This window comes from Hipposideros armiger, unplaced genomic scaffold (assembly GCF_001890085.2).
Source record: "Hipposideros armiger isolate ML-2016 unplaced genomic scaffold, ASM189008v1 scaffold_1163, whole genome shotgun sequence".
In the NCBI taxonomy this organism is placed as follows: Eukaryota; Metazoa; Chordata; class Mammalia; order Chiroptera; family Hipposideridae; genus Hipposideros; species Hipposideros armiger.
In genome coordinates, this window is record NW_017732513.1 from 7,074 (window position 1) to 121,698 (window position 114,625).

Below are 114,625 nucleotides of genomic sequence, written 5' to 3' on the forward strand. Positions count from 1 at the left end.
AACAATGTGATACTCATATATGCATAACCTACGTGAAGAAAATTGCAAAAATTTGCTGATAAATACAATAAATGAAGAGTCATAGCTTGTACCTAAATTGGAAAATAAAGTAATTGAAAGACCTCAGCTATTCATGCAAATATTTGCTTGCTTTGGTAACTCCTGTGTTTGGAAAATACTGTGTTCTGCTGCAGCAGCTGGGGGGGGGGTAAAAAGGATATTTCTTAGACCAGAAAACTCATTTACTGATCACAAGACAACCCTACAGAAATATATGTCCTCTTCAACTCTCCAAGTTTTCGTAAACACTGGCTCTCAGATGGGAAAACCTTATAGGCAGTAAGGAAAGAGGGGAGAAAGCTGAAAGGCTGAGCCTTACAAATAGACTGATACTGTTCAGATGATAAGATGGAACTAATATTAGCATGTGGGTACAAATATTATTGTTTATTTTTACCACTACCATCACCCACCCTTCATCCCAAATTTCCCCAGTCTTCTAACTTTGTTTCTTTGAGGACTTTGACCAACCAGCCAGGCTATTCATTACTGCCCAGGAGTTTATGAATGTCCATAATTCAGGCCACTTCCTTCGTACAATGTGAAAAACCATGTATACTGCTCTTGACTTTACCCAGTGGGAGAATTTTACTTGACCACCAGGGGCATGCCTGAGTGGGGCTGTAATATGGCAGCAATCTCCTTACAATGACCTCCAATATATTATGTCAACCTGTTTGTGAGCCAGGAGCAGGTTTTGTTTTTGTTTGTGTTTTTCTCCCTACTTCACTTGATCATAATTAACACCCATGATGTTATATGTGTTAGCCATGGAAGGGATATAAATACAAAAGAAAAGAGAAAAATTCGATGCCACAAAAATCTGGGCCATCTGGTCATATAATTTACTTGTTTTCTGGGCCTTCTTGGGCCCAATCCTAAATATATAGTGTCCGTTATCTAATAACTTTTTCGTGCTTTCACATGTGAGACCAAGTTCTTACATCTTGGTGGATTTTATAACATCCAGAACACGCTGGAAAGACTCAGTTGCATTACAAGGTCCTTCCTCAAAGAGACCCAATCTACTATTCAATAAATGGACTCTGGATCTGTAAACTCATTTACATCTGGAAACAGGATGAGGAACCATGAGTTTTCTGTTATCATGGCTATCAGCCTTTGCTCACTACCTGTTGATAAAACAGTACCTTGATAGCTCATCATCTAGCTCAACTTTTAGAATACCATAATCTGTTATCCATCACCACAGATACCAGTGGGTCCAAGTACCTTAGTTGCCACTCCAGCCTTGCTACTTGTAATAACGATATCAAGCTTAATCTGTCCTCTGCCACCCTGGAATTGAATGATCCCCATTGCTAGTAGGCAGCATCTTTTACTGTAAATTCCAGCCTATAGAGGACATCACTCTCAATGTCCTTAAAATGCCAGTGTCTCTGCACCAGTGCATTCATTCCTCATTTCCCAATTTTAAGTAGTGTCCTCTAGGCCCTCTCAAGGAACATAATCAGATGATGGGTTCTACCATCTCACATAATGAATTCATTAAAACATTTCCACCTCCCCCACCTTTTGACCTCTAACCTTCAATATTTCCATTTCATTTGCTATAGACCATTTCCATGTCTAAATTTCGAGGATCATTCTCAGTAGCATATTAGGACCAGCTCCAAGTGTTTTTGCTAGATGTTAAATCCTTAGTCACAGAAAAGTGCTTTCATATAAAAAAAAATTTCTCTTTTATCCAGTTTTATATTTTACCTTCTCTAGTCCAACACCAGCTTCCATATGAGATCTCATAGTTCCTACCAATACAAAGGAACCAGCATTTTTAATTCTTTGGGTGTATAAGCTATTTCTTTTTAGAGCAGGGATTTTATTTACCCATAAAGCTGTGTTGAGGCCTGTGATGCTTAATCTTATTTGTCAACTTGACTGTTTTCTGGTATCGGTTGCTTGGTCAAACACCAGTCTAGATATTGCTATGAAGGTATTTTTTAAATGTGATTAGAGAGTAGATTTTAAGTCAAACAGATTACTCTCCATAATATGGGTAGGCCTCATCCAATCAATTGAAGGCCTTAAGAACAAAGACAGTTTTCCAGAAGTAAAAGGAATTCTCAAGACTGCAACATACAAACCCAGGCTGGGTCCCTAGACTGCTGCTCTGTGGAATTTGGACTTAAGACATCACCTTTTACCTGAATTTCCAGCCTGCTGGCCTGTTCTGTGGATTTCAAACTTGCCAGCCCCTACAATCACATGAGCCAATTCCTTAAAATAAATCTCTTGTTCTCTCTTCACACACACACACATACACACACACACACACACACACACACACACACACACACACACCCTACTGGATATATATTGGTTCTATTATTTCTGATTCTCTGAAGAACTCAGACTAACACAAGACCTAACCTTCATTATAGGCCTGCAGGTAATGAGCAGAGATGGGTAGATCTTGAAAGAGGCTGCTCACTTCCAGCCAGGAGCAGTCATCTTGAGGTTTCATCTTCTAGGGCTACTTCCTAATGTCTTGGCCTGGGTTCTCCCAGAAGTAGAGCCTGAGGCAAGTTAGAGCCTTGAGTGTACGTGGTTTATTTAGGAAGCAATCTCAGGAAGCAAAAGTGAGGGGCAGTGGGGAGGGACATGGGAGAAAGTAAAGCTTATACTCATTACTGAGTCTGTCACCAGCACAGGTGACTGATGCACAGGAACCTTATGAAATGTCTCCCAGAACTTTCTGGCCACAAGATGAAAGGGAGAACCATTGTCCATCAGCTTGCACCGTCTGTTTTTCAAGAATATGCTGCATATTGTACACACGTAGACACCATATGAACTCACTACTTCCAGAATGAACCTTGACACTTGTCACCCAGAAGTACTTCAGAAGTGAAACAATAAACTCAAGTATTCTATTCTCTAACTATAAGCAATCTCCTGTAATTCAATCCTCTCATTCTCTTACTTTTATTTATTTATTTTTTACCCTGATTTCTAACTCCTTATCTTTGAGTCCTGCATTTTGTCCCATTCACAAGTGCCCTACTGGTTTCAAGTAGATTCAAATCCTGTCTCCACCACTTGCTAGCTCTCTGACACTGGGGAAGTTATTTAAACTCTCTAGGCCTGTTTTCTTGTCAATAAAATGGGTTAATAACAGTGCCAACTTTACAGAGTTGTTATGAGCATGATTTGAGATAAAGCGCGTAAAACATTTTTGTATGATACCTAGAAACCAGTCAGTAAATGATAGCTATTGCGATTATGATGGTAATTGTAATAATGATTATATTTGTCCAGCTTTAAGTACACAGTTCACCACTTCATCTACTTTTATGCCTTTTGTCTGCTTGTTTATAAACAACAGAAATTTATTACTCATAGTTCTGGAGGCTGGGAGGTTCAAGATCAAGGCAGCAGCATGGTCATGTTCTGGTGAAGGCCTTTTTCTTGGTCCATAGCCAGAGCCTTCTCTCTGTGTCCTCACACAGTAGAAGGGGCGTCTTTTACCTTTTGACCCTTGGGTCTCTTCTGGTCCTGACCAATGATCTTTAAGCCTGAATTTATAGTCTCCTCATCTCAATTGAACTATTGGAGCAGAGCTAGATGTAATTACCAAAAAAAAGAGGCAATTAGTGTTCATATCTATGCAGGGTCCCTAACGCTAGCTAGTGTAACTCTATTGTGTTTCACACAGTGGTTATCGCAAAGGATTACCATTTGACTGACTTTTGTCCTAATCTCATTTCTGTCCTGCAATGATGCCCTTACTTCTGAGTGAAAACTGAAATCCTGACATGGACTATGTCAAAGCCATCCTCCTCTCCTTGCCTGTACACACATATTTAGGCATCTCAGCCTTCCTACCCTCCTTTTGTCCTATCTCAGAAGATACTTTGCACCATTGTGTAAATCGAAGAATTTAACATTTGCTCTTGCTTCATTAGATCAATAAACCTTTTGTGTCCTAGTCAGTGTGTGAGAACCTGCCTTACAAGAACCCTGGAGACTGATTGCTAGGCTTTAAACCTTCGCGCTGCCACTTTCTAGCAGTGTAATGTTTGGGATGTCATTTACCCCTGGATTTCTCAGGTTAACCTCTACCTAAATGGAAAATAATAATACTATATAGGGTAGTTGTGAGGATAGGTTAATGTCTATAAAGTGCTCAGAACAGGGCCTAAAATATAATAAGGGTTGTATAAGAAATAGCTGTTTATTCTTCTTGATGTAGGGGATACATCCATTGAGAGACTTAGAGGGAGGCAGAGCAAAAGGGAGATGCCCCCTGTCTGCCTTCTGGAGTCCTGAGTTAGAAAATTAGATCCTCTCTCCCAGGGATTTCATACTTGAGCAAGGGAAACAAAGACTGAGGGACAGGTGAGAAGATATTCAAGACTGTACCAAGGATTTTGAGAGCCTATGAAGGTGGAATGTGAAATGTCCTACAGTGGTGGTGTCAATGTGACAGGACCTTCAGTGAGCTTTCTGAGTGCTTTCAGTTTTCTGAACCTGGTTCATCAGCTTTTCTGTTCATTCTGTGATGTATTTGTTATTGCTTCATTAAATTCCTTTTCTGTTTTGCTAGCTGGTGTCCATTTCTCTTGTCTGGGGCCAGGAATCCTACCAATTGCAGTGACAACTACTGCTTCTTGAAACCCTTCCCTTGGGGAATGTCATTCCCTTATTCCTCCCTGAACGTTCCTTAGAGTCATAATTCTCTGATTTCTCTGACAAACTCTGTAATCTCTCTCTGTTTCTTTCTTGTATTTTCTTTTTCTCTAATTAATTTCACTTCCTCTGACTGAGCTCATCCAGGTCGATGTTTTCAACTACTTCAATCTTAATGGAAATGGTTTCTACATGTATCTTTCCTTCAGTCTTCAGTCCTAAATTCCAAATGCAATTTTTGACTTCCTCCTATTACGTGACCTAGATAAACTGACTCTATTATCTTCCACACCTGAATCAACTCCTGTCGGTATGCTCTCTCAGTAATACATAAGGCAAAATTATGCAAGTCTCTTTCCTTTTCTCCCATTCTCTTCTTCTGTTACTACTGCTTTATTTATGATCTCTGTTCTTTAGGCTGAACAACTGCAAAATTTCCTAAACCTGTACTTTTTAAAATGCAAATATGATCATTGTACTTTGCTCAACAATTTCTGATCGTTCTCCATCTTACTCATGTCACACAAAGTAATTCTAGTCAAATTATTTCAATTTGAAACTAATCAACTCAAGGACTTTTGTGGAGGCCTTACTATGAGGTATGAAGAATTAGAAATGCAAAGACGCACACAAATAATTCGTTGCTCTTAGAAAGGAAAACACAATGCTTTGAACACATCTTATGTTCCACTTTAGATCACTCAGTCTTGCCCTTGTCTTGTCTCTCTCTCAGATATGCATGGTTCCTGGTTGACTTAACAGATACGAGGAGAGCCTCTTGCCACTTCCCTTTCATATCCCAGTCACCATACAAGTTTGGAGTGACCCTAAGTCCTGAATAAATGATTGTTTGCAAAATGTCACTTTAATTTTACAGTAATTAAGACTTACCAGCATTGATTATATAAGCAAAACTTAAATAAGAGCAACTCCATGTTGGCACAGGGGATAATTGGGGATTTATTCCTTATTTTTTATATTGTCTGTAGTAGATTTCTAGCTTATAACAGTGGGGGGAGGGGCATCTTTTTTAAAAAAAATTCTCCCAAAAATCCCAGCAGCTACTTTATTGGAATGATTACATTAAACAAAGTAACATCCTAAGAATATCACTTAACTCTATTAATGAGAGTCCACTAAGTTATTAAGCTAAAACTAGAGCATAACATTTAATACCTTCAATAAAATAAAAAGAAGTCAAATGATTTTTATTAAAATGTTCTCTCTCTTACAGAGTTTATAAAACAAAAGCAAAATTCTGCAACCTTACATTAGGATGGTGTTTGCTGAGAAATGGACCTACTTCTTAGGATCATTTATGAATATTTGCTGAAGACATCAAAATGTCTTGACTATTTGACTTGCGTACTAACAACTCAAAAAAATGCAGGGGGTGTTAACTGTCTTTTTTTTATTGGCTTGAAAGAGTTGAATAAATGGCTTCAACATTGCTATGGGCTGAATTGCGTTTCCCCCAAATTCACATGAAATCCTAAGCCCCCCTACCTCAGAATGTGACTTTATTTGGAAACAGAGACATTGCAGATGTCATTAGTTAAGATGAGATCATTAGAGTGGGCCCTAATCCTATATGACTGGTGTTCTTATAAAAAGGGGAAATGTGGACACAGAGACACATATAGAGAGAAGACAATGTGAAGAGGCATAGGGTGAGGACAAGTCAAGGTGAGAGGCCGGGAACAGATCCTTCCCTCAGAAACTGACTCTGCTGACATCTGGTGAACTGTGAGATAAATTTCTGTCGTTTAAGTTACGCAGTTTGTGGTGTTTTGTTACAGTAGGTCTAACAAACTAATTCCAAGTATATGACATTCTGGAACATGCAAAACGGGATAATAAAGAGATCAGTGTCTGTCAGCGGTTAGGTGGGAGAAAGGGACGACTAGGCAGAGCACAGAGGATTTTTAGGGCAGTGAAACTGCTCTGTATGAGACTGTAATAATGGATACATGTCATTATACAATTGTCCAAACCCACAGAATGTACATCACGAAGAGTGAACCTAATGTAAACTATAAACTTTACATTGACAATGTAAATTTGAACTTTACATTGACAATGATGATCAATGTGTCATCAGTTGAATACATGTAGCCCTCATATGGGAGATACTGATAACTGGGGAGCAGGGAGTATAGGAAAAATCTCTGCTTTCCTCTCACCATTGCTGTGAACTTAAAACTGCTCTGAAAAATAAAGCCTACTAAAAAAATGCTACACCTTGTTTCGTAGAACCTGTAAATTAGAATCTACCACAACACTGTGGAAACAAAATAAATCTTTCTAATTCAGAAAAATACAATGCATGGTATTTCTCTTGTCCGTTCAAAGAAAATATTTATAGGTAAATGTTCCAGTTTTGTAAGTTGTACTTGGTGATTATATTAATTCTACATTTTATTGCATAAGCAACAACGGTATTCACAATCTAACCTGGAAATACAACATACTAATTTTTTTAAAAATAAGGTTTTCTCCAACAGTATTAATCTTAGTCATGTCCAAACTGCACAGTGTGCTGTACTGTGCTTGATTTGTAAATTCTGAAGATGGGAGCAACCTCCTTGGGGACTTTTATATTCTTTTATTTATTTAGATTTTTTTTTGGAATTTAGTAAAATTAAGGAATGTATTTGTCTACATGATTAGATCATGAAAATGAAATTCTTAAATTACAAGTAGATATTTGTATACATAAAGTAAGCTCAAGTTTAAATTGTTAGGAGGATGGTTGCGATGTCCTTAGAGATTTTAAATATGCAAAATATACCTGGGGTTCCTTTCACTTTTTTCCTCCCTTCTGTCTACTTCTCTATCAAAAAATGAGCACATGAAATGACAAGAGGAAAAAATCGATTCATCTTTATGTAGTCATCAAAACATCCAGAAATGCCCTCAATTTGCTATTTTTTTTCTTCTAAATTTCTATAGTCTCTATAGATTGGACAACAGGCATTTTTTTATTATGATTTCATTGGCTCCTGTCTTAGAGTAGTATTCTGTTAGCTTATTATTTAGGTAAGCCAGTGATTCTCACTCTTGGCAGCATTTAAAATCACCTGAAAGGGTGTTTTGTTTTGTTTTTGTTTTTGTTTTTTTGTAAATGAATGTGCCTGCACTCCCATCCCAAAGTTGCTGATTTAATTGGTCTGGGGTGAGGCCCAGACATTAGTTGTTTTTTGTTTTTTTTTTTTTACTCTACAACTGATTGATGTGTGTAGCCAAAATTGAGAACCCCTGATCTAGGCCGTGTTTTTCACCCTTGGCTACTCATCAAAATCACCTTGAACACTTGTTAAAAATATAGATTCCTGGGCCACTCACTCAAGAATCTAATTCCATAGTCTGAGGTTGACTAGAGGAGCAGTACTTCTGGTAATTAGCCAGGTTTGAGAAACACTGAGGACAGCCAATAAAAATGCAAAACAAGCCAGACTGGTCTGCTTTATGTCCAATTTCCTTAAACTCATCTTACTGTTGCTTCTCATTCATGAAAAAAACAACAACATTCATTTTACCATTTTTTATTTTTCCCGTATGTGTGTTTGTGTATGTGTATTTGGCTTAGCTATCCATCAATCCTGTTAGAGCAGGGGTCGGCAAACTATTAAGACGGAAGAGCCAATCCTGTCCCTCACAACAATGTAAAAGTTATTCGAGAGCCATAAAACAAATGAAATCACCATTATGTGAATAATATCCTTTAGAAATTTTATAAATGAAGCTATGATAGTTTTATTTTCATTTTCAATTTTACTTCAGAGCCACAAGTATGTACCCAAAGAGCCACATGTGGCTCACGAGCCGCAGTTTGCCGACCCCTGCATTAGAGTATTCAAGAACCAATTTGTAATATTTATTTTATACAAACACGTGCACACAACACATAAAACCAACAAATTAAATACTGGTAAAGTATTTGTGTATATGTAATCACTCTAAACACACACAAAAGAAAACCTTTTTAAATGGCATTTTTCTTTGAGAAACATTTATTTCTTTACAATCAGATACTACTTCCTTCACCAATGCTGAATCACCATGTTCTACATAAATTTGGGATTCTTAATTGACATTCCTAAAGCCTGACAGCACTAGGTCTAGAGTGCATATAATCAACATATTTCCTTCTATTTCTTTCAGGACTTCCCTGCTGGAATCCCTCATCTGCATTTGGGAGATAACAGCACTAATTGGGGGGGTGGGAAGATAGTTCCATTCTGCCAACCAGCCTATTCAAGTGGTTCTGCCAAAGGAGATTCTCTGCAAAGCTGCTTCTTGTTAGACAGTTATCTTTCAACCAGAGATCAGATTATAACCACCAAGTCCAGGAGGCTGGGGTGGGGATGAAAGAATGCCTATATTTTCATAATTTAAATATTATTATATGCAGTATTCTAATTACAGTATCTGTTATACACCTTTGCACTCAAATCAGCATGATGTTCTAGAAATACACATTTCACCTAGAAAGATCTCTGCAACTTATACTCAGGAAATATGAAGTTATTGCTCCAGTCACAATAAGATTTTCACATTTAGCAAACAAACAAAAAAATACAAATGAGTAAAATAGTATCATCATCAACAATAACAAAATAACACATTTTGAGACAATAACAAATTAGATTTTCTTTTTTCCCCTTCTTCATTATACTCTTCACTTTTTACCTGGGGATACTTTTCACTTAGATTTTCAAACTCTCCATAGTTAGATTTTTTTTTTTTTACTTAGTCTCAACATGTTTATTTTGCTTTAATTCTTCTAAAGAAAGTGAAGTGTATTGATATATTTACTTTTTCTTTTTCTTTCTTTGTTTTTTTACTCACAATTGGAAATAAAATAAGATTTTCCAGGTCTGAAAACAAAATAAAACATAAAGAATAGACAATCAATGTTATGCTTGTTGGTTGTTTAACAACAAGCTCTCCAGTAAACAAAACAAAACAAAACAACCCTCTGATTTAGAACATGTGATGGTTACCGCTATTGCAGGACTTGGCAAAATATTGGGCCTATTTTAGTCTGAATCCAAACTCTGCAAATGGAGCCTGGAGGTTCCTACACTCAGCATTTTCTAGACTCACTTTCCCTAAATTACTCCATTGCAGGGGAATTAGCTGTAACCAATTGATTGCAGAAGCACCTATAATGCAATGATAATTTGAGTTTGGTAGCCAATTGAGGCTATTTCATAAAGGGAGTAGGCTTTAAAGGGTGTAGTTTCTTTTGTTTAATATTAATCATTGTTAATCCAATTACATAAGGGAAACCACAGTTAACACAAAGGTAGAGTGTATTTTTAACGTAGTTTATTCTAAAAATATTTATGGGTTACTATCTTCCTTTCCACATCCCATAACTATTTTCTACATTATGCACTATATCTGAAAGTTAAAAGTTCTTATATACTTTATTAAGTAAAATAGAAATATAGACGTCTAAGAAAAAATGTCTTTCCTTTTGTTGTTTTGTCTGTTTGTTGTATGATACAACTGATAAAATAAAAGATTTTCCCAATCTCTGCCATTTCTTTTACTTGAAATTCACTAAGAAGTTTGGAGAATTTAGAAATCTGAGTAATATGTTGAGATCACAAGTACATAACATCTAATTCTAGAAATTAATTTTGACAAAACCCTTATTTAACAGCTTTGATTTTATTTTTTACTTATTTATTACTCAAATTAATAAGCCAGATCTCTGAACTTTAGGCAAAAAAAGACCTAAATCTGGCTCTATTCAAGATTAATGGTATAACCTTGGGCACATCTTTTTTCTCTCAGAGTCTTCTCATTTGGAAATGGAGGATTAAATGACAATGTACATGAAAGGGTTCTATACACTGTAATATGGCACTGTAATATTTTAAAGAAGATACTTAATCTAAATTATAAACTTTGAAGAAAAAAGGAAAACCTGGATAACTAATAACCTTAGGAGCTCCATTGCTGAGAGTTGTTACCATCAGGGACCCAGAAAATCAATTTAACAAAGTTTTCAGTCCTTTTTGGTGAAAGCAATTTTGGTCATTTAGTCTTTCCCAGCTAGGTCAGAATACATAGCTCAAAGGTATTTACTCCAAGCTGATTTATGGTATATTTCTTAAGAACCCTGAAATAAGCACCTGTTTTATGGTGTTTCCCTTTGTCCTTGCCATGCAGAGCTGCTTTGATCATGTTGTAAATCTTGCACTCTCTTTCCTCGGTGCCACTGTTTATTGTACTATCCACATGGGGACAAGTTTCTCTCTTTTTTCCTCTAACGTCCTGTACCTCCCTCAAGGCTCATTTCAAATGTCCTGTTCCTGGAAAGATCTCCCTGTCCCTTCTGCCCCGAGTTGGCTAATTAGCACTCCTTTGTGCTCCCATCAGACAATGAGCTTATTGTAGTGATACCATTGTTCACTCTTATTTGAGACCCTGATCTAGTGCACGGGGCATAATAAGCACTCAGGAAACTAGTTGACTCAATCATTCTCTGTCCTCCACCATCTTTTCCCATGCCCTCTCTCTCTCTTGCTTTCCCCTGCTCTTTTTTATTTCTTATTCGTTTTTAACATTTTTGTTGAACATGTGATTTAAAAATGTATACAGTTGGAGATTTTCTATTGATTTTTTAGCTATCACTACTGTCTCTAATTCTGTGCTGTAGAATTTAAAAATCCTGAATGTTGTGGTTTTGTTTTGATATATTGAGATGCATGCAAGTATTTCATTTAAAGAAGACTAGAATTCTAGAATACTTTATATTCCATTTTAGAAACAATACAACTAAACTATTCCCTTAAGCGGCGTTCATTTTGTAGCATATTAGAAAAGCAGGGTATTTGCCCGGCTCCCCATGAACCAATGTGAGCTGCAGCCTGCTTCTCTTCTGTGACCTGGTTCCTCTAATGTTTCTCTTCCTAGCCTTGGGTTCTCTCTCACCATACATAATATATAACATAAAAGTTAAACTTTATCTGTTTACAATTATAAATATATAATGTAAATAAGATATAATATAATTTAATATAAAAATGTATAAAATGTTACAACATCAGGAAAAATTAAAACAATTTAAAGCATGAACACTCCTCTCAAGTACAAGCAGAAGGAAAAGAAAGAAAAAAGTCATCGGGGGTTATTCATTGATTCTGCTTCCTAGCCTGGCCCCAATATCCTGTCTATACTTGTTCATGGTATGAATTTATATATCCTTCCTCTTCATTAAGATCAATATCGTTCCCCCTCCCCCCACCAGAACAGTCCACAGGACATAGTGGTAAATCAATGCATTCCCTAAAATTTGAATAATTTGGTTTAAAATAACACCACGAGGACTTCAGAAAAATATACCATAATGTGCTTTACTTTCAGAATAATGGTAAAATAGCAAAAGAATTAGCATAAGAGTTGAGGCTAGCATGAGAAAGCTGAGCTTTTTCTCTGTGCTTGAGACCTCTGATCTGTCTTAGGAGAAACACGATGTGCAGCCTCTCATGCACATCTTCAAAGTACAGGCAAAAATTCTCAGAAACATTCTAGTTCAAGTTGGTATGGGAAACTTTTACCAAAAGACAATTCAATTTACGAAGTGTTTCTCTGTCCACACAGGAGAAAGTGTTTTGTTTGATCATGCAGAGCAGTTTCTGCTTCCCATTCTCATCTTTCTCGTTGTCTTCCAGCATGTAAGAAATAGCCACAGTTCATAGCGACATTTGCAAAGACCAGCAACCTAATCTCTCATCTTCACTCTTAGGCCCACAAAGCAGCAACATGACCATTGAGGTGACAGTCTGTTCAATTAACCTTAGGTAAGAACAAATTCTTGGAGGCATTTCATGAAACACTATACAGAATCTGAGCAACACACATTTATTTTTGTTACATCCAAAAAAATCTACAGGAACATTGGGGAATGGGTTTTATTTTTACTTCAATAGCAAAGAAATTGGAAACGGTTCTTTTGAGTGTGTATCACATTTGCTATAGAAATAACAACACTTACATTTCTATCTAGCCAACCAATCAATTGGTAAAGCGCTGGGTGAGTTTTGTGGTTATTTCAGAAAACACCAATATTTAACATTTCCATGGATTTATAAGGCAAAAATACTTTCACAGTATCACCAGATTCAATGATAAAGATATAAAAGGCTAGAAACTAAAAGTTAACAACCTTCTTATCTCAAAAAGAAGTTCCATTGAAGAACGAGTTTTAATTATTAACTTGTTTGGTTTTTTTAAATGTGCCAATTACCTTATACTTCCAAATATATGCCAATATGTTAAACGAGCATATACATAATTAAAAAATGCACTGGCTTGGCAGTTGTGAAAAGTGTTTACCTTCAGATGAAAACTATAATGTCTTACTTATCAAAACAGCAGGATTTTTAATGAAGTAATAATATTCAGTCTTGGGTAGGATATTTATTGTCGCATTCATTGTCAGTAAGAATATATGTATGTTGGTTCTCTGTTCTTGTGATGCAAGTTGGCTTTATATAGCAAGAGCCATTGAATCCTACATCTTTTGACCAGAAAGAACTTCTACTTGTGGGACCCTATCTCAAGAAATGACCCTAAATCCAGAAAAAGATTTTTCTATCAAGATAGTCTTTATAAGAATGAAAAATTAGGAACAATTTAAATACCCAATATTAGGGAGTGATTAAATCAATTGTAATTCATTTAATAGAAGGAATGTAATATAGTCATTAATATATCTATATAGGACTTGTCATGATATAGGAAAAATGTCTGGTTTATATTATTAAAGGGAAAATGCATTCTACAATATTACATTTCTAGCACACTATAATAGTATTAAAAATTGTATGCACAGAAACTAGACTGGAAGATATATATTGGAAGATTATCTTTCAATCATGGGTGAAGTTTTTCCTCCTAATTTTCTATCTTAACAAAGTTCAGGTACTGAGTATATATATTATGTTTAAAATAAACATTTAATAATATGATTTTTAATACATAAGATAAATAAATGACAGTAAGGTTCCATCTATCATCTAAAAAAACACTTTTCAAACATTTAACTTTGAAGGCCAAAAAAGAAAAATTGGAGGAAATATCAGGAAGTGAATAAAATTCATTCGTTATGTTCATTTCAGCAGAATTTTAATCTTGACCGTATCATATGAAGAATTTTAACTTATTTTTATTTTTTAAAGGTTTTTATTGGGGAATTGGGGCATGGGAACACCGCTAGGGAATTGGGAAAGGGGAACAGACAAGTTGTTGTCCTTTTGTTCTTCAGTCTAGTTGTGGAGGATGTTGCTTCACTGGCCCAAGTTGGCACCATCATTGTGCTCTTCCCAGGCGAGGCAGATCAGTCGCCGGCTTCTGGACGGCAGCTCACAGCGGCTGTTGGCCACTCACACTGGCTGCTGGCTACACACGGTAGCCCATGGCAACCCACTGCCACAGGGGCTGCAGCCTACGCCATCGTCGGCAACTCCAGGTTGAACCGTTGTTCAACATCTTAGCTGTAGAGGGCAGTGTCACTGGCCCTCATATGTGGGATCTGAACCAGGGCCCTCTGGTGTTCCAAACCAGCTCTTAACCAACGCGCCACTCGGCCGGCCCATTAATTTATTTTTAAAACATATAGTATATTGGAATCTCCATGAGGGCAGAGAGCACATCTTCTTCAGCTTTCTACAATATCACCAACACCATGGGTAATGCTTAGAGTGTAGAACATGTTAATAAATGATTGATGGATAATTGACTGGTATTATTGAAATGACCATAAAGAGAGGTTAGTTTGGTGGACATCTTTTGATTTGCCTGCCTATCCACTATTCCTCCTTTTTCTGTCAGTAGACCACAGTCGTCTTTGGGCAACGACCTTGCCACCGCTTTTTGCCCATGTTGTCTGGCTCACCTGTTGACTTTAGGCTCATGGACAAGATTTGGCCAGCGGGACTGTGTTTTGCTCAAACTATTGGAAACAAGAGATGCTCTTTCAACTATGGATTACTAAACCAATAGAATGTAATCTGGGGCTCCTGGTGGCCATCTTTGCCTGCACACTGAGAAAACAATGATAATGAAACCAACACAAAAAAAGGCAGGGCCAAGAAATGGAGAGAGCCAATAGCTTGGTGATATCATTTGATCACTTGACTCAAGCTATGCCTGAATTTAGGATATTACTGGACTTTCCATTACATAATTTAAAAATTCTCTTTATCCTCAACTATTTTGTTTTGTTTTGTTTGTCTTAAGCTAGTTTGATTTACATGTGTGTGCTGAATAGAGTTCTAAATTATACAGAGATGTATGCTGGCATTTCTTTTCATAGGTCTGCCAACACTTTTGATAATAATGGGAATTGGTTATTTTATGTAAAATTAATTAGTATTCTATGCAAATAACCTCAACAAATCATTGCTAGTGGTTATTAATACCTATGTGTTACTTCTAATTTCTAATAACCATTTACCCAGATAAAAGTCTATGAGTGGAATTGAAGGGGCTTTCCACTGCAGAACATTGAACTCGTGGGACCCAACATGCCTTCTATGGCTAAGACTTCTGTTTTTTGTTCATACACTTCTACTCTCCCATACTTAGTTTACACACCCCATTTGACCCCTGCAGTTTCTCTTATCTTAAGCCGTGTATATTTAACACAAAGCCTCTTGTTATGGCTTCTTCAATGTGCATTTCTACCAGTTCAAAGTCTTTTAAAATAAATTGGGTCACCTGACAGAGATAATAATTCTGTTGGTAAGTGGTTATTTTTGAGGCCTTGAATTTATTCATAACAGAACTTTCTGCAAGTTAGCTGTGCATAAACACCTCTTAAGAAATTTATCACTGTATTTCCATAAGATACATACTTTGAAATTCATAGGAAAGAATATTTTCTTGACATGCCTTAAGCTAAAAACTAAAGAACTGCAAGGGTAATATGGGTCTTTAGATTTAAATCTTTCTCTGTGTGACCATAAATCTGTGGTGGAAAACAGATCATACAACCTTTACATGTTTAAAATAAATTCTTCTTTTCTACAAGTCTCTGCACTAAAAATGTAACTATTGCCTATTCCTAATTTCTCTCTAAATTACTAAGATATTTAATACTGGTTACAGTACCTCTCTTTATCCTATATTTTGAACTGGAAAGAGAGAATTACGTTTGTGTTTTCCTTCACAAAGTGTGCCTTTAAAAAAAAAAGATTTCTGCCTTCTTTTTTCTGTATACAGTACTCATCTCCTAGCAGAAGTCAGAGCCCAATAAATGGACCCTTAAATATTTGTTCACGGAATAAATATGTTTGTGTATATTTAGGTAACTATTACCTAAGAGACCTTGGATTTGCAATAATTTTGTTTGTTTCATTTTAAATTCAGTCTCTTTAACTTTTTATTGCACATCTAGACAATTATGTATAAAGCATTAGTGCTTATTATGAGCCAGACATTGTTCAAAATGCTTTCTATATAATATCACATTTATCCCATAATAACCTATAAAGTAGCAGCTATTATTATCCCCATTTTATAGATGAAGAGACTGAGGCATGAGGGATTAAGTAACTGGCTTAATAGTATATTGCTAATACATAGTGAAGCCAGCTGTTGAACCCAGGAGGTCTAGCTGTAGAGTCTAAGTAAGCTTTTAATCATTGTACTACACTATCAATCATTCAATTAGGTTGTTAGGCATAGATTAAAACAAACGAAATACGACAAACATACACATAAAAATAAAATAGAGCCCTTTCTGAAGAATCTGATGGCAGGAAATTGGAACATATAAATTTTGTTTTTATGTTACTTGATTTTAAGGTCATCAAATTTAATATAATAAATTGTTTTCCTATAAAGTGCTTAGATAAGGAGAACTTTGTGTATAAGTAGGAAATCTGGAAGAAATATTTTAGATGTGACTAATTTGCAAATCAATGAATTAGAATTAGCTTTTGCACGAGTTTTTCTATTATTTTCCATAGAGAGATAATGGGAGAAGAAAAACGTAATAGTCTAAAAGAAGCAAGATCAAGAAAATCAATTTTCCAGAGCCATGAACAGTATTCTGGATTCACTTGAACTTAGCAATGCTTTGCATCTCTTCAACAGGCCAACACATGCTCATTTTTTTCAGTATCACCAATTTAATTTTTATAATACACTTTCCCATTTCCATAATATAAGATGTAATGATGACTTTAGTAGCTGGAAAATGTATTTCCACTTTCCAGGATTGGAGAACTGGAGAACTTGACTCTTTGCATGCTTTAAGCTACAGACATATATACATATTTAGGTATACACTTACATAATTATGGTTAAGCATACACAGAATTATACTTGGATCTACACACATACACTTAGGTAATTATTCCTATTTTTATATTTCATTCTTTTCTCTCAAAATACCAAATATAAAAATTTCCAAGTGACTTTGTTTTCTTATTGAGAATTCAAATTCCAATGAAGACACAAAATATACTTACTGGTGGCTATACCTTTGGCAATAAAATGCTACAAGATGTCTTTTAGTTCTTGTCCCAGAGTTTTTATTTCCCAAATCATCATGGTCCATAATTACACAGAAACAATTATATTATTATTTTGACCTCTACATACTACAAGGAATTGCTCTGGCTGTCAAATAAGCAAAAGAAAATTTTTCATCCTTTACTCAACAGCCTGAGTATTGGGCTGGATCTCTACTTTTCAGTTAAACATAAGGTAGAAATGTAAGTAGCAAGAGCAGGAAGAGTAATTTCCAGTATAAAAAATTATAAAGTAAGTAGTTTATCAGTCATTTTACTTAACTATTGAATAACTCTCACCAAAGAGACCAGATACCATAGTATTTGGGAACGATTGGCTATTACTAAGAAGTGTAGATGATAACTGCTTTTGAATACATTTTACTAGTCTCAGACCACCTTATTGTTCAGCAAGACAGAATTCTCACATACCTGATCACCACTTTCTGCTTCTTTTCAAAGTGACTACAATTGGTGGCAGTCAGACCTGTGTTCACATGTTTACTTCTCCATTGTGGGTTAATGGGCAAAGGATGATTCCTTACTGTTTGGTGGTTTCATCATCTAAAAGGGGTCTTTGTTTGGGCTGCTTGGGAGGATTCACTGAAATGCCTGTCATGGCTCCTGATTAGTAGCAGTGACCCAGTAAATACGAACTTTAGTTTCCTCTCTATACCCCAAATTAAGCAAGTACCATTTCAAAATATTCACCCTCCTTTCCTGAATTCCGTCACTGATGTGTGCAATTGACACTGAATTCATTGAGTTATGGCAAGAGAAATGATATAAAAATCCTCATTGCAAGGGCCTTCAGTGTTTACAAAACTAAACTTGCTGAAATATTGTACTTTTAGGCTAGAATATCCTGCATGTAATGTACAAGTGATTAGGATGAATGGAGTGATAAAGGGAGTTGGTCTCAGATCATAGTTCTTTTTTTGTTTGTTTGTTTTTTAAAGATTTTTATTGGGGAATTGGGGGTGGGAAACAGCGTTGGGGAATCAGGGGAAGGGGAACAGACAAGTTGCTGTCCTTTTGCTCTTCAGTCTAGTTGTGGAGGACGTCGCTTCACTGGCCCATGTTGGTATTATCATTGTGCTCTTCCCGGGTGAGGCAGATGGGTCGCTGGCCTCTGGACAGCGGCTCATGGCGGCTCTTGGCAGCTCACGCTGGCTGCTGGCTACACACGGTGGCAGCTTATGGCAGCCCACTGCAGCAGGGGCTGCAGCCTATGCCATCACCAGTGACTCACAGCAGCCCAGCTCCAGGTCGAGCTGTGGTCACCATCTTAGCTGTAAAGGGCAGTGTCACTGGCCCTCATGTGGGATCCAAACTGGGGCCCTGCTTCTCAGAACTGGCATCCCAAGCCAGCTCTTAACCAACATGCCACTTGGCCGGCCCCATAGTTATTCTTGAATAAAGATGCACAAGGGAAAAAAAAGAATATTGCCTCATGAATAACAAAAAAAAAATGCAATAAGAAAATTACATCTCAGCTGTTTATTTCTTTACTCTTTTACTTCTGTATACATTCTGGTAAATTCCTTGGGCATCTAGAGGACAAAACCACAGACAATAAGGGGAGCAGACACAATGCATCTTGGAAGCTGCTGCTGTACACTGGAGTGCCAGATCTCTGGCAGAACTGCAATGCTCTATGAGACAGCCTACACTAAATGCTTAGATAGGGAGATAAACTTCTGATGATGTGATTACACCTGCATATGAGCATGTCCCCTGATTTGCCAGTGGCAGCTGAGTAGGCATCAATTCCTTGCATGGGGTTCGTGCACAATTTGTGTTTGTACCCAGGGGCAAGATAAGTTAATAAGGCAAAGAAGGAGGGAGGACGTAGGAGTGGGTAATGACTGGGGAGGACTTCAGAGCATCAACCTGGGGGGAAGGGAGGAGAGCCGATGATCGAGGGTGTTCCCTCTTGCTTCTGCTATGTGTCAAGTGGCAGGAGAAGTTTTGAAAGCTGCTGTGAGGAGGAGCTAGTGACCGGGTTTTGGGGTGTTTTGTACCCCACCCTTCCCACTTGTAGGAAAACCTCTTTACATTCAGAGGTAATTGAGTTGGAAGGTGAAGGACTAACCCAGGAATAGGAAGAAAGCAATTCTCCTCATGCTCCTCCTCTTGGCTGTCACCTTATCACTGGCCTCCTGACTCTCCTCCAAATCAAGCTGATCTGCGCCAGGGTGGCAGCAGAATACCCAGCACAACTGCCACCCATTGGAAGCCTGCTTAGCTGCCCTGTGCATCCCCAGCTGCCCTGTCATCCAGCCACCATCCCTGACCACTGGGACCGTTTCTGATGGCTGTGGCCTCCGCTGCATCAGGGAGCACCTTCTGTAAGCAGCTCCTTTTCTCTCTCCTGGTGAGTAAAACCCAAAGGATTAAAAAATCCAAGCATGTTACTATGTGCTTCCTCCCTCCAGTTTGGGCTTGAAAGAGAGTTGGGGTGAGAATGAAAGGCAGAGAAGATAGCCTAGGAAAACCAAAACAGACCTGAGAAAATTTCAAGGAAGATTTGAGAGACTTGAAACTCAGATGGCAGGTGTTTTGCTTACTCTTCAAGTGCCCATGGCCAGGTTGTTAGTTTTTCAAGGGAATCCCCTGTTCAGTCTTGCTGTGGTGTTTTTCTAAAGAGTAGTGGAATGAATTCATTCCTCAGGCATTGGGCCCAGAAGGTTCTGAGGTTTGCTTTTGCTACTAGTCATAAATAAGCTGTGGTTATTTAGCATGCTTAGTTGCACTGAGCTGTGAGAAGAGGAAAAGAACTCTGGGTGAAGATGTGAAGGACCCAGGACTTTCTTAATTTTTAACCAGGAAGAGCTAAGAGAAGGGAAGAGCTCTTGTTCAAGCAAGGGGTTAAGCTTGAGAAAAATAATTTAAAAAAAAAGTAACAGTCATTGAAAAATATCATTAACTTGGTTAGGGTTTTCCACTTAGGTGTTTAATAGCTTTATAATTGGGTATTCAGGTGCTAATTTTTCTTTTCTTTTCTTTTTTTAAATTAAAGTTTATTGAGGTGACAGTTGTTAATAAAGTTATGTTGGTTTCAGGTGTACAATTCTGTAATATACCATCTATGTGTCACATTGTGTGTCCACCACCCAGTCAGGTCTCCTTCCATCATTATATGCTCCATCTCTTTTACCTTCATCATTTTTCTTTGGTGGGCAGCAGAAAAGGGGAGTTGTCCCACATCTATAACTGGCATTTCTGAGCACTGAATTTTCTTCTTTTTTTTCATTTTAGCCAAATATTATAACTTCAAATTATATGTTCAGAATTTAAAGATTTTATTATATGGGGACAAACATTTTCTCCAAATAAAACACAATGTGGGATTGATGCCTCTCTTCTCCTCCTGTAACTGTCTGGGTGGGGGTTGGGGAAACTCAGAGACCTTGAGTTGGTATTCGTTAAGTGAAATGTGGTGAAAGCTTTCCAAGGATTCACCCAGGTTTATTTTGCTTTTGGTTTCTGCTCTCTCTAGTATCCTTTTGTTCATCCCCTGCCCATCCATCCCCAATCCCCATAATGACCAAGAGGATGCCTCACCCCAGCTCCCTTCCAGTCACTAAGCTGCTAATTTAACCTAAAGACTGGAATAGTGCTTTTGGACACCTACCTCCATTGTCTCCGTCTGCAAAGGCAGAGCCAGTGAAGTAGGGGTGTTGGGCAGGAAGGAAATAAGACAGGTGTAGGTGTGAGAATGTAGGTATACCTTATGAGAATAATGTTTATGTTGTATATATGTATACATATGTGTGTATATATGTGTATATGTATATCTATTTCTAGTTACAAAATGCTCTTTACACATTTTGTATTTAGATTATTAGTAATAGAAGTCTTTTTTTTAAGATTTTTATTGGGGAATTGGGGGGATGGGAACAGTGGTGGGGAATTGGGGGAAGGGGAACAGACAAGTTGCTATCCTTTTGTTCTTCAGTCTAGTTGTGGAGGACGTTGCTTCACTGGCCCAAGTTGGCACCATCATTGCGCTCTTCCCAGGTGAAGCAGATCAGTCGCCGGCTTCTGGACAGCCACTCGCTGCAGCTGCTGGCCACTCACGCTGGCTGCTGGCTACATATGGTAGCCCATGACAACCCACTGCAGCAGGGGCTGCAGCCTATGCCGTCGCTGGCAACTCATGGCAGCCCAGCTCCAGGTTGAACTGTTGTTCAGCATCTTAGCTGTAGAGGGCAGTGTCACTGGCCCTCATATGTGGGATCCGAACCGGGGCCCTCAGGTGTCCCAAGCCAGTTCTTAACCATCGCGGCACTCGGCCGGCCCAGTAATAGAAGTCTTTATGCTTACAAGTTCTTTAGATATAACAGTTCAATCCTTGACATTAGGAATAAAAATATCAAAAAGTCAAATAAATTAAAATGTCTCGTGTTCTAAAAAGTGATTATTTAACTTAAAACTGAATATAAATGTTCTTTTTAAAATTCCAGTCTTTGGTAGTATCTGCCTAACAGAGTTTTTGTAAAATTACAACTATAGTTATGTGCCACATAACAACGTTAGGGTCAACAATGGGACTACATATATAATGATGATACCACAAGATTATAATGGAATTGAAAAAGTCCTATCACCTAGTGACATTGTAGCTGTCCTAATGTCGTAGTTCAGCACATTACTCACGTGTGTTTACTGATGCTGGTGTAAATAAACCTACTGCATTGTCAGCCATATAAAAGTATGGCAGTACAATTACAGTAGTGGGCTATACCATCTAAGTTTCTGTAAGTTCACTCTATGATGTTTGCACAAGGAAGAAATAGCCCGACAGTGCATATCCCAGGGTGTATCCTCATTGTTAAGCGGCACATGGCTGTATTTAAATAGGCTGATCCAATATATACAATAGACTTGAGATGGAAAAGTAGTGTATATCCACAATATGGTTAATAGTCTTCTTTCCTTCTCCCAAATAATGGGTCCCATAAATCTAGAACTATATCCTTAGAGAAAAACTTGATCACAAAACCAAGGGAAATCTAGCTCTGCTCTCTTTTATATTTAAATAATAAAAATGTAGTCATTTTAATAAACAGAAGGGGAAGCAAATGAACAGAAACCCCAAGAAAGAGAAGCAAATTGCTTTTTAACTCAAAGAACTTAAAACTGATAGCTTTTCTTTTCTTTTCCAGGTAATCTCTGTGTTCTTTCCTTGAATTACTTAGCTTTTTAGGACAATAACTGTGTCTTGACTTTAATTAAAAATCTTTACCTTGTTGAAAGCTACACTCCATATTTTGAAATATATTTCCTTTTAGACTAATTTTGTGAATGAGATCATTTAGGCTTTAAAGTTTATGTCAAGCCAGTCCAAGTAGTGATTTGAGATCAGTGAATATTTGTGGACGTTTTTCTTTAAGAGGTTAAAAAAAAACCTCTCAAATATTTTCTAGACTTAATCAACTATACCCTCAAATTGTTTGGGTCTGTGAAAATGATGATTTGTGTACATTATAATGTATAATATGTGATTATTAAATTCTACAGTTAAGTACTTACATTAAAAATCAGAATGACATTTATGAATGGCATTAGAGATGATAACTTTTATATAAAATCAATGGTCTGTAACACATTTTCTTAAAAAGTACAATATGATTTAGGTTCTAAAAACTATTGTTCATTTTAATTTTGTCATTGATATTAAATGACTGTGGTGCCCCTAAAACTACTTTATTTGCTGTTCTCTTTTAAAATAAATATGAAAAATATTGAAGGATTAGAAGATTAATTTGTTGCTGGAATTGACAATATTTTTATAAATAAGACAAAATTGTAATATGAAGGTTTGTAATCAAACGTAATTCTTGATTTTTTTTTTTGAGGTTTTAATATTGCTTTGCGATGGTTGTCAGAAAATTTCTCTTCAAGTGCCTTCCCATCTTCAGGCTGAAACACTTGTAGGCAAAGGTAAAAAATAGTATTAAGAATTTCATAGTTTTCATTGCTACATTTAGTTTCAAACTGCTCTTGTAAAGTTTGGGATAAAAGCCATATAGTAGCTACTTGATGTTAAAATTCAACATAAAATGAAAGATGAATTGCTTGGGTTTTTTTGGTAATGGTTAGAAAAAACTAAAGTTCCAAGTTAGTTGTATTCTTTTCTTGCCAGAAAAATTAATAAATATCAGAGGACTAAATTATCTTAGTTTAATTCAAACAAAGCAAGACACCACCAGCAGAAGAATATTTTAATCCATATTGACTAATCTGCAGCCAAAATTTCAAGATTTTTAAAATTGATTTCATATAAAACAGATGTGTCAAAACTTAAATGCCTCAAAATAAAACTTGTGTAAAAACTGATTAAAATGAACTGGTACCCATCAATTTATGTAATCTATTTCACAGAATAGCTTGTGAAAGTCAAATAAAATTTCAACTAGTCTTACTATCACAGCCATACCTGAAGCACAGGTTGGTTGTTCTGAGTCCAAGAATAACATCTCTTCCATCAAGGTTTTTCAGTAGCCTTAAGTTTATATTTAGAAAAACACAGTTCGAATATAGAACTGGTATCCCTCCCAGATAGATGTTGCTTTGACTAGTGCTTTAAATTAATCCCTTGTATCTTTCAAAAACATTTCAAATATATGTAGTCTATACTCTAAAGACACACAGGAAATATGCTAAATGCATTAAATATGAATCTGTAAAGGAAATATTTGATAACAATCATAATGTGTACTAAGTATTGAGTTTATTAAACCTCCAAAAGATACTATGCAATGATTATTTGCAATATTACTGAGAAATATTATATAAGTATACACCAGTTTTCTTATTTTTGCAAGATTTAACTATCAAATATTAATTCAAATCTGCTGATGTCATGCAGTTAGTTATATTACCTATAACATAAAATAAAAATTTTTTTTACACATGTAGAAAGCCATAAGTAAAAGTTAAAGTGGAAACAATAAATCCAGTGACACTAAAAAATTTTGTCTATTCATAAATTAATTTATGATGAAAGTAGTGGAAACTGTGACTTAATTAATGTAATTATTTCATTTTCATGGCCCCTCAGTTTTAGAATAGAAGGTACTCATCAAATTCCAAGTGTGACTTTCTGCTTCTCATGCACCAACTTGTAGTTGTTACTCCTGTAAAACTTGTTCCATTATGTTTCATCTTACAAATTGCTGTGAAATTTCTTCCCCACAGTGAATCTGAAGGAGTGCCTCCAACCGGCCAGCCTCATCCTGTCGAGTGATCCTGACTTCAGAATTCTAGAAGATGGCTCAATTTACACAACACATGACCTCATTTTGTCTTCTGAACGGAAGAGTTTTTCCATTTTGCTTTCAGACAGTCAGAGGCAGGAAGAGAAAGAGATAGAAATTGTACTGGAAGCAAGAGGAAAGAAGGTATAACCAGCAAAGACTTAACAATGTTAATGTGTTTATGAGAGTCCTCCCTTTCATAGACTTCCTTCCATGTTAAAAATCATTGTTCTGTAATGCTCACCAGGTTGTCTGTTTCACTGATAATTAATACATGTAAGGAGTAGGCTGTTTTAAGGAGTGGTACTGCTATTTACAAATGGTATAAAAATGAACAACTCTATAGCCAGGGAGCAAAGTCAGAATATCATAGGTTTCAGACAGTGCTTTGAGGTGTGGTAAATAAGAACAACCAACCTGAAGAACAGGCAGGGGTGAGTCCGTAACAGTGAAAACTGATTCAGGCTGAAAGTGTGGCACTCCACCCTGAATGACTCTCTCCCTAGTGACTATGGGTGTGAGTCTCTCTTGGAAGAAGAGAAAGGATTGTCTAAAGCTTACTCCCATCTGAACTGAAAATTGCTTGGGGTCCTTTTCTTCAGAGAATGGGGTAATGGACAGTCCCCAGCATTGGTTTCAATGTTCTGAGGCTAGATTCACTTTCTTGCAGTGAGAGGTGGTGATCAAGGAGAAACCTATATAATTTTACTAACTAGTGTCACCCCAGTACATTTAATAATAATAAAAAAGAAATAGGAAGGGAGAAGTTTACTGGAATTCATACTAATCTCTCTTTAAGCCAACTCTATAAAATGAATTTGGTCTTATAAAATCATTTATTAGTAAGTGATTTGATTTATGAGACTTTTCCAGATAAATTTCTTTTGATTATAAGAACTCCTTTTCATCAAATTCAGAATATGTTTTAGGATTACAAAACATTATTTTATATCAAAATTGTAAAGAGTCTCCACATCACATAAAATAAAGCATACTTGAACAAATGCTGACCTATGTCTTTACATAGATATACAAATACTTTGAAATGCAGCTACCGTTTTAACAAACACTGCTCCCAGTGGTTGTACCACTCCCAGTGGAATAAAATCAATTCCTAAATATTTGTTAAGGGACTATCTGTTTTTAAGGGTGTCTATACTTCTCAAGATGGTATGTTTTACCAGTGCCTTATAAAATTCTGGTTGGTTAGCTGGTTAAATTGGGAAAAAGGTGAAATTGGTTCTTAATTGTGGTGTGTGTGTGTGTGTGTGTGTGTGTGTGTGTGTGTGTATTATTAATAAAGCAATAAAAAACAGAAATTGCTTGGGGTTTATTCATGATATTGTTATGTACGTCCTCATTTATTTTCTTCATGTTAATGTCTATATAAAAATCCTAGAATGATAAGCCATGCTATATTTCTTTCTCTCTCATCAAATGCAGGTTCCTAGGAAGAGACATGCCAAAGACGCCGTCCTCAAGCGCAGCAAGAGACGATGGGCCCCGATTCCGTGTTCACTGATGGAGAACTCATTAGGTCCATTTCCACAACACGTTCAGCAGGTACATTTCATCTTGTTTCATTTTATAGGTTAGAGGGTTTTTTTTGGCGTGTGTTTGTTTCTAAATATTCCGTATGAATTGCACAGTATTTTGAATCAGGGCTTTAACCCATTGGCACTAATAAGGATCACCCATTCACCAAAAATAGATTCCATAGAAGTGAACCAGTGAAACGTGTCACTTTCCTCCAGCAATCATATTTAGCATTTAGAAAAAAATTATATTTTGAGTTTCCGATGCTCTTAGATCTACACCCAGATTTCCCTACATACTCCACTGGACTTTAGCATTCATGTGCAGAGGACATGCCTACAGATTTTGCATAATTAAACTCATGATTTAACACATGCTCACAAAAAAGAGGTCAATATTTATGTTTACCAACAAGGTGGTGTCACTGTCTGATAGCTCTAGGGTAAACATAGGCCAGCTTTGAAGCTATGCAATTTTTGAAGAATAATTTTGGGAGGAAAGTTACATTATTTCTAACTTTTTTAATCACAAAATTTTCCATTCCAAATAATTCAAAATCACTGAAAATTGTTACTATAATTTATATAGGAATAAGAACAAGTGAATAGGAATTACAAGGGTGTATTCAACTTCATGAATTTTCCATAAATGTGTGGGGCCAAATAAGTGACAGAGTTTGTGGCTTTGCATATGCAGAATATGAATAAGAATTTGAAAAATATGGGAGATGGCAGGTTGATAAACTAGATAAATGGAGGAAAGAGAATAGGTGAGTAGGAAAGAAAGCAAGTGATAAAAAAATAAACCATCAAAAGATATCAGGTTGAAGATATTTTTTATCCTAAATTGCCACTTACTGTTATAGGTCCAATCTGATGCTGCACAGAACTACACCATTTTTTACTCTATAAGTGGACCAGGAGTGGATAAAGAGCCCTTCAATTTGTTCTTCATAAATAAAGACAGTGGGGATATCTTTTGTACACGAAGCATAGACCGTGAACAATATGACCAGTTTCCGGTAAGATGATTGGCTTACTTCTTCAGAATTACGTTTTTTTTTTTTTATTACTGGTTTAATATTTTCAGTGTTGCTTGTTGATATATCAAAAGAATCAATTATTTGAGTTAATATTTTAAATATTGTTAATGTGTAATATAAACTTCAAATTTGTATCAATGCCATTGATGAAGAAATACAATGAACAATGAATATAGTGGAAAAAAAGTGGAGAACTACAGAAAGTATAATGTTAGAATTTTAAAGGACATGTTTTGATCTGTAGAATCCTGGGATAACAATGAATTTTATTGAGTTAAAAGTTCCCTATAATAACATGGTTCAATTATTTTCAACCCTGCCTGTACATTATAAATGACGTGAGAACTTTAAAAAAAAAATACTGATGCTTTGGCCTATCCCTAGAAATGTTGATCTAATTATTCTGAGAAGGGGCCCAGTTGAAAATTAGAAGTCATCCTAGGTGACTCTAATGTGTCTTCAGGTTGAGATCTGCTGCCGTAGCCTCTTGCATAGATAGCATTGTGCTTTCCTTTCTTTCTCACTGACTGTCCTTCAGGAACAAAAATGTTGAGCATCATTTTATTTCCTTAGTAATCCAGAATAAGTTTACCAATTCATTTTATTCTATCTAACCTTACCCACCCACCCCCAAACTCTCAGCCTTCTGAAAATTAAATTCTTTTTTTTTTTAATTTTCTGTTTCAACTTCACATGTCTCCTTTGCATCCTGATATGTAATCTGATATGGAAGTGAAGCTCACACTGAATTTCGGGGTGATGGAGAATGGAACTGTTTAAGCAGTTGGTATCCTGAATTATAAGAGTGTTGTAAAGAAGTTTTGGGTAAAGGAGTAATTAAAAGGGAAATTTATCTTATACTTGGGCAGTTCAGAAAGCATAATCTTGACAGACGCCCGAAAGAGGAGTGGGAATTGGTGGCCACATAAAGACAGCCATGAAAGAAATCATGGTGTAGGGAGGAGGCGGCACCCAAGTGCTATAGGCCAAGGTGTCAGCAATTGAAGGATTCACTTGTTAAGAAGAACTCAACAAGAACAAACCCTGGCTAAAGTGTTTGAAACTAAAGGAGAGTGAAATACAAGCCTAAAGGGGTGAGGAAAGAATAGGCTATTTAGGGCCTTATAATTCATGCTAAGGACTTTATCCTCAGGATGTCAGAACACTACATTTTATAAGATAGTGCAATTTTTGAGACAACATGAATGTTCCACTTTAGGGATTTCATAATTAAATAAAATAGTTTGCAAACATTTTTATCTTTCTGTCAAGAAGCCAAATAAATAATGGATAAATAACCCACACTTACCCATCCATGTGTCTGTAAATACGTACATTCCCTGCTGCTTTTATAGCTCCTTCACAAGAAGAAAAGATCTAATAACAGCAGTCACTCTTGTAGGGAAGTAAAATGGTACTCTACATGTTGCAATGCACACTTCATTTTTACTGTGCTGATAACATTTTGTTTATGGATTTTGAGGTTTTCGGCTGCTTCTCACTGGTCCACTTGCTGTCTATCTTGACTTATTGGGATTATTGCCATGAAAAACAAGGAGAAAATTGTTTAAAATTAAAATGTGACTTCGCTATTCTTTGACATCTTTTTAAGGACAAAGGATAAAATAGTTTGGAATTTATGCTCAAAGTTGGACTTTTGAATAATTTGCATAATTACTCAGGTTTCTCTAGTTTCCATTAACATGGTTAAGTCTGAATTGACATTAAGAAACGCCACTTGCAAATCAGTAAATTTCTTAAAGGGAAGTATAACAACCAGATATAATCATGATGCAAGTTGTAAAATCACTTGAAGCCATATGGAATAGAAACCTTCGCTGTCAACAGAGAGATTAACATTAAAATAATATGTCTTTGCTTTTCTATCACATCAATTGCACTTATTGTTTTATACTGAAAAACTCATTTTTCTGGAAATTGGTAGACCTTCAATACCTGCCACTTTTTCTTTTAGTCTTGAATTAGTCATAATCTCAAGAATTGATTTTCTTCTCTGTTTTATGGGCTGCTAGTAGTTATCTTACCTACCTCAGAGTTGTTTTGATCACTAAATGCCATAATATTGGCAAGATCACTATATAAAATGTAAAGCTCTGTAAAAATTTCCTAATGGCAAATCAAATAATGCTCGTGCTCCAGCATTTTGTTCTCAAAACTGGGGACCTTGATAGGATTTCTCAGTTCCTTGCTTTTTTCTAACTTATATAAGTGAGTATTCATAAATTATTATTATTTGAAATAATTGATTTCATTGATTATTGGGAACAGCAGCTGTGGTTCAAATTCAATACATATCATCACTGTGCTCCTGTTCTCTCTCTTGCCACATGTTGTATTGTTTAATTTTGCCTCGTGGAGATTTTTCTGGGTGAGTCACACAATTTTTGCAGTTGGAGGAATTAGTCTTAAACTACTCAACTCATCTAATCTTTTTGGAATTCACATAAGGTTCATTTTCCAAGTTTTTAAAAAATGAGTTGTATAAAAAAGAGAATTTTCTTCAATAATTCCAAGTTATTCTATGAAAGAAAGCAGCTACAAAACGTTTTCTCTTTTTAAAAAAAATTATTAAACAGTTGGCATATAGTATTATATTAGTTTTAGGGGTAACACTCTTTCTGTGAGTGTTGAGGAGAATCTGTAGCTTTTATAAGTTCAGAGGGAAAAATCAGTTCAATCTGGTCCCTTCTTACCTATCTAATGAGGACCTTACTATCTTATAACCTATGTTTTCTTTCCTAGACACACAAGTCTATCCATTGTCTTTATATATGTGTTGTTAATCACACTGTGTACCCACTTATCTTTGGTGTCACTGCTCTCCCCCCTTCTCTGCCCAGTGTACACTGGATACTGGATGCTCCTCTCTATAAGACCAAATTCAAGTCCCAACTCTTGCTGTCAACGTTTTGCATATTCCCAAAGATGAGAGCAATGTCAAAGATAAGAGCAAATTATTGTGTGAAAGGGCTAAAAGAGATGAGGTTCTTCAAGCTACAGAGGAAAATGGTATCACAATAATACACACTTGAAATTTAAATAATACTCTTCTAATTCAGCTAAAAATATGCTAGCTCTAAAGCATATTCTATTTACATATACATGTTATATTTATACTTATAACAGTATTTAAATTTATTATTTTGCTTTTAATATAGAATGACTGTTAAACAACTACTTTTAAGTTTCAAAACTACTTTTGAAATGGTTGTTTTAATGACTTAAAAAATATTTATAATTAGGTTCTCTATAATGTGAACATAAGTGGATTCTTCTAGGGAGCTAGGCTATGCTTTAAGGTTTCTAGTTTAAGTTGTCCTCTTTACAATAAAGCTTTCAATTTTGATTCATGTTGAAGATACTCAGCTCATTTATAGCAAACAATTTTTTAAAATTACCTGAAATAGTATTGGAAACAAAAACACATCTGAATAAGTGAAATGTGAAATAATATTTACTTGTACTTAAACATCAGGAAATATTATTTCAAACGACAAGTGATTATATTGGCGGGAAGTAGATGATCATTTCCATTGAAGAGAAAAACTAGCAAAGAATAGTGTAAATTATATCAGAATGGGCTTAGATTAGGTCTGAAAATATTTTAATGCCAATGTGATGAGATAGAAAAATTCATTACAAGTGATTCCATAGAATGTTTATGACATTTTTTTATAGAGGGTCAACTTAAGGTGTAGTTCACTTTCCTAAAAGGAAAAGGTGTATGGAATTGAATGTAAAAAGCTAATTGTTGAAGAATTCCCCAGTGTCAGGCTCAGTATTAGGTACTCCACAGACACACATATCTGTAAGACTCAAGCTTCATCTCTGGGGACAAATGTAATCTAATAGAGACATAAAACAATTTCATAAGTTTCTCTAGTTCAAACTTTCAACTGACAGCAGTTTAAAGAAAAAAAATCACATCAAATGTGAGGAGAGGAAGGCTGAATAGTTTGACATCTGGATGTGATGGTGGTGATGATGATGATGGCGGTAATGGCAGCAGGGATGGTAGTGGCGGTGAAGTGGTAATAATACACTCCTGTGTCACTTTCCTGAGTTCAGAATTTATTGGGAAATAAGATATGGAGATCAGACTGATGGAAATCAAAGTATAAATTTTATTTCTCAAAAAGCCCACCTGGAGATTGTTTGGGGAAAAGTGAGTAAGGGGATAGAAAGGACATATATGATTATTTCAACACTTCCCATCCTAGAGATTAGAGTGGAAATTACTTCTCCTCCATGTTAGCATGTGAAGATGAAACGTTGCCTTTTAACATGATAGTGAGAGTTTTGTGGCTACTTTGGTCCATGGTCACTGAAGAGTGTGATGAAGGGATATCATGATTAAAGACGTGCTTTATGGATGTGGATTTGACTCCTGAGTTCCACATAGATTGGAGAAGGTCAGTTAGGATAATTGCAGGAAAGTTGGTAGGACAACATGTTGGTAGGATACATATGGAGTTACATTGGGAATAGATGTATTGGGAATAGAAAAGAGAAGATGGATGATACAGACAATAAATGCCATAATTGCTAGAACTTGGCAACTGACTAAAATGGCTAATGAAAAAGAGGGAGGAATTAGATACCTGAAATTTTAATGCTGGTTCATTTTAGAAGATGGTTACAGTAGGGAACTCAGGAAGAGCCAGTTGCGGTGAAGAACTGAGTTAATACGGAGTTCATTTTGGGCAGGATTAGTTGTTTCTCATAGTGAAGAAAATATCTGTTTAACTCAACAACCATTCATTGAACACTTACTATACATAAGCCGCCTAAAAAGAGAGCAGAAATAATATGATAGTGTTTAAAGTGAAAGAGCATTAATTCCTGGCATTTGGGATTAAGGTATTTCATTCATTTTGAGGTGAAATTTGGAATATGTATATGATTTTATTCACATTTTTATTACACAAGAAATGCATGTTTATGGTAGAAAAATGAGAAAATGCAGTAAATGGAGGGGAAAACAACATAATTGAATCATCCAGAAGTAGTTGATATATACATATATATATATATATATATATACCGCAGATAAATAGAAGTATGTTTTTTATAAACTTAAAAAATACTTTTTATCAGCATCACCCAGGAATGTCTACATGCATTCCAACATGCAGAACAGCATGCAGTTAATCAGGGAATGGACCAGCACCATTCAGCTGGAGTGCATGTACTTGGGAGAATAATGAGAATGCTGAAAGAGGTCTGAAGCCATATGGCATGCATAGACTGTGCTGGTGTGTTCTCTGTCAATTACCTAAGTTCTTAGTTACATACACTATTGTGGGTGATTTTTTTTCTAATTAAAGTTTATTGGGGTGACAACTGTGAGTAAAAAGTTACATAGGTTTCAAGTGGATGATTTCTTAAACATTATGTCTTTCCCCAACTGCTAGGTTTAATTTTGTGCATAATTTGTTATTTACAAATAAGCTGATGGCATTTGTCTACCTTTCAGCTGTATGCCTATGCAACAACCGCAGACGGTTATGCACCAGAGTACCCACTCCCCTTATTATTCAAAGTTGAAGACGATAATGATAATGCCCCATATTTTGAGAGTAAAGTGACTATCTTTACTGTGCCTGAAAATTGCCGATCTGGTAAGTTCACATTTTAGGAAAACACGAGATTTTTGCTTTAGTTGAATCCCTCATTAATATTTTAAACGCATAACATGTTTAATTGCTTGACTTTCAAGGATATTCTACATAAAACTTTGTAGTCTTATATCATATCCTCTTCAAAGGCAAAACTTTTAGTGCTCACACTGTTATGCATGTATGGAAGGCAGCTAACTGATACCTCATGTTTCTAACTTTGTTAGATTAATCCACAAGGAATATGAAGGTATGACAGACAAGTTGTTTATTCTTTCTAATTTGACCATGTACATATGTGTCACAAATGTATTTATAAAGCCATAAATTATTTGAATCTTTATAAAGTCTCAATACATTTTCAATGATCCAGAAATACATCATGGCATGGAAATGTTGATCTGATGTATAACAATATATACGTTGCTTTACTTGGCATGTTTTCCAGACAAATTGAAAAAATAATTTAAACTGGTTTGATGCTATGGGCAGCCAAGATTATGATCTTGGCATTCCCAGGGGCATAATAAGACTTCCTAGTTTATTTTAAAGAAAAAAGAAATCTACAAAAAATGTTGTTAGTTCTTAGCTTCCCCTATTCTGTTGCCATTATGTGTGTATATTTAATATTGCTTTCCCACAATAAGTGGTTTGCTAAAGCAACATTTCCAATACATAAAACTTGACCAATGATACTCAGACTAGTGCATAATATTTATGTCTAGCATATATTAATAATTACTTGCATATATTAATAATTCAGCATATTTATTAAAACATAAAATCTTTATCATAAGCAAAGCTGTGCTATTGATCTAGTTAACATTATCAAATTGGGCTATAAAGGAAAAAGATATACAGAGAACTTCCCTTCCAAAAATGGCCCATGAACTGGGGTAATGGGTTGGGAGGAAGAATTTGAGAACCACTGTTCCCAATGGTGGGGTGAATGTTCTCATGTATGTAGGATACAAATCATGCTATTCACAGTACCCACTTAATTGAATTTTCTAAGTATGGGTAGCTTTGAGTTTTGGAGAGCATTTAGATACTTCTCCACTTATCTATAAAACTAATCTACATATGGTTTGGGGAAGAATATACTACAGCAATGCCTTGTTTTAATTTTTGTCTGTAATTCAATTATATTGCTATTTTAAATTATTGACACTACCGCATTTATTTAAACAGGCACCTCAGTGGGAAAAGTGTCTGCCATAGACCTCGACGAACCTGACACTCTACATACTCGTCTGAAATATAAAATCTTACAGCAAATTCCAGATCATCCAAAGCATTTCTCTGTACATCCAGACACAGGTGTCATCACCACAACTTCACCGTTACTGGATAGAGAAGTAATGAATTGATTAATTAATTTCCTGGTCACTAAATTATATTTAAGCTTATAATGAACTCCCAGACAAGTTACAGTAAGGCCCCTTGTAGTGGCCTTTCCAAGCATGTTCCCATACAGGCTGTGGTTAGGGCTTCTCTGGGCACTTCCTTTGTCCCTACAGAGATTTGGCGAAGGTACAAGGTATTAGACGAGGTCTCACTTAAGATCATTGACTTGATTTGATGTATAGATGCTAACATAAAAAAATAGCTTTACGTTTTGAAATGTTATATTAGACACGTCAGCTTTTCATTGTCCTGACTGACCAATCTCTTGTTCTATATTTATATTTATACTGACATTTTTTTGAAAAAATAATATTCATCAATATTTCTTTTTCCTTTTTTCAGAACTGTGATACATACAAGTTAATAATGGAAGTACGAGACATGGGAGGCCAACCTTTTGGTTTATTTAATACAGGGACAATTACTATTTCACTCGAAGATGAAAATGACAATGCACCGTACTTTACAGAAACCTCTGTGAGTATATCTCTGTATTCATTAACCTAAGTTCATTTACTTTTTTCAAAAAACAAATCTGGAATTTGGTAGCTCTGTGAGATTACACATTTTGGTTTTACTTGCTACCACTTACAAATAACACAGGCAGAAAAATACTATTTCTATAAAAATAATCGAAATGGCAGCTATTTCTGGATGCTAGGAAGGTAACTATTCCCTTGGCCATCTAAAAGTTTATTAGCCCTGGAAGCTGTTCATACATCAACAGCATCAACCAGTGTGTTTTCTTGGATGCTAAGCTCCAGCATCATATTCCTTGGATGAAGAGGCCTTCCCTCTGGTGTCATTTCCCCATCAACATCTTAAGATAGGAAAAGACTGAAGCTATAAATTTATAATAAGAAGAGGCAATTTTTGTTTAGTATTTTGCAGAAGTAGAAGAAAACAGAATTGATGTCGAGATTTTACGAATGGCGGTACATGACAAGGATTTGCCAAACACTCCTCACTCAAAAGCTATGTACACAATCCTACAGGGGAATGAAAATGGAAACTTCAAAATTAGTACAGACCCAAATACAAATGAAGCAGTCTTGTGTGTTGTCAAGGTAACCAAAAAAAAAAATCAATTGATACTTTAAAAATTTTTTACTTAATTGATATATAGGCATATATATTCCTGTATGTGTATAACTAGAGAATTACAATGTAATGCTAAAATGATTACATTGGTTTATGTAAATTAATTATTAATTATTATTATTATTATTTGACTCTCAGTTAATTGTTTAACTACTGTTTTGAATTCTTTCTAATTATTCAGTTCAGGACTGAGAATTTTGATTAAGAACTAAACAAACCCAAATATAATGTGCTTTGAAACGTGCTGCTAGATAATATCATTTAACCTTTTGGCTCATATACTCAGAGAACTGCTCCATTATAGCCAAACCTCATATGCTAATACGCTCTTTAATTATTTTATACACTTCACTTGGAGCGATTTCTGCTGTTTTCATTATCATTGTTACCCCATTTGATAAGTAATAAAATAATGAGATATAGTAATCTATTTGAATTTAGTCAAACCCTTATTCTGTATTCCTGTTAATATTTAAACTTACAATGAAAAAGTGAAAGGAGGATCTTCTTGAAGAAAAGTGAGAAGAAAAATTGGTTGAATTTTAAAACAACGGTTTTGCATTTGATAGGGTTTGTCATTATAGGAAGCTAATTATTAGTCTTTAATTGTATTACCACCTGCTTTTGGTAACATTTTATACACAAAAATGATATTCCCCTTTGTGCTAAAACTTGTAATCATGGTTATAAGTCTTCTACACATAGTGTTGTACTTTGAATAATTAAACTGTTTATTTAACAGTCATTGAACTATGAAGCCCATCGCCAAATCGTTTTGCAAATTGGTGTAGTTAATGAAGCACAATTTTCTAAAGCACCAAACTCACAAACTCCCACTATGTGCACTACAACTGTCACTGTTAAAATTAAAGACAGTGATGAGGGCCCTGAATGCCAACCACCAGTAAAAGTTATTCAGAGTAAAGATGGCCTCCCGGCTGGCAAAGAACTCCTTGGATACAAAGCATTGGATCCGGAAACACGCAGTGGTGAAGGCTTAAGGTAATGTATTTTTCAAAAAGTTCCTTACTTTTATTTTTTATTTTGATTTTTTTCTTTAAATTAAAGTTTATTGGGGTGACAATTGTTAGCAATTACATAGATTTAAGGTGTACTATTTTGTAATACATCATCTATATATCACATTGTGTGCTCACCACCCAGAGTCAGTTCTCCTTCCATCACCATATATTTGATTCACTTTACCTTCATCTACCATCCCCTCCCCCCCTTACCCTCTGGTAACCACTAAACTATTGTCTGTGTCTATGAGTTTTGTTTCTTCATTTGTTTTTCTCGTTCTTTTGTTGTTTTCAGTTTTATATACCACATATCAGTGAAATCATATGGTTCTCGACTTTTTCTGTCTGACTTATTCCGCTTAGCATAATAATCTCAAGATCTATCTATGTTGTCGCAAATGGCACTATTTCATCTTTTCTTATGGCAGAATACTATTTCAATGTGTATGGCAACATACGATTCCATCAAAAAGACTTGTCTTAATTTATTAAATCGGTCTTCTATTGGTGAATATATTGGTTGTTTTGGCTTAGTTTTGTATTTTCTACATGTCTTTTGAAAATACCTCCATATGGTAAATTCTTAGCAGCAGACTTGCTGGATCTAACATACATGAAAAAGTCCCTTATTTTTAATTGTGATGTAAATTGACTTCAAATTTAGGAAAGTTCTGTGTATTTTTCAGGATGACAGATTTCAAGATTATGTTCACTTTTTGTTTTGAGCATTTACACTTTGATTTCTAAAAACTAGGTATAAGAAACTAGGAGATGAAGATAACTGGTTTGAAATTAATGAAATCACTGGTGACTTGAAAACTGTGAAAGTGCTAGATAGAGAATCAAAATTTGTAAAAAACAACCAATACAATATTTCCGTGGTTGCAACAGATGCAGGTGAGTGCAATTTTCTAGAAATAAAATATAAGTATATGATATATTTTCAAGGAAATCTTGGGGAGAAATTTGTTTATTTCCATATCAAAATTTAAGGCAAAAAATGTTTGCATTATGATTGTTTAATTTTTTGGAGGCCACCCATTTTAATTAAAATTTTTTTTCAGTTACAGTTGACAATCAATATTATTTTATATTTGTTTCAGGTGTACACAGCACAGTGGTTAGACATTTTAATAATTTATACTAGACTAATCAATATCCCCAGTTAGTCTAGTACCCACCTGGCATTATACATATTTGTTGCAATATTATTGACTATATTCTCTAAGCTGTACTTTACATCCTTTTGACTATTTTGTAACTACCAATTTTTGTTTTTTAATCCCTTCACCTTTTTCACCCAGCCCCTCAACCTCTTTCTCCTCTGGCAACCCTCAGTTTGTTCTCTGTATCTATGAGTCTGTTTCTGTTTTGTTTCTTTGTTTATTTTGTTCTTTAGATTCTACATATAAGTGAGATTTTATGGTATTTGTATTTCTCAGTCTGATTTATTTCACTTAGCATAATACCCTCTAGGTCCATCCATTTGTCGCAAAGGGTAAGATTTCATTCTTTGTATGGCCAAGTAATATTCCATTGTAAATATGTACCACTTCTTCATCCAATCATCTCTTGGTGGACTCTTTTGTTGCTTCCATATCTTGGCTATTGTAAATAGTGCATCAGTGAACATAGGGGCGTATAGATTTTTTTCAAATTAGTGTTTTGGGATCCTTGGGATAAATACCCAGAAGTGAAATTGCTGGGTTGTATTTTTAATTTTTTGAGGAACCTCCAAACTGTTTTCCATAGTGACTGTACAGTTTGTAATCCCACCAACAGTGCACAAGGGTTCCTTTTTCTCCTCATCCTCACCAAGGTTTGTTGCTTGTTAACTTATTGATGATAGCCATTCTGACAGGTGTGAGGCAATATCTAATTGTTTTAGTTCACATTTTTCTGAGAAAGACCACCCAATTTAGACCCCAGTGCATTAGTACTGCAAAGTGAGGAGGTGGTGAATGGCCAAAGTCCAAGTTTCAAGGTTCATATTACCTGATATCTGCCTTGGACATGGTAGCATCCTCAAGGATGCCCATTTTGTTCAGTAGTATAGATTAAGATTACTATGATTTGAACGTTCTGTAAGGGTTTAACTCACCTAAAACAGTTGGGTCCAAGATAGGCTTATTCTGAGCCTCTCTTAATGGGGAACAGGGTATTCATCCTATTTCCTAAAGAAATGATTAAACAATGACTCTTAAACAAGTCTTTGCTGTAGTTTGCAATCCTTTTCCAAGGCTAATCCTAGAACCTCTCCTGTGAAGAAATGTTCAAATGTCATAAAGTAGTCCTCTCAAAATCCTTGTAAACATACACTCTTCCAGTAAACCATTGTAGTGGAAGCCCTGACCACTGCCTTTCCTTTCTGTAAATGCAGGTGCTTGATATAGGGTTTGATTGCTGAGGCATCCACTTCAAAGATGGCCATCTCAAATAAATATATTGCTAGCCACACACCAGATAAAGAGCCAGGCTGCTTCCCTCACCCCTTGTTTGTTCTCTTCCTGTGCTTTGAATTCCCACTCTTATATTTTAAATCCACCAATCAAGAGTGAGCCTGCAGAACCCTAGGCCTCTCCCCCCAATCCTCCACCCCAGGCACACAGAGAACTTTCCTCCTCCCACTCCCCGCTGCACCCCCAGCTCCCATGACCTCGCTGTGTGGCCCCTGGTGTGCCATGTAATTTCGAGTACTCTTAAGTAATAAACTTTTTTTTTTAAGTTTCCTGAGAGCATCTTGCAATCATAATGAGAACCACAAGGGCCAGCCTAGCCACAGTATTGGTTGTTGATAGGCTGAGACTGGCACTTATACTTCCAATGTAGTTCTTTCAATATAGGTAGAATTTAAGAAGCTACTAAAGAATGGGAAAAACACTAGCTGAGACATATAGTTAATGTTGTCACTACTCTATAAACCTGGGTGATTTGCTGCTCCTATATAAGTAACAGTGAAATTTGAATGGTTCAAATGATAATTATAATGTCAAATGAGGATTTATATTTACTCATTTATTCCACAAATGTTGACTATTTACTAAGTTCCAAGGTACTAGGCAAGTTACTATGGAAACTAGAATTCATAAGACAAGGTGAAAAATCTCACATGATCTCAATTAGAGGATCATTATATTCTCATAAGAAATTCTATGGTATGAAACTTTCCCTATAAAGGAAGTAGTACTTATGAAGAAATAGAAATCAGTTAAGAGCTGTCCTAATCAAAGGATAAAAGAAGGAGATTTCACAGAAATGCAGAAGCTTGGTGATAGAAAAATGAAATACTACTTGGAGAGGGAAAATACAGAGAACAGAAATATAGGAAATTAACTTTGTTTCTTAGTGCTAAGAGACAATGTCTGTAAGCACAGTTATCATAATACAAGGAAAATAAATGCCAAACCTAATAGGTAGGACCTGTATCCCAGGCTCATAACCTGGGTGTGATCAAGAAGTAAAGTTGAGGATGTTATAAATTTTAATGGAAGGCCATATAGTGACATCAAGGATTTTGTTTATTTGAACTTTAGTCCATAAATATATACTCCCAAGAGCTAACTATGTATATAAATAATTGTTTATATTTCCACATGAGCATTTAGTTTTGATGCTCATAAATATTTCAGGATGATGACCTAGACATTCCAGCTTTTTTAGAATCCAATTTGTTTCCTGGTCTTTCTTGTGTCAATTATCTCTGTCAGTTAGGCTGGTTTTTCTGCTGTCACTCTAGAAAGACTGTTTTATACACCCTCTGCCTAGAATAGCACTGTCCCTTCTGCTTGACGTTCAACTCCCTTAACTTCTTCAAATAAATGGCAATGACAACTTCTGTGATTGTTCTCACTAATGTGTGTTCAGTTCTTTTCTTAATACCTTTTAAATCCTCTTTCCCTGGGAATAATATGTTAATTATCACAAGTGACATGTCTTCTCTATAAAAGGGTGTTTCATTGTTTCTTATGTATATTCTATTCCTTTAAATTGATTGTTGTGGAGTCAATTTCTGATAAGGACCCCCATTCTTTGCTAAGCCATCCCTTGACCAAGCATCTTGCATACATTTTGGCATGTTTGCTAAATACAGGTTCTGATATTTCCCATTCCTCTGTTGTGAGTCCCATTAATCTCCAGGTCTAGGTTGTGAATTTCAAAATAGTAAGTTCATTCTGTTCAATGTGTTAGTATTAAGTTACAAGTTAGCCAAGAAATACTAGGCATTTCACTAGGCTCTCAAGATGAATATGACTTAGCTCTTAAGATGGAAGAGTTCACAGTTCAGTGTGTGAGCCAACAATCAGCCAAGTGTTCTGAGAAATCAAAGGAGAATATGGTTACCATTGTCCACAGAAGTTACAAGTTTTATGAGGAAGTGATATTTGAGTGGATTCTTGAAGGATAATAAGGTTTTTTCAGGCAAAGAGGAAGAGAAAAGGATTCTCAGCAGTGCCAACAAAATGTACCAAAGCAGACATGGGAAGGAGCACACCTAGTGGGTTTGATGACAAGTTTTACAAAATTTGAGCAAAAGGTGTATGAGGAAAAGTGTCAGGAAAGGAGGTTGAGGAACTGATTATGACCAAATGTAAAGTCTTTGTATTTTGAGAATATAGCTCTTCATAATGAAAGATATAAGAAATCTATTTTATTTTCAAATGATTATTCTGTTAGTGACATTATTCACAATCTCCTGCCTTTTAGTTTTAGAAAGAACCTGTCGCTATTTTGTTCTTGTAGTAATGTGATCAAGAAAATGTAAAACTCAAGTCCAGACAGCTAGTAGACTGCAGATGTCAACTGTGTACCATAGAGATGGTTGAAAATAAATTTTTAAGTGAAGATGTGTGTTATTTTTTATTTTTCTTAGATGGCAGATCTTGCACTGGAACATTAGTAGTTGTTTTGGAAGATAACAATGATCACCCACCGGAAATTGAAAACGAAGTGACAATTTGTCAGCATGTTCAGGATTTTGCTGTTCTCAAGCCTGTGGATCAAGATGGACCTGAGAATGGTCCACCTTTTGAATTCTTTTTAGATAATTCTGCCAGTAAACTTTGGACTATAATAGCAAAGGATGGTGTGTAATTATGCTACATTAATTAATAAGAACTTAAGATGGCTAATCCTCTTGACGTTCACCTAACTTCATGATAATGAATAAATATTCATTTTAGGAAATTATTTTATTGGTCCCAAAAAAGGATAATACCTTGCTTTTTTAAAGCAATGAAAAATATATTTATGTTAAATTTAGACTCTTGCTTTGAATATATTTTAGGAAAACATATAAATTCATTTTAACATAATATTTGATTAACATGTTAAGTAGAGATTAGTCTAATAAAAGCATAGAGTAATATCAATTAATTTTCCTGGTTTTTCAAAAATTCAAAATCATTTTTAAGAAAGAAAAATGAACCAGTAGAATTTTTCTTCTAAGCTAAATTCTGTGCCTTGTATCCCCCTCACCCACCCTAAGAACACCAAGTCAGAATAATATTGCTATCGAAAGGTCATATTAATATATTTCTCTGTCTTTTTTTTTTGTAGGTAAAACTGCCACTCTTCATGCTCGGCAAAATCTTGATTATGACTTTTATAATGTGCCTATCATAATAAAAGATAGACATGGTCTTTCTGCAAAACACATGTTGTCAGTGAGAGTGTGTGACTGTACAACTCCATCTGACTGTAGAATGACTATTAAAGAACGTGAGAGCAATGTTAAGCTACCACAAGTAATACTTGGAAGATGGGCTATTCTTGCCATGGTTTTGGGCTCTGCATTGTTGTTATGTAAGTATAATTATCTAAAATGTGTTAGCTGAAGTTTTATCTAATATTTTAAAATATATACGGCAGTTCTTTATATCAATGACATTTATAACTTTGGTGAATATGCCCTTTTTAAAATCGTGTGTATACTATATGACTTAGGGTTCTGAGTCACAGAAGAAGAAACATATCAGTAAGAAAAGATTAACTTTTAAAGTAATTTTTAGAGGTGTAGCCTTAGCTCTTCCAATAATTAGCTGTGAGATAGTCGGTTAATCATTTCCTCTCTTTTGAGTTCATTTCTCCATATGTAAAATGAAGGGGTTGGATAAAATTAATGTTAAGATACCCTTCCACACAAAATACTACAGTCTTTCAATCAGCCAAGTTTATGTAATGAATGTGCAAGAAGAATTAGTGAAAAGAGTATTTCCACAATTTTCTTAGACATTTATGTTCAATGCTATTAAGGAAGTGATGTAGCATACATCTTAAGAAGACTCCAGTGGGGGCAATGAATAGAAAATGGTCATATTTTGAGCCACTGAGGAAAAGTAATGCATGCAAAGAATACTAAGATTTTGCATTCTGCAAACTGTTTTTTGGAGATGCAAAGTGATGGAAATCACTGCCCACAATTCCTTCCCTTCCTCCTTTACACCTCCCTCCCTCCCTCCTCTCTCTCCCTTCTTTTTTAACAATCTATTTTACCACACAGAACTTATTTGCATTTATAAACTCTTCCCATAGTCTTTACTGTGTCCTAATTCAGTGATCTGAGTTTCAGGTTAAACTGGATATCCCTCTTAGCACTGCAGTAGCAATGTACACTTTCAAAACCTGTCACTGATTTAATATAATTGCCTTTCTTGTATTCATGCCTAATGTTCTTTGTTTTGTAGTTCTAAGCCCTTTGAGTGTGTTCCGTATGGATTTTAAATACCAATAACATTAGCTTAAAATTCAATCGAATGAGGTTACTATTTCAGTGTGGAGGAAATAAGAGAAACACTTAAGTCAATTCTGGACCTGGAAAGAGAACTGTTAATAAACTATGCTCACTTCACTCTGCTTTCTTGTTATTGATTTGTTTCTTATTTAGCCTAATGACACAATCTCTCTAAAACAGAGATGGTCTGTATGCTAATATATTTTTTAATATCCTGTTTTAAATTTTATGACTCAAAGATATCTCAATTTATGGAACCCATTTTTTAAAGTACTGTGAAGAAACTTTTAAGCAATCATGTGATTCAAATGACTGAATATATATATATATATATATATATATATATATATATATATCCCAGCATAAAAACATACTATTTACTTAAATATTTTTATTTTTTAGGTATTCTGTTTACATGTTTCTGTGTTACTGTTAAGGCAACAACAAAGAAATGTTTTCCAGATGATGTAGCCCAGCAAAACTTAATTGTATCAAACACTGAAGGACCTGGAGAAGAAGTGATGGTAAATCATGTTTCATTTTCCTTTGAGTTGTAGGATGATTCAATGGCAGTTGATTATTACATAATAATAGTATTAATAATAAAAGATAACATTTATTGAGCACTTACTATGCCAAGCAAAGCTCCAGGTGCCCTGCATATGTTATTTCATTTAAACTTTATAATTCTATTGTATTAGTTTCCTATGGCTGCCATAATGAAGTACCACAAACGGAGTGACTTAAATAATAGAACTTTATTGGCTCACAGTTCTGAAGGCTAGAGATTAAAGATCAAGGTGTTGGCAGAAGCACGTTGCCTCTGGAAGTACTAGGGAAGGTCACAGGCGTCTCCTAGCATCTGACAGCATAAATCAAGTCTTCAAATGGCATTCTCCTTGTGTGCATATCTGTGTCCAAATTTCACCTTTTGGATTAGGGACCCACCCTAATTGAACATGGCCTCACCTTAATTTAACTAATTACAACTGTAATGACCTCATCTTTAAATAAGATCATGTTCTGAGGCACTAAGGGTTAGGACTTTAACATGTGAGTTTTGGGAAGACACAATTCAACCCATAACACCTACTATGTGGGCACTATTATTATACTGATTTTGTATGTGGGGAGCTGAGAGGCACAACAGGTAAGTGGTTTGCCTGTGGTGAGAAAGACATGAAAGCAGATGGTTAGTTTCAATTTGATTCTTTCATTTCATAATTCTAACTTTATTTTTAGGATGCAAACATTAGACTCCCCACACAGACATCCAATATTTGTGACACAAGCTTGTCTGCTGGCACTCTTGGTGGCCAGGGAGTCAAAACACAGCAAAGCTTTGAGATGGTCAAAGGCGGCTACACTTTGGAGTCCAACAAAGGAGGTGGACATCGGACCTTGGAATCGGTCAAGGGAGCGGGCCAGGGAGTAACAGATATGGGCAGATACGTATACACCGACTGGCACCGCTTCACCCAGCCTCGGCTTGGCGAAGTAAGTGCCAATACCTTCGGGTTCATATTACACAAAAGCTAAACACTACTTTCCAGGATTTCCCAAAAGGTTTATTCCTCATACGCCTGGAATTCATCGCCTTTTTAATGTTGAAGTATCATAGATACGGATGTCAGGTCCAAACCCAAAGAGAAAAATGACCTTTTATAGTTCAATTTTTAAAATAAGGTTTATAAAACTTGATTTAGGAGTGATGTTATGTAGGCATGTTCAGGAAGTATAAAAAGACTGAGAGCTTCTTCTCTACAGATTACCAGCAAAATCACCTGGAGTGAAATATTTGTTATAGAGTAATGCATGGATCATAAATTCTAAACATTTTTCAGTATGCTGAATCTTCTGTGTGGTTATGAAGTCTTGGTTATCAGCATCAACAAGATAGACTGTTAAGCTTTTATTTTGGGGTTTTAGTTCCTTGTCTCATGTCCAGGTTAATCAATATAGTTAATATTAGCCAGTTTAATACATTACATTATTATAGCTATATAATTGTGTATAAACAATAAGAGCCGTAGCCAACATTGGTTTCCCCCAAATATATAAAGAAGCTACAGAGACCCATTTCAACTGTACAAATCTTATGTTCAAATGGGAAATCAATAATTAGTTGGATGATATATGTGTAGCTTTAATTTCCATAAATGTGTTCACTGGGAGCATTTATATATTTGTTATATTTTAAGAATGACTATAATACAGACCAATCATGTGCATTTTTTATATGTAGGAATCCATTAGAGGACACACTCTGATTAAAAATTAAACAGTAAAAGGTAAATTAAAGACATTCTTTTTATGCTAATATGTTTAGGTGTTTTTAAAAAATAATACAATGTGCTGTGTTTTAATACAGAAGGTGTATCTGTGTGGACAAGATGAGGAGCATAAACTGTCTCAAGACTGTGTCCGTGCGTACAACTACGAAGGCAAAGGGTCTGTGGCCGGCTCGGTAGGCTGCTGCAGTGAAGGACACGAAGAAGAAGGTCTTGAGTTTCTAGATCATCTGGAACCCAAATTTAGGACACTAGCAAAGACATGCATAAAGAAATAAATGTGCCTTTTTAATGGAGTAACATCTACAAATGCATATGTAGGAGTTTATCGAATGTCAAATGATAGCAGCATCTGCTAATGTGTTTGTTTATTGGAGGTGAACTTCCAGTCATGTAGATAAGGATACTATAAATATCAAGCTCCCTAAATTCCTCTTGTCTGATATAACTTCCCTGTTCTCTAGAAATCACTGTTTCATTTGTTAATTTTCTTTTATATGCATGTATATATTGCCCTTTTCAGGACTGTACTAGGTGCTTTCTTGCACCTTCTAGTTGAACACTCTGTCTGCTATGTGGAAGAGTATGTGGGGGAGTTGGGTATTGTGGAGGCTAATAAAAAAGTGAATTTTTAGGTGAAAATTAAATACTTTCCTGAAAATCTTGGGGGGAATTACGCTTTTAGAAACATTGTCTTTGGGGCCAGAGAATTCCCTCCTCTCCCCAAGTGGCTCTGTATTGAAGGATTTTTAAGTATTCTTGGGCACAGTCTTTGCTTTGATAAATAACAGGTCATTTCTCACTACACTTTTCACCCTGCACAGGTGCTCCCCGCACTATTTATTTTCAGGAGCCTTCAGCGCTCAGTCCTTGGATCTCTGCCCATGTGAATGCATTAACGGGTTCCTACAGCTTCTAGGATTGTTGGAAAGACATGGGCCCGAAAAAGCTCACAGCTATTTCAGCCACAGAGATTTTATAAGGATCACATGAGAGAATGTCCATGAAAGAATTGCAAACTCGATGCCCATTGGTTGACTTAAACTCACAAATATGTCTTGAGTACAAAAATCATGATGTACTATTACCTTTTTAAACGATAAATACCTTCTCAAAAACATGCACACTCCAGTTTCACACAGGCCTACCATCTTCAATAATTGTGGAACAAGGCTGGCAAGCATTAGGCTTGCAACCCTGAACCACAGTGCTTAGCCCTTTGAATATGCTAAAAATTGATGACCATCCATATTGGAACTTAATATTCAGTCTACATTAGTAATCACTGTAAGAAAATGGAAAATCAGAAATAAAGAATATCTGGCGTGCATGTTAAAAAATTAAACATTTATTAAAGCAACACTTACCAAACATTTGTTGAATGATAGATGAATGCATGAGTTAATAAATTCTTTTAAATGCATAATATTTAATAGGATACTATATTTTATTAATTTAGAAAGAAACCATGTGTTTAAATAATATTATAATAGTCTTTTGTGCCAAACTATACCTCTATAAACAATAATAGCATATATTACACAGAAATTTCTCATTCAACAAAAAGTGTTTTTCATATAACTGTGAACTAGTTAACTATTGAAAAAAAATGAGCTGTTAATTAAAAAAAAAATTGTGATTAGTCTCAGTCTCAGTTGCAGTATCTAATTAAAGGTGTTTCTTGATATGAAATTGGGTATTAGAACAGAACAAAAAAGTTGTTTTAATATTTTATTTTATAAGCTGTCCACATTGTATGGTTTTTTATAGACATTGTGAGGAAAATAATTCTGGGGGTAATGCAATTTCTGTTGTCTGACACGCACACCACTACTCTGACAATACCAGTTAAAATGTAATATTTAAAAATTGGAAATATATGATAATATCATGCTAAGTTGCATTCTGAAATGTAGGTGCAGAATGTCATCTGAGGAGTTTAAAAATCACTAGTCAAACATTAACTTGTATGTGTTTGTTTATGTCTTCATATTTCTTAAATTTGCTTAAATACAAAAGAGAAAATTTACATATGGACAGAAAGCACAATTAAAAGCCAAAGGAAGATTTGTTGGTCAGTAAGAGAAAATGTTCTAAAAGTATTGCCAGAATTATTAGGAAGTGTGGGAAATGAATTTGTATGAAGTAGTTTTGGCTATTTAAAATGTTTTCAAGTACCATTAAAATTTATCTCACAGAGGAACTATGACTGTTTATTTATGTAGGAAATTCAAAGTCATTCTCTGTTTACACTCAAAATTAAATGTTAATTGTATGATTGATGAAAATTATGAAACTTCACTGGACACTTTACAAATGTAGTTTGTTAATAAAACATTGTATTTTATAGATTATTTCATATACATTAATTATCAATGAGTTAATTATACATTTTTTTCGGTAATTAAATCTAAAAATAGGGAAAATATACAATTAAATTTTCTTTTTCTTGATTTAAATCTGAAATTATTTCATGGGAAAAAATTCCAGGGGGACATCAAAATAGATGAAGATTGATATATCATTATAAATGAGCAATAATACTTCCTTAACTTTACTGAGCTTTTAATTCCTCCTGAGTTTATTAAAAATATTTTATGAAACTTGATATCTATGCATATGTCAACTTTTAGAAAATGAACTATGCTATGTTATTTGGAAAATACTCACAAATATATGCTTTAGAATAGAGGATTTTCATTATCATAGAAAAGAAAAGCTAACTCCATTTTTGTGGTGTGTTAGTTATAAAAGTCTTGTACTAGTTGAAAATTCTCAATTAGATTAGGATAATCAAACAAACCATGTATACCTTTGGTTTCTTTCATTTTGTTTCTAATAAATCTGAAGGAACATTGCATTTGGCCAGATACTGCGTTTTCTTTCTACTTACATAGGGAAAAAAAAATTGAATTAAAACAAATGAAAGCATGGCTAAGAATGGATAGACTCTTGCATATTTTGTAAGGCTCAATAAAATTAAGCAAGCATAATTTTTAAAAACTCTTTGAAAGGATAGAGTTGCATAAAAAATAAAATCACACTTGACCTCAACTTCTTACTACTAAGAATAAAATACTAACCATTTTCAAATATATAAATAGACTAATTTGGGTATAAGAAGCATTACAAAAACAAATGTGAGTAGATTCATAATAGACATTTTGCAAAGATAGATCAAATTATTTAAAAATCTCTACTTTTTAAAGTGTCTTGATTGATATGAATAAAAAGCCCTTTGATAAAATCAATCTACTGAGTTAGAAGTTGATTCTTCTCTAACTTTAGAGAAAAGAAAATTAAAAACAAGTATGACTTTTCTCTGTATTTGGCCCCAAAATACACAAGATTTCAAAATTTTTAAAATTTAGTTGTTAGGGTGCAACAATTAATATCTGTAATTGTGGAATATTTTTATTTGCCCTGTTTAGAGAACTTTAATAGCACGGAATTATTAATATTACAAAGAAACTTGAAAACTTCCTGTGAGCTACCCAAGGTTTTACCTAGAATTCATACCAAAAATTCATGCAGAACTATTTTCTGTTAGGTATAGTTCAAGAAAAACTAAAAGCAACCTTCTAATCCAAACTGGAACGAATTTCCTTGTTTGGCTTTGCCACTCTGAAAATATATAGGAAACTTACAAATTAAGGATGATGACATTTATATAGTTCATTTATATAAAATTTAAAATCCAAATTCACAAAGATATTTTGTCCGCAGTAGGTATTCTACAAAGGTATAGGTTACTGTTCTATACCCTCCATATTTCTCACCTCTGAGATCCTTACTGAAATACTGAATCAGTGGTTCTTGAAGTATGGTTCCTGGACCAGCAGCATCAGCGTCACGTGGGAACTTGTTAGAAATGCTAATTCTTGGGACCCTCGCCGGATTCATAGGAAACTCTGAGGGTGAGGTTCTCCAGGTGTTCCGCTGTCCTTTCAAGTTCACTTCAGTTATTACTAGCTCTTTGCTACTCAGTGTTGTTCATGCCATCTGGGACCTTGAGAGGAACGTGGATTCAGGCCCCACCTTAGACCTATTAAATCAGAATCTGCATTTTAACAAGACTGCACATGAAACTTTGATAACCACTTGATAGAGGATCTCTTGAGAGAAACTTGTAAAAACTAATAGGTGAACAACACAATTAGCAGACTGGAATTAGAGTTACAGGTAGCCTCAGGCAGCAGGTAGTCTCAGCAGGTCTATAGCCACTTCATGGTAGAGAAATTTGTCCTGGCTCACCTGGTGATTAAAATTCCAAACCATCTTGCCTCTTATCACCCACAAAGCAGAACACCACACTTTGTTTTCTTATGTATCTGCATAACTTACTCTGAATTTTGTACCTAACAGTGCCATATATTGGAGGATAGACAATGACACATAAGGTAACCTAATTTAAGTAAATGGCATGTTCATTGTCTCCTTATTTAGTACATTTATTTTGCTAACCCATAATTAAGAAAAAAAAATCACATTGACAATTATTTTTGGCCAGGCTTATCCAACAAATTTACCAAATTATGTTTAAAAAGCAATCTGAATAATCCTGATGGCTTAAGCAAAACACAGTATTCTAAAATCATTTTGGCACATAGGTGTCTTAATGTACCCTTTTCTTTCTCAGCCAACCACCACCATGTACATTTTTTATGCTTTATTTTTCTGGGTGTAGCTGACTTTGAGTATCATAGGTGTGGTTAAAAGCCTGTTGCAACAAGTTGTATTATACTAAGTAACCATATTTTGTCATGATTATTTCTTTTTGTTTCAGACAGGGAAATAAGGTAGAAGTAAATTTAGGCAAATTTTTAGACTTGTTTCAATTTTAATATTAATGTATAATTAATTTATATTAAATATATGACATAATATAAATATATAATACAATTATTAAATATATTAAGTATTAATTTGGTATTGATGTTTTATATTAAATATATTTAAAGTTAACCATTAAGAGGATGCTCCACTGACAAAAATATGTCCCTTCGTATTTTGTGGGTTTGTGGCACAGACCGTTTTTTACCAACTATCCCTTAATCTAGTTCTTTCTTAGAGATGGAGTTGATTTTCCTGGGAGTGGCCATGTGCTTAACTAAGAGACCATTATTTCCCAACCCCTTTGAACTATGTGTTCAAATTCCAGCCAGTGAGAAGAAAGTGAAATGCTGTGTATAAGATTTCTGTGTATAAGATACCTTAAAGGAGCTAATTCAGCTAAAAGATTTTGTTTTGTTTTGTGTTTGCTTCCCCCAATTGTATTTCATGACGTCTAGAACACAGATGTTATGCCTGGTGTTCAAGCAGCCATCTTGTGATGTTTGAGATTGGAAGCCTTGAGCCATCTGTTGAGAACGGTGGAGCATAAAGATAGAAGGAGGCTGAATCCCTGATGACTTTGTGGAGCCTCCAAACCTTCCCTGGACTTCCTGCCTCTAGACTTGCTCACTTGAGGGAATAAACCTTTGTGTGTTTAAGCAATAAAATTTTAGGTCTTCTGTTAAATGTAGCTGAAACTCATCAAATACAGGAAGAGAACTGGTTGGATGGAAATAACTGATTTACATATGTAATGATTCAATAAACTTAATCTGCCTTGGGAACTCCTTTCCTTTTGGCTAAGATTTCAAAAATCTTGGAAGACATTTCAGTGTTCTCTCAACAGTCTTAAGGCAAATAAATCATCAATTATTTCATGGAAATCAAATAAGATGTACTTTTTCTGAGCCACTTGAAAATACTCCATTCAATCCTCTCTAAAGTCAGAAACCTGACTTTGTAGAAAGCCATAGATCTAAGAAGGAGGGCACCTGGATTCTTCTGTTAACCTGTTGTATGTTCTTTAACAAGTCACTGAATCTCATTTACTTCAAGCCCTTCAATTATTGAAAGGCTTTTATTTGCTGTTTGTTTTTTTTTAGCCAAACTATGATGTTCTTCAATGTAGAGGTGATATTTTTATTCATCATTGTATTCTCCCTTACACCTGTACTTGACAGGGTTTTTTTGTTTGTTTGTTTTAGTAAATGCATACATTCATGGCATTTAATATTTAATCAATGCATTAAATTAAAATTTTAAATGAAAACATCTTCCCTAAAGACACATATTTTAAATTTTTCATATGCTATACCCACCACTTCATGCTCTGTTCCTGTGAATTGTGTGATCAAATCGATGTGTTTCTTTAAGTCTGACAGATTCCATATTTGGTTGCATTCTAATAGCCTGGTCATGGTCTCTTTTTTTCAGTTAATATATAGGTAAATAACACTAAATAAAATGTATCTTTCTATTAATCCAATGCATTTCCATCACGATCTAAAACTTTTCTTACGTCAGCTCAAATAGACTTCAAAACGAGTAAAAGTAAATTTTACAGGAAATTGCAGAGGTTTCAGCATGTGACAAAGAAGATAATTTAATGTTTTTTTCTGTATGACAAATGGTGACTCCATATGGTAATTGACTGAGTTGGAATTCTACTCTTTCACATTAGAGGTTATATAAAAAGGTATTTTAACAATGATCTCAGTGAATTATCTAGGACTTGCTTCAAGTTATCTGGTAACAGAAATAAAGTGGCTTAACCAAGGTAAAAAGTTATTTTCACCAATAGGTTAAATAGAATGCTTCTATTTGGAAGTGCCCTATCTATATACTGATAAGGATTAAGTTTGTACCTCCAGATTGAATGTCTCTTTTGAATGCCACATCAATATTCCTTGCTAATTATTTTCAGCTTGATGGCTCACAGAAATCCCAAATCCAGTCTCTTCAAAAACAAATTCCTTAACTCATTCACAAGCTAGCACTTTCCTGCTGTCCCTACCTATCTTTGTTACTAACAATATCATTTATTCTTTGTCTAAACATATATCAAACCCAGAATTCTGAGATTTTCTGAGCATACAAAGAATAGAAAATTAATGAGGAGACAGATTTGTAAATTAAATAATTACAACACCTTAGTCACTTCAATAACAGAGGCACATATCAAAGCCTGTGTACACAGAAGACTCAAAGTTCTTTCCCCTACACGGGAAAGTTAGGGAAGGCTACATGAGCAAAATGGAAGAAAGAATTCTAGTTGAAATGGAAGGAAGGATTCCCAAACCAAACAAAGTAAAAAACAAACAACCAAAAGCAAAACAAAACAAGCAAAAACAAAAAATGCTAGAGTTTCAAGAAACAGAATTAAAAGCCACTGGATTTCAGGTTAAGATGGTGAAGTAGGTAAATGCTGCATCCTTTCATGACCACATCAAAATTACAACTAAACTACAGAACAACCATCATTGAGAATCACCTAAAGTCTAGCTGAACAGAAGCCCTACAACTGAGAACATACAGAAGACGCCACCATGAGATTGGAAGGAGGGGCAGAGACACGGAACTGGTGTGATTGTTAAAAATTGAGAGGGGTATCTTGGCTACAGAAGTCACCCCTGGAGGAGGAAAGGGTCCCAGCCCCATACCAGGTTCCTCAGTCCAGGGTTCCAGTGCCAGGGAGAAAAGTTCCCATAACTTCTGGCTGTGAAAACCAGTGGAAATTGTGGCTGAGTGAGACAAAGGGCAGCTAATGGCAGTCCTCTTAAAGGGTCCTGGTATGGGCTTAACTCACTGATGGATGCACTGCTGTGAGCTCCAGAGTTGGGGCAGCAGCTTGAAAGGGATCAGGGGCATACAAGGAGGAACCAAATTGTTTGGCTTAGGGCGAGGGCTAGAGGGATATCTTTCTCCCAGACAGAAGTTCTGGCAGAATCCATTGTTTCTTGGTTGAGCCCTCCCCCTCCCAGTTTGCAGACACAAGCCACTGCCATATCTGAGTCTCCATCAACTTAGCAAACACCATTTGTCTGCCCTGCTGATTCCCTGAGACCCTGAGGCCCTGCCCCACCCAACTTTCTTGTACACCCAAGCCACTCCCAGTGGCTTTTAAATACAAATAACCTGTGTTTGCTCATGCTGCAGACTTTCTTAAAATATCTAAAAGTTTCACGAAACCCAAACAAGCAGTATTTGGCTTTGGCATGTCCCATACATCTTGCTGAGCAGCTCCAAGCCTGGCAATAGTGGCAGCTAGCCTCAATTCACAGCCTGAACTCTCAAAGCACCTCCAAGCCCAACATGAATGGTGGCCATTGGCGGACTGCTTTGTGGCTCATGCCAAGTAACCCCAGAAAAGGCACAGGTAGCAGCTGAACTTGGCCTCGTGCTGGGCTCCTCCCAGGCGGCCCTGGGGCTAGCATGCTTGGTGGCCAGCTTCAGACCAAACCTGAGCATCACTCAACCACCTCCAAGGAAGACACACCCAAAGGGCACACTGGGCAGACACCAGAACCCTGATAAAGTGAATTGAATCCTGTTCTGTAGGATAAGCTTTGGCACAACAGCTCTTCCACTGTGGACATGGCTAGTTCTCATAACTAATCAGTCAAGGATCAATCTCTCCCATTGACATGCAAACAGCAACTAAGGCTCAACTACAAAAGGAGGGAACACACAACCCATACAAGGGACACAGCTGGAGTACTCAGTTTAGGTGACCAGGGAGACTATGCCACTGGGCCCTATAGAACACTTACTACATAAGACCACTCTACTAAGACCAGGTGACACAGCAGTCCTACCTAATACATAGAAACAAACACAGGTAGGCAGCCAAAATGGGGAGAGAAAAAAACATTTTTCAAATAAAAGAACAGAACAAAGCTCCAGAAATAGAACTGAACAAATGGGGACAAGCAATCTACCAGATGCAGAGTTCAAAACACTGGTTATAAGGATGCTCAATGATCTCAGGAAGAACTTCAACAAAGAGATAGGAAACATGAAAATGGAAATAGAAAACTTAAAAAAGAACCAGTTAAAAATAAAAAATACAATAATGGAAGTGAAGAATGCATTACAGGGAATCAACAGTAGATTAGATGAAATAGAGGATCAAATCAGTGATTTAGAAGATAAAGTAGCAGAAAATAACCATTCAGAACAGCAAAAAGAAAACAGAAATGAGGAGAGTTTAAGGGGGCTTCTGGGACAACATCAAGCATACCAACATTCACATCACAAGGGTAGCAGAAGGAGAAGAGAGAGAGCAAAGAATTGAAGAAATAATGATGAAAAACGTTTCTAACCTGGTGAAGGAAATAGATATACAAGCCCAGGAAGTACAGAGAGTCCCAAACAAGATGAACCCAAAGAGGCCCACACTAAGATCCATCGTAATTAAAATGCCAAAGGTTAAAGACAAAGAGGGAATCTTAAAAGCAGCAAGAGAAAAGCAGTTTGTTACCTGCAAGGGAGTTCCCATAAGACTGCCAGCTGATTTCTCAACAGAAACTTTGCAGGCCAAAAGGGATTGGCACAAAATACTCAAAGTGATGAAAAGTAAAAAGGGCCTACAACCAAGATCACTGTACCCAACAAAGCTATCATTTAGAATTGAAAGACAGATAGAGTTTCCCAGACAAGAAAAAACAAAAAGGAGTTCATCACCCCCAAACATGTATTATTACGAGGAACCTTAGAAGGACTTCAAGATAAAAAGAAGAAAAAAAGATTAAAAAATATGAATAATAAAATTGCAATAACTACCTACCTATCAACAATTACTTTCAATGTAAATGAATTAAATGCTCCAATCAAAAGACATAGGGTGGCTGAATGGATAAAAAAACAAGACCCTTACATATGTCGCCTAAGAGAGACTCACCTCAGATTGAAAGGCACACACAGGCTGAAAGCAAAGGGATGGAAAAAGGTAGTTTATGAAAATGGAAACGAACAAACAAAAAGCTGAGGTAGCAATACTTATACCTGACAAAAAAAGACTTTAAAACAAAAGCTATACGAGTATAACAACAGACGAAGAACCCAGTAATCCCACTTCTGGGTATTTACCTAAAGAAATCCAAAACACTTCTTCGAAGAGATGTGTGCATCCATATGTTCAATGCACCTTTGTGTGCAATACCCAAGATGTGGAGGCAGCCTCAATATGGGTCTATGGATGAATATATAAAGAGTAGGCAGCACATATGTACAATGGACTATTGCTTGACCATGGAAGGGAATGAGTTCTTGCCATCTGTGGCAGCCTGGACGGACCTGGATGGTATTGTGCTGAGTGGAGTATGTCAGACAGAGAAAGACAGATGTAATGTGATTTTGCTTATATGTGAAATCTGAAGAACAGAACAAACAAACAAAACAGAAAAACAAACTCATAGATAAATAGGACATTTTGATAGTTGCCAGATGGGAAATGAGCTGGGGTGGGGGTGAAAGGGAAGTACAAATTGGTTGTTACAAAGTAGCAATGGGGATGTAGTGTATAGCATAAAGAATATAGTAAATAATATTGTAATAACTATGGTGTCAGATGGGTACTAGATTTATGGGATGATAGGTGGGAAGGGGTTTGGGGGCAGGGTGGAAAAGGTGAAAGGATTAAGCACAAATTGTAGTTACAAAATAGTCATGGGGATGTAAGTATAGGGAATATAGCCAATAATACGGTAATAACTATGTATAGTGCCAGGTGGGTACTAGATTATTCAAGGGGTCACATAAATTATATAAAGGTCTAACCACTAGGCTGTACTCCTGAGATTAATATAAAATAATATGAATGTCAACCGTAATTGAAAACTTCTAAAAGTGGGGAGGGGTGGAAGGTAAAGGGAAATACGAGGTCCACATTTCCAGGTATAAAACAAAATAAGTCATGGGGATGTAATGTACAGCATAGGGAATATAGTAGATAATATTGTGATAGCATTGGTACAGTGTCAGATGGTTGCTGGACTTATGGTGGTCACTTCTTTAGGTATATAAATGTTGAATAACTATGATGTACCCCTGAAACTCATATATTGGGTTGTTGGAAAAGTCATGATGCATTTTGTCTATGTTTTTCAAAAGTTATTTATTTATATAAAGAACAAAGATCAGCCAATGATATATTGCCTGTTTTGTTCAATAACCTTTTGTCATCTTTCAGTGAGCTTCATAATTCCTTGTTCATAGAGGGACCTGTCTTTATTTGTGAAAAACAGAACAAGGTCCGGATTTACAGCCTCATCTGAATTCAACTTTATACCACACAAAGAGTTTTGAAGAGAGTGAAACAAGTGGAAGTCTGACGGCACAAGTTCAGGTGAGTATGGTGGGTGTGACAACACATCCCATCCAAGCTCCAATGATTTTTGATGGGTGATCAAACTTGTGTGTAGTCTTGCGTTGTCGTGATGGTACACAACTCCTTTACAATTAACAAGCTCTGGACGTTTCTGGTTGATGGATTCATTCAAACTGTCCAATTGCTGACAGTACACATTCGAATTGATTGTTTGGTTCCTTGGTAGGAGCTCAAAAAACACGACACCTTTAAAATCCCACCACACTGAGAGCATAACCTTCCTCTGATGAATGTCTGCTTTCGATGTCATTTGAGGCAAATCATCACATTGGGACCAAGACCATTGCACACCACATTGTTGCAAACAATCCACTTCTCATCACCAGTTATCAGTCGCTTCCAAAAAGGATTGTTTTCCTCACGTTTAATGAGCATATTGCAAATGTTTATACGCATCGTCAAATGAACTTCTTTGAGCTCATGAGGAACCAAATATCGAGCTTGCTTACATATCCCAGCTTCTTCAGGTGGTTGTGAACACTTGAATGATGGATGTTCAATGTTTCCACAATCTCTTGTGTCATGTAATGTGGGTTTGACTCAATCAATGCCTTTATTTTGTCATCATCAACCTCGGTGGGCCTCCCTGACCTAAGAGCATTGTTGAGATAAAAATCACCAGCACGGAATTTCATCAACCATAGTCGTCACTGACATTCTTGTAGAACATTGTCACCATAAGCTTTATGCAAGTTTTCACAAGCTTGACACACGTTCTTCCCTTTATGGAAGTAAAACAGTAAAATATGGCAAAAAGGCACAGTTTGGTCTTCTATCTTCAACTTGTAAAATCTCTAAAACTCAAGCAAATAGCCAATTATTTTTTAGAATGAAGCTAGAACTGTCAGCTGTCAGATGACATAGCAATAATGTAGATGTGAATGACTCTAGTACTTCCAAAAATGAACTAGTGCCATCTGTTGCAAACATGCGTCATGACTTTTCCGACAACCCTATAATAATGTGTTAGTTATTTTTAATAAATATCTTAAAAAGAAAAAAAGAAAACCCCTGTTATGGTGGTTTGGTTGGAGGGATTATAAAGCTGGAAGACCAATGAAGATGATCTTGATGGGAGATGAGGAATCAAATATAGCAATGAACTTGGAGATTGATGGGATGAGGATGAGGCAAAGTGAGAGTATCTAGGATGACTTCCTGGTTTTCTTCTTGAGTAAGTGAAGGGACCATGAAAACTGACTACAAGATAATGGCTTCAGTTTGGGACATTTTGAACTTGACATATTTGTGGGAGTTCCCGGAAGTTACTTCCTATGACAAAATTGGAAAGAAAGAACATACCTGATGCTCTGTATCCTCACCTCCCATTCTTTGTTACTTAATATCCATTTGATCCATTTCCAAATACTGGCAGGTCATTTAGGGCAGGAACCACTTTTTATTTGCTTCCTATCTAAGTAACTAGTGGTATAAATACTCTTTCTGTGTGAATATTCAAAGCATCCTTTCTTTCCTCTGCTCTGTGAGGACAGGCTAGGCATGACCCCTTATCCCTCTTTCCTTCCTCCCTCTCAATCCCCCCACTCCTCACACCCACTCTACACTCTAGGGTTTTGTTATGAAAATCAAGCTACTCAATAATATGCTAATTACTAGTGAGAATTGCTATTGAGAGAAATAAAATGAATGTGAGAAAGAGGGATGTGAATTATATCTCAATAAATTTGTTTAAAAATCAAAGTAAAGAAAGAAGAGGTGAGGAAAATAGAAGAGCTCAGAGAATGAGGAGATATTTTATTTTATGGGGTGATGATTGTTGTTGAGAAACAGAAAGTGAGAAGTAGGAAAAAGGTATATTTAAATTTTCAGAAAGTAGCAGCAAACTGCATAAAGCCATGGGAGGAAATAATTTTAAAGATGGTTGCTGTGTTTTAAGAATACCTCCTGAAAAGTTTCAAACAGGTTTGAAGTACTTTGATAGGCTTTTGTTTCACTGACTGTATTTTCTAGAAAGCCCACTCTGCTGAGATTCGACCTGAGGTAAGAGTAGGCTAGGAAGACTAACACAGTAGCTGGCCAGGTAAATGTTTGGGGAATCATGGATTTTTTTTCAGCTTTATTGAGTTATGTCTGACAAGTAAAATTTATATATATAAAGTACACAATGTGATGATTTAATATATGTATACTTCATTAAATAATTATCAAAATCAGGTTAATGAACACATTCACCCTCTCATATAGTACTTTTATTGTTTGTTTGTGTGTGGTGAGAATGCTTAAGATCTACCCTCTTAGCAAATTTCGGGTACACAACACAGTGTATTAACTATAGTCACTGTGCTGTACATTAGATCCCCAGAGCTTATTTATCTTATAAGTGAAGGTCTATACCCTTTGACCAGCATTTCCCCATCTCCACCCACCACCCCAGCTCCTAGTAACTACATTTCAATCTTCATCAGGCTATCGATCTACATATATTTATAGCTCTATCTATCTATCTATCTATCTATCTATCTATCTATCTATCTATCTATCTATCATCTATCTATTATCTATCTCTATCCATATTGTCAGTTGGCTTCTTCAAAACTGATTAGATTAGAAAATTAACTATAGTTAAATAAATTAATCCCTGCTATTACCTTCTCTGGAACAGGCTACATAGAATTATCTATTTAAATGCAACTTAGTTGCAAATCAATGCTTGTAATTAGGAATTATAGGGCTTGTTATTTGCAGTTTTAGCCTCATGTTTATGACCACTGTTTGGTAATGTTCTTCATCTGCTTTCTGCAACTGGAAATTACATAAAATTCTCATGCGTCATTTTCAGTTGTTTTGAAGGGTAACAGACTGTATGGAAGATTCCTCTCGAATGCCCTAGTGCAAATTTCATTTTTGTTTATAGCCAATATTTTCATATGATTACCTCAAAGTAACAAAGTTGCACCCTAATTTATTAATAATTAGGCTATGGATTACAGGTAGTTGAATAGCATATAGATAGATAGATGATAGATAGATAGATAGATAGATAGATAGATAGATAGATAGATAGATAGAACATTTACTGAGGGTCCACATTGTGACAGGAATAGCTATAGGCACTAAAAGCAGAGACCAATGTGAGACCTCCAATTACATTTAAATACAGAGACACAGATTAAGAAATAATTCTGGAGGAACTTGGATAGAGAAATGTTATAATTCAACTTATTTATTGCCAAGGACAATTTGGTTACTGGGCTGAAAATGGAATGAAGTAAGTAGCATTGGCAGTAGAAAGACCAAGAGCAGGTTGTTTCGAATAAATCAGATGAGACATGACACTGGGTTGGATTGCATGAAGATGCTGAGAAGGTAGTGGGTTCCAGGTATATTTTATTTTATTTTATTTTATTTTATTTTTATTGGGGAATTGGGGGGATGGGAACAGTGCTGGGGAGTTGGGGGAAGGGGAACAGACAAGTTGCCGTCTTTCCGCTCCTCAATCTAGCCGTGGAGGACGCCGCCCCACCGGCCCAAGTTGGCACCATCACCACGCTCCTCCCTGGCGAGGCAGACCAGTCGCCGGCCTCTGGACGGCCGCTCACTGCGGCCGCTGGCCGCTCACGCTGGCCGCTGGCCACACACGGCAGCCCCCGGCAATCCACTGCCACAGGGACTGCAGCCCACGCCGTCGCCGGCGACCCACGGCAGCCCAGCTCCAGGCCGAGCCGCCGCCCAGCATCTCAGCTGCGGAGGGCAGCGTCACTGGCCCTCACATGTGGGATCCGAACCGGGGCCCTCCGGCATCCCAAGCGAGCTCCCAACCATCGCGCCACTCGGCCGGCCCTTCCAGGTATATTTTAAAGGTGAAGTTTAAGGACTTACTGACATACTGGATTTGGAGTACAACAGGAAAAGAGGAGCCAAGGAAGTCTGCAAGATATTTTGGCCTAAACAATTGGGAGGGAGTTGCCAGTGACCGAAAGGGAAAAGGCTGTGGGGTGGGCATTAACGGAGACTGTTGGGAGCTCATGATTGGAAAGATTCACTTTGCAATGCCTACGAGACACATAAGCTAAGATTTCCTGTAGACGGTTGGAGCCTGGAGTTCATCGGAGAGGCCTGCGATAGAGCATTAGATTTGCCAGTCATCAGCATGGAGACGGGGTTTCAAGTCAGAAGGCTGGATGAGATCAACAAGGGAGTGGGGGGTAGATAGAACCAGAATTAAGGTTCAACAACTGAGCTCTGGGGCACCCCCCTAGTAAGCGGTAATGGAGAGAAAGAGGAATACATCAACAAGGCAGAGAGGGCAAAACAGAAACCAAGTGAAAATTGTGTTTCAGGAATGGGCGTAGCAACTCTTTGCAATTAACAACAAGAATGCGAGAAATCACCATTAGATTTAGCAACATGAACATCTCTGTAACCTTAATAAGAATGCTTTTTGTGAAGTGGTAGGAGAGAAAACCGGATCAGGAGGGGTTCAAGAACTAATGAGGAATGAAACAGAAGAAAGTAAATATATAACAGCTTTTCCCAGAATTTTTTCTGTAAAGGAACACAGAGAAATGGGATGTCATAGCTGGAGAGAGAAATGGGACATAGAAAAGTAGAGATTTCTGGTGCATTATTTTAGTTTAGCTTTGTTCATGTACTATTGGGGAAGATAGCGATGGATCAAATTGATGATGTAGGAAAGAAGGAGCAGAATTGTTAGAAAAATATCCTTGAATGGGTGGGTGAAGATGAAAATGAACGCCCAAGTGAAGAAGTTGACCTTAGCCATGAACAGAGGCAATTCTTCCATAGTGAGATAGAAAAACCATAGGCAGTCAGGGACATGGTCACAGTGGAGGGGATTAAGGCCGAGAACATAACCAAAGCCAAAGATAATAACTTTAAAATAACTAACAAACAATTTCAAACTGCAGAGCCAGCGAAGATTAACTGCCCTGGTACAGGAGACCAATCAGCTCTGACTCAGAGACATTAATAATTTCCAGCTTAGCCCAGCTCAGGGGGCATTCCACTTTTGGATACCTCCTCCTTTCAGAGATCTGTTCTCTTGAGCTTTACAAAAAAATTGTACTGCTTAAACCTTGCCTCTCCCATCCATGTTCCCATTCTTTGGCGACTGCAAGATCACGATCACCGGAACACACCAGGATCCTATTATATATCATTATTATCAAAGAAAAGGCCATTATGTGGTACAGATGCAGGCAGGTGGGTAGGTGTGCGGAAGCTTGTAGAAGTTCTCCTTGATATTTTCTCTGGGAAATAGAAAGCTAAGTCAGTAATGAAAAGTGAGGATAGAGGAGGATGTACAGGAGGTTTGAGCAGAGATAAAAAGGTACGAAAATATTGCCAAGGAGAATGGGGAAGTAAATGAACTAAGCAAATAGAGTATGACTGCACGGCAGTATTAAAGCCTACTTAAGATACTGAACATGATTTAAAGTGAAACTCCTGAACTTGGATACGAGTTTATCTCTAGCCACATTGTACTTCAAGTGTGTAGCAGCTGGGAAGGTGAAGCCTTAGATTTAATCAGGGAATAACTCTGACAAGGGAGAAATAGCTTCCTGTTTTTTGTCAGTACGACAGCTGTAAAGAGCCAGATTATGATTTTAGTATGTGCTTCTCTAATTTCTTAAAATGTACTTTGTAGGTTTTAGGATTCCTCCATTGCAAAATGCCTGTGGTCATACTCTTTACTCATTTTTTTTTTCTGTTGAGGTTCCTGTCACATTCTTACTGATGCACAGAAGTTCTTTGTATGTTACAGGTATTATTCCCTTGTCTGTTTTAGTCATAATTAATGTATTCTTCCAATCTATTATCTGTCTATTAACTTTATTCATGGTATGCTTTGTTGAATAGAAAGCCTGAATTTTAATGTAACCAAGTGTATCATTTTTGTTCCTTTATGGTAAATGCTTTTTGAGTTTTATTCCAATCATCTCTTTCATCATATAGATATTTTTCTATATTGTCTTCCATTAACTTTAAGTCTCTGTCATCACAGGAAAGTTTAACCCATCTCGAGGCCACTTTGTATGTGTGTTAAGTAGGTGACCGGTTTTCTTTATCTCTAATGAGTCAGTTTTCCCAATGCCACCACTAAATAATTGCTTCTTTTCTCAGTGGTATGTGCTGCCACCAATTTTATCAGATAGTAAGTTCCCATTTATGCACTGGTGTCTCTCTGGATTCTTAGTTAAAATCCATTAGCCTATTTGTCTGCTCTTGTGCAAAAGCCACACTAGAAATTCTTGATAGGCCCAACACACATATTAAAACATATACTAATATTTGTCCATCATGTTTGAGATCATGTTTGGAAGTCCTGCTCAGCCAAATTTGACTCAAGACATCATTTTAATAGGCATTAAAATAACATTAAAAAAAAAAGGAAAAGCAAAGAATTACTTGCCCCAAAAGGGCTCAGGAGTCATTCATTCATGTATTCACTTGCTTACTCATTCAACAAATATTTATTAGGTGTTTACTATGTCACAGGATTTATGATTGAGTGCTGGGGATGCAGGAGTGAGCGAAAAAGGACAGGTCACTCCAGTCATGAAAATGTACAGTCTTTGGTGAGAAACAAATATTAATCAAATAATTACTCACACAAATTTAACATTGTAATTGTGACAAGTGCCCTAACGAAAATGCAGCTGTTTAATGAGGACAGTTCTGTTGTGGTCACTTGCAGGTTGTGAAAGCATTCATGAGATACAAAGGAAGAGAAGTCAGAAAGTTGATTTAAGAAGAGAAACACGAGCAGAAGAGTTGCTGGGGACAGTCTAGAGTAGACAGCTGTGCTGCTTTCTGTTTAGTTGGGGTTCGGTATTCTCTAACCAGGTGTAACTTGCTTTGTCCTGTAGTGGGATCTTCCGTTGTGGTCAGCTTCCTCCGATGGGATGGGGGAAGGTGTGGTTAAACTTGTTATGGCAACCTTTGCAGTTGTGTAGCCACTCCCCACCCTCCATCCCCCATCACAGTTCAAATGTCTGCTCTCCAGGCTTCTTTTCCTTTACCCATACCTATCTAATCAAGTTTGCCTTACTCAGAAAGGATTTGAACTGGTAGGAGAGAAAAAAGTTGACACAAGATCTGACAAATAAGTTCACAAACTTGTTGCATTATGTTGCTATCCTTTTTTGGTATCAGAGGGATTATGCATTATGAATTTTTACCAACTGGACAAACAGTTAACCAAGTTTACTATTTGGAAGTGCTGAAAAGGCTGCATGAAAAAGTTAAATGACCTGAACTTTTCACCAACAATTCATGGCTCTTGCATCACAACAATGCACCAGCTCACACTGTCTGTGAAGAAGTTTTTAGCCAGTCAACAAATAACTGTATTGGAACACCCTCCCTACTCACCTGATCTGGCCCCTAAGTGACTTCTTTCTTTACCCAAAGTAAAGGGACTATTGAAAGGAAGACATTTTGGTGACATTCAGGACATCAAGGGTGATACGACGACAGCTCTGATGGCCGTTCCAGAAAAAGAGTTCCAAAATTGCTTTGAAGGGTGAACTAGGCCCTGGCATTGGTACATAGCTTCCCAAAGAGAGTACTTCAAAGGTGACTGTGGTGATATTCAGCAATGAGGTATATAGCACTTTTTCTAGGATGAGTTCGCGAACTCAGTTGTCATACCTCATATTTATTTACAGGATAGGTAGAAGTTGACCAGGCCAGAGGGATGAAAGAGCAAGAGGAAGATGAAAGACCACGTACAAATCGCCTATGAAAGAAGGCGCCTCCTGAGTGCAAAGGTCTGAAAAATACAGATGTGTTTGTGTGTGGCAATGTTTAGAATTCAGAAAGAGCAAAGGAGTCAGCTGGTGAGAATGCCTGGACACAGCCAGCAAGGGAAGAAAACAGGAGACACTGCTGTCAAAGAAGCCAAGAGCAAATATGTTCTAGACTAGATTATCTCATAAAACAGTGACTTTCTTGCCTCTCTGTCTATTTAAAAAGAAGGTAACATTTCATAATCTTTGTACAGATATTAAGAAATTATTTTCATATTAGTAGTTTTTCATCCTCACAGAATGCTGTTTATCTTTAATTTGCACTTAACTGAGATTAATCTTCTCCGTTCATTTAGAAAGGAATCAGCATGATGTAAATCTCAGGTGGAGAGTACTTGTTCTTCCCAGCTTTCTTTTTATACTTCCTTAGATGCTTCCCTTGAGTGAGTACCCTCTCTATCTTGTTCACCACAGTGTTCCCAATGCTGAGTAAAACACCTGGGACATAGTAAGTGCTCATTAAATACTTGTCAAATTAGTAAAGCAAACAACCGAAAATTTCATAGTTTTAAGGATGTATTTGTTCACAGTACTCCTGGGGGGCATATATTAATGGCATCTATTACAGGCAGACCAGATGCTGTGAACCATCTCTGGTCATGTTCTACACAACTGTCTAAGAATTCATTCGTTGATTTGCTCCTGTTAAGGGTCTACTAATTTAAAATTACCATAATAAGTATTGATTTCTAGTTTACTCCACATTCTATCCCTTATGTATTTCAAAACTATACTTTGAAAAGTAATGAAGTTGTTTCTGATTAGTATACATTTTTATTGAGGCCAACTTTGAATAGAGAGCTTCAAAGAAATATGGACAGCATTAAAAAATAGATGTCTTACTTATTAGATGAGGCAAAAATTAAAAAACTTTTCTCCCATTATAAAAGGATTCTTTTTAAAAACTTGGTCCAAGTTTTCAGACAGTACACAACTAGTACAAACTGTAGCATTTCATCTTAGCATTGCATCTTTTATCCTTTTGTGTCAGACAGGCCTGGGGGGTCATGTTGAGGGGAAAGGGGTTGAAGGATTTGGGAATGGTAATTAATGGAATTAACACTGGTGTTCAGCCTTAAACTGGGACCTGAGGAGAAGTAGTGGAAGATCAGGAACCAGGGGGCTGTCATAGGGATGAGGTGGGATGGGGGATATGCGTGTGTTGTAGAGGGATGGGTGGGGAGAATAGGGTTAGTTACCCATACTAACTGACACTGTTAGGTCCTTACTTCTTACAAATGACTTAAGAGACAGAGTTTTCATTCCAAAAGCTTTATTTAGCCAAGCCTGGAGACTGCCTCACTCTGCAAGAGGAGAATGGCCCCGAGGTCTTTGAGGGTGGAAGTTTTTATAGGGGCTTAATTTCCGGGAGTTTGAGCAGAAGCAAGTGTACAGAAGCAAAAAAGCAGTTCTTGCAAAACGTCCTGAGCTAGGTGTGAAAATGGGTAATCTGTAAAATAATCTATTATTGTAACCTTGCAATAATCTGTAAAATAATATATTATTGTAATTCTTGCAAAGCAGAGCTTTTACTATTAGTTATGATAGCATCCTGCTAGCTTAACAGGATGTTCTGCTATGCTCAGCTAGAGTACGATTTTATCTTATTCCTTAGGGCGGGGGTATTTCTAAAGTGAGCCTGTCTAGCCTACGGTATAGTTTGCCTGGCCTAGGGTCTGGGCCTAGGTCCTCACAACACTTAGGGAGCACTTAGAATATGTCACGCTTTATTCTGCACATCTTTCATGCATTATACCATTTAATCTTGCAACAACTCTGAGAGGTAAATAATCGAGCTCATTTTATTGTGGTTATCAGATGTTTCCCTCTCTACTCTCACCTATAAAGTAACTAACTATACAATGTGCTTTAATCTTGCTTATCTTCCCTTAGGTCCATGTTTCCTTTGCTTTGGGGTTGCCAAGATAGATTCGCTCTAAAGATCACATGTTCATGTGGACTCTCCGCACCAGCAGCAGGGGGACTGGCAGGGATCATGGAGCTCAGGGAGAGCTGTCTGGATGTACACATCAGTGCGTAAGTGGGAATTTTAGTTGCCGTTCATATCTTTAGTTTCTCGTTTCTGAAATTAGAAAATTGTGAAGCTAGGCTGCATAGATGTGCCCCACACGCCTTTGGTTGCTGTTTGTTTATTTCTTCAAGGACCGCTCTGGTTCTGACTTTCTATTGGAAATGCATACCCATTTCCCAGCATTCTCAAAACACCAGTCACAAGAAGTCTAACTAGTTTTAGATATGAAAGTGACCAAAGATGGTATCCACGATTTGATCATGTTGCTGAACAAATGGGAACGCTGAGGCCCGAAAGGTTACTTAACCAGCCCAAGACATAGGGAAAGTTCCTCGTGACTTTTGGTCCAGCTCACCCTTTACTAGAGCACAATAAAAAAACCAGTTCAAGTAATCAGAATTATCTTCACAGCCAAGTCATTCTTTAAAAAAAAAAACCTCTACCCACATTTCATTGTCTCTTCAAATTTGTACCTATTGTTTCAGAATTGTATTGTAAAGGAATCCATTTTTGTGACCATCTAGTCTAATCTAAACACATTAACTAAATTGGGCCACTTGTTTAGAGTAAGTAGATATTTCATGCCTTTGTTTAGAAAAGTTTCACAGTGAAACAAACAAAAAAAATCACCATTTTAATAGCCTCAAACAATTACTTAGTGTGAAAGGTGAAAATAAATATTTAAGATAAATTTTTTTTCTAATTGCTCTTCCACCCTTTTTTGGAATGAGGAAAACATGAGCCACCCTTAAGGCATCAGAGGTTAAAGGCTAGGCAAGAGTTTGGAACAGTCCTATTGTCAAAGACTGATGATAGCCTGACTAAATTTCTAGAGCCTGAGAAAACTAGTTTGCTTCTCTGTGCTTTATTATGATGTCATCGTTAATAGGATGAGGCATGTTTATGAAATCATTGCTGGAAAAACATGAGGGTTAAAAAAAATATGGAACAGAAAGAAGTCAACTATAGTCTCAGGCTGATGACCCAGGCTTATTTTATTAGCAAAGCTTCAATGGTAAATTTTATGTATGCGCAGACAGAACAGCTCGTTGTGTGTCATTCACTATCCCCATGCATTAGCATGGGGCTAATACATAGAATGTAAGGCATGTCATGTTTGACATTACTTACAATTTTCAGTATATGCTCAATACAATACTAATTTTGGCTCTGTACATAAAGGTATTACATGTTTTCAAGAACTGAAATGGTGTGTCATGGTTGGCTTTTCAAACAGGTTTCTCCAAACATCCTTAAGGAGAACAAACCAAACGAAATGGAACAGACAGGTTTCTCCTTTGTGGTCAGTTTCCTGGTTTAAGCCAGTAATGGAAAAGGAGTGCAGAAGGTGAGTCAGAATGCCCTGTCATTGCTTTCTGAAAAGCTGAAAGCATCCCACTCTTTTATGTTTTAATCTTCCAGGTTAAGTGCTGCAATAATTCACTTGGTTTAAGTACACTTCAAATTAAAGCAAATATTATCTCTTTCTCTCTCTCTCTCTTTTTTTTTTTTTCTCACCACAAACTCTGGTTTAGGTGGTAGGAAAGGAAGAAAGAAATCTCCACTAGATATACAGGAATCCAATTTAGGAGATAAGTTATAAGAAAGCCAGTGGTTGGCTTTAAATGTGACAAGAGATGATCTTGGAGAAAATCAGTAACCCACATTTAGCCAACATTTAGTAGTTCAAGCAATGTATTTTCCATAGTAACTCACCTTTGATTTTGTTGTTTTCTTGTAGTCTGGATTCATATATGAGGGGTGCCAAAAAAATGTATACAAGTGGACACTTTGGTTAACCTTACTAAAGCAGTAGTTCGTAGTTCGTTATAATCAGAAGTGTCTGGACGCTGACGGTAACCACTTTGAGCACCTCTTGTAATTGCAGAAGTCAAATGTGACTTGTATTCCTCTTTTGTTATTGGTATATATTGAGTATTACAAGTTTAATATAGTTTTCCTTTCTTAGAATGTGTATACATTTTTTGGCACCCTCTGTATATATATGTATATATGAATAAAATTATAATTATATATATACAATTATATAAATGTATATATACTGTATAATTCTCTTTAACTTATGGTAATTTCCTTGTATCATTGTCATATTGGCCATGACATTTCTGAAAAAAACTCAAGACCTCAAAGAAAGGTGTGCTACAGATGAAAGCCCTGTGTGAACTGCACTTGGATGTCTGCAGTGAATTTACTCCAGCGATGAGTTTGTAAAATAGTCTCCCCGGAGTCAGCCCCCTAACAAGCGAGCCTTAGGCAGCTGTGACATAAAATCAGCCCTCTCCAGCCTGCAGGCGGTCCCTGAGGGTCTGCAGCTGCCCCAAGGGTAGGGCCAGCTGCTGACCGAGAGGGCAGCGCTGGGGCGGAGCCTGGGCCGGGAGCGCGCTCGGACCCGCGCCCTTTCCCGCCGCCGGCGCGCTGGGGACGTGAGTCTTTGTACAGTCAGGGTTCCTGCTGGGCTGGGCCAGCTGTTAATCCTCCAGGCGGACACCGGGGCGGTGGGCAGAGGTGGCATAGAGGTGACGTCGGCTGGTGAGAAACACCTAGCACAGGTAAAAGGGTGGCGGCGAGAGGGAGTGCCCACCTGATGCGCTCCTCAAGAAATGAAGGCTTAAGAGAAGACGAAGGAGGGGCCGACCGGTGTCTTTCCGACGCTCCTGGAGCCCCACCCTCGGCCAGAGGAAAAGCCCCTTGAGTGAGAGGCAGACACTTCAGAGAAACCTAGAAGAAAAGCGCCTCTTTCCGCGCTCCGCCGGCGCCGCCTCGCACTCCCGCTGCGCCGCGGCCGAGCCCTCCCAGCCCGGCCTCCGGGTGCCCCGGCCGGCGACCTGCCCCGAGCGCGCCCATGGCGGCAGCCCCAGCCTCGCGTTTCCGGAGCGGAGCCCTCTGCCGGCGGCTGCTGCTGACCCTCGCGGTGAGTAGCGGCCCGGGCCGCCGGCTGTCCGGGGGCGGGCTCTGAGGGACTGGGGAGAAAGGGGGACACTTTAGGAGCAGGGGTAGGCGGGGGTTGGCCTCGGGCTGGGTGAAAAAATGGAGTTGGCTGGGGTGGGGGAGGGCCGGCCGGATGAGGATGGTGACCTGAGCGCGATCCCTCAGGGGAAGAAGAGGGTGTCTCCCGTCGATGTAATCAGCGCAGGCAGGTAGCGGCGGCGTTACGAGCTGCAAACGCCCATCCGAAAGCGTGGCCTTTGGGGACGAGCGAGGCGCGGCCGGCGCGCGCGCCTTCTGGGCGCCTCGCGCGCTTCTCCCCAAAAAGGTGCCGTCGGCTCCTGCCTGGGTGCGGGTTCGGGCCGCGGAAACGGGGAGCCCCTGGGCGGACGCGGAGGGAAGCGCGGTTGTTGGGTGACAGAGGACTACGCGCCTTTAGGGGGGATTGCGGAGTGTGTGTGTGTTGCGGTGGCCTCCAGCCTCTGTTGCTGCACACCGTAGATCGGCGGGCCCTAGGTGACCCTTTGTATACTTTCCTTTTTTTTTTTTTGTCATCGTGTGGGGGTTTCTTCCCCTTAATTGTTGAGAAAATGATCGTCCAGATATCTCCTCCTCGGGGCACGTGGATTCTTCTGCCCCCCGCCTTCCCGCGTCCCTCCCACTTTAAAAAAACACGGTAGCGAAGACCCTACCGGGTACTCAGGGCTGGGAGAGGCTGGGCTGGCCTTACGCCCCGGCCCCTGGCAGAACAGACTGGGTTCTCACTGGGGGCCCAGGAATCCAGTGTGAGGGAGCAGCCTTTGGGATTCGAGGTTCCCCAGACTGGACTTCCTGGAAGGAGAAAAGTTAAAACAAACGTGAAGCTGGAGCCTGCTCAGGTCGTTGCTGCCCTTTCCCGGGCAGCCCCAGGCCTTGGGGCCTCTGTCAAACCTGAAGGACAAGGGGACGAACCTGGCGGACCGACAGCGGGAAGATTCCTTTTGAGAGTGGTGGAGCTGGGGGGCTGAACTATTCGGATAATTTCCCCTTCTCGACCGCTCTTACTTTACACCGAATTCCTTAAAATTTTAAGTAATGAAATTGTTGTTGTTATTATTATTACAACGTCTTTCCCAGGGAACTCCATGGGCTTCAAACCCTTAACGAAATTCCCCGGGGGCCCATTAATAACATAGGTTATTATGTTATTAATAGAGGTGCCGTAACATTTTATGGTTGAGGAATTCAAGAATGGAATAAATTATGGTCACGATATGTGTAGTTGATGACAAAGGAATGAATGGTGGTTAGATTCCTAATAAAGTTGCCACCTCTTTTTATACCGTTAGTCATTATTCTTTGAAGGCAAAGAGGTGGCGAGGGCAATCAGGAGCATTGGTTGGTGCATACACACAGGATTTTCTGGGGTCCTCCCAGAACCTTTTTACAAGAAAGCTGATGTAAGTAAATAAATGGAATAATCCCCATTCCTTGGCTTCCCAGCAGAATAAGCCAGAAGTGGGGTGGAGAGAAAAAGAGCAGGGGCTCTGGCTGCACCCCTTATTCTGTTACAGTCAAGCTGGATGGCATTGTGTGAGGCCCTCAGATTGTCCTGATGCTCTTGGGCGCAGGCTCTCTGCCAGCCTCAGGTGGTTGTGGTGGTTGTGAGCCTCAAGTGTGATAGGTGTGAAAAGACTATTTGGGTAGAAGATATTATTAAATAAGAATGGCTTTTGGGGACAGCCTTCACATTTCCTGCTCCCAGTACACGCAAGTAATCTTACTTCAGCATTCCACAAATCAGCTTCTCCCCACTTCCTAAAAGTGCCTCACCCCAAACTCCCCTGTCTTCACCACATGAACTCTGGCTTCTGCCTAAGCACCTAATGAAGCTTCCCTCTTTAAGATCACCAGGCATCTTCATTGCTAAATCCAGATCATTGCTTACACAAGTCCACGTTGTAGATTGCACCTTTATTCCTGAAATTCACTCCTCTTCTCTCTTTTTTTTACATTCCTGACCACTCAGAATCAGACTCTGTATTCTAGCTCATTCCTAAAATATCATACAGGTGCCTACGTATATTATATTTATTTGGCTACTTCTGATATCTTCATTGAACAATAGGCCTTTGTATCCCTCTACTTACTATGATGTGTGTGACACAGCATTTATTATCTTCTCAAACAATGTAGCTTTTCTTCTGGTGTCCTATATGTCAATAAATGCCACTACGATATACCTTGTTCCTCAAGTCAAAAATCTGGAAGCTGTTTTTAATTCCTCACTGTTCCGCTCCCCTAAATCCATCTTTAAGTCCCATTAAATCCACATTCAGAATTATCTCATGGATGTTTTTACTTCTATCCAGTACCTCTGCTATTACTTTTTGCTATTATAGATGATGTCACAATGAATAAACTTGTATATATGTTATTTCATATGTGGGCACGTGTATCCATAGAATAGACTACCAGAAATGGGATTGCCACATAAAAGTATAAATGGCTCTATAATTTTGGTAGATATTTCCAGCTCCCTCTCCCCTCCATAAAGGTTGTATATGACTAGACAAATCTATTTTATTATAGATGGCGTATCACTGTATCTATACATCTATATCTATCTATCTATCTATCTATACCAGAGGTGCCAAAAAAATGTATATACATGAGTTGTATTCATCTTTTGTTATCCGTATATATTGTTACAGTTTTAATCCAGTTTCTTCATTTCTTAAAATGTGTATACATTTTTTTGGCACACACACATATACTATATTATACTATACTATGTATATATGGTATGAGACTACAGTACTTGATCTAGGCAGTCATTTGGCAAAAAAAAGATAAAGTTGAATCCACTCCTCATGCAGAACACCGCAGAAAACTCCAAACCGATGAAAGGTTTAATAACACATGATATCATACCGATAATAGGAGAAAACATGGTGAATTTCTATTTGGGATCAAGAAGCCCTATTTATGACTCAGATTTCAAAAGCTATTTATTAAAATTGATAAAATCGATTAGATTAAATCACATACAAACGCTTGTCCATGGCAAAAGAACAAACCAAATCAAACAGAAACATCATAACCAAAGTCAAAGGTAACTGATAAAGTTGGAAAAAAATGTTTGCAGATCATATTTTAAAAGGCTAATCTAATATATAAAGAGCTCTTGATAAATCAAGATGTCTAACATGAACATGGACATGAAAAATTCCCATAAAGTAATAAAAATGGCCTATAAAAATATGTCAGCCTCATTCATAATAAGAAAAAATGAATTTAAAACTGCACTGAAATGTCATTTGTTATTTGGCAAACATCCAAAAGTTTAACAACATGCTGTATAGGCAAGAATGTGAAGAAATAGAACTCCCATAGATTGTTGGTGAGTGTAAACAAGTTACATTTATGGACTATATACAGTTATATCAAATGCAAATAGAAACTTTTATTTCTTCCTTCCCATTTCATATGCATCTAATATCTTTCAGTTTTTTTTATACCAATATTTCATTATTTTAGTTATTGAGACTTCATAGGATCTTTTAATATGTGCTAGAGCTAATATCCTTTTCATTTCTTTTCTTTCATAATTTTCCTATCCTTAATTATTTCTTTTTCCTTGTGACCTTTTAAATTAGCTTGTCTAGTTTCAGAAAAAATACTGCTGGAATTTTTGTTGGATCATCAAATTTATAATTTAACTTAATGAAAATTGATACATTTGTGTTGTTGAGTTGTTTCTCCAAAATAATGATGTATTTTCCTTTTTGTTCAAATCTACTTTGGTGACCTTTAGAAATGTCTTCAGATTTTTCTCAAATAGGCTTTATATGTTTCTTGTTAAGGTTACCCCTTAGCATTCTAACTTTTTTTGTTTTTGAAAATGATTTCTTCTCTTCCACTGTATTGTTTAACTGGTTTTATTTATATACATGAAGACTAATGACTTCTGTATTTTAATAGTTATTGCTACTCCTTTACTGAGATCCTGTTACTATTTTATAGTAATTTATCAGTTGGTTTGCTTGGGTTTTCCAGGTAAATAGTCATATCAAATGCAAATACAGGTTTTGTTTGTTTGTTTTTTGCCTCTTCTTTCTATTTTGTATGCCATCTATATCTTCCTCTTGCCTGATATACTTTAATGTAATGTTAAGTATAAATAATGACCTTGGAAAGCCTGTCTTGCTTCTGAGTTTTGTGGGACTATCTCTAGTGCTTTCCCATTGGTGTGATCACAATATAATATAAAAATCATATTGAGGAAGTACTTATTACTATTTGGGGGGGTGACTTTTTTTTTCATTTTTGATCTAAGAATGGTTATTGAATTTGGTCAAACGTCTTACAGCATCCATAGTGGTGATCACATACCAGATCTTTCTTAAGCTAATTCATGGCTTGAGGTTCCTAGACCAAACTAGCGATATGAATGTGGATCACACATCCAATCCAAGGGCCAGTTTACTACCATCTCACCCTTACAGGGAAGGTTTTGCATTTGGGTCCCAGGTTAATGTAGGCAGCTCTTGTCTTAGATCTCAGGCGGGCTGGTGCTTTGATTTCATTCTCCTCTGTGCAGTCCAAAAAACCAGAGTCAAATCTTTTCAGATCAGAAGCCGTTTCAGTTTACCACTCTATGTACAAGCTGTATCCTTAGTTTTTGTTTGCAGTTCCTCGTTAAATGTTTTAGGATGGTTTAAAAAAAATGTACCCATCATTTTCAGTTTTAGTATGGGGATTTGTCCGAATGACCTACCTGTCATTATTGGACATGAAAATTGTTCCCCCATCCATTCTTCACACTGGTCAGACTTACCTTATTCAAATCGAAAGCTGCTTAGGTAATTTATCTGCTTAAAACAAATATTTGGTTTCTTATTCTCTTGAAGAAATGAGATCCATATATATACAGTAAAACCTTGGATTGCGAGTCATTTGGTTTGTGAGTGTTCCGCAAGGCTAGCAAACATTTCTACAAGTAACGGCAGAAACTGCTATTACTTTTGGACCAACCTAGTAATACATTTTAACTTGGTAAATAAGCGATGTCTTGCAATACAAGTAGTTTGTTTCTGGAGCGAATTATGCTTGCAAACCAAGGTATTACTGCAGTTTGTTAATGCTTTTTACAATCTGTCTCACATTCCCTTTCTCTGAATCTGTTTTAAACGTGTGTCCCTCTTGTGCTATAAGCATCAATTATTCCACATTTTATGTCCAGGCCTGTGTCACCTGTGGTCCTTCGCATATGCTATTCCTGTGTTTGGGACATACCAGTTCTGCTTCCTCTTGACATGGCTAATTCGTAGTCACTCTTCAGGTGACATCACCTGGCTCTTATATGAGGCTAGTGCCCCCTACTCTCTCCTACCACCCGGTACTTCCCTATTCTAGCATTTATCCTACTTTACTGAAATTACAAATATGCCTTACCCATAAATGGAGTGTTTCGTGGAGATCATGTTTACTCCTATGTATCCGATACATAGGAAAGATTCAATAAATATTTGTTCAATGCTTGAGTGAGTGGATGTCCACGACATTGTTATCCAAAGAATTGTCTTGATGCAGCCATTTCTCACCATTTTTACCTTAGTCGAAGTCATCATCCTCCCTCTCTTAGATTCCGCCTTTCGCTTCCAAATTGGGCTCCTTGCTTCCACACTTACTTGTTTATAGTCTATTGTCACATGGCCGCCAGAATGACTCTGTGTAAAAGCTCTCCAGATTATGCCACTCTGCAGCTTCTAAACCTGCTGTTGCTTCTCTTTGCATTCAGAATAACATCAATACTCCTTCCTGTGGCCTTTTAGACCCTATGTGATATGCCCCTGATTACCTATCTCTTTCCTATCATTTCCTATCACTCTTCCCTCATGGTACTCTACTTCTAGACCTCCTTTTTATTCCTCCAAGACACCAGGTGAAATCCCCTTCCAGGGCTTTTTTTCTGGGTTTGCTCCACCCGGAAGACTACTTCCCATTAATGAACTGGTTTGCTTCCTCATTTCATTCAAGCTTCTGGTCTTCATTTTGTCACCCCCTCTCCTGCTTTATTTTTCTCAGAACGTTTATTCTCTTGGTATTATGTGACCTTTGTGCATTTGTGGATTAATTTTTTTTTTCTCTTGTTGTAACATCATCACCGTGAGATTAAGGACTTTGCTTTGTTCGCTGCTGTAGCCTTTGAACCCTGTCTAGCCTAGTAAACAACCCATGAATGTTGGTGGAATGAATAAGTGGATGTATGCTTTCAGTCACCTTGAGCTGGAATCCTGTCACCTGACTCTACCCCGGTGCTCTCTCAGTTATGCAACCAGTGACAATTCCTCTGGTCTTTTAATTTCCTGTTCAAATACACTCTCTTCATCGTGTCCATTCCCCAATTTCTAAGTGAAATATAATCTGTGCTTTCCCTGATCCTTCATGTGCAATTTAAATTGGATAATTAAAGGTTCTTTAATGTGTATTGGAAGTAAAATTTTTTATCCACATTTTACTGATTTTAATTTATGTTTGTAGACTTTGGAAATAACGGTGAAAATGCTAGTTTTACTTATCTTGCATTGGGTCAAACTATAGAAAACATTGTGGGCCTCTCAGAAGCAACCATTGTAAAGTGTCAGAATGGAATTAAATTTCAGTGTGTATCAAATATATATTGCGTTGGAATTGGTTCAGTGTAAATCACTAACTCATTTAAAAAAAATTAAGTGAAACATTTTCTAAAATGACCTTAGCTCTCATTTATGAGAAGATACACTTTCAAAATAAGCTTGTATTTCAAAGTTATATGCTTGTTCCTGTGGGGTCGTACATATTATAAATGCTCTCCAGATCACTCCGCAGCAATGAGTTAACACTACTCTTCAAAGGCATTGAGGTTTTACTTAGGATATTATCGATTTCATATCATAGCTCATTTAGGCAATTGACAGTTAATTGAGACACTTTGTTGGCTCATTAAATTTGGTTTTGTTTCTCTTTCTTGTTTACATACCTGTGCTGCCTTCCTAATAGTTTCAGCACTTCCTTACATACATTGTCATTGATTCCTCAATATACCCACTAAGCTAGTGAAATTACTCTAGCTTTATTTTATAGAATAGGAAACAAAGCCCGAGAAGGTAAGGAATTCTCTGAGTTTACATGCTTTGTGAAGGAATGAGCCATGACCCTTCATTTATTATTTTATTCTTCCCCTCGATATAATTTTTTTCTGATTTCTTACTCCAGTGTATGTTTTTATGTTATTCTGTTAATTATAAAAACTGACTTATAAGTATACAAATTTATAATTATATAAACTATATATATTGATTTGTATAATATTGATTTGATTTTTTAGATCTTAGTGTTTTCCTGTGATGCTTGCAAAAAAGTGACACTACATGTTCCCTCCAAACTAGATGCCGAGAAATTTGTTGGTAGAGGTAAGAAATTGCCAAACTATGTAAAATTCTAATTTAGTATGATCTTGTAAAGTCAGTGTAACTTTTAGAAGGATAATTGTATTGCAACAAAGAATTAAAGCTCATGTAGTACATTATAATTTGTAATGCAGATGGTAACATTCCAATAAAAGAAATATTTTTTATTGAAAAACATGATTATATGAAGTAGATAAAAAGGTTTAGTTTGAGTAATAAAAATTATTAATATTTACATTAGTTGAAGGATATGGTATAGAACATGCTTTTATGAAATTGAGAAATAGTATTGAAACTATTTCTTGAATTCAATGATATTGTTTTTGGATTTTAATCCTAAAACATTTTGGCATCTGGTTGACATTGACTTTCACATATTGTTTTTTCAGCAATTATTTTTTTTACATAACTGTATAAGAAAAGATTAGACCAATGAGAATACAGAATATGATTATTTAATAATAGATGCAAAGAGTTCAGTAATATTTTAATTGAATAACTGCCAATTTTAATCCTCTAGATTCTGTTTAACTAACTTCAAATGTATTTATATGTTACTCGATAGCTAATTTCAGTTAATAAAGAGAAACCTTTTTTTGTTGTTGGTTTAAATATTTAGGCAATGGGATTTACACACCTTTATTTCAAGACAAATATCTCTTCTTTTAAAGGATGTAAAGTAGGTATTAGAAGTGATTATATGTATTTAGCATAACTTAATTAACCATAGAGTTCATAAGTTCTTTTAAAAATGAAAAATTTGCAAGTGCTGGTGTAGTTAATTTAAGTTTTTGGCTCCCTTCCAAATGCATAGATTACTGTTAAAGCTAGATATTGTTATGTTTTGCCTTGTACATGATTGCTGTGTCTTATTTTTTACAGTTAACCTGAAGGAGTGCTTTGAATCTGCAAATTTAATTCATTCAAGTGATCCTGATTTCCAAATTTTAGAAGATGGTTCCATCTATACTACAAATGCTATCCTTTTGTCCTCAGAGAAGAGAAACTTTACCATATCACTTTCCAACACTGAGAACTTGGAAGAGAGAAAAATACTGGTCCTTTTAGAGCATCAAACAAAGGTATGCCGAACTATAAAATGAAGCATGATAAACTACTTTCTTCAGGTGTAGCTAACATTGCCAGGGAAGATGTGGAATGAGAAAGGATATGGGATAATTTAGCTTGAAGAAGAACGAAAACCATGCCACAGTTTAACAGTGTTCACATGGGAAAGGATTGTGCAACATAAGTGAATTTGAGGTTCTAATTCCTTTTCATTTGGGACATAAAAGGAGAAATTGGGATATGCTACAGTACGAGAACTTGAGTTTAGACACAAAGACACATTTCTTGATCTTGACTGTAGAATCGATTTTCAAAAACAAGTGTTGAAACGCTATCTCTGGAGGCCTCATCTTATCTTAGCATAATTTGTAGTCTTGGAAAGGAGATGACTATTTTTGGTTGAGGTTCGGACCTCAGGCATGCTTATTATATTGTGACACCCAAGATCAAAATGACTTCTCTTCAACCATTGGCTCACTACAGCAGTTTGACAGTTGTCACCATGTTTTTCTCCTCATTCTGACACAGAACTCTCTGTTGATTCCCTGGCTCTTCCTAGTTGTTGGTGAGTGGAAGGTGCTTATACTAAACTTAGAAGGGCACATACTCTATTTATTTTCTTTGCATTTTCTCCTTCTATTTTTTTGCATGGCAATGTGGCAAAAGTATAATTTTTTTTTTCCAATTTTGCCTCTAGGCTTCCAGTTTCATCTCTCTTTCTTCCATATTCACACCAAGTTTTTTTTTTTTTTTTCAAGAGGTTTGATGTGATAATGGTTAGGGCAGTTATTTCTTCATTATCTTTTTGCACCGTTGACGTTTAGTTTGGTTTTTAAGCACTACCATGGTTTACACTTTTCTGGCTAATCCTCATGAGGAGATGTATCATAGTTCTAACGTTTGAGAATGAAGCAGTTATTGACATTATTATTTCTTTCTATCTTCTAAATTGAGGTACTAAAGCAAAGTCATTCTAAAGAAAAAGTTCTGAAACGCGCCAAAAGAAGATGGGCTCCGATTCCTTGTTCAATGGTAGAGAATTCCTTGGGTCCTTTCCCGCTTTTTCTTCAACAGGTACAATTTACTTTCCTTTTGCTGTGAAAGTCTATGATTTCCATATTTTTTTTTTTAATTTGGACAATGAGTAGGCAGTTATTTAAAAAATAGTGGTGTATGAATATATGAATGAATGAATATGTGTGTCATGTATTTTAATATATGGACATGAATATATCTCTTTATAGCTACATAAACTTTTTTGCAGTTTTAATCATTCAAAGCCCATTTATAAAACTGTAAAACCCATCTAGCACTCTCAAACACGTGGTTTCTTAATGAATTTTCATATCAACAAGGGTATCACAGAGCCTGGGTATAGTCTAGAAAACCCCAAAACATCTTCCATAATAAAGGTTGAAATTGTTGATAAAAGGCCAAAAGCCATGAAGGGGAAAGACATATACACCTTTTAAGTCCACTGCTTAAATCATACTGGATCCACGTTTTCTCTCCTTTTTAACTTTAGTGGAAACCCTCACAAATCTTCTTGCCATCTTTCACTGTCAGTGGCCACTACCATTCAATCTATGAGTTGGGTTTCTTTTCCCTCAGTTCTTGAAAGGATGAGAGAGGATCCTCCTTTATATCTTGCCCCCAAATTTAATGTGGCTGAGAGAAGAACACATTAAAGTTGAGAAAGAAATTGTCACAAAATAATTCTGTTAATCATTCTGATACATAGTCAAGATCTTACTAAGAGGTTGAAAATAACTTGGAAAAATTTGTGTTTTGAATCAAGTACCGGAATATCACACTTGCCAAGATATTATGCCAGTTCTGTTCTCATTCATTCCCCCACCCCACTCAACTCCTATAATAAAGAAGAGGCTGACAGATAACAAAACTAATAAGGAAAGCATTTTCCAAGTTTTTGCCCTGCAAACAGAACACTTTAAATGCAGTATCTCAAATATTATATCACATAAAATAAAAATTCAGGTTGTTTTTTTTTTTAAATTGACAGCAGGGTAACTTTTCATGCTCAGGACACTTTGTTTCCTAAGACAGGACAAAGTCTTAGATGTTTGGTCCATACAGGCACCATTTAACCTTTACAGTATTCCTTAGTTATTCTGGAAAACTAAGATGCTGCTACATTATTTTCCTCATGCCATGCTCTTAAAATTTGTCAGTTATTAGTCTTCCTTATTCTCTTGCTGCTTTTTATTCATACTTAATAATAACTAAAGAAGGTGGTTAGTTATTTCTATAAAAATGGCAATGTGATTGCATAACTATATAGATGAAAGGTTTGCTGAAATAAAATTTTGTCTCATGTATATAATATCTACCTTCTAGGTTCAATCTGATACAGCACAGAACTACACTATATACTATTCTATAACAGGGCATGGAGTTGACCAAGAACCCAAGGATTTATTTTCTATAGATAGAGATACTGGAAACCTGTATTGTAATCATCCTGTAGACCGTGAGCAGTATGAGTCGTTTGAGGTAAAGTTTATGTATTATGTTAGTAATTATTAAGCTTGGCTTCTTTGTCTCTGATTCTCAGTCCATTTACCCTTTTCTATTTTCTGAGTTAGTCGCCTATGCTCTGGCTGTATCTGATAGCTGAAACTTGGTTAGAAGCAAAAAAGAATTTTATAGAATAAATAGCTTTAGATTCTGTTAGAAAGTTTTGGGTATTATAGTTTTAGTATTTACTATTATAGTTTTAGGGGTTTTTTTTTTTGGTTGTTGTTTTTTTCCAAAAGAAAAAAAGGGTACCACTTTGAAAAACAGCTATTTAGTTGGCAGAAAAGATCTGTGAAACTCTTTATGGTGCAGAGAGAGACACCATAGGAGGTAAGTGAAATTTAGAAGTTAGGCCTCAGTACCTTTACAACAGGAGAGAGTAAACTTGTGGTGAGCAAGTAAGGAGTATGGACAGTGCCTAACTAAGATTATTCAGTCTTTTCATCACCTGACTTTCCATGGTGGTATGAGAGTAAATAATGTAAGAATTTAACCTAATGTTGTGTTGATTTCCGAACAGTCCATTTTGCTCACCTCAATTTTAATTAATTCACATCTATTTTGGAATAGTTAATTATTTATCAGTAGACCAGATGAACTGAATGGACATGCAAACTTTGAATTAAATATTGAGTTGTTGGAAAAGTCATGACACATTTTTGCAACAAAAAACATAGAAATTATGTCATGACTTCTGACAACCCAATATTTAGAGTTAGACTTGCTACAATATGGCCCTTTAAAGACCTGTGTTGTTCTATTCTTTCTATGATAGCTGTTACGAGAAAAGCAAATTGAATTTAATATTATGAAATCAGAAGACATAAATTATATTCCCCACACAATTTACAGCCATTCCCTTGTTCTATTTCTGACTTCCCTTTTTTAAATTAAAAAAACTTATATGAAGACAGTTACCTAAATATAACCATCAATATGCCTAAAATTCTAATTAGTAGAAAATAAGACAATATCTCAGGTAACTGCACATGGGAAATTTGGAATTTTAATAATCCAAAGTTAAAAAAGATGCAGAAAGCTGTATTTAAAATCCATGCACCTGAAACTTTCAAATGAAACAAAATATTCCAGAATACTGTTTTTGGGAAAATAATAATAAAAACTATTATATTCATGAACAACAATACAGCAATGATGAGAAAACTAAAATTATCTGTGTTATGAGTACTATGTTAGACAAACTGAAACATAAAATGCTGTATTACACCATGAAAATTAACCACCTTTTGTGGCTTTAGGGTTATATCCACATCCAAATACAGTAAAAATGATGGAACTCATAGTGCCATGCTGAGCAGTCTGCAAATTAAAGCCAGTGCTAGTTTAAACCATATTTTGATAGAATATTTTTGCTTTTCTTCTCTTTATTTTACTCTCTTCACAGATAGTTGCCTTTGCAACAACTCCAGATGGATACAATCAAGAATTTCCACTGCCTCTAGTAATCAAAATTGAGGATGAAAATGATAACTACCCAATATTTACAGAAGAAATTTATATATTTACAGTTGCCGAAGGCAGCAGAATTGGTGAGTCCCCTCTTTTTTTTTTTTTTTATTGGAAATTGGCGACTCAGGGCAGCTCAGCTCCAGGTTGAGCTGTTGTTCAGCATCTTAGCTGTAGAGGGCAGCGTCACTGGCCCTCATATGTGGGATCCGAACTGGGGCCCCCTGGCATCCTAAGCCAGTTCTTAACCATCGCTCCACTCGGCCAGCCCGTGAGTCCCCTCTTTAACAACATTTGGCAACTAGATGTTTCAGTTCAAAAACCGAGTCTCACTGTGCCATGAATAGGCAGCATATCCTGCTGGCAAGGAAAAGGGACTTGCCAATCAGGCTGCTCTGGGTAGAAGTTTACTCTGCCTTTCACTAGCTCGCTGTGTGCTGTGACGCTAGGCAATTCTCTTCATCTTGACAAGCCTTAGTTTCCTTATCTGTAACGTGGGATATCAATATGCAAGACTGTCATGAAGATTAAATGAAGCATAACAAACATCGAATGCCAAGCACAGTGCCTAAAAAAAAGGAGTCACTCAATAAATGTTCTTTTGCTTTCCTGTGTGAGATAAAATAAGTACTTTTAAGAGAAAAAACTCTAAAAAGAATAAGCCATTGAGCAACTGGAATCTTAGCCTTGAAGAGGTCTACTGATGTTCTACAGTGATTAAATGATAATATTCTGGGTATGATCATAAAGGCCATTGAGATTAATACAAATGTTTTCTCAATCTTATGAAAATGGACCATTTTAGCTGGAAGGCCAAATGCGGTTTTTGAGTCTTCCTCTAGAAAAAGCTAACTAACCCAAGAATTTTCAGAGAAAACTGACCCACATGATCAATTTAAGTATAAGCTTACAAATAGAAAAAGGTTAAAAACTAATTAGAATTCTTTATTCCAGAAATACGAAGGCCATGGAGGGATTTTATCAACATTTATAAAATTACACATTAAACATAGTAAATATGGAAATGGCCACCAAATTCCAAAATGTTAGACTGCTGGGATATTTAAAAGGAAGTGATACTTTATGTAGAAATCTGCAAATTTGTAAAAGCTATTATAAAGTTGAAAAACTATTATAAAAGCTGATATGTAATTAAGTGGTCCCAAACATTTTTGAGGTGGATGGAGAGGAATGAAATAAAGAGAAAGTTGAAAATGGGAAAGTTTTGGAAATTAAAGAGGATTTTTCAATATGTAGGTTCTACCGTGGGACAGGTATGTGCAACTGACAAAGATGAACCTGACACGCTGCACACGCGCCTGAGGTACTCCATCCTCCAGCAGTTACCAGCATCACCCACCCTGTTTTCTATGCATCCTACTACAGGCGTGATCACCACGACATCATCTCAGCTAGATAGAGAGGTAACATAAATGTTAACAAATAAAACTTGGTTGTCACATGCTTATTTAATAGTACCTGTATATCTCTGTGTATCACCTGTAAATGTGTTTTTGAAAAGCATATCGTGAATCTAATTTTAGAAAAACTATCATTTTAAGTATTTTAATGACAATCATTCACCATGTAGTGCACTAATTTTGAACCTCTAATTCGTTCTCTGCTGAATTATGCTTTATAAAAACAGTTTTCCTAATATATTTATAGTACTAGAAACAAGTATCAAATATGAAAAGGGAAAGTTTTGGAACTGTGGAAATTTGCTATCTATATAGATACCAATGCTTTTTCTGTCTGCATCATCTCTTCCTCAATATGTTCATCTACATTCCTCTCCTTGCATAGAGTGCGAGTCTTTATCTCTCTGGCTTACCATTTTCAATTGACTGCTAGAAATCTTTATTTGAATGTTTTGCAGGTACCTAAAATGCAGGACATCTAAAATTGAACTCTCCTTCTAAACATACTCTCTTCCCATGTTTTCTAGTCAAAATGACATTAATGCGTTCTTTTTCTATTAATAATTTTTCAATTGCAACCTTGAATTCATATTCTCCAAATTGTGTTTGATATCTTCTTTTGTCCCTTACATCAAATCTCTTTCCAAAGCATGTTAATATTGCCTCCCAAATTATTTTGCTTATATATTCTGTCCATTTCCACTGCAACTAATCTTAGTTTAGTAATTTATTCACTTGGTTATTACCTCCTCCACCAAGCATTTATTCATCTGAATTCTTATAACAGTTTACCTGGCCTACTTACTACATTTATAATTTTTAATATATATATCCGGTATTTCTTTGATTCCTGAAACTTCATGTCAGATTCATTTCTTTTTCTATCTCTCATGGAATAGAGCAGTGGTCTTCAAATGTTCTAATTTCAAGGTCCCTTTACATTCTGAAATATTATTGAGGATTGCAAAGATCTTTTGTTTATATGGGTTGTATTTGTCAATATTTACTCCATTAGTTTTTAGAATTGATAAAAGCTTAGAATATGTATTTAATTACCCATTTAAAATTATAATAAATATATTACATGTTATCATGCATAACATTTTTATAAAAAATAATCACATTTTCCAAAACAATAAATAATTTACTGAGAAGAGTGACATTATTATGCATTTTTCCAAGTCTCTTTAATACCTGGCTTTATACAAGGCAGATGGATGCTTGTTTGTTTTTCTGCATTCACTCTGTTATAATATGTAGTCTTATATATAAAGAAAATCCAATATAATATACAGTTATAAAAGAGGAGGATTTTAATAGTAATTTCAGATCATTGTGGATGTTCATCTTTGGTACTACACCAAAACTTGACAAGTGGTAGTTTCCTAAATGTTTTTTGCAATTGTACTCTGAAGCCTTATCAATGAACGTTCATTCTCTGTTACATTAAAACCCATTGGTCTATCTTATATTATGTCTGCATAGTTTACCCATGTATGAAATCACCTCCTCACCTCCATTAATGTCAACAATGGTCGATAAAAGTTTTCTAGAATTCTCATTTTTGCTTAAACATTCCAATTTATTGGCAACAAATAATTTTTTTCCTTGAAGTGACATATTCACTTTATTTGACAAAATGTTTTCCAAATATATCAATGTGAATAACCAGAGGTGTTATTTTATGTAAAAATGGCATTCTTTAAAACAAAAAAACCAACAACAGTCAGATCAGCTCATAAGTCAAACAATCACACAAGTACTTTTTTTTTTTTTTTAAATTGGGGAATTGGGGGAGGTGACAGTGTTGGGGAATTGGGGAAGGGGACCAGCCAAGTTGTTGTTCTTCAATCCTAGTGGTGGAGGGCAGCAGTCGCCATCTGGCTGCCCATCGGCAGCTCGCGACCTCTAAGCTCAGGGTGCTGTGTTACACTCTTAGTTGCGGGTGGGCGTAGCCCACCATTGAACAGGCAGTCTTGTTGTTAGGAGCATGTGCTCTCGCCAGCTGAGCCATCCTGCCACCTGTTGGCAGCTCAGCGGCAGCTCAGCTTGGGTGCAGCCTCACTGGCCCATGTGGGAATCGAACTGGCAGCCTTGTTGCTCAGAGCTCGTGCTCTTAAGCTAACTCTTAACCAACTGAGCCACTTGGCCAGCCCCCACACAAGTACATTTTTGTGAGAGAAATGCCATACTATGTTATGCTGCTGAAGTGCTGTATGCATAGCTCCCATTTTTTCATATAGACTATATAGGTTGAAATTCATTAAAATTAATCATTTTTTACTACATCTTTAAGGAAATTTCCAAGTGAAACTGTCACTTATTTTATTTATAAATTCATTTATTTTTATGGTAGGTGCCAGTGAAGAATACAAAATCATTTGCTACATACTTGAATGCATGAATTAGTGCTATAGCTTTACATATTATACAGATTTTTTACCAAATTTATGTGTATAAGAAAAGCAGGTTATAAACCAATTTCTTTTTTATCATCAAGTCTTGAATAGGTCCTAAAGGCATTATTATTTTGTGTTGTTTATAATCCTTCCATATCTCAATTACTTACGATATAAAACCATTATGAGGAGAAACACATTTTTTAACTAGTGATAAGCCTTCTGCCATCTCTGATGAATGGAAAGTCCTAAGAGCCAGATTCTATTTTCCATGGAGAGAAAAATTATATGACCAGACCCTTGTTATCATGCTAACTTAATGATGTTATCAATGTAAACATTTAAAATCTATCTTTTTTAAAGAGGGATATTGCACTTTATTGTTTTCTTATAAGACTAGTTTAAGAGTCACTGCTATGTGTTTTTGAACATATTGTACTTTGGATAAGAAGGAAAGACTTTGATTTATTACTGGGCAATTTTAAATGTACTATGGCTTTATCTTTTCTTTCTGTTGAATAAAGTTAAAGCTAATTGACTCCATATTCTATGAGTAGTAGCTTAAACTTGAGAAACTACTCTATTTTTGTAAATTAATTGAAAATTACTAGTGTAAGGAAATTATTCTTCTGCCAGTGCATGAAAGTTAGGAAATTTAATAGTGTACCTCTTAAATTTTTAATGCAAGGAAAATTATATAGTGTCAATTCAGATTTTATGTATAATGTTGCTTTCACTTAATAAGTAAATTCTTACTTTCTTTTCAGGTAATTGATAAGTACCAGTTGAAAATAAAAGTACAGGACATGGATGGTCAATATTTTGGTTTGCAGACGACTGCAAGTTGCATCATTCAGATTGAAGATGTGAATGACAACTTGCCAACATTTACCCGTACTTCTGTAAGTACGATATTAATAAAAGAAAAACGTATAGCTCAGTGTTGGTTACTAAATATGCACACTTCCATCACGCCACATGATTTCAAATGAAGTATCCCTCTAGATAAGGTTTAAAATCATGTAAACAGTACTCTGGAAGTTAGAAGAAGCGGGCTTACTTCACATGGTGTTCTATTTTTGTGAGAGTTACTAATTAAACCTTTTTTGTTTGCTTTTATTATTTTAGTATGTGACATCAGTGGAAGAAAATACAGTTGATGTGGAAATCATACGTGTTAGCGTTGAGGATAAGGATTTAATCAATACCGCTAATTGGAGAGCTAATTATACCATTTTAAAGGGCAATGAAGATGGAAATTTCAAAATTGTAACAGATCCCAGAACCAATGAAGGAGTTCTATATGTCATTAAGGTAAGAATAAATGAGTAAATTAGTTATTTTTTTGTTGTTTATAATATTATAGATTAATGTACTAGAGTTAATGAAATGAAAGGAATCTGGTAAATGTAGGAATAAAATAGATGTATAGTTAAATGTAAATGCTATGTTCTTCATATATAATGGAATGAATATATTTATTTTGAGAACTGTTTTTTTTAAAGATTTTATTGGGGAATTGGGGAAGGGGAACAGTGTTGGAGAATTGGGGAAGGGGAACAGCCAAGTTGTTGTTCTTCAATCTTAGTTGTGGAGGGCACAGCTGGCTCAGCTTCAAGTCTAGTCAACATCCAGCCACTCAGCTCAAGGTGCCATGTTCAATCTTAGTTGCGGGTGGGCATAACCCACCTTCCCATGCAGGAGTCCAATCCACAACCTTGTTGTTAGGAGCACATGTTCTCACCAGCTGAGCCATCCTGCCACCTGTTGGCAGCTCAGCGGCAGCTCAGGTCGGGTGCAGCTCACTGGCCCATCTGGGAATCGAACCTGCGACTCTGTTGCTCAGAGCTCGTGCTCTTAACCAACTGAGCCACTTGGCCGGCCCGGGAACTATTTTTTTAAATTGAGGTATAATTGACATAACATTATATTAGTTTCAGGTGTACAATATAATTTCATACTTGTATATATGTTGCAAAGTGATCACCACAATTAATATCTGTCACCATACATAGTTACAAAGTTGTTTTTCTTGTGATGAGAACTTTCAAGATCCACTGTCTTAGCTACTTTCAGTGTGCAATATAGTATTATTAACTATAATCAGCATGCTGTACATTACATTCCTCTGACATTTATTATATAATTGGAAATTTGTATCTCTTGGCCAACTGATTCATTAGTCTATAAGTAGCACTTTAAATTTCAGAAACTATCTTCATAAATTAATTGAAAATTACTAATGTGAGGAACCATATAAAGGCATGATTTAAAAATATACATATGTGTATATTGAAATAATATGATATAGTATTCACTTTGTAACCAGTAGCTCTTAATTCAAAAACTGTGATCCCGGTGGGACAGTGCCAAACTTTCCTAGACCATTCATTCTGTAGCTCGGTCAGGGAGCCTTCACTTATTTATTGAATTTTCCAAATGATGAGTTACTCTTGGTCAGACCCGTAGGGAGGCTCTTTGTAGCCCTGCTGTCTGTATCCAGTTTACATTACATCCTTAGTTTCCTGGTTCAGAATGGGAATCCTCAGCCAATCGAAATGTAAATACTTCTAAAACCCCTTTTTAATACTCTTCTACAGCATCTCAGAAGAACTCACTGTTAATTCAAGAACCAGAGTTAGTCCATGAAACGATCTGGGCTCCTTTGGCTTTGAACTGAGTCATAGGCTTATATCTGCTGCATCTTTAACTAGAACGTGATTCGATCCTGAGTCTATGGATTTTCCCTTTTGTACATATTCACAAGGAGCATGGATCAAAAATGATGAATCCATTTTTTTTTAAAATGATGAAATTTAGCTGCAGTCTGTGGGTTAATTTCTGTTTCGAAATAGCAAAGAAATGTCCTTTAAATTTTGTCTCTTTATGCAACCCCTGTCCTAAACTTTGGTAGTCATTCTAAGAAGTAAATTTACTTCTTTGAAGTCTAAGACCTGACACAATTCCTGTCTCCCAGGAAATGGCTTCATTTATTCTCATTACAACTCCATATCAGGCAAAAACCAAAACCAAACAAACAAACAAAAACTTTCCATTAAACTCTGTACTACCAGTTTTTTTGGGAAGTAACTAGGATAGAAGAGGAAAAAAAGGGGGGTGGGGTGGGGAGAATATAATGTCCACAAGCTTTCTATTGTCTTGCCTCTCCTCTCTTAAAAATGTTTTATAAAATTTGTCCCATATTTTCTACCCTAAATCAGACAGAAATAATTTTCTTCATCTCAGGAGGGTAGGATAAGCTGTCCCAAAATTAATTAATGGAGTAGTAAATAACTGTTAGTGTATGGACCCCCTCAAGTGTTAACCACGAAACAACTTCATTAAATACTTTCTGAAATGCTTATCAGGACCTATGATATTACTTGTGTTAAATTTGCCATTGGGGAACATTTTGTTTGTTTTGTTTGTTTTTGTTTTGTTTTGTTTTTTGTTTTTTTGCTCGCCTTACCAAATACTCAGTCATTTGAAGGAGTGCCGTCCTCCCACTACCATCTCGTTTCTGGGTATATGTTTAATATTCTCATGACTATTCCCAACACAGCACTTCTGTATGTCCAAATTGAACTCGTTACACACACTAGTTAGCATTGCCAGATATTAAATGTCTTGAACTGATTTTCAACACACTTGGTTTTGTAGCCACTGAATTTTGAAGAAAGACAACAGGTGACCCTGCAGATCGGTGTAGTTAATGAAGCTCCATATTCTAAAGACTTTGGTTCAAAATCAGCCATGAGCACGGCAACGGTTATTGTGAATGTGAGAGACCAGGATGAGGGCCCCGAGTGTCTCCCTCCAGTACAAACCGTTCGAATTAAAGAAAACGCACCAGTGAGGACTGAGATCAATGGCTATAAGGCCTATGACCCAGAAACAAGAAGCAGCAAAGGCATCAGGTATTTGAAACTTAATTTAACTCCAAATTTACCATGGTTTTAAAATGTATAACTTATTTTGATACCCGTGTTTTAACTTGGCTTAAGGTACATTTTATTATTTTCACTCATCATTTTTAACAGCTATAAGAAAGTAAATGATCCAAAAGGCTGGGTCACTGTGGATGAAAACACGGGATCAATCACAACTTTCAGAAGCTTGGATAGAGAGGCGGAGTCTATCACAAAAGGTGTATATAATGTTACAATCCTTGCGTCAGACAGAGGTGAGCACTTCGTTTAAGTCCGCTGTATACATTCTCAAGATGTATTCCTCCTCCCCAGATGACATAGAGAGTAATTGAGAGGCTAGCTATAATTTCTTAACTCATGTGCTTTCTAATAGCCCTTTCAGTTTTTCATGTAATTATAAAATAACTTAGTCACAGAAATCCTAGAAACTTAAATAATTTATGAAATTTAAATAATTATTTAAAGTTGAGAAAATTTCTTCAGTCATATTAGCTTCAATTTATGTAGTCATAGGTCTTAAAATATTAACTTTGGCAAGAAGATTCATTACAGAGGGAACATGCTTATTGCCATATAATACACTCGTAGAAAACAGTTCTGTCTTCTTATAAGAGCTAACAATGTCCTCGGGGGTTAGAATTCTGATTAAGGTCATTATATAAAAATAAATCATAGTCATGATTAATTGTGTATCAAAATTAAAAAGAAGCAGCACAAATCCATATAATTAAATAAAATGTAAAATCATGTTCTTCGATTCCTATAAAATGGAAGGAAATACGAACACAATGATTAGTGCATAAAATATAGTATTACCATAACATACCTTTGAACTTTGTGCCTCTTTAAAATAAATACGCTAACTATAAACGTAAATTATTACACTATAACATGCAAAATTAGAGTTTAGAAGTTTTAGATATTATAATTCTCTCTAAATTAATGAATATATTTTTATTTACTCAGCACTGCAGTCAGAATATATTTTAAAATGGAAGATCCAGGTTTTTCTTTAATTTGGGGATATTCTCAGCAATTATCTCTTTAAATATTTCTCCCCTGCCATTCTACTTATTCTCTTCCTCTAGTCTCTATTAGATAAATGTTGCTGTTTTATTTCTACTGGAATTGGAGCTATAATTTCATTATTGTTTAAACAGTTATCCTTCTTTCTGTTTTTGAAGATGCTAAATATACATGTTTCAAAAATGTTTTGCATGAAGTAAGTTAATCTTCTGATTGGTGATTTTGTTGGCTTTCCTTCTTAGCATTAACCTACTCCCTCTGGAATTTTAATTTTCAGGCGTACATTAAGTGGCAGGTATTTTGGTTTGCTTTCTGTCTTCGGTTTTTCCTCTCCCAATTCCCCATCTTAACTAGCAGTCACACGTGCCTCCAGTTCATCCTTTGCTGTGGCACACCTTTCAGAACCAGTTCTTAACTTGGTGGGCCGTGGCTCCTGACCCATGATGGCGCTGGGTTAGGATCCTGTTGCCTTGGTCGAGGTTGTGACTACAGGACTGTACCTGGTCTTCCAGCTTCCCTAGGCCAGCAGCTTCTTATAAGACACAACCCCAGGCAGTGGGTGGCACAGGTTTTTCATTTTGTAATCCACCCCTGATGTCCAAGGCTTCCTTATTAAGCAGAAAGAATAAATGATTTAGAGACAGAACTCTGGATTTGTGTTCAGGTTTGGACTTCCTAACCATATTACTAATTTGTGGCCTGGACCCAAGACCACTTCATCTTTGAACCCCCCGTATTTTACAGTGCCCTGTACAAAGTAATTATTTAGTAAAATTTTATTGACTTCATAGAATAGATAAATTCTTTAGGCTGCACTCCAGAATGATTGTTTTGGTTTGCACATGATTTCCCACTTTTGGGGTTTTCGCCCTTTGAACATTTCCATGTGCTATATTTGTTCTAATCTTCCAAATACATATCTTGTAACTTTGAATTTCCCTTCTCCAAAACCGTAAGTGCTTTCTCTGTGTATATTAAGCGCCAAGCTCCCTAGGGACGCTTGGCTCTTCTCTCTAGTGTCAGCTCCCCCAAATCTGCCTCCCCCTTCATTATGTCTAGAATACAGATGTGCATGCTGTGTTTTTCCACCTCTTCGAATTTCCTTGTACTTTTAAATATATCAGAAATGCCCTTGTCCGCACTCTCTTCCTTTCTCCTTCTAAAAATCAGTCAAAACTTACCTCCGTAAAAGTTTCCATGTCTATTGCAGCTATTTAATGAATGAATGACAATCTAAGTAGCAACTATTACCTGTACAACCCATTTGAAAGTGATAATGTTTTACTTTTAACATTCCCTAAGGACAGAGCCTGTGACTATGCTTGTCAGTCATGTATGTTACAGTGCCTAATATTTAAAAAAATGTTTTTGATGTATAATTTCCTAATGAAAGCACAAAACATTAAAAAATTGTATCTTTATATCTGATTTTCTAGGTGGAAGAACATGTACTGGGACGCTGGGAATTATCCTTGAAGACGTGAATGATAATGGCCCATTAATACGTAGACAAACAGTGATAGTCTGCAAACCTGTCATGTCCTCCGCAGAGATTGTTGCTTTTGATCCTGATGACGTTATAAATGGCCCACCCTTTAGCTTCAGTTTGGAGAGTGTTCCTGATTCAGACATACAGAGAACGTGGAGACTGACAAAAATTAATGGTATGCATTTCTTTTGTTTTACTTTGTTCTTTTTTTTTTTCAAATTAAGTTTCTCGGGGTGATGGTGGTTAGTAAAATCACATAGGTTTCAAGAGTACAATTCCATAATATATCATCTGTATGTCACATTGTGTGCTCACCACCCAGAGTCAGTTCTCCTTCCATCACCATATATTTGACCTCTTACCCTCTGGTAACCACTAAACTGTTGTCTGTTTCTATGAGTTTTTGTTTCTTTGTGTGTTTGCCTTGTTCTTTTGTTGCTTTCAGTTTTATATCCCACATATGAGTGAAGTCATGTGGTTCTCGACTTTTTCTGTCTGGCTTATTTCACTTAGCATAATAATCTCAAGATCCATCCATGTTGTCACAAATGGCAGTATTTCATCTTATGGCAGATGGTATGTACTTGCAAACATTTTGTCCTTTTCAACATCAGGACGTCTAAAATACTTTATTTCTTTTTTAACTCAGTTTATTGAGATAACATTCATTAATAACATTATATAAGTTTCGGGTGTACAATTCTATAATACATCATCTATATATCACAGTGTGTGTTAACCACCTGAAGTCTAGTCCCCTCCCATCACCATATATTTGACCCCCTTCACCCTCTTCATCTTCCTCCCACGCTAAGATACTTTTTTTCTTGATGAAATACAAGAATAATTCTCCATGTGGGAATCACCAATGAAAAAAGGCAAGTTTCTCAGGTTTAGTATGGTGGGAAATGGGTCTCTCTAGTGCCTCTCTCTAATCAATCCAATGCCAGGATTTCTTTAGGAATTACGTGAATTCTCATTCTCACTCCAAACACACACACACACACACACACACACACACACACCCCCTTAGAGTGGGTCTAATATAATCACTTCCTGACTAGTATACCCCCTTATCTACATGACTTCTTGTTGTTGTTGTTGTTTTTGTTCAGCTGAGCCATCCTGCTACCTGTCTGCAGCTCAGCGGCTGCTCAGCGGCTGCTCATCTCAGGCTGGACTCAAACCGCTGTTGCTCAGAGCTCAAACTCTTGAGCGAGCTCTTAACCAACTGAGCCACTCGGCTGGCCCTTCTACATGACTTCTTTAAATGCTAATGATTCCACAATTGAATCCCCATGTATCACGGTCTGTTCTTCAGGAAGCAGACTCTGAGACAGAGTTTCTCAGGCAGATGTTTATTAAGGAGTTTCCTTGTCATCAATAGCTGTGACAGAAAGGGAAGCAGGATTGGGCAAAAAGACAAGTCAAGCTGCAACTGGGGCCAAAAGACAGTCTCAGCCAACCCCATGGGGACTCTCTGCTAATTGGCTTTCCAGAGTGGCCCCAAGCTGAGCCTCTCCACTCTCTCCTTGCTCCACTTTCTCCTTCCTGCCAACAAGGAGAGGCGCAATCTCTGAAGGTGCTGGGAGCCTCCCAAGCAGCTAGGACAGTAAGTCCCTGATTGTAGGGGGGGGGGTGGGGGTGCATCACAGTGTCCGCCATACTATTTCTCCTCTCGGTGCTGCATTGACTCCTGACCTTTTCTTATCTATTGTTTTCTACTTGGGATTCTCCCCCAACTTGGCTTCTGATCTGTACTTCGACTGTACCCACGACGGGTTCTATGGCGACAAGAATGGCAAAAGTAAAGGGGACCCCCTCCATACCACCGTGTCTTCACTCCCTACATCAGCTCTTAACCCTCCAGCATGTTCTCCATCTCCTGACGATATACGACCCATGTGCCGTGGGGTCCTGGTCTCCCTGCCGTCCTGCATTCATGACTCAAGATCCCATGTAAACTGAATGGGGCTTGTCCTTAAAATGCCCCGAAATAGTTTTCATCCCCAGGCTTTCACTGGATATTCCTCAAATTTCTATTATGGTAAATTAGAAAAGAAAGGTCAGGAAAGAAGGGAAATGGAGAATGGGCTGGGGGAGAGAAAGAAGGACATGGAGAAGCTATGGTGGCAAGTTAAGGCAGTGTCCAGAATGTCGGCTATAACTCTGATGAATCATGTAGAAGAAAATATACACTGAATGTTTATATTAAAAATGTTAAAGCGGTGATAAAAACCAGTCTCTTAACTCTTATTAGTTGGGATAGAATTTATTTATGTGTAAATAAATATGTAATTATAAAAACCAAAAGACCCTTTTTAAGAGGCAGCGTAGACCAAGCTTTATAGGCAGTGTATTTGCAATGGCTGTAGATTGGAATTACTCAGTCCGTTCACGTTTACAGTCTTGTAGCAGTCACGCTGTCCCATCAAGAATATCCATTTGTGGAAAATTTGATGACTTACCCTATCACTGGCTGTTTATGCTCAGGAGAAATCAGTGGCATTCTATAATGCTTGGTTTTATTTTCTTTCAGATACAGCAGCACGTCTTTCATATCAAAATGACCCTCCATTTGGATCATATTCAGTGCCTGTCAGAGTTGCAGATAAACATGGCCTGTCCCGTATCACTCCATTGAACGTTGTAGTGTGTGACTGTGTTACAGAAGATGACTGCACAAGCCGCATAGACTCAAGGACAGCTGGTGGTGCAGAAATAAAACTTGGAAAGTGGGCCATCCTTGCAATATTGTTGGGCATAGCCTTGCTGTTTTGTAAGTCCCTTTATGAACTCAAATAATAGCCTTAAAATAACTTTCAAGATGCATTCTTAGATCAACACTGTTAGCTATCGCTGTTCATTTGTATATAGCTGTATTTCTATTTAACACACATATTTAATGTACATGTTGAAAGTGCATTTATAGTTCTAGTGTTACTGAGCATAAACGTAAAATGTAACCCAGAAATCCAGCAGTTAGCATGTCTTCGTGGCATACCTGGTTAAGGCAGAGTTTTCTATTTTATGCTACTTTGACACAAGCAATCATATATTCGTTTTCTGGAAAGCTGTATTAGTTCATCATAAATTCATAACTTCACATTGTTTTATGATGAACTGAAGTAATTTCTCTCATTCTGCAGGTATCTTATTTACCTTAGTCTGTGGGGCTACTGGGGCAGGCAAAAAGCCGAAAGCAATTCCTGAGGACGTAGCCCAGCAGAACCTCATTGTGTCAAACACTGAAGCTCCTGGAGATGACAAAGTGGTGAGTAGTTTGTCTTTTTCAATAAATTTTTTTTTTTTTTTTAGCTGAGCCATCCTGCCACCTGTTGGCAGCTCAGCGGCTGCTCAGCTCGGGCTGGACTCGAACCGCTGTTGCTCAGAGCTCAAACTCTTGGAGCGAGCTCTTAACCAACTGAGCCACTCGGCCGGCCCTAGTTTGTCTTTTTCAAATAAACACAAAAGATAAAGTGGCTTGACTAACCATAATTATCTTTTCTGAACAAAGTTCTTTTGAAATCAGGTAAATATATATAAATATATAGATATAGATATAGATATATTGACATTGGTCCCATGGAACAGATAAAATGACATTGATCCCCACAGCAATAGATAGCATTTCAATTTAGCCATATAGTGTTGTTTAATAGTAAAAATTTTTCAGCTTGTCCTTATTATTTTCTACTTCAAATTTTTCATGAGTTCAACTTTAGGCCTGTCTTTTTTTATATATTGAAACTGCTGTTTGTGTTGTAAAAATGTTTCACTTAATTATTCACAGATCATTAGCATAATTGTTTTAATTATTTCTGGCAACAGCAATAAAATGACTATAAGCTTTGATCAGTGTGAGAAGAACTTTATTGGAGTCTTTCAGACTCTTGTGTGGATTAGTGAGGAGGCTTAGGTCCAATATAAGAAACAGCAATGTTAGCAAGTGACTATATTGCTCCAGGTTTGATTTCTAGCCTAGTATGTGGATGAGGAACAAGTCAATTCCCCACAAAAAGCATCATCGATGATTAGAGCAGGAAAAATGCAACATAGAAAATTAGTGGCCAAAGCTTTGGTGTTCTTATTTTCATACTGATGTATTTTTATTTCGATCGCAAGGATTTATTATTGCAGCTAAGATTTTTGTGGCAACTTTATTTCTATTATTTTTGTTTTAGTTGAAGGGGAATTAGGTTAGACACTGAATAAAAATACTGATCATTATTTTCATTTCTGCCCTAGTCAGATGAAAGGAATGAATTTAAACTAAGGGTAAATGCATGTAATACAATAGTACTAGAATCCTGATTTTGAGATGTGAGATGCTGAAAGGCTTTAACAAATGAAGTTGTACAGTATTCTAAGAAGTTTTTAAAGAAGGAACATACATTAAGCTTTCCAATCTGTCTCAAGGTGCAAACTACTTGACATCGAGAATTTGCTTATTGTACTCCGTGTAGTACTGGGGTTACAATAGTGCTCAGGATTGCCCAGACAGATTTAGTTCCTGCCCTTAGAGACCTTACTTTCTAGCACAAAAAAAATTCATTGTATTGTTTGCATGTGTGTGTGTTTTGTTTTTTTTTCTTCCTTTTTTTTTTCCTGTATTTCCCTAATGCAAACTGCTTCATTTCAGTGTTCTGTGAATGGCTTCACAACACATGCTGTAGGCTGTTCGGCTCAGGGAGTCTGTGGTACTATGGGATCAGGAGTGAAAAATGGAGTGCAGGAGACCATTGAAATGGTGAAAGGAGGACACCAGACCTTGGAACCGTGCCAGGGGGCCGGCCATCATCACACGCTGGAATTGTGTAAGGGAGGTGGACAGCACACCCTGGATTCCTGCAGAGGAGGCATCGTGGAGGTGGACAACAGCAGATGCACTTACTCGGAGTGGCATTGTTTCACTCAGCCCCGTCTTGGTGAAGTGAGTTTCCCTACATGTCCTACAAATCTATTTTGATTTCTTTTCAACTTTCTAAAGAATTGCAATGTAGTGACCTGACCTTTATTTTTTATTAGTTTACTAATGGGAAAGTTGTTTTCCTTAACTTTGATTTAGTTATGTTCTGATGCGATGCAGATCTTTACTTTTCCTCACATTTTGTTTGATTTTTAGTTCTTACTGAAATAATGTGACATATTTAATTTTTTTTCTCATGACTTCACGTCAAAGCTTCCCACCTGACAAGTCATGCCTTAGAAATCAGAAGTGTGATACAAGATAATTATAGCCTGCACACTCACTATGCCTATCTGGGAAGATCTGAGCCCACATCAATTTGGGTTCAGTTTAATGGATGCACTTTACATTAGCCATAATTTTGAAAGGGAAAGTAATGATTACTTAAAACGAACACTTGTATACTTGCTGTCACATGTATAACTTTTAGAAACATGCTAAATAGTGAATTTATAGTGTGATTTATGATACAGACCAATCATGTGCATTTTTTGTATGTAGGAATCCATTAGAGGACACACTCTGATTAAAAATTAAAACAATGAAAGGTAAATCAAAGCCATTATTTTTATGTTAGTAAGTTTTGGTGTTTAAAATAATAATAATAAAATATGTTGTGTTTCTCCCCTTGGCAGAGGGTACAGCTTTGTGATCAAGATGACAATCATAAGCATGCTCAAGACTACGTCCTTACGTACAACTACGAAGGAAAGGGATCGGTGGCGGGCTCTGTAGGCTGTTGCAGTGAACGACAGGAAGAAGATGGACTTGAATTTTTGGATCATTTGGAACCCAAATTTAGGACACTAGCAGAAACGTGCATAAGGAGATGAGTGCATTCTAATAAGTCTACAAAAGTCAGTGGCTTTATCACTTTTTTTTTTTTTCAACTTAAAAGCCCGGACATTTTAAAACTAGAAAATACAGTGTTTGGGGCTTTTCCCCCATTATTTTGATAGGATCTTCATAGGATAATGCACATTTATTGAGAAATGCTGTAAATAATTGCACAAATTTCCCAATTCTTCCTCAGTTTTCAATTGCTTGTCTTCACCCAAACAAATCTACAGAAATAGAAATATTAAGGAAGTCTGTGTTATTGTTTACATATGGGTATAGTAACAACAGCCAATTTATAGTGCAATAAAATAGAATTAATTTAAGTCTGTATCATAGACTACTTAAAGTACAACCTAATAGAAAACTGTAGAGATCTTGCTTTAACATGATCTCCAATTACCTAGTTAATTAATTGTGTGTGTGGTGCTTGAAGACTGTTCTCCTAAGCATTCTAAAGTATGTATACTACATTCTTAATATCGGTTTATTCTTGTAACATGACCTTTCTTCATAATGCAAAGGGAGACTCCCCACCAGGCACTGACTGTTATTACACTTCCATTTTGGTGGAGTTTAGTTTCTAGGTTGTATTCTATATGAAATCCTATACTGAGTCTACATTTCCTCTGTTACCAACCTTGTCAGCAAAATTTAAGTTTAGAAAATCCTTTAAGAATGTAATTTTACTCCTGCAAGGTTTTGCGCGCTCTCTCTCTCCTCCTCTCCCTCTCTCTCCCTCCCTCCCTCTCCCTCTCCCTGCGCCCCCTTCTTTCCTCCTCCTCCCCTCTCCTTCTCCCTCTCCTTCTCTTTTTCCTTCTCTATCTCTTTCTCTCCTCTTTGTTTTTTTAAAATTCCTACTTGGGTTGAAGAATTTAAATATTTTTAAAAGCCATTGCTCTTATAAAGTGAGTTATACTGTTTCCGTTTTCTGTCAGGGCATGTATTCCTGGTTTTTCTTAAAATCAATGGAATGTTCACTTTATTGTTTCAAATACCTTTGTAATTGCTTCATTATTTCTTCAACAGGGAACTTTTAATTTTGCCTTTGAAACTGTAGAAATGTGTCATGTTTTCATTAGATGCAACTTTCTAACAAAAAGAATAGTGTAAAAAAATTAAAATTGGGATGTGGTTATTTTGTATATAATAGGCTATTTACAGTTTATATTTTTAATGCAAGGATACAGTTTATAAATGCAAAATAGTGACTTTTTAAAATAAATTGAAATACAGAGATTGTGAAAGCTCTCCAGGAACAACTTTTATAACTTTTTAGATGACACGTCTAGTCATACCCTATGTGTTTGTAAAGCTACTTTTTAATACCTTAAGATTACAGTTTTTAACAAATGTAGAGCAAACTATTTAAATTTTGAAACAATAAGACAAAATTAAACTCAATAGTTAACCAAATTCCAGGCCAGGTTTCACAGCTGATTTCAGTCAGTTAATTTTCTATGTATGCTAACCATGTGGACGTTTTAAATGTATTTCTAATATATGTGATTATTAGTAATATGCTTCTCTTGAATTCACAAGGTTGGCTTATAACAATTATTTTTGAAGATTAACATTGGGTAATTGTTTAATAATCAGTTTATCTTTTCAATAGTTTCATTACTGCTCAGTCAAATATACTGTTTTGCAAAGTTATTTTTAATAAATTATGTACAGAATTTTTGTCTATTACTAGTTACGGTAAAGTAAGTCAAGTAGTCTTTAAAAATTAGTATGAGTTTGTTAATCACGTGTCTAATATGAGCTTTCTGGATTTTGTTTTCTTAAGAGAAATGGGTCTCTTTTTTAGAATCTTCTTCTACATTTTTTAGAATTTTAGAGTTTGATTTAAAGAGATCATTGGTCCATTGTCATCACCACATTTATATAAATTTTCTATTCTAAAAACTGTGATACTATGGGATACTGGTTAAGTTGCATAATTTTTTGTCTGTTTTTTGGGTCTTTTTTTTAATAATAAAATGGGGGATAATAATAGAGTTCCTTTCCTAGGGTGACTGTAAGACCTTTGAATAAAAAAATGTTTTTTAAGCATGAAAGTTACACAGAATGATTCACCTTAAATCACTCCTAATAATACTGAATGTTTTTAAATATATCACAAATACGATCTATTTCATATTAACAAAAATCAAACAAGAAAATAGGATAATGGAAAGGGCTTGTTTTTGTTTTTGACTTTAGAATGTTTGTCAGTTGCGTGCAAGCCTCTTCATAATGATCACTTGATAGCTGGGTGTTATATGTCCAGAGGTTCAGAACCTACATTGCGAAGATTGCTGAAGCTTCTGTAAAGGACTGCCTATTTTGAGTGACTGTGAAACTAATTCGATGGAAAGAAGCACATTCACTTCTTAAAATGGGCACTAATTCTAAAGCCCTATAAAATTATATATGCATAAAATTCTTTCTGTCAAAGCCCTTCCTTCGCTGCTCTTCTAGCTGTCCTGCTAGAGAGACCGCTGGCTTCAGAGGCAAGCAGCCGCTTGCCTGGGCGTTTAAGTCTCTTTGACAGTCGCCATTGTAACCCTAAGTGCAAAGACTCGGGAGAGAGTGCCTTGATGCAAACTCCCAGCTACACCCTTACTAGCTGTGGGGCTTCAGAAGTCACTTAAACTTTGAGTCAAGTTTCCTCGCTTGTATGACCTGTATGAAGGAATTGGAGGAATCTGCTTCATGGTTTGTTGTCAGAGTTTAAAGAGTTAATTCAGGAAAAGAGTTGGCACAGAGTTAGCCCTCGATACATGTTAGCTGCTACTATTATATGAGAGAAGGGTGCTGTAGTTGGGAATAATCATAGCTTCAGTCTCCCCTCTGCTTCACACCTGACATCTTGCCATGACATCACCATTCATCTTTCCTAGAAGCTTGAGAGGCATTTTACCTGTGATGGCCTTTGGAAACGTCACGGCTCATAAGTTCCCAGGTCTCTTATTCTTGGTATTCAGAAAGCTACATCTTATCCATAGCCCACAAATCAGTATGCTAAATCTTGAAACTTAAACAAAAAACAGATAACATTCTTAATCAGCCATATGAAGTCTGACAATCACGTTCGCAAACTGGCCACCGTGCGCTTACATTGGCAGCACTGTATAAACAGCTCTGCAAGGTTTCATAACCTTGGTATATCAGTGTCTCACAGCTGTTTGGCATTGTCTTGCTGAGTAGCGTTCATTATTGTTGTGTGTTTTTTTTTGGTGCCCTCGTGAGAATGTCTGAGCTTGAATTAGCAATGGACAAACATTAAATTTCTTGTTAAACTTGGCGAGAGTGGAAGTGAAATCAGGGACATGTTAGTCCACGTTTATGGGGATAATGCCATGAAGAAAACACAGTATACAAATGGATTAAACATTTTTCTGAGGGGAGAAAACACATCACTGATGAAGAGAGGTCAGGGCAGCCAATAACGAGCAGAACTGATGAAAACATTGCAAAAATTCGTCAAATTGTGCATCAAAATAGTCAACTGACTGTGAGAAGCATAGCAGACCAAGTAAACATCGATAGAGAAACAGTTAGAAAAATCTTGGCATGAGAAAGGCGTGTGCAACAATGGTCCTGAAGGAGCTCACCAATGAACAAAAGCAAAGGGGAGTTGAAGTTTGCCAAGACCTTTTGGAGAGGCAAGACGGTGTTTTGGTCATGTTATCACTGGTGATGAAACATGGGTGTACCAATACAACCCTGAAACAAAGTGTCAAAGTGCACAATGGAAGTCAGCCAATTCTCCACAACCAAAAAATTTCCATCAGTTCAAATCAAGAATCAAAATAATGTTGCTAAACTTTTTTGGTATTAGAAGGATTATTCATTATAAATTTGTACCAACCGGACAGTTAACCAAGCTTACTATTTGGAAGTGCTGAAAAGGCTGTGTGAAAAAGTTAGACGACCTGAACTTTTTGCCAACAATTCATGGCTCTTGCATCACAACAATGCATCGCTCACATGGCACTGTCTGTGAGGGAGTTGTTAGCCAGTCAACAAATAACTGTCTTGGAACACCCTCTCTACTTACTTGATCTGGCCCCCAATGACTTCTTTCTTTACCCGAAGATCAAGGAAATATTGAAAGGAAGACATTTTGATGACATTCAGGCCATCAAGGGTAATATGACGACAGCTCTGATGGCCATTCCAGAAAAAGAGTTCCAAAATTGCTTTGAAGGGTGGACTAGGCGCTGGTGTTGTTGCATAGCTTCCCAAGGAGAGTACTTTGAAGGTGACCATAGTGATATTCAGCAATGAGGTGTGTAGCACTTTTTCTAGGATGAATTTGCGAACTCACTTGTCAGACCTTGTGTATTGCCTCAGGAAGCAAATAGGAGGCAAATTCTTAGAGACTTCCCCTAAGACATGAATGATGCTCCCTCAAGAAGAGGAAAGTAACGGATTTGCTGTCAGCTCAGTGCAGTCTGTGTTTGGTATCTCCCTGTAACCTTCTTTTGCTTTTCATTTTGATTTGCTCTCTTAAGTCTGGTTTTTATCTGGTTCCCGATTTTGTTGGACAAAATCTGACTTGGACCACAGGTTTCCCTTTAGTCTCCATCTCCAGCCTTTTCCTCGGTGCTGCATTGAAATCTTGACACCAGACTTTGCCCTGGTCAACCGCTTAGGCAGTAATATCCTGAGCACAAAATGCTTTTCCTTGTATATGCCTAGAGCCATCATATTTTCAACCTCCTTGAATAAATGAAATGCCAAGAGGTTACACCATGTCTATGTAGATCCAAAGCTCTTATTCAGTTCTTCTGCAAGACCTAGTACTTTGAGCTTTTTATGCAAAAAGACATATGGTACCACATCAAATCAGGTTTTTTGGGTTTTCTATATAAATAGTCCTCCTGATTTCTTAGGCTTGAAATAAAATTCTCACTTTCTCTTTTTGCATATCACATCCTATTTTTTGCATCAAACTGCCAAATTTTCTGAGCATTTTAAACACAATTTCATTCATTGATTCTTTCATTTATTCATTTTTTGCATATAGTCATTTAATGCCTTCTCAGTACAGCCATGTATAACCTTCCTATTATAGATCGTGTTTATATGAGAAGGTAGAAAATGAATCAGCTACTCATCCATACACACACTCTAGTATAGAACAAGACATGGTGTAGCTTTGAGTGGATGTGAGTATAGAATGAGCCCATGCCTGTAAAACATGTCCCATGATACCTGGCACATAGTGAATGCTCAATACTCATAAAAAAATTCCAGGTAATGCAAAAGAACTGGACTATTCTAGTGAGTAAAGTTGTGCTTCTGCTACTCCCAAGCCAAATGTTCATGAGGATGGGGAGTACTCTGCTTCTGCTGTCCCCCACACCTCTCTTCATATGTTTCTCTAGCCAGTATTCTGGTTCAAACCCTCAGCATCATTCAGGTGCAACGGTGTTTGTGCCTCCAATCTCTTCCCTTGTCCCACCTGCCATCAAAGAACAGATATGATCATCTCATTTTCCTGCCTAAGGGCCTTCCATGATTTTAGAGAATAAATTTGAAATGCACAATCACTTCAAATACCAATCTCCTTGTCCACCCCCACATACATTCTCTGTGTCTTCCTAATGATGGGCCCTCCATTAGCAGTGTCTTGACTCACTTTTTATCCACTTCTTCCTTTGAGGAAATATGACTTTTGAAGACTTAGTTCTAATACCATCTCCTCTGACCATAAGACATTTATGTATCTAGAGCACATTGCTGTAAAGTTTTTGCTTATAGGTTTATACGTATGTTTGTATGTGTGTCTATATGGGTACATTTGTGTGTGTATGTGTGGGTGTATTACGTTTCTTACAAGAAGTTTACTGAGGACAAAGAAAGGTGTTCACATTTGCATGTCCATAGAATTTTGGCCATCAGTACATTTTGATGAATCAAATTATATTGCCCAGGTCACAAAGAAAAAAAAGAAAAGATAACATTAAGTTATTTGATTCCTACATTACTTTACTTCCTTACATTACTTCCCCTTGATGTAAATTTTCCATTACTGATAGACAGACATAAGGTATGTTGGATTTCTGCTTTGAGTTATTTTTCTCAGCACAGTCATCGAATGCATAGAACGTCAAACATCTGCATTCATAGCTTGTGCAAAGAAAAACGAAGTGGTGAAGTTTTGGAATCCTGAATATTCTGCTCTGTCCTCACCCCTGCATCCTAACATAATGACGAAGAGAAAACAGCAACTAGCAGAAACTTCTCCGTTGGGGTGGTGAGGGTGGCAGATCCTGTCTGGCTTTTGTGGTTCAGGTTGGCTAACTGCTTCTTACCTCTAATAACTGCATGACCCTGAAAGATGACCTCCAAAGGCTCTTGCCCGTCTTCACCACCGTGTGCCCAGCACATGGAACACAGACTGTCGGCATGTTTGTCATAGGAATAAGTGAATGAATCCACATACTTACTAGGTACCTGCTAGATATTAAACTGCAGCTTTGCCTAACGAACCATTTTGTCCTCAACATGAAACTCATCGACGAATGTGAAAATTGTATTTGTGACCATTGTGTCATTGTCAATATGTTCCAACAGTGTAGTAAAAATAAGTTTTGCTACAGGGCCGCTTACTAATCCACTGAGGCAAAATAACTAAGAGTCACTTACGTTTTAGGCATTCAAACAATGATTTTTGTGGGTTTGCCAAAGCTGTTAATTATAAACTGTTGAGAGTTAGGCCTTGACGCAAAGAAATATCTTGAGAAACCAAAGGCATGGAAGGTGGTGTAAATCTAAGAGCTTCCTCTCAGACTGGGAGAACATTCTGGAACAGGACACCATGGTGCTCAAGTGTGCGCTGAGGGAGAAAAGAACCCTTTGGATGAAGACCAGAGAAAGAAAAGAATTGTGCAATTGTGGGTCTGGAAGGCAATGACTAAATTGTACTGTGAGCTGATAACTGTGCCTGGAAGGTAACACCTAAGATTGGAGCCCTGCCCTGCTGTCCTCTGACTGACTTGTAAGGAACAGAGCTATCCAGCTAATGGTGGGCAAGGCTTAGTAAACAGCAAGACAGTTAATACCTCTGGGGTTTCTTGTTTGTTTGTTTTTGGGTAATTTGTATGTTTTTTCTCTATTGGTTTCTCTCCCTTCCCTGGTCCAAGTTTCAATCTAGGGACTGAAATCTACAAAGTGATTTCTCATCTTCCTTCCCAGGAATATCCTCTCTCCCCACCTTGCCCCCAGCACTTTATTCCACAAGCTAAGGGGCACCTTAAATTGCTTTTATTTAAATTTTTTAAAATTAATCAAATAAATGTATCACTCAGTTTCATTTTAAAATAAAGAAGCAACATAGAGTCTTCATGTTAAAACACAATAATGCTAAAAAAAAACAGGAAATGAAAAGCAAGCGAGTGCTTTGATGTAGCTAGTTATTAGAGTAAGCAGAGCAGTTTGACCTTTTTTTTTTAATCTTTTTTTTTTATAGAGGACTATTACTGTGTTGTGGCTTTGGGGCGTGTTCTTTACTTTTAAACCCATTTGGTATATACTAAATTCTAGATACAGATGAGACTAAAGAGAAGGCTCTTGCTGATGGCCCTCCGTATGGAGTGATAGTTGGTGAAGGGAAAAATCAAGGGCTGTTTTTGTGCCATTTTTTTAGCTCCTTTGGGACTATTCCTTTCTGTCCCTACAGAAAATCTGGACATCGCTAAGAGGTTAGAACTGTGGCGTTTCTGCTGGTTGCCTATTTTAGTTACTATGTTAGGATGCAGGAATGAAGACAAAGCAGAATATTGTTTCTTTTACAGTTGAGTGATTTTAAGGGTAGACTTGCTGAAATACTTGCTTCCACTATTTTTGGGTATGGTTCACAGATCATCTGCATCAGAATTGTCCGTGGTGTTCAAGATCTCCTCTTGACTCAGAATCAAGGGACCACAGGCTAGAGGGAATAAGTATGGAAGGCTACAATTTCCAGTAAGTTTCCCAGGTCACTTTTACAGCCTCTAAAGTTTGAGAACCATTGATTGGGATTAGTAACTGGGTGTATGTGATTATTCAGACATTTATGAAACAGATGTTTTAGGTTTACTTCTTCATATTATGAAACACTAAGCAAAATGATAGAAATGTACCAAATAATTAAAACAGATTGATTAGTAAAATTCCACAATTTCAGTAAGTTAGCCATTTCGGAGTGTACTCTGTACTCCATGGTTCCTACGCCCCACATGGAGGTGAACTGAAAGCCTAATATTAATTAAGATGGGACCAGGACACTTAGTAAACACTCAATAAAAATTAATTTTGCCACATAAATGCAGCTAGCCAATAAGACACATAAATTATGTTGCATATGTTCCAAAAACAAATCAGGATTGTCGAATCACCAGAGAGATAGGACGAGGCGGGTCAACACCAGGTGCCACAGATGACTCTGTCCATGAAGTGGCAGCTATTTGGCAGCACTATGCGGTTATGTGGAAGCCATGTCAGGAAGGGTGACAGCCAATGGTCACTGAGTGACTGAGCATTGAAGCTTCAGAGGGGCCTATAGAATAGAGAAGCAACGTGGGGGAAGAGTCAAACTTTTCAGCTTAAAGAATGTTCCGATGGGAAAGGGGGCCGAATGACAATTTCTAGGAAACAAGGACGTGAGGAGAAGCCATAGAAAATGAGTTCAGAAAGCCAGAGTGGAGAGGAGGAGGGATTAACATATAGAGCTTCGATGCAAAATTACCAGTCAAATCAGGTAGAAGGAATTTATCCTAAGGAAGTAAGATAATGGTGCCAAGATTCCACACACATGCCAGGATGCTTATTTCTGTGTCATTAAATATGTGGGTGATTGCAAATAAATTAAATGTCCCGTGATAGGAAAGTAAATGATTTATAATATATTATCATGATCTAATGTACCGTAACTGAGGATAGGGAATATAATGATCATGGGTACTGACTTTCTTCTGGTCAGAAAGACAAGAATCCAAATTGCAACTTTGTTCTCACTAACCGAGGAAACTTGGTAAGTCACAGAAGCCTCAGATTTCTTACCTATAAAATGGGGGGGGGGGAAATAGGCTAAACAAAATAAATAAAAGAAAGAGCTTAGTGCTAGGCTCATTATTATAGAAACAATAGCTATTGTTATTGTGAATATGATAATGGCGTATCATGCAATCACTTTATTTTGAAGACTAAGGAAGGACATAAAATATAGTATTAATGAAAAAGGATGATAATTCTCCAAACCAGTATAATCCCAAATTTATATAAATATAAAACTGTATATATAATATACTAAAATATTAAGTGGGAATCTATGGGTGATGGAAGTATTTCTTCATTACATGTTTCTGTGTTTCTATTTTACAATGAACATTTATTATTTATAAAATTGGGGAAATTAATAAAATGAAATAAAGAAAAAAAGCTCATAAGCCTTAGGGGTTTTTTTTAGATTTATATACCTGTGAAGAAAAATGTCTTTTTATCTTAGCCTTACTGTGTTAAGCCTATAATGAACATAACATATTCACAGTAAATGATTGAATTAAAACAAGAGAAAAAAAGGGAAAATACTTTATTATCTCATATTATTGCAGTTGAGTGACCTCATATACCCTTGGTCTTAAATTTTACTTTAACACACTTAGAGTTTGTCAGCAGTAAATTTTCATGTACTGTCTAGACTAAGAATAAATAATCAACTTACTAGAAATGCCAGATGAAATATTTCGAACAATATTTGCATGAGTGCAAGGGCAAACCAAGTAAATTGTTCATTCTGTAACAAGCCAAGTTACTCCCCATTTCCTCAGCCATGCACGCAGTCAAAGTTAATCTTTGTACAATGGATACCATGCTTAGTCTCCATTAGCTTTTAAACATTGTAGCATTGCGGTCTGGTCTGGAGCCTGATCTTTTCTTTTTTAATGAAAAAATAGCAGTCGTTTTCTAATTCTGATGTTTCTTTTGTCATACAAAGTTTTTATAGAAACATTCGTTAAGTTGTTCTTTTATATATTACTCATATAGAAATCTTATGAGAATAAATATTTTTTAAAAAAACTTCTATATAATAAAAGTATTTCTGAAAACTGTCTAAATGGTTCACTGATTATTCACAAGGCTTCAGAAAATCAGTTCTTGGACAATAAAAGAATTTGGATAGCTTCCTAGAAACTAGAACAGGATTTAACTTGCAGGCACAGTTTTGTTTGCTATAATTATAATTGGGTGTGCTATTTCTTCCAATAATAATCATAACTTCAACCCTGCAGGGAAGAAAAAAAAAAACAGTACTGATTTCAACCATTTTGGTTTGATTAACATTAATTTATCTCCATAATTTTATTTTTAAAAAGAAAGGAATAAGGGTCTAAAATCCTGGGGATTTATTTCAGCCTTCTTAGAACTCAGCTCTGCATCTTTAGGTAAATCATATAATTCCTTCTTTGGTATATGTTTCTTCAATGAAATGAAGAATGAGACCAGATTAAATAATAGTCACTTTGTCATAATTTTCTGTGATTCTTTGTTAATTAAATATGAGTGAAATGGTAATTCAGTATTAGTAAAACATTGATTTCCAAACTTTCTCCAGGTGAAGAGATTATATTTCAGATGTCTGTGGAGTGCGGGGTTGTATGTCAAGGGCTAGTTGGAATAGCTTGGGGTTAGCTCCATGTCTGCATGAAGCCGGTAAGCAGCCCTGATAACTTGTCTCTAAGGGACTCTGTCTCATACCCAGGATGATGCTTCTGATGCTTCAAATGTCTGGATATGCACCTGAAACTCAATTACATAGGAAGTTACCTTTTTCTTTCTTTTTTTTTTCTTTTTTTTTTTTTGCCTGTGTTCCTTTAGGAAAGTTCCCAATAATATTTTTTGCAATTTTTAGTCTCCTATAAAACACTACCACTTTTTCGTGGTCTCATTGATCTCATCATTTCCTTCCTTTCTCAACTTAAAGTTATTTATTCACTGCTTCAAAATCTGTTTCACCGCAACCCTCAACTTCCTTTCCATTTTCTTATCCATTATAGTCACTTGGCAAAACCCTCTCACTGGATAAACCCTATTTATCACTTATTTCATGACTTTTATTTGAGCTCTGAAACATGGCTAAAACAAAACAAAACAACAACAAAAACATTTAACCATGCTGACTCTCAGTTCTGACACACAATTCTACCCTGTTACCTAAGTTCAGGGTTTTTAAAACTGTGACACAAACGATTAAGACACAGCCAATTAATTTGAGGGGTGGCATGATTAATGGATTAGAAGACAATTAAAAAACGGTCTGTGTGTATGAAGTCTGACAATTAAGTTCAAGAACTTGCCACCGTGTGCCTACATTGGCAGCCCTGTACAAATAGCTCGGTAAGGTTTCACAACCTTGGTATATCAGTGTCTCACAGCTGTGTTCATGTTGACATGTGGCAGTTGTCTTGCTGAGTGGTGTTCATTATTGTTGTTGCATGTTTTTGTGTGCTGTTGCAAGAATTTATGAGCTTGAATTAGAGCAAAGAACAAACATCAAATTTCTTGTTAAACTTACAAGAATGGAAGTGAAATCAGGGATATGTTAGTCCAAGTTTATGGGTATAATGCCATGAAGAAAACGGCAGTGTACAAATGGATTAAACATTTTTCTGAGGGGAGAAAACACGTCACTAATGAAGAGAGGTCAGAGGTCACACTACAAAAATACATCTAATTGTGTTTGAAAATTGCCAGCTGATTGTGAGAAGCATAGCAGACCAAGTAAACATCGATAGAGAAACAGTTACAAAAATCTTAACTGAAAATTTTGGCATGAGAAAGGTGTGTGCAACAATGGTCCTGAAGGAGCTCACTGATGAACAAAAGCAAAGGAGAGTCGAAGTTTGCCAAGACCTTTTGGAGAAGCAAGAGACAGTGTTTGGGGCCGTGTTATCATTGGTGATAAAACATGGATGTACCAATACAACCCTGAAACAAAGTGTCAAAGTGCACAATGGAAGTCAGCCAATTCTCCATCACCAAAAAAGATCTGTCAGTCCAAATCAAGAGTCAAAATGATGTTGCTAACCTTTTTTGATATCAGAGGGATTATTCATTATGAATTTGTACCAACTGGACAAACAGCCAAGTTTACTATATGGAAGTGTTGAAAAGGCTGCATGAAAAAGTTAGATGAAAACTACCTGAACTATTCGCCAACAATTCTGGGATCTTGCATCACGACAATGCACCAGCTCACAGGCAATGTCTTTGTGGGAGATTTCATCCAATAAACTGTATTGGATCGCCCTCCCTATTTACCTGATCTGTCCCCCAATGACTTCTTTCTTTACCTGAAGATAAAAGAAATATTGAAAGGGAGACATTTTGATGACATTCAGGACATCAAGGATAGTACGACGACAGCTCTGATGGCCATTCCAGAAAAAAAGTTCCTAAATTGCTTTGAAGGGTGGACTAGGCACTGGCGTCAGTGCATAGCTTCCCAAGGGGAGTGCTTCAAAGGTGACCGTAGTGATATTCGGCAATACCCAGTTCTGAGTCTATTTAAATTAGCTTGGGTGTCAGGACTGTTTGGACCTCCTAAAAGAGGTGTGAAAGAAAACTTGTGGCTTCAGGAGTTGTGCATTCACCGTTGTCAGTTATATGTTGCTTAAGAACATTTGTATTGTCTTAGTTGAGCATGTGGGATGGAAAGACAAAAAAAAAGTAGGTAAAACATGAGCTAAAGAAAGAGATTCAAAAACAAAAATAAAACTCATAACCACCAGGTAGAGCTAAACAGAGCTACCTCAAAGAGAGGTAGGGCTTTGTTTCAATACTGGCATAAATTCCTGATTAATAAGTTATTTTATTGCAGTACTTTGTATGAAGAAAATGGAAGCGTCTATTTTTGTCCCACGTTTACTGTGTCATGATGCTAACACTTTACATAATAGCTTTGGTATCCAAATGGGAAAAGAAGGCCGAAATAATAGGGGATAGTGTTTTTTTCCTTTTTGTCAATAGCTGTGAACATCAAAGTAAATTGTGAGAACTGTGTCTATTGTAAGCAGAGGAAAATCTTAATGACATAGGCAGTTTATCTGGAAAACATTTAAAACACCAAGTCAGGAGAGTTAAATATTCTTGTCCTTGAGGTGAGAAAGCACACCAATTGGAAGCTTGCTAGCTGTGATATTTCACCAAGGATAGGAAACATCTAGACTTGAATGGGTATGTGGGAGAAATACTTCCTCAATATAAACTTCCACTGGAATTTACTTATATGAAGGAGAGACGTTGAAAGTAAGAATAAAAGAATACAGATAACAACAAGCAATAATGGTCCAGAAACTACGATATACTTCACCATGCCCACCATGTAAGAACCTGATGAAACACACACAAATAGACTTAATTATTTCTGGTTAAAGTATAGATTAGGCAGATTTTATAAGTGCTGTCACCAGGGCTTAAAAATGGAAAATGGAGATGTTACTTCTAAATCAACAAAACATTGAAAAAAAAATTTTAAACCTGCATGTTAGGAAAACCCATGGGTTTTGTAACTCTGTCATCAGATTTCAGGGTGAGTAAAGAACCTCCAAGAAGGAATTGAGAAGAGAAATAATTTAGAGGTCCTTGATCAAACTTGGGGGGGAAAAAAACTGGCATATTCATGTCCAATTGCCATAACACAGTAATTCCTTCTTCTGTGAAAAGATGAGTTTGGAAAACTGTCACTGGCAGAGCCTGGTGGATCAAGGCACAGACCACCTTATTCACGGGGAATAATTTATATGTTATAACAAGGGAGCGTGTCAGCACATAAGATGTCCTTTGGCTTACATTATGTCATAAGAAACCTGACTTTCAGTGAACCAAATGAGAAAGTTGACATTGGGTGATACCGGCGTCAATTATCTTGGGAATATTACAGAAAGGCAGGCCACCATAAAGGAGAAAAGATGCCATAGCCATATCCATGGTGCTTGTCCATTCCCAACTTCTTTCTGTCCACATATCATCCTAAGATGAGAAGAGTAGGGGAAGTTTAAGGCTAAACGCCAGTGTTAATTCACTTACCATTCCCAAATCCTTCAACCCCTTTCCCCTCAACATGAACCCCCAGGCCTTGTCTGACACAAAAGGATAAAGGATACAATGCTAAGATGAAATGCTACAGTTTGTACTAGTTGTGTACTGTCTGAAAACTTGGACCAAGTTTTTAAAAAGAATCCTTTTATGATGGGAGAAAAGTTTTTTAATTTTTGCCTCATCTAATAAGTAAGATCTATTTTTAAATGCCGTCTATATTTCTTTGAAGCTCTCTATTCAAAGTTGGCCTCAATAAAACTGTATACTAATCAGAAAAAAATCATTACTTTTCAAAGTATAGTTTTGAAATACATAAGGGATAGAATATGGAGTAAACTAGAAATCAATACTTATTATGGTACTTTTAAATTAGTAGACACTTACTAGGAGCAAATCAACAAATGAATTCTTAGACAGTTGTGTAGAACATGACCAGAGATGGTTCACAGCATCTGGTCTGCCTGTAATAGATGCCATTAATGTATGCCCTCCAGGAGTACTGTGAACAAATACATCCTTAAAACTATGAAATTTTCAGTTGTTTGCTTTACTAATTTGACAAATATTTAATGAGCACTTACTATGTCCCAGGCGTTTTTCTTAGCATTGGGAACACTGTGGTGAACAAGATAGAGAGGGTACTCACTCAAGGGAAGCATCTAAGGAAGTATAAAAAGAAAGCTGGGAAGAACAAGTACTCTTCACCTGAGATTTACATCATGCTGATTCCTTTCTAAATGAACGGAGAAGATTAATCTCAGTTAAGTGCAAATTAAAGATAAACAGCATTCTGTGAGGATGAAAAACTACTAATACGAANCCATAGCCATATCCATGGTGCTTGTCCATTCCCAACTTCTTTCTGTCCACATATCATCCTAAGATGAGAAGAGTAGGGGAAGTTTAAGGCTAAACTCCAGTGTTAATTCACTTACCATTCCCAAATCCTTCAACCCCTTTCCCCTCAACATGACCCCCCAGGCCTGTCTGACACAAAAGGATAAAAGATGCAATGCTAAGATGAAATGCTACAGTTTGTACTAGTTGTGTACTGTCTGAAAACTTGGACCAAGTTTTTAAAAAGAATCCTTTTATAATGGGAGAAAAGTTTTTTAATTTTTGCCTCATCTAATAAGTAAGACATCTATTTTTTAATGCTGTCCATATTTCTTTGAAGCTCTCTATTCAAAGTTGGCCTCAATAAAACTGTATACTAATCAGAAACAACTTCATTACTTTTCAAAGTATAGTTTTGAAATACATAAGGGATAGAATGTGGAGTAAACTATAAATCAATACTTATTATGGTACTTTTAAATTAGTAGACCCTTAATAGGAGCAAATCAACGAATGAATTCTTAGACAGTTATGTAGAACATGACCAGAGATGGTTCACAGCATCTGGTCTGCCTGTAATAGATGCCATTAATATATGCCCCCCCAGGAGTACTGTGAACAAATACATCCTTAAAACTGAAATTTTCAGCTGTTTGCTTCACTAATTTGACAAGTATTTAATGAGCACTTACTATGTCCCAGGGGTTTTTCTCAGCATTGGGAACACTGTGGTGAACAAGATAGAGAGGGTACTCACTCAAGGGAAGCATCTAAGGCAGTACAAAAAGAAAGCTGGAAAGAACAAGTACTCTTCACCTGAGATTTACATCATGCTGATTCCTTTCTAAATGAACGGAGAAGATTAATCTCAAGTTAAGTGCAAATTAAATATAAACAGCATTCTGTGAGGATGAAAAACTACTAATACGAAAAGAATGTCTTAATATCTGTACAAAGATTATGAAATGTTACCTTCTTTTTAAATAGACAGAGAGGCAAGAAAGTCACTGTTTTATGAGATAATCTAGTCTAGAACATATTTGCTCTTGGCTTCTTTGACAGCAGTGTCTCCTGTTTTCTTCCCTTGCTGGCTGTGTCCAGGCATTCTCACCAGCTGACTCCTTTGCTCTTTCTGAATTCTAAACATTGCCACACACAAACACATCTGTATTTTTTCAGACTTTTGCACTCAGGAGGCTCCTTCTTTCATAGGTGATTTGTACGTGGTCTTTCATCTTCCTAGAACTTTCTTTCATCCTTCTGGCCTGGTCAACTTCTACCCATCTTATACATATGAGGTATGACAATTAAATTCACAAACTCATCCTAGAAAAGTGCTACATACCTCATTGCTGAATATTACTATGGTCACCTTAAACGTACTCCCCTGGGAAGCTATGCACCAACCACAATGCTTAGTCCACTCTTCAAAGCAATTTTGGAACTCTTTTTCTGGAATGGCCATCAAAGCTATCGTCATATTATCCTTGATGTCCTGAATATCATTAAAATGTCTTCCTTTCAGTATTACCTTTATCTTTGGGTAAAGAAAGAAGTCATTGGGGGCCAGATCAGGTGAGTAGGGAGGGTGTTCCAATACAGTTATTTGTTGACTGGCTAAAAACCCCCTCAACAAACAATGTCCTTTGAGCTGGTGCATTGTTGTGATCCAAGAGTCATGAATTGCTGGTAAAAGTTCAGGTCGTTAACTTTCTCTTGCAGCCTTTTCAGCACTTCCAAATAGTAAACTTGGTTAACTGTTTGTCCAGTTGGTACAAATTCATAAAGCATAATCCCTCTGATACCAAAAAAGGATAGCAACATAATGCAACAAGTTTGTGAACTTATTTGTCAGATCTTGTGTC

General features: G+C 36.6%; 2 protein-coding genes across 3 annotated transcripts; both read left to right on the forward strand.

The window, feature by feature from the left end:
* Positions 1 to 19,563: 19,563 nt before the first annotated feature.
* On the forward strand, positions 19,564 to 45,560 carry DSC1 (desmocollin 1). The gene is made up of 16 exons (XM_019632676.1): positions 19,564 to 19,626; positions 23,114 to 23,198; positions 24,456 to 24,658; positions 25,958 to 26,077; positions 26,916 to 27,071; positions 32,590 to 32,734; positions 33,923 to 34,089; positions 34,481 to 34,615; positions 35,020 to 35,205; positions 35,982 to 36,241; positions 37,016 to 37,158; positions 41,132 to 41,344; positions 41,818 to 42,063; positions 43,394 to 43,515; positions 44,234 to 44,488; positions 45,363 to 45,560. The coding sequence occupies exons 1-16, from the start codon at positions 19,564 to 19,566 to the stop codon at positions 45,558 to 45,560; spliced, it is 2,697 nt and encodes an 898-aa protein (XP_019488221.1).
* Positions 45,561 to 68,463: 22,903 nt separating this feature from the next.
* DSC2 (desmocollin 2) lies at positions 68,464 to 98,626 on the forward strand. 2 transcript variants are annotated; one of them, XM_019632674.1, is made up of 17 exons: positions 68,464 to 69,260; positions 76,626 to 76,710; positions 77,590 to 77,789; positions 78,730 to 78,849; positions 80,134 to 80,289; positions 81,719 to 81,863; positions 83,038 to 83,204; positions 86,368 to 86,502; positions 86,729 to 86,914; positions 89,261 to 89,517; positions 89,641 to 89,783; positions 91,992 to 92,219; positions 94,584 to 94,823; positions 95,194 to 95,318; positions 96,687 to 96,977; positions 97,515 to 97,561; positions 97,649 to 97,741. In XM_019632674.1, exons 1-16 carry the CDS (start codon positions 69,192 to 69,194, stop codon positions 97,548 to 97,550), a joined length of 2,583 nt encoding a protein of 860 aa, XP_019488219.1. In that variant the 5' UTR covers positions 68,464 to 69,191; the 3' UTR covers positions 97,551 to 97,561; positions 97,649 to 97,741. The 2 variants fall into 2 exon arrangements, with proteins under 2 accessions (XP_019488219.1, XP_019488218.1); XM_019632673.1 differs by lacking the exon at positions 97,515 to 97,561 and having other exon boundaries at positions 68,466 to 69,260; positions 97,649 to 98,626.
* The last annotated feature ends 15,999 nt before the right edge of the window (positions 98,627 to 114,625 follow it).

What these genes read in the sequence shown, in the direction of transcription:
- DSC2 (XM_019632673.1), top strand. Translation starts at nt 69,192, where the DNA reads ATGGCGGCAGCCCCAGCCTCGCGTTTCCGGAGCGGAGCCCTCTGCCGG. An exon ending in GGCTGCTGCTGACCCTCGCG is followed by an intron (nt 69,261 to 76,625) that starts GTGAGTAGCGGC and finishes TTGATTTTTTAG; the next exon opens with ATCTTAGTGTTTTCCTGTGA. An exon ending in TCCCGCTTTTTCTTCAACAG is followed by an intron (nt 78,850 to 80,133) that starts GTACAATTTACT and finishes TCTACCTTCTAG; the next exon opens with GTTCAATCTGATACAGCACA.
- DSC1 (XM_019632676.1), top strand. Translation starts at nt 19,564, where the DNA reads ATGGCTGTGGCCTCCGCTGCATCAGGGAGCACCTTCTGTAAGCAGCTC. An exon ending in CACCGTTACTGGATAGAGAA is followed by an intron (nt 34,090 to 34,480) that starts GTAATGAATTGA and finishes TCCTTTTTTCAG; the next exon opens with AACTGTGATACATACAAGTT. An exon ending in CCCAGCCTCGGCTTGGCGAA is followed by an intron (nt 44,489 to 45,362) that starts GTAAGTGCCAAT and finishes GTTTTAATACAG; the next exon opens with AAGGTGTATCTGTGTGGACA.